Here is a 108402-nt window from a genome sequence, read left to right as displayed (position 1 = left end):
GGACCAGTGTGCAGTGAATATATGAATATTAATGAGCGGCTCCCGGCTCGGCCCCCTGCTGGTGAATGTGTAAAAAAAAAAAAAAATGTTTAAACAAAAAATAAAAAATGTTAAATATATTCATGTGCTGTATGCACATGAATAAAAATAGCATGCCCCTTCACAGAAAAAAAAATCTGATTTTTGACACCAAAATATAAAACGATTTATTTTCAAAGATCACATTCCAGTTCACCTAAAAAAGATGACGAATGTAAAATGGAGAATCCGGGGGAAAATCACTGGAGAAAGCAGTTCTCCACTTCAGCATTGAATACACTCTCAGCGAATTCCACTAAAAACCCCATTGAAAACCACCGGCGAGTTGTGGTGAATCGCCAGCCATTCGCTCTTCATTTGCAGCAAATTGTGTCCATTGAATAGGGCAAATTGTTTTTTCTGTGAGAAAATTCGCCAGAAAACAGGCGAATTGCCAAATTCGCTGAAAAAAATGGCGAATCAGAGGCATTGAATACTGGCCTTAGTAAATTTCCCCCATAATCTTTTTTATCAACATTTTTATATTTTTTGTGATAAGTAAAAGGTTATTTTAATACTTTTTTTTTTTTTTTTGCTTGATCTTGACTACAGATTGTCCTATGCAGCATGTTCTACTGAAATTATAGAGATCTTTAATACAGAGTACCCATTGGCATATATGATAATACTGGCAGATGCTCCTCTAAACACGCTGCTGGGAGGGTCGTTCATTATGAAAAGTGCATTTTGCTGCAAGAAAAAAAAATATTCCAAAATCCGGAAAATCCCTTATCCAAAATGCTTGGTCCCGAGCGTTTCAGATAAGGGATACTCCACCTGCATTTGGTCTCGTGTTCCTATCCGCCTGTGTTTTCCACTCCTGTCTGACCTAATACGGTGTACACATGGTTCGATGTCTATTTTTCAATTCGGTTTTGCTTGTACAAGCAAAGTCAAATTTAAAAGACTTTTGATTTGATCCCAATGTGTGGCATCAGAATCGAATAGAAAAACAGACCGGGCATGCAATACTATGTAGTACAGATCTGTATTATAAAGTCCAAAATGAATGTGTACACAGCAACATGCTATTCAATCACAATCGAATCAGGATTGAATAGAAAAAGGAATCGCACAATGTGTGGTACACCCTTTAACACTCAGGTGTTTGGTAAATATCCTAGATTCATCTGTGTTTGCCATCTTGGGCAAACATGGGGGAAAGATACATAAGGAGAGAGAGACACACACACACAGATCATCTGTGCAGAAATCTGAGAGGGTTCTGGTCCAAGAGAGGAGTCATGTGGGGAGAGCGAGACAAAAACACACACACACACACACTAATATTTCTGCAGCCAGCACAGATCAGAGGATTCTGACTCTTAGGGTTATATAGGGGTACAGATTCCCACTCGGTCACAGCTGGAATATTCCTGCATATTGTATGGCATATGTATATTTTTACAATGAACAAATATATATAAACAAACGTGTTTGCTTCACATTATAAATATCTACAATGAAACCATATGAACAGGTTTGAGCAATGTAAAACAATTTCATATACTATAAATGAACGTTGTTTCAGCTGTGACAGCGCAGGAATCTATATAACCCAGCACAAGGGAAATGGTGCATTCTGTGGAGGCGTAAATGGGAAGAGGAGCATAATAAGATCAGTTACTCAGTAAAGGGCTTGTGGATTGTAGGTACGAGTGTGAGAAGCTTTGTGGATGAATCAACTACGTGAGAAGAGGCTATAGACGGACAAACTGTATCTGGCCCAGGGTCTTGTGGCATTTTCAGTGCAGGCTTGGTGCACTCCATCCACAATGCAATCGCTCTGAGCCAGAAGAAGCTTTCATTATTACTATTATTATTATAACAAGCCCACCCCGAGTATCAGCAGCGTGTTCATATAAGCACTGAACTGGTGCTACAGTAGATGAACAAAGGTTGAGATGGTAGGAGGGGCGTTATGGGAGACCAAATCTGCTCCATATCGGTGGTTGGTCCTTGGGGATGAATCCGGTAGGGCAGAGCCTATGGACCAAACGTAATAGGATGTGAGAATCAGAAAGTGAGAGATTTTGGGAGAGTTTTCAAAAAATTTTAAAGCGGCAATCATCGCCACTGAAAAACCAGGTTGATTTATCCATGTAGTTGATTGCCGCTCTAAAAACATGAAAAACCCTCATATTTAGTATGTATGGAATGAATGAATGGAGGCAGCAGTGTATTTAGTATGTATGGAATGAATGAATGGAGGCAGCAGTGTATTTAGTATGTATGGAATGAATGAATCGGACAGCAGTGTATTTAGTATGTATGGAATGAATGAATCGGACAGCAGTGTATTTAGTATGTATGGAATGAATGAATCGGACAGCAGTGTATTTAGTATGTATGGAATGAATGAATCGGACAGCAGTGTATTTAGTATGTATGGAATGAATGAATCGGACAGCAGTGTATTTAGTATGTATGGAATGAATGAATGGAGGCAGCAGTGTATTTAGTATGTATGGAATGAATGAATCGGACAGCAGTGTATTTAGTATGTATGGAATGAATGAATCGGACAGCAGTGTATTTAGTATGTATGGAATGAATGAATCGGACAGCAGTGTATTTAGTATGTATGGAATGAATGAATGGAGGCAGCAGTGTATTTAGTATGTATGGAATGAATGAATGGTGGCAGCAGTGTATTTAGTATGTATGGAATGAATGAATCGGACAGCAGTGTATTTAGTATGTATGGAATGAATGAATGGAGGCAGCAGTGTATTTAGTATGAATAAATGGTAGCGGCAGTACATGTATGGACAGTGGCTTCCCAAAGGGGTTTGTGACAAAGAATCTAGGTGCTCATCAATATCACAGCGTAATATGGAAGGTTTAATAGTGACACACAATAAAATACATAAGATAAAGTAAACATACACAATTGGGATGAAGCAAGGGTCTTACCCCAGGGTGGCACTTGGAGCCTGTGGGGATGGATGGGAGGCAGAGATGCAGTCTGGACGTGCACCCTGCCAGGCTCCAAGTAGCGAGCACTGAATAAGATCCTGCATTTGCCAGGAATTTACTGGTCCCATTGACAATATGATTGAGCCTGCTTGGGCTCTTCCTCAAGGCAAAGTGACTGATGCTAGCCATGCTGCTATTTATACCTATTGTGGGCGTGTAATCTGGACTGGAACCGGGAGTCGCAACCCGCAACTTTTGGTTTTCCTGAGATGTAAGGAAAACAAGACATTTTATCCCCCAGCTCACTGAGTGGTATTGGTGACCAATCTTGAACACTACATGATAATAGAATTCAGAGATATTGGTTACATATACCTGCGCAGGTGTATGATATGCCCCCAAGCCGCGTCAAGGCTTCTCTGTATATTGGGGGTCCCTAGCGCTATATCTAGGTGCAGGGTGCGGCATCCCAAAAAACTATCATAAGCTAGGAAGCCCAGTGCGGCACGCCAGAGAGATACTAAGTGTTAATAAATATTGGTGATAAGAATCCAAAGCTATATATAGAGAGAGACAGAGAGAGAGAGAAAAAACACTAACTATTTCTTTAATATTTTAATTACATCTCAATGTTTCTCTCTCTCTATATATAGCTTCGGCTTCCTTTCACTAATATTTATTAACACTATAGTACCTCACTGGCGTGCCGCACTGGGCTTTCTAGCTTATGCTAGTTTTTTGGGGTGCCGCACCCTGCACCTAGATATAGCGCTAGGGACCCCCAATATACAGAGAAGCCTTGACGCGGCTAATGAAAAATGTATAAATACATTTGAAACGTTGGTACACCTGATTGGTTTCCGAGTTCTTTTTTACTGGAGTGCCACCCTCATGCACCTGTGTATATATAATATATATATCCATATATAATAAAAGTTGTTGGTTTCACCGCTTAAGAAATCTGTCGAGTGCCGCTTGCTTTTTGCATAAATTATATATATATATATATATATATATATATATATATATATATATATATATATATATATATATATATATAATGTCAATGGCACCCACCGTTTGTCCCCACAGGGCGATGAGATAAACAGGCGGCACTCCATGGTATGCATTGTATTAATGCATAAAATAGGAGGATTGCACATGGATTAAAAATAGTCCAACTCTTCTTCAAAGTACAGAGCCTCTGACTGACACTTTATTTAGAGTATTTTATTGCTTATACTCTAAAGTCCTGAGTGACGGGTCTTCTCCCACAATATACATATTATATATATAATTTTTTAATGTAACTGTGCTGACAGCCTCACATTTAGCTGATGCTGCTAGGGGGGGGCGCATCACCAGGGGCGCAGCTAGCGCTGACGGGGGAGTCCAGGGGTGCAGCGGCGCTGACATCAAATGAGCTGGAACTGGGCTCACAGTGAATATTAATGAGCAGGTCCCCAATCATTACTTATGCAGCTGTCAGCACCGCTATCCCCAGCGCTGGAGCAGGGACCTGCTCATAATAATTACTGCGAGCAGGCGGGCAAGGTGCGGTCTTCCCGCCAGGAAAGCATTCGGATGTAAATCAGCAAACTGGCGGAATATATTCAGCCTGCGCCTGACAGTGAATATACCCCTAATGTTATTGCATCAATCATTGCATTTTATGCAAGTGCTTATACAATGTTGCTGTATCATTATTCTTAGCATGTTGGCATGGCAATCTCCGCTTACACACAGGGCCATGACGCCGGAGCGGCCGCCGAATAGTTTGCTGGATCCCTGCCCGGCCGACAGCTAATGCACACGATGTATGTTTGCTATATAAATGTAATTGGGGGAAATTTACTAATACCCCTTTTCCACTAGCAGAAATAACCCGGTAATCTCCGTCGTGACGTACATCTACCCGGGTTTTTCTGCTAGTGGAAATGCTTCCTTTCAAATAACCCGGTTTGGATTCCCCGGCAATCCTACCCAGGTAATGATCAGGGTAGGACCCGGTTTGCACCTGGGTTCAGGGTTAGTGGAAACGCCCCCAACCCGGTATATTTGAAAAACAGAGGATTGGAGCTTCTGGGGTATGTTTATGTGCATTTTGTACATGTCTAGGTGCACCAATGGTAAAGCCCTTTAAAAAGGCCTTTTCTTATGTAATCTATAGGAAAAAAACAGGCTTTACCCGGGTTAAGTGTAAACGGGGCTGATCCGGCAATTTACCGGGTAGCACTGTAGTGGAAATGTGTCTTAAACCCAGGTCCAACCCGGTATCGATCCAGGTACAAATTACCGGGTCTGACCCAGGTTGCTAGTGCAAAAGGGGTATCCGATGGGAGTTGTATTTCACATGGGATGTTGCTAGGGGCAACCAATCAGATACTTTCTATTATCTTCTAGAAGGTACAAAATAAATAAGCAGCAGCGTCCCACGTGAACTCCCGTCTTAGTAAATTTCCCCCATTGGATGTAATGCGTGTAACTTGAAACCAGTTCACACACACACTAGAGTTAAACCAGTTTCATTAGGTCAACCGTGAAGATCAAGAATAGAAAATATCTGAAATGTCTGTAGAAATTTCTGCAAATTTTATGCAAGTAAGCAAAATATGAAATTGCACAGTACAATAGGGTTTTGTATACAAAGTAAACAGTTCAGTTGCTGGATATGTATTGTAACTAGAATAAATAAATCAGAAAAATGAATGCATTACGGGAACGCCGAACACTCCTGCACAGAACTGCTTGTGTGTGTTTCGGTTTCTAATGTAAATAATAGAATATCACAGGTGACGCCAAGTCATTTAAGGTAATGTAAAATTTGGCAACATGACAGTTGTCAGGAAGGAATATATCACACATACAGACTAATCAGACTATATACAGGATGACTAATATTCATTCTCACGCACACTTCATTCTCAAAGTCCTTCATTGTAAAAACACCAACATTTACACAGTCGTTAAAAGTACAGTTTATGTTCATATTAGTGATCAAAGGGATGCTATCATGTTATACAAATCGGGGGTTATTCAATTGTTTTGCGGGTGCCCAAATGTAATGGGTGTCCACCGGAGCTATTCAATTGCCTCCCCCACCCATTAGGCAAGCATGCGTCGTGTGTGTGCTCATTAGTAACGGTTTTAATTGCGCAAAGTGGAAAAAATTCATCTAGTGCTGATTAGGAAGCACAAACCTCCGGCTGAGCACCAAAACAATGGTAATTTCACACATTTCATCTCGCACCTCAGGAGTCTGAGAACTGAAGTGTTTCCTCCCGGTTACAGGCAGCCCGAACAGACTAATGATTGAATTGATCTATTGGGCACCATCTAGTGGCAGCCAGGAGAACAACAACTTATTTTTACACTTGAAAATACAAAATAATTTTGTATTTAGAAGGGGATACTGGTGTGAGGCACTCAAGAGCCTCACACCACGACAATCCACATGATATTAGCAGTAAGAATCATTGCTTTTACCCACTGTATTTACGTGCAAAAATAAGCATTATTTTACTTACTGTAATTTCTGAAAGTGTAATATCAGCTAAATCGCCAACAAGATCTGGCACTGAATTGAATTAACCATAAATCTAGGTTTTACGCAACTCTGTGCACAGGCCCACATAGTCTCCAAGACATAAGCAGTCTCACCTGCTTATGTCGAATGCTCAATTAGGCTGCTCAATAGTCTCAATAACAGATCCAACCACCACTTAATAGTACATCTGTCCAGTCATCGAAGGAAAAGCAAGACATTAGGAGTAGGTAGAAATGCTTTAAGGAGTACTTATACAGTAACCCTTATAGTATAGCCACAGCTTGTTTCCTGTCTATAAAACAAAACATTTCAACAAAACTTGAAACGTTTTTAACTAAACAAAACTTTTTTTGAACTTAGCGAAATAAAAATGAGAACGCTCGGTTATGCTTACAAATAAAATAGACACAACGTTTATAAATGTAACCCTTTAAAAGTCAACACTTACAACTATGCAACATATATCGGTCTGTAACTGGTTGCCAAATTATTACAGAAAAGAATAAAGTGCTTAGATTATTTCAGGTGAAGAAAACATTGCTGTCTGCCAGGAGATCCCTACAAATGTGTCTCTTCAACGTCCTACGTTTGGAAGTAATCTTTCATTGAGCTTATAATCAATATTAGAAAAATATCAAATATTTGAAAACTGAACCGTGGGTATTTAAATGAAGTGTCCCAAATTCAGGCAGCTTGCAGACCTGTACATGCCCTCTTGCAACGCTTAGTAAATATATTGCATTATCGTTCTGCTAGCCATATCTTTAGATCAGCAAAGTTGTTTCAGTTACAACACCCAGCGCCTACACCCTGGATACAATAGTTCGCAATGCAAAAAGTCTGTGTGATGTGCAAGAGGAAATTAGACATTTGCTCGGTGATGGAATTCACTTAGAAGACAAAACAAAGATAGCTGCAAGAACAAGTCACCAGCATATACTGTAGCTGACCTACCACCTAAGGAGAGGGTAGATTATTATATAAACTCAGCCCTCCAAAAGGGTCCATAGCTAAGGCCCCCATACATTAGGACGACTTCTCCACTTGGAGAAGTCGCCGGCAAGTCCCCTTGAGCCGCCTGGGATTCATCAACGCAATCGCAGGAAAAGAGCCCAAATTGCCCCAGTGTATGGGGGCCTTTAGTCTCACAAGTAGCGGCGCTACTTGGAAGGGGATGGGAAGACCAATAAAAAGCTACAATAGCACACATTGCAGGCTCCCATTGGTGTTCCTGCTGACACACCCACATCATTCTTCGTTACCAATTTTGGTGACAGTGTGGCTTTAAATTACCCGCAGTAGAAAACACATTAAATATGGGTGCCATATAAAAAGGATAATTACATAAAATGCAATTAGCAAGACAGGAAGTGCTGTGCAGGAGTGATCATTGTCACAAGCCAGCATGCTCCGTTGCATGGAGCTGGTATGAGTTTCTGCTCCAGCACACTGTACAGGTGGAGTCTGATAACTCACAAAGCATGGCAGTCTTTCTGGCATTTCTGATAAGGTAACAGCTGTTACTGTTTTTCCAGCACCAACGGAGCAGATCTAATGATTTTGTATGAATAAGGTGAACCGAAATGAAGGAGACATTTTCTTTAGCGGCGTTGCATCTAATCTCAGTGGGTTAATGTGTTTGCCGATATATGGCGTGGCGTGTTTCCTAGTTGCGCATGTGTAGTGAACGGCTTCCCCTCAGTTTCTTCATCTCTGGAAAGTTGTTTTGCGCGTTCGGATACCTGATGGATTCCTCCAGATCAGCGCAAAGAACGGTCATCCACTTTCTTTGCGCAGTAGGCGAGCGTGCTTCAGTAATTTATCGGGGGATGAAGGCTGTGTACGGAGAGCACAACGCCGCTACAGCAAGAGTCTCCGTTTCATTAGGGCACACCTTATATTAGTCTTCAGTAACAGACATGACAAGGACCTGGGTGGCACAAGAGGAGCAGGGGGGGGGGGGGTATAAGGAATGAGCATACGTCATGCCAGGCATTTTCATCAAATGTACAATATGTAAATCACAGATTTCACAAAATAATCTCTGGGTGTATTCTATACTAATATTATAGTATTTATCATGTACGGGGCAATTTATTATAAAATGTAAACAACTCTTTATAACCATTTTGCTGTCAGTATCGGCTCACATTGTACGGTGATAAAGAACAATGCAATGCAGGCCTTACTAGCAGCAAGCAGATTTTTTTTTTCTTTTGTTACGTTTCATTCATAAGAAACACAAATAGAAACTTCTGTCTTAAAATCTTAAGAGATCAGTATAGTTTGATAAATAGGAAGCTGGTTGCCGGTGGAAGAGTACGTTGCAGCTGGTACAGTCGCTCGCGAAAAGCATGTCCGTCTGTTTTGGTCTATTGTCCAGCACACGCATTTAAAGGAAAAATAGACTTGACGTATATGGAAACAGTTACGGCCTAAGCACTCAAGTCTCTGATACATGGTCACTGCTAGTACTCCTCTTCTTCATCTTCTGTGAAATGGTTTTGTTTCTTGCGGACGTTCCAATGTAAACACTCAGCCAGGCTGTCAAACCAGTCATTAATTGGGTCCCGGAAACAGATGGAAGGGACGGGGTAACAAGAGGTAGTGATGCTAATACTGCAAAGACAAGATTGGTCACATCATCATCATAAAAAAGGGCTGGGAAGGGATACATTCTGGGTGATACTGGTTCACTTGCAAAAGCAAATCTCTCTTTAATGGACAAAACCACGTGCAATGCAGGGGGGCAGATGTAACAGGTGCAAGTGAACCAGAATCAGAATTAGTAATCATGAGTGGACAAGGTCCCTGCCTCCCTCACATTCAATAAATGCATCACTGTGATCTATTGTCAGCAGGTTAAACTACAGTATCTGTGCGCACTAAATGCTAGGGGCATTATGCAGGAGGTGAGGACTCGCTGCAGTGGTATACTCTGGTCCAGAACTGACCGATGGAAATAGCGCAGGTCTGTTTTACTCCAGTGATCATTGCTGATCTGAAACATAGTTTGGTACAGACATTAATGATTGGTGAGCCCCTATCTACTTCATATGTGCAATAAGAAAGAAGCTGTACGGTATCACAATTATTTGTGCAACTTTGACGTAATCAAGCCCCACGTGGAATATGTTGTAAATCAATTGATTAATTAATACCATAACCAATACTAAATGTATGCGGAGCAAAGCAGGTGTGTATTACAGGGGCTATACGCATGCCTGGCAGTTAATGGGAAGATAAATCTGTAAAGGTCCATACACACAGGCCCTTATTCAGATCTGATCGCAGTACAAATTTGTTCTCAAAATGGGCAAAACCATGTGCTCTGCAGGTGGGGCAGATGTAACATGTGCAGAGAGAGTTAAATTTGGGTGGGGTGTGTTGAAACTGAAATCTAAATTGCAGTGTAAAAATAATGCAGCCAGTATTTAGCCTGCACAGAAACAAAATAACTCACCCATATCTAACTCTCTATATGTGTTACATCTGCCCCACCTGCAATGCACATGTTTTTTCCCATTTTGAGAACAAGTTTGTACTGCGATCAGATCTGAATAAGGGCCAATGGGCGATTTTCCTGGGGGTGGACGACTTACCAGAGCAGGACGCTATGGAAAGCCACCCACCCTATCACTCATCTGCTCCGGCGATGATGTGGGAGTGTGCGTCACCACTCGTCGCTGGGCCGTACACACTGAGTGGCTTTTGGGCTGAAAGCAGCTCAAACTACAAAACTGAGCGGCTTTCAGCTCAAAATCACCCAGTGTGTATGGGCCTTAACTATTAGTATATGAGATGCTCAAACTATTTATTGTAGTTGTAATGCCTGTAAAGTCCACTGCGATCTCTGCCAGACCCTCACCTGTCTCCATGGCAAATTTCCTGCCTTTTTCTCCCATCAAACGAAACCCACGCAGTGTTACGTGCATCAGGAGACAGCATGATCTGAAAGAACAGCATATGCATAGGAGCTTGTTAGACAAATATATATATATATATATGTATTATTATTATTAATAACAGTTTCTTATATAGCGCACACATATTCCGCAGCGCTTTACAGAGTATAGTTGAACATTCACATCAGTCCCTGCCCCAGTGGAGCTTACAATCTATATTCCCTACCACATGCACACACACAGACATTCTAGGGTTAATTTTGTTGGGAGCCAATTAACCTACCAGTATATTTTTGGATTGCGGGAGAAAACCCGAGTACCCAGAGGAAACCCACGCAAGTATGGGGAGAATATACAAACTCTGCACAGTTAGAGCCATGGTAGGAATCGAACCCATGACCTTAACACTGTGAGGCAGTAATTAATGCTAACCATTATACCACCTGTACTGCCCATATATATATATACATACATATTATTAATGTACAGTGCGGGATTGACTTTACATTGGTGTTAGGTATGAAAGTATATATGTACACATCAGAATAGGAATACATTTTTGGGTACTTGTTTCCTAGCACGGAGCCCATCGCATCGTATACCATAACACTAAAAAGGTATACAATGGTATGTGACGCGATGTTGTACAATAAAATATCGCATCGCATCATATGCCATACAATGGCATACGATGTCATCGTATACGATTTTTGATTGTACAACTACCCTGATGGGTACTTACAATGTGAAATGGCCCCCCATATTCAACACCACCCCCAGGATCAACGCCAACCCAAAGCGTGGCGAGCACAGCGAGCCCGCGTGGGGCGGCGGTACGTGTCCTCCGGCCTTTTCATACCCCCACTATCCACGTCGGCCTGGAGTTGATTTTAGATAGTGTGGCGAGCGCAGCGTGCCCCGCGAGGGGACGTGGAATACAAGCCCGAAGCGTGGCGAGGGGACGCGCAATACATGTAAAGTAATCCGTGTGTGCTCGACACGCTTCGGGCTCGATGAGATATCGGTTCTGATGGAACCTATAATAATGCCAGTTAATGGCCTATACCATTAAATTACATATAATGTAATTTATTTTGGCCCCCACTATCCACGTGATCCCGAAGCAAGGTGAGCGCAGCGAGGGGCATTAGTACGTGTCCGACCGACCTTTTTCATACCCCCACTATCCACGTCGGCGTGGAGTTGATCTTATATAGTGTGGTGAGCGCACCGAGCCCCGCGAGGGGATGCCTAATACATGTAAAGTAATACGTGTGTGCTCGCCACGCTTCGGGATCACACCGATACAGGCTTTAAAAAATGACATTATATGTCATTTAATGGTATAGTACATTAAATGCCATTATAAGCGTCAAAATTGCATCGCAGGCCATACCATAACGGCATGCGATGCAATATTACTATGTTTGCGTAAGTAGTAAAATCGGGTGCCGAGCTAATACACAAGTACTTGTTTTATATATATATATATATATATATATATATATATATTAGTGGACAATGGAATTAATGTTGCAGTGGGGCCATAAGCCACTGTACACCACAGTATTAGTATTATGTTATATTTCACAGCAGAGTTCTTATATAAGCAAATATTCTTATAATTTAAGAATTCCAACAAAAAAAGGGCTGGCTTTAGTTCACATATGTACATCGGGTGAAGAAAAAAAAACATGTGTATTTTCACAATAATTCTATATATTCAAGGAAATAACAGGAACGATTAAGCTGCCATAGGACTGAAACAGGCTTAAACCACAGTCCACAATTATAAACCGAATCGCTTATATCTGCGTCACTCAGTGAGGTTCTCCTGTTAGAAGGTCCACAAGCAGCTATTTATTACTATATTGAAAACACGCCAAGAGGGTCACAGTCACCTTTAGCTCCACCCCAGCAGGAACCACGATTGGTCGGAAGGACAGAGAGTGGGGGCAGATGGGGGTGATCATAATGGCTGGTACATTGGGATGAATCATGGAAGCTCCAGCTGCAGCTGCATACGCGGTGCTGCCCGTTGGCGTGGATACAATGACTCCTGTGGGAGAAGAAATCATTTCATATAAATTAGGCAGAGTTCATCCTCATCCAACAGTGCATACTCTCCTCATAGGGTCAGAGAGACATTAAATACCACATTTAGGGGTCAACTGAGCTGGGAGCAAAGCAAAAGAGAGCAAGTGACCATGCACCTTGGCAAAACCAAATGGCACTACAAGTAGGGTGGGGGGGCAGATGTAAGATGTGCAGAGAGGGGCGTGGCCAGACTAAAATATAAATAGTGTTAAACTAAAGCTGTCCATCCTTTGAAGACTACATGCACAAGTAGCCAGTATTTACCCTGCATGTAAAAACCAAATACTTTTAATTTCACACCTTGCATTGCAACATGGTTGGTTTCACACACAAAGTGATTTGCACCAGTCTCTTATAGTTTAGGACAACTCTGTTACTATAAACCAGGGGTGGACGTAACGGTCCTCTAGATCTACCAACGGTCCATGTTTTCCAAATTACCTAGCTGGTGCACAGCTGTAGTCAGTACTAACAGTGGCAGTGGCATAACTATAGTGCCACAGACCTCGCGGTGGCTGGGGGAGCCAGCACGTCAGGGTCTGCAGGGAGCACATATCACTCACCCTGCTCTTCCTGTAATGTGCATGCTGGAAGCTACATAGGGCTAGGCTGGAGGAGCGTGTGCTGCTGATCTGACACCAAGCTCCTCCAGTTCCCGGAGCCATCCACCAAGCATGTCCAGCATCACAGTAGGCTCTGTATACAGAGTGTCTTCTTTAGTTCAATGTCTTCTTTTCTCTTTCGCCTCTCCTTATCTGCTGCACCCATCTTCTATACATGTTCCCCTCTGCTGCGCATTGTCTTTTTCACACCTCCATACACCACACTACTCTCCTGATTACTCTCTCCTTACATCCTCAGCTTTTACCCTCTCTTTCTCTCTATCCCGACACCTTCTCTCTCACCCCCTTCTCTCTCTTCCCTCTATTCCCTCTCACCTGATGATTGCTGATGTCCGTGTTATTCCCAGAGGTGGTCTAAATAAACAGTAAATAGATTGACCCCAAAAAGGCCGACATGCACAAGGGCTAACACGTGAAGAGATCAGCAGGAGTTTTTTGTTTTTTTGTGTCAATGAGCACACTGGACACCCAATTAGTGCTCGGCACACTTTACCGTCCACACGGATGGTGAAGTGTGAAAAGAGTACAAAACAATTGTGAAAAATGCATGTCGACCTTTTCAGAAGTGGACAATTGCTGGTGTCGCCCTTTTCATATGTGGACCATTGCCGTTTTCGACCTTTTGACCAAGCCAATCAGATTTATGGTAACCTATTGACCTAGAAAATTTCTGTCCACCATCCAGATACAATTCCCAATGTAATGTATTGCAGTGTGGTGAGGAACACCCATTACATAAAACTGTGCCGTGCATCCGATGATACATTTTGGTTATCCTATTAGAAATTTAGTTTTTGTTTCTCGTTAAAGCTAAAAAATACAATCTAGTTTTGTAGGGAGGGCAAAAAGAAATTCAAATCAAATCTAGACAATCTCTGCATGGTATTTACCATCTCCTTGAACTGTAGTGATAAGGTGCCCATCTAGGAAGACGTCCAAGTTGGATAGATAAGAAGAAGGTCCTCTGTCCACTACTACTTCATTTAGAACCTAGGATGCATACATTACATATAAGAAACTTAATAATAAATTACATATTGTACATTGGTATTGTACATTGGTATATAACAGAGTAATAATATTCCCTTATATAAATTGTCTTACTTGCAAAAAACTATCCCAGTTTCTAGACCACCCAGCAGGATCATTGTCATTGTCACCAACGGTCACATTTTCGTAAATTGCAGTGAATGTTTTGCGGCATAACTCCAAATTGAAGCAACCAATTACAAAGCAAATAGGTTTCTACAAATCTAAAGATCAAGGGGGATATTCAATCGCCGTCGAGCATCTCCCGCGGGGGAGATGCTCGACGGGCCCTATTCAATGCTGTCTTCCCCGACAGCATTGAACAGGGTTTCCTGGCAGAACGAGCCCGACATCTCTAGCTGTCGGGGTCGTTCTGCCGAGAACAGCCGGGAAGTGACGAGCTGCCGGCTGCATCTCGTCACTTCCCGGCCGCAACTCGCGGCCACGCCCCCTTCTCGTCCCGCTGCAGGCGGGACATTGAATCCCGCCTGAATGTTCTCGGTCGAGCTGACCGAGAACGGGACTGGGTCGCGGCAGGTGAGCAAGCTCGTCTGCCGTGACCCGAAGATTGAATAACCCCCCAAGTCCCTTAGTTTGGTACCCTGCTAACATATATACACTGAAGTTGAAGTACCTGACGTACAGATGGAGCACCTCTCAGCCAGCGCCGGGGCTCGCCAGTATGCCCCCGCTTGCGATCGCCGGCAAAGAGGAGCACCACCTGACTGGGACACGTGTCCCAGTTTTCGGACGGTGGGGGGACGTGAACCCTGCCCGTCTCCACTTCAGGGAGACGGGCAGGGTTAGGGGGGGTGTAGGGAGGTGGTGGGGACCAGCGGATAGCGACGGGGAGGTGGTAGGAACCGACGGTGAGCTCCGTCGGAATGGGGCATGCGAGGGGACTGGCGATCTGACCGCCAGACCCCCGCTGAATGAGCCCGGCTCCATCTATTAGTCCAGGTATAAATTTTCCAGTTATTAAGTTATCCTAATTGGATGTAACGGTCAACATATTAAAAACGATTACTAGCTCTTCCATCACACCCATGAGGTGGCTGTCCACAGTTTGGTTTTTGGGGTATCACCAGTAGGCCGGAGTCACAGCTTTTCTCGCTCTGCTCAGTTTTATTACCAATATTCCATTGCAAGATGGTTTTCCTTCTGTTATCAATGTTGCTAATCCAAGGTTTTTGGGCGAACACCACCTCCATTTCTAACAGTTATTTCAGTTAATTGATTTATGGTTATTTCAGGTGTTTGAATTATAGTCATATCTGCCCATTATTACAGTTCATTAATGTTTTCATCCAAATCCATTCAGCTGAAGGCCCAGAACAGGTTCCCTGTGTCAAAGTTCTGTCCAGCATACACCAATTTATATATTTACAGTTTCTTATATAGCGCAGCGTATTCTGGTATTCCGTTGCGCTTTACAATAGAAAAACAGCGATAAAACAAACTGGGTAGTAACAACCCGACATAGAGGTAGGAGGGCCCTGCTCACAAGCCAACAACCTATAGGGATAATAGGAGGGATACATAAGGATAGGATTCCATAGCATGGCAGTCCCACCAGATTACAGGACAGTCCTGATGGGATGCAGAAACCATCTCATATAGAGGTAGGAGGGCCCTGCTCACAGGGTTACAGTCTATAGGGATAATAGGAGGGATACATAAGGATAGGATTCCATAGCATGGCAGTCCCACCAGATTACAGCACAGTCCTGATGGGATACAGAAACCATCTCATATAGAGGTAGGAGGGCCCTGCTCACAGGCTTACACTCTATAGGGATAATAGGAGGGATACATAAGGATAGGATTCCATAGCATGACAGTCCCACCAGATTACAGGACAGTCCTGATGGGATGCAGAAACCATCTCATATAGAGGTAGGAGGGCCCTGCTTACAGTCTATAGGGATAATAGGAGGGATACATAAAGATAGGATTCCATAGCATGGCAGTCCCACCAGATTACAGCACAGTCCTGATGGGATGCAGAAACCATCTCATATAGAGGTAGGAGGGCCCTGCTCACAGGCTTACAGTCTATAGGGATAATAGGAGGGATACATAAGGATAGGATTCCATAGCATGGCAGTCCCACCAGATTACAGGACAGTCCTGATGGGATGCAAATAGATATAAATGCTGCTGGAGGTTATGTTGGGGTTCTGGAATATGACAAGCTGCCTGAAGAGGCGAGTTTATAGGCTTCAAAGTGTGGAAGATAGAGGAGTGAAGCAAGTCCTGCAATTGTGAATGGGATCTAGTAATGACGAGAGACGCAGATCTCGTGCAGAGCGGAGAGGTTTGGTGGGGATATAAGTCGGTGTAGTCATGTTAATGGCCTTGTATGTGAGTAGAAGTATTTTAAATTGAAAATGAAAAAATACAGGCAACCAATGTAGGGACTGACAGAGCGGATCAGCAGATGATGAACGTCTAGCCAGGGAAATCAGCCTAGAAGCTGCATTGAAAATGGATTGTAGTGGTGAGAGTCTTTCCTTAGGAAGACCGGTAAGGAGAACATTGCAATAATCAATGCGTAAGATAATTGGTACATAGATTAGAGTTTTTGCAGTGGCTTGTGTAAGGTACGGACAAATTTTGGATAGGTGTTTTAGATGCTTGTAACATGATTTAGAAACAGATTGAATGTGAGGAATAAAGGACAGTTCAGAGTCAAGGATGACCCCTAGGCAGCGAGCTGGTGGAGTAGGATTAATCATTGTGTGCTCAACAGTGATAGAGATATCAGGTTGGTAACTACTCTCTGCTGGTGGGAATAGGATTAATTCGGATTTGGAAATGTTTAGTTTGAGGTGGCGAGATGACATCCAAGATAATATGGCGAAAAGGTGTTCAGAGACACGGGGCAATACAGTCAATTCAGGGGAGGGTAGATAGATTTACGTATCATCATACAGAAGACCGAAAGAGCTGATTCGTTTGCCAAGAGAGGAGGTATAGATTGAGAAAAGCAGAGAACCTAAGACTGAGCCTTGCGGAACTCCAACTGAAAGAGGTAGTGAAGAGAAGCGAACACTGAAAGATTAGATAGGTAGGAAGAGAACCACGAAAGGGCTGTGTTCTGAAGACCTAGGGACTGTAGTGTTTATATGAGAAGAGAGTGGTCAACCGTGTTGAAGGCAGCTGAGAGATCTAGAAGAATAAGAAGTGAGAAATGGCCTTTAGAGTTAGCAGAGGCCAGATCAGTGCTGTCTCTGGAGTGTTCAGAGCAAAAGCCTGACTGAATGGGTCCAATAAGTTGGAGTCGATAAGAAAGTGTCCAATAGCAAGTCTGGCCAGTACCCCAACACACCAGTTTATCTTCAGGGATGCAATGGTTTATACTCTGAAGTCTTCCTCCAATCCATCCAGTGGAAGATCCAAAACAGATAGATATACAGTATGGGGGTAAGTTAATAGAATGAGAGATTCAGAAAGTGAGAGATTTGGTAAGTAATTTCAAGTTTTTTTAAAGCGGCAATCATATACACTTACACACAGTCAAGCAAACCGGTCGGAGAAGAAAACCGGTGGTTTTTGTTGACATCAGGACTGAACAGCAGCTTTCACCTCATCGTCAGAGTTTAGGTGTGACCCTTAAGGTGGTCTTTCAACTTTGGGAAGAGGTGAAAGTGGCAGGGTGCAAGGTCGGGGCTGTACGACGGGTGTTGCAGAACTGACAATGAGGTGAAAGCTTCCATTTGGTCCTGGTGTCGACAGCAACCACCAGCTTTATTCTCCGATGGGTTTGCCCGACTTATCAAGTGTTGCAACACATGCTTGGAAAGGGATGGGGACTACATTGAAAAGTGAACAGTGCATTACATAGACCTGGGGTAGCCAACCCTAGTCCTCGAGAGCTACCAACAGTGCATGTTTTGCAGGTCTCCTCACAGAATCACAAGTGAGCTAATTAGCTCCATCTGTGGATCTTTTAAAATGTGTCAGTGATTAATGTGTGCAGCAACTAGGTTGTCTGGAAAATGTGTACTGTTGGTAGCTCTTGAGGGCTAGGGTTGGCTACCACTGACATAGACGATAAACTGAGTTATCATGTACAAAAAAGTGTTCAAATGTGTTCACAAATTAAAAACTTCTAGCCATGGAGGCAACATGCGCCTATTATAGTAACAATGAACATTCGGTACTCTTTACCTAGAACGGCGCCCGTCGCGGGCATCGCGGGTACATTTATGCCTGCCCGCGACGCGACCGACGCGATGCCCGCGATTTTCCCATTGAAAACCATGTTAAACCTGAAAAATCGCGTCGGTCGCGTCGCGGCCGGCCATAAATGTACCCGCGATGCCCGCGACGCGATGCTCCCGATTTCCCATAGGAAGCAATGTTAAAAGCCGCGATGGACCCGATTTTAGTGTTAAATGCCTCAATCCACCCGATTTGGCCATAGAAATCAATGTTAAATGGGCCACAGAGCCCATTAACCCTTAAATGTCCCCCCAATTTTTGTACGCCACCCCACGATCCACGCCAACCCGAAGCGTGGCGAGCGCAGCGAGCCCGCGAGGGGCGGCGGTACGCGTCCTACGACCTTTTCATGCCCTACTATCCACGTCGGCGTGGAGTTGAGAATAGAATAGTGTGGCGAGCGCAGCGAGCCACCGAGCCCGAAGCGTGGCGAGCGCAGCGAGCCCCGCGAGGGGACGCGGATACCTTCACAGGTAAGCGCGTCCCCTCGCGGGCTTCACAGGTGTCCGTGGCCACGCGGACACCTGTGAAGCCCGCGAGGGGACGCGTATAACTGTGAAGGTATCCGCGTGCGCTCGCCACGCTTCGGGCTCGGTGGCTCGCTGCGCTCGCCACACTATTCTATTCTCAACTCCACGCCGACGTGGATAGTAGGGCATGAAAAGGTCGTAGGACGCGTACCGCCGCCGCTCGCCACGCTTCGGGTTGGCGTGGATCGTGGGGTGGCGTACAAAAATTGGGTGGACATTTAAGGGTTAATTGGGGCTATTTGGGCTCTGTAGCCCATTTAACATTGATTCCTATGGGAAAATCGCGGGCATTGAGGCATTTAACGCTAAAATCGCGGTCAATCAGGCTTTTTAACATTGTTCTCTATGGGAAAATCGCGGTAATCGCGGGTACCCGATTTTGATGTACCCGCGATTTACCCGCGATGCCCGCGATTACCGCGATTTTACCCGCGATGCCCGCGATTTCAATCGTGGGCGCCGTTCTAGGTAAAGAGTACCGAACATTCCTCTGAAAATGAAGGGTAGAAGTGTCAGCAATGGAGGATGCAGCTATAGAATAGGACTTGTAGCACCTAATTTACATTGTAACGGCAACAAGATAAACCTAAAACTTTTATGTCGGCACGATGACCTATAGCCGAAAAACAGCTAAACGGAAGAACAATGGTTAGGCTCTGAGATATTGCCGGCTTTATATAAACTTTTCTAAGCAAAACAAGAATCTATGTGTTCTATAATGCTGAGGGATATATTTATGCTCTACATAATAATGCACACCTGATACTTGGTTTGTTTGACAAGCTCTTTCTCAGGCGGATTAGACATCATCCCGTTTTCTTCCAAACCGTTCTGTAAAATAGTCTTCTTCTCCTTGTGCTCCTTCAATACCTTGACTTTTAGTCTGCTGCGCAGTACAAGAGCCGCATTACCTGGGTAAGGACAGAGAGCTTACAGGACGGACTGCATTTATAGTATAACGTGTAATAACAGTGGCAGAGGGGGGGCAACAAAATAGGTGTTATGGTCATGGAAAATAGTAACATTGCTCTATACTATAAAATTGGATTTTTTTATTTACTCACAGTAAAATGCTTTCCCTGGTCATCCAGGAAGGCTGATGTTGGGTTAAGTGGGCTGGTCCAAAAGCAGGCACTAGTAGACTTATCCACCACCTCACATAACCACCTTAGATATTTTTAACAAAGCCGCTAGGAGGAGGCAAAGGCATTCCACAGTAACAACCAAACAAAAATAGCAAAATAACTAGAAAGGGAGGGATAACGGTTTCCTTTAAATGGATGACAAGGAAAGGATTTAATATTGAGTACATAAAAAATCCAATTATCTAATCATCCACTCTAGAGACCGTGCTAACTGACTCTGGGATTCCCCCAAAGCAAAATTATCAGGCCCAAAACCAGCATCGGCAAAACCAAAAGTATAAAAAAGATAAAACTTAGCGAACACATGTACAGAAGACCAGGTGCCAACCAAGCACAATGGTGAACCGCCCAGCAAATATCGACAACCTGTGTTGAATGGGCCTCGAGTGAAGTGGGAACCGGCATATTCGACAAAAGATATGCCTGACAAATAGCTGCGGTCACCCATCTAGAAATAGAAAGCTTAGAGGCTGGCCAACCATAATGCCCTCACTACATCTAAGTGATGAAGGACGGAATCAGATGACCAGAGTCTTGATTTATGTGAAATTTGGACACTACCTTAAATCTAGAATGATGCCTTAGTTAATAATACCGTATCTACATAAAAAATAAATCAAAGCAGGCACACAGGACATTGCCACCAGTTCCAACAATATTGTAGCAGAGACTAGGCGGAAATAAACCTTCAAGGTACAGTTTACAGTGGTTCAAAAGGTGATTTTAAAGAGTGTCCACTACCAAATTGAAATCCCCAGCAGGAATAGGAGGAATGAAAAGTGGTTCAGTATGACGCACACCATGCAGAAATATTTGCACCTCTGGACCTCTGGTAAAAAAAGACAAAGAGGCAGAGAGGACTGAATTTACAATAGAGAATATAAATTTGTGGTAAATATTGGACTTAACAGGCTTGGTTGCAAGAGCCACGCCATCAAAGTTGATGGGGTGAAGACATGGTCCATAACGAAATAGATGGGAGAAAGTGTTGTAGAGCTTTGGCCAGAAGACCCAGCAAAGAAGGACAGCAAGCTCAATGCAGCCTATCCACGACACTTAGAAAGACTAGAAGACCAGCCCTCTTCTGAAGCACTCTGTCCATCATGGGCCAAGGAGGGGAAAAAAAACCTCAGTTTGAAGGACAACAGAACAGACAGAGGTTCCAAAGTTCCCTGAGGATCCCTGGAGCTTGTCTTTTATTGACACAATTAGGATTCTAAACAGGAATAACACAATGGTCTGCTATGGCCTGAAAACTTCCTGACAGAGTTTCCACCCCCCATCCCCCATCCCCCATCCCCCGGTGCGCTAATGAAAAGAGCTGAGACACCTCCAACATACCGTTAGGACTCAGAATGACTTCCTGGCGACTGATTTATGCAACCATAATGGCATTATTTAATTGCATACAAACTGGCTTCTTGTGCAGGAGCTCCTTAGCCTGCAGAATAATCAATCTAACGGCCCTTAGTTCCAGAATCTTGATTGGGTACAGAGCCTTGGACCTGGACCAATGACTCTGGAACTGAAGGTCCAACCAATCAAACGGGTGTCGGTGGGGACCAGAGTCCAATCGCAAATCCAGAAGGGATAGCCCCTGGACAAGTTCTGAGGCTGTAGCCACCACTGGAGAGACTACCGCAGCTAACAGGAGAAATAACATCTTCTCCAAAGGAGGATCCTTGTGGACCCAATAAGCCAGAATTTGGGTCTGCCTAGGACGAGAATGGTGCCTGGCAAAGGAACCGCCATGAATGACAGCTGAATTCATACACCTGAATATGGTAACCTGTGGTAGTTGAATTACAGTCCTTACCAAAGTCTTGAGCCCTGAACCTTTTCTGAAGGAAGATAAACCTGTTTGCATGTTTCGAAGAGAAGATCTAAAATAATCATCCACTAAAATTCTATGAGATAGGACACAGCGTGATTCCAACATCTGTGAGCCAAAACGTGAAATTTGTCTCACAGCTTGCATTTACCAGGAAATTGTCCAAATATGGAATGATGGTAACCAGTAGTGGGTCTAGAGGAGCTGCAGCACACTCCAAAATTGAAATAAGGGAGCCACACCAGCTGCTAGTGAATCCCAGCCAGTGATGTTTGGCCAGTGTTTGGGGTGGCAGTTGGCGGGACTCCCCTATCTGAATTTTGGACTGATGTTGCAGCCCCACCTCTGGAGACGCCACTGAGGGTAAAAATCGTTTTTCTTAATAAGGCTACCATGTGGTACATTACCTTAGTAAACATCCTGAGAACTGTGGAAAAAAGGAAGAGCTTGTAATTTCGTAAAACTAAAAAGTGCTAGAGTCCCAGCTGTGAACCATAGTATCCTGTGATGACACTGCCAAACTGGAACACGAAAATAGGCATCTTTCACTACAGGAGATGCCGAAAATTCCTCTTCTAATAATAAACTGATGGCAGACGCCATCTTTCACTTTGACTAAAGCCTTAGTCCTTTTAAATTCAGAATAAACCATTTGGTTTCACTAGAAACAGAAGTAGTAGCCTTGACCTCTTAGCAATACAGAAATGGTAATAACCCCCAACGACCTCCAACAGCAAAAGCACCGCCGTCCTTGACAAGCTTGGCCTTGAGGTAGGGGAGAAGCAAAGAAACTTTGTCAATGCAATGAATGTACCACTTCCCACCATGTAAAAAGGATGTGTCCAAGGAGACTTAGATTTTTGAAGTAAAATCATCAAATACGAGATTTTCCCCCATGGCCTAAGAGATAATTTTAGTGAGTTCTGGACCAAACAGCATAACCCCCTCAAACTAGGGGGGAGTCTGGATTCACCTGACAAGAGCCAAAGTGAACTTCTGTCTGATACTGCCAGAGATGAATTCTTTGACAATAATGAGGCTACAGCCAGTGTCGTACAGCCTTCTGTATATATACTGATGCATCACTGATTTGATCTACCAAGGGTAAAAAATAGTTGGATCAGAAACAGATTGCATGCCCAAAGCCAACTGCCAAGTCCAAGATTCCAGAGTCTTGTTTACCAAGGGAATTGCCAATGCTGGACGTGAAGAAACAATAGCTTTCTATCAAGCAGACGTTTAAGGACATAGCCTGAATAGTAGGAAAAATGCAGATACGCGAGAGGCAGAACAACTCAGGGTGGCACATCCCACAGTGTGGTGACTGCATCTAAGATCAAAGACTTAAACAGCCGTGTAACCCGAAAGAATGCACGGAATTATCCTGGCTTCTGGCAGTGTATCCATAATATAACAAAAAAAACAAAAAAGTAACCAGATGTTTGTTTCTTATCCCGCTTAAACAGAGAAGACAAAGTACCTGGGTCCCAATCCTCTACCTACTAAGTACTTAAATCTGAACGTATCAATAACATTTTGAATCCTCAGATAAGCTGGGGAATTCTCCTGCCAAAAAGTCGAAACTTCCCAATTGAGATCTAGAAACCAATACTTCAGGATACAATATGCTTCCTTGATGTTCTAGATGAAGCTGGAATCTTATCCATGGAGGCAGACATCCTAGAATGGCATCTTTTAATATTTCAAGCCCATAAAGATTGTAATTCAGAGAATGCTAATGGAACCCCTTATAGCCAAGTCTGCATTTGCCTCTGCCACAGTATTAGCCCACTCCATGATATCACTATTTTGAGACATTCCGACGGACGGTTGGCCTTGCATACTGTATTCACACAGTGCGCAAAGAACCCCATGGGTGAAATTTAATAGGATGAGAGATTCAGAAAGTTAGAGATTTGGCAAGAAATCTCCAGGTTTTTGTTTTTTAAAGTGGCAATCATTTACACTTCAAAACCAGTTTGAAGTGTAAATGATTGCCGCTTCAAAAAACCCTGGAGATTTCTTCCCAAATCTCTCACTTTCTGAATCTTGCATCCTATTAAATTTCACCCCTGGTTCTGCATGACCCACTAGAAACTTTGCATCACACATACAATGATACAGAGGTAGATGTCTGTGTAGACTAGTATTTCTAGTGCCTACTCACCTGGACCAACCCACTTGTCCCGGCATCAGCTATCATTTTCCCATGAATCAGAAGAATGTCCCCTATATGCGTTATGTATCTTCTGTATGAAATAAGCAGTCTTCGTTACCTTACTTAAACCATCTTTGATATAAGGGGGTTATTCTAGTTCACTCTTTCAGACAAAATCCTTCTTAGATGGACAAAACCATGTGCACTGCAGGGGGCAGATGTAACTTGTGCAGAGAGAATTAGATTTGGGTGGGGTTTCACTTCAAAGTGAGATCTATATTGCAGTGTAAATAAGTCAGTATTTACCCTGCACAGAAACAAAATAACTCACCCAAATCGAATTCTCTCTGCGCATGTTACATCTGCCCCCCTGCAGTGCACATGGTTTTGTCCATCTAAGAAGGATTTTGTCAGAAAGAGTGAACTAGAATAAGGCCCTAAATCCTGCAGTTTTCTGCCACGATACTTATTCCAGTGTCCTCTGCTGATGCAGTAATGGTTGTGTACCCTGTACTTATCCTACATCGTATTCAAATGGTGGCCAACACTGGTTGGAATAAAAACATGGTTATGGATGAGAGCAAATGACAGTTGACCATTTGCTTGGAAATGCTGGAAAACTGACAAACTGTCACTCATCCATAACCATGTTTGATCTGAAGATAAATCTTACTAGTGTATGGGCGACTTAAGTCATTGTTTTGTTTTCTTGTTTAAGTACGCTGTAATTGGGCACTGCATATCCCTTGTGGCGCCATATAAGGATAATAATATTAATAATGACAATATAAAACTATAACACGTATGTTTGGTGACTGACAAGTTGTCTTGCCTGCAAAGATCAGGAAAGCTTAGCCTGGCTAGCTGTGAAAATGTGCTAAGGGACAGCAGCAGGCTGGATGCAAACACCCAGGGATCAGTAACCCAGCTCATGCAGGAGACTTCACTCACTGGATACTGGCTGCTCTTACAGTACATTGACCTAAGGTTGTTTTCTTACCTTCTATAACCTGAGTGACTTGAGTCTGGAAGTTGTCAAAACTAAAAGGGGTGAGGAACCCCAGTGATCCCAAGTGAAAGGCCATTACCGGAGGAACACTGTCCTGCAGAGAGAAAAATGCAGAGAGAAAAGTGCGTCAGTCACTACACTGCGAATTTGGGGTGCAAAACGAAATTGTACAAATAATGAAACAGAATAGAATATGAGTCCGCCAATCTGTCTATTCATCCCCCCAAAATTAGCATAGTATATTCCTATTTTCAAATGAATGTATTGTGCGCCCTACCTCCAGGTACCTTTTCCTCTACACCTCTCTGTTGCTAACACCCTCTCTTAAGCTGGGTACACACATGTAGATATATCTACAGACGGATAGGGCAGTGTGTTCGCCACATACACTGCCTGATACATCATGACTGGGAGGGCGGCTCCCGTAACAGCCATTTGGGCGGGCAGGGGATCACCGGTACACACAGAACGATGCGCCAATATATCTTCAAATACCTTGGGCATCAGCTGTGTTGCATAGCCAATGCAATATATCTGTGAATGACATCGCTGGTACACACTGGCAGATGGTGCATTCAATTGAACGGCCGGTATATCGCCCAGTGCGTACTCACCTTTATGCATCTGTCCCAAAAGTCCACCGCCTTGGTGTCATTAAAGACTCCTCACACATGCAATCTATGTCGCCCAATCCTGCTGCTTTGACCTCTTCAATATGCCACTTGTCTTATCTTTCTTGTGCTCTGATTCGACAATGCTCTCATGCACGGCTTTCACTGGTCCAACTGGCCCTTATAGTATTGAGCTTAATCTCTTCATTTTTCCCATTCAACACACCTAATCTCTCAAACATCTGCAACCTCACCTCAGGCCTCCGATTTCGAGCCTGCTTACATGCAGATTACATCTTTCCGAATCCAGTACTTCCCCTGTGCTCACTCCTCTGCCCTATCAGCAGCCATAGTTTCTAACAGTTCTGCAAATACAACTGCTTATTAAAGCCCTGCAGAGCCTCTTCCCACTAGAATGTAACAGTCATGAGCAGGGCCCTCCGCTGTTTTGGCTTTCCCGATTGCAACCATGGCCAATGCAGTAGACGAGTTCTGCAATGCACGGAGGTGCCCTGTCTTCTCCATTTGCCATGCGCCCGCTGGGAACAAGATCTCAGACGGCGCCTGGCAAATGCAGAAGGTGGCAGGGACTCTTGCCATGCAGCCAGTGACTGGAGCTCATTAACAAGCTCTGGCTCTCCCGGTGTACGTAGGAACAGACATCATGGCGTCCAGAGCTCCGCAGCCTTTCACATTGTGATGGGCACAGGAACAAGGCTGTAGGTAAGTGCAGTGCTGTGCCTCTGTGGCTTCATGTGGATAAGGGGAATAAGGGGTAACACTACTTGTATAAGGGGCACCACTACCTTAATCATTATTTGTATAATGCCCAAGGTAATTGTGCCCACATTACTGTGGAATTGTGTATAGGTGACACTACAGTATGGCATAACATGTATAAGGGGTACCACTGTGTAGCGTAACGTGAATAGTGGGCACTACTATGTGGTGTAATAGCAATCAGGGGCACTATACGTGGTGAAATGTGTATAAGATTGTGCTACTGTGTAGTGTATTTTTGCACACCCACAGTTGGCAGCATGCACATTTGTTTGTGCAAATGGCCTACAGGTGTAAGTGTCACTCGTATACCTGCACTTAGGGAATGTCACACCGTGTACACAAACAGCCCAGACTTGTTTTGGAAGTATGAATTTTACATTCCTTGTGAGGCAACACAAAAATATAGTCTAGTCTAGGAAGCATTTGGTTTGCAATAAAGAATAACTATATCTCAAAACACCGACTTGCAAAGCTCCTGAGGCCACATAGTTCTGAGAATGTCCCACCATGATAAATGTATGAAGATCCACTATAATAATCCATTACTGGTCTCTGTGCGCCCTCTTGGAACTTTTACAATGCAGATATAATCCAGGCTGTATGCACTGGGTAGACTGCGATACAGAGCACTTCTTTATCGTATCTACAGTACCTGTATGAACAAAGCCTGGACGACAAAAGTGCCCACTTATAACCAAAGACAAAGTAAACGCACTAATATTTGGGACTGAGGGGTAGATGTATGAAGCAGTGATAACGGAGGAGAAGTGATAACGTGCCTGGTACTTTATCACCGGCCAATCAGCTGCTGACTGTTAAGTTTATTATTTATTTATTAACAGTTTCTTATATAGCGCACACAGATTCCGCAGCGCTTTACAAAGCATAATAAGGAGCAAAAACATATCAAATTACAGTACAAGACAGTTTAGAACAAGTACATGGTAAATATGGATAGTTGCATCAGGGGACAGGACACTGAAGCAATCATGAGGGTGGCAGAGGTATTCTAAGAAAGGCACATGAGGAGAGAGGGCCCTGCCCGTGAGAGCTTACATTCTAAAAGGGGAGGGTTAGACAGACAGGGGTAACACAGAAGGGAAAGAGGTGAGCATAAACAGTAGGTTAGGATGAGAGATGTAAGCTGGGTTTAAAAGAGACAGGTAGGAGCTGATTGGCCGGTGATAAAGTACCAGCTACTTTATCACTCCTTCACCCCTATCACGGCTTCATACATCTTCTCCTGTATTACCTACAGATTTGCTGTCGGAGATGCAAAATTAAGCGTTTTGATGAGTCTGTTGTCTTTCAATGTCATCTTGCCAATATGTCCTCTATTATTAGATAATAAAGAACTACATACATGCTTTCAAACCCCTCTGTCCCAAAGTCCATCAGCAGCTGCTACGGACCCCCTGATCAGGGGCTAGGAGTCCCTGGTCAGGGATAAATGACCCCCATAGACCAATACTGTCCACAGGGTCAAACCAGTACCCCAGCTTGCTCTGTAAGCGGATAGCTGCCTGGATTTGCTGGGAATTGTACTTTCACAACATGGAGATCCACAGGCTGCCTGGGCCTCCTCTAGTGCTCAGCATTTACTATGACAGAAATCGGTTGGAAACAGTGTGTGCGTCTGTCTAATCCACTGTGCAAACAATTTCGGTACTCTTTACCTAGAAGGGCGCCCATCGCGGCCATCGCGGGCATTGAATGCACTAAAAAAATCGGGTGCGATGCGACCGACGCGATGCCCGCGATTTCCCATAGGGAACAATGTTAAATGTCTCAATTGACCCAATTTTTCCATAGGAAACAATGTTAAATGGGCCACAGAGGCCAAATAGGCACCCTGAAGTGTGAAATGGCCACCCCAATTGTTAACGCCACCCCACGATCAACGTCAACCCGAAGCGTGGCGAGCGCAGCAAGCCCGCGAGGGGCGGCGGTACGCGTCCTACGACCTTTTCATACCCCGCGGGGTATGAAAAGGTTGCGCTGCGCTCGCCACGCTTCGGGCTCGGTGGCTCGCCACACTTTCTATTCTCAACTCCACGCCGACGTGGATAGTGGGGGTATGAAAAGGTCGTAGGACGCGTACCGCCGCCCCTCGCTTCGGGTTCACGTTGATCGTGGGGTGGTGTTAACAATTGTGGGGGCCATTTCACACTTCAGGGTGCCTTTTTGGCCTCTGTGGGCCATTTAACATTGTTTCCTATGGAAAAATCGGGTCAATTGAGGCATTGAACAGGAAAATCGGGTCAATTGAGACATTTAACATTGTTCCCTATGGGAAATCGCGGGCATCGCGTCGGTCGCATCGCACCCGATTTTTTAGTGCATTCAATGCCCGCGATTTTTTTTACTAACGATGCCCACGATCAAAATCGTGGGCGCCGTTCTAAGTAAAGAGTACCACAATTTCCATGTGCAAGAGTGTAAACGAACCTCGAGCCTCATGGGACTGTAGGAGTTTCATGTGGGGAGTGTTTCTCCAGACGCGACGGTCTGTGACTTTACCAGCACAAAAACAAAGTTCTCCTTTAGTTCAACAGACCAAATCCGCAAGGAGGTGGGATACACTGTACTCACCACTCCCCCACACATCTGTCTGCCAATCACATTAATATTACCACATATGGGAGGCGACAAGCGCATGAACAGAACAGACCTGAAAAAGCGATGAAGCATACAGCAAGGTCCCATCTCCTCCAAGGCAAATAATGAAGTCAATCTGGTTCGAGATGTCATCAAAATCTGGTAAAGCGTTACAAAAAGATAAAGTTAGAACGTTCTCTTCAGTCTTATGGTGGGTACACAGGGTTCGATTCCATTTTCGATTCCATTTCTATTAGATATGGACCATTTGACCTGCTCTGAAGGCCAACACTGGCTTCAGGCAGGAGATGGACATAGAACCGAATGCTGCAGTGAACACATCAGATTTCCACTATCTACTATCAGATTTACACTATATAGTCTTGGCTGCCAGGACTGTATTTCTATTAGATTTACACTACCCAGGAGCGCGCATTGGGATCGAATCTGCATCAAATGTAGAAAAACCATTTGATTTTTTCTCTTTTATAAGCAAAATCGAACAGAAAAATAGTGCAAATCTCACCGTGTGTATCCTCTATTAGAATTATTCCAGTTTGCTGACCTGTAGACAATAAGGGTAGGCAGACCTACTAGTGATCAGGAGCTGGTTGCATTACAGAAACAATAAATATGGGAGGGGGGTGTGGGGGTGTCTGTGATTGAATACGAGCATGGTGCAATAAACCATGACTGGTCCAGCTAGACTGGATATGTGTTACTGTCCCTGTGCACTGTATTACTCAGCATCACAGGGAGCCAGTGATTACCATTGCTGCCTCAATTACTGGGGCTAACATTTTGATACCAAAAAGAGACACAATGAGCGTTATTCATAGTTAGAAGCAAAAAAAAAAAAAAAAACAAGGAGCAATTGACTCCTGGAACAAACCATGCAACAATGTAAGGGCTGCAAATGCAGGGAAAATCCTGGCTGCTATTATATGTATGTAACAAACAAATATCAGTCAGCTTTACTCTTATGGTGTGTACACACGGTTGGATTAGGCTTGCTATTCGATCCCCATGCGATCAGATCGTCGAGCCACCCGACATGCATGCAATTTGGACGATATAGAGCAGATCTGCACTATATAGTCATTGCTGCCTGGGTATCGATTTGTGCTGTCCCGGGAGCACGCATCGGGATCGCAAGGTAAAAAACCTGTGCGATCTGCATGCGATTTTGACTATATAGTCAGATTGTACCCGTGTGTACACACCATTACACTGACATGTATAAATGTATGTGACAGTGCACTCCTCTTCCCAAATATAAGGTGTATCATATATAATATAGATGTATCAAGCTTCAAAAGTGATGACATGGAGTGATAAACAGCCAGCCAATCAGCTAATACTCATCATGTTACAGGCTGGGTTTGAAAAATGACAGGTAGGAGCTGATTGGCTGGTTGTTTATCACCTCTCCACTTTATCACTTTTTTGAAACTTGATGCATCTGGCCCTTAATCTCTGAATATTTGCAATTCTGCTCCACTCACCTGCGGTGCCGCGCGGTGCAAAATGCAATTGTTTTTTTTTAATACATTTAGAATTTATTCTTAAAGTGAACATTTTGTATGTTCTCCCCGAGGAGAAACGGGGTTCCCACCATGTCCTCTCTCAGTCAGCTTCTGATAAAACTGGCCCCCATGTAAGAGGATAAGGTCTTTATACTGATGTCCACAATTAACCCTTCGAGTGCCAATGTTGCGGGTCAGCGATCCTCAAATGATCCGATAGCAATGCCAGCATCGCTCACAGCGACTGCGCTTTTGGTATAAATAAATACTTTTAATACAATTAAATACAATTAGTTGAAGTTCAGTCCAATATTGTACCCCAATAATAAAGATCAGCCGCTGTGAGCGGGACTGGCGTTGTTAATGGATATTTTGAGGACCTCTCATGGCGACATTGGCACTCAAACGGTTAAACATTCTCTGCAAATGGGGTGAACAATCACAAGCTGCCAGTTTAGATTGGTGCCACCCACTAGAATACCGCACTGCCACAGCTTCCATCCAAGGCTGTGAGTAGAACAACCAACGCGTTGGTACAGAGATGGACAGATGGGGAAGCCTGCTGTGATACTGCCATTAGGTCTACTGATTCTTGTAGACTAACTTCTGGTAGAAATCCATTGTCAACACAAAAGGAGAGAAAGATCAGTCGGTATTTTTGTTGAAATAAATCAGCGGTTCTCAAACTGTGGGTCCCGGCTCCATTTTGCTGACCATCAGGCTGATGACTTCTCTAATCTAAGTCAGTGATTTAAGGAGTCTGTTGAATTGTCTGTTATGTTAGACTCCTCCCATCACTCTGTGCCCCCACAATGCTGCCATGTATGTGCTGTCTGCTGACTACACGTGTGATGTGATGGGTTATGGTATATTAGACTCCTCCCATCACTCTGTGTCCCCACAATGCTGTCATGTTTGTGCTGTCTGCTGACTACACATGTGATGTGATGGGTTATGGTATATTAGACTCCTCCCATCACTCTGTGCCTCCACAATGCTGCCATGTATGTGCTGTCTGCTGACTACACGTGTGATGTGATGGGTTATGGTATATCAGACTCCTCCCATCACTCTGTGCCCCCACAATGCTGCCATGTATGTGCTGTCTGCTGACTACACGTGTGATGGGTTATGGTATATCAGACTCCTCCCATCACTCTGTGCCTCCACAATGCTGCCATGTATGTGCTGTCTGCTGACTACACGTGTGATATGATGGGTTATGGTATATTAGACTCCTCCCATCACTCTGTGTCCCCACAATGCTGTCATGTTTGTGCTGTCTGCTGACTACACATGTGATGTGATGGGTTATGGTATATCAGACTCCTCCCATCACTCTGTGCCCCCACAATGCTGCCATGTATGTGCTGTCTGCTGACTACACGTGTGATGTGATGGGTTATGGTATATCAGACTCCTCCCATCACTCTGTGCCCCCACAATGCTGCCATGTATGTGCTGTCTGCTGACTACACATGTGATGTGATGGGTTATGGTATATCAGACTCCTCCCATCACTCTGTGCCCCCACAATGCTGCCATGTATGTGCTGTCTGCTGACTACACATGTGATGTGATGGGTTATGGTATATCAGACTCCTCCCATCACTCTGTGCCTCCACAATGCTGCCATGTATGTGCTGTCTGCTGACTACACGTGTGATATGATGGGTTATGGTATATTAGACTCCTCCCATCACTCTGTGTCCCCACAATGCTGTCATGTTTGTGCTGTCTGCTGACTACACATGTGATGTGATGGGTTATGGTATATCAGACTCCTCCCATCACTCTGTGCCCCCACAATGCTGCCATGTATGTGCTGTCTGCTGACTACACGTGTGATGTGATGGGTTATGGTATATCAGACTCCTCCCATCACTCTGTGCCCCCACAATGCTGCCATGTATGTGCTGTCTGCTGACTACACATGTGATGTGATGGGTTATGGTATATCAGACTCCTCCCATCACTCTGTGCCTCCACAATGCTGCCATGTATGTGCTGTCTGCTGACTACACATGTGATGGGTTATGGTATATTAGACTCCTCCCATCACTCCCAGAGCAAAATAGTTTCAGGACGTCTGAAATAAATGGTAGCTATTATACACTATTAGGGCTCTTTTCCTGATTTTTATGTATACTAGAGGGAACCCCGTGATTACCACTGGTGGAATGAATTGCGGATTGGAACGAGTTGAATGTGAATTGCCAGTGCCCTTTCCCTGTTATGTGCTTCGGTCTGCCCATTGTCCTATTTGTATTTAAATGTCTTGGCACCGACCTCTGGATGCTATGTTCTTAAGTTTAGTGTATATTTATTCCATGTAAAAGTTCACCTCCATTCTAGCAACAGTTTTGTTTTCAAGCTTATAAAACATTATTTTCATCTGCTACGAAGCACCCAGAACTGCACACATGCAATCTTACTCTGCTATACAGGAATGCTGAGAGAGCATTGGCTGCAGCGGAGAAATGACACACTGTTACAGATCAGCACAATGACACCATTACCAATGTAGGACAAATAGATCCAGCTACATAACTGCACAAAGTGTTTTTGTTTAAAAGGCCGTGCAAACACCAGAACGCAGTCCGGACATGTACACGCAGTATCACCCAGAGCAGATAAGAGTGCAGGCTCACCTTCTCTAAACGGTACAAACCGCAGAACGCAGTCCGGACATGTACATGCAGTATCACCCAGAGCAGATAAGAGTGCAGGCTCACCTGCTCTAAACGGTACAAACCACAGAACGCAGTCCGGACATGTACATGCAGTATCACCCAGAGCAGATAAGAGTGCAGGCTCACCTGCTCTAAACGGTACAAACCGCAGAACGCAGTCCGGACATGTACATGCAGTATCACCCAGAGCAGATAAGAGTGCAGGCTCACCTGCTCTAAACGGTACAAACCACAGAACGCAGTCCGGACATGTACATGCAGTATCACCCAGAGCAGATAAGAGTGCAGGCTCACCTGCTCTAAACGGTACAAACCACAGAACGCAGTCCGGACATGTACATGCAGTATCACCCAGAGCAGATAAGAGTGCAGGCTCACCTGCTCTAAACGGTACAAACCACAGAACGCAGTCCGGACATGTACATGCAGTATCACCCAGAGCAGATAAGAGTGCAGGCTCACCTGCTCTAAACGGTACAAACCACAGAACGCAGTCCGGACATGTACACGCAGTATCACCCAGAGCAGATAAGAGTGCAGGCTCACCTTCTCTAAAAGTGAAAAACACAGAACGCAGTCCGGACATGTACATGCAGTATCACCCAGAGCAGATAAGAGTGCAGGCTCACCTTCTCTAAACGGTACAAACCACAGAACGCAGTCCGGACATGTACATGCAGTATCACCCAGAGCAGATAAGAGTGCAGGCTCACCTGCTCTAAACGGTACAAACCACAGAACGCAGTCCGGACATGTACATGCAGTATCACCCAGAGCAGATAAGAGTGCAGGCTCACCTGCTCTAAACGGTACAAACCACAGAACGCAGTCCGGACATGTACCTGCAGTATCACCCAGAGCAGATAAGAGTGCAGGCTCACCTTCTCTAAACGGTACAAACCACAGAACGTAGTCCGGACATGTACATGCAGTATCACCCAGAGCAGATAAGAGTGCAGGCTCACCTGCTCTAAACGGTACAAACCACAGAACGCAGTCCGGACATGTACATGCAGTATCACCCAGAGCAGATAAGAGTGCAGGCTCACCTTCTCTAAACGGTACAAACCACAGAACGTAGTCCGGACATGTACATGCAGTATCACCCAGAGCAGATAAGAGTGCAGGCTCACCTGCTCTAAACGGTACAAACCACAGAACGCAGTCCGGACATGTACATGCAGTATCACCCAGAGCAGATAAGAGTGCAGGCTCACCTGCTCTAAACGGTACAAACCACAGAACGCAGTCCGGACATGTACATGCAGTATCACCCAGAGCAGATAAGAGTGCAGATCACCTTCTCTAAACGGTACAAACCACAGAACGCAGTCCGGACATGTACATGCAGTATCACCCAGAGCAGATAAGAGTGCAGGCTCACCTGCTCTAAAAGTGAAAAACACAGAACGCAGTCCGGACATGTACATGCAGTATCACCCAGAGCAGATAAGAGTGCAGGCTCACCTGCTCTAAACGGTACAAACCACAGAACGCAGTCCGGACATGTACATGCAGTATCACCCAGAGCAGATAAGAGTGCAGGCTCACCTGCTCTAAACGGTACAAACCACAGAACGCAGTCCGGACATGTACACGCAGTAACACCAAGAGCAGATAAGAGTGCAGGCTCACCTTCTCTAAACGGTACAAACCACAGAACGTAGTCCGCACATGTACATGCAGTATCACTCAGAGCAGATAAGAGTGCAGGCTCACCTTCTCTAAAAAGGTACAAACCACAGAACGCAGTCCGGACATGTACATGCAGTATCACCCAGAGCAGATAAGAGTGCAGGCTCACCTGCTCTAAACGGTACAAACCACAGAACGTAGTCCGGACATGTACACGCAGTAACACCCAGAGCAGATAAGAGTGCAGGCTCACCTGCTCTAAACGGTACAAACCACAGAACGCAGTCCGGACATGTACATGCAGTATCACCCAGAGCAGAAAAGAGTGCAGGCTCACCTGCTCTAAATGGTACAAACCACAGAACGTAGTCCGCACATGTACATGCAGTATCACCCAGAGCAGATAAGAGTGCAGGCTCACCTGCTCTAAACGGTACAAACCACAGAACGTAGTCCGGACATGTACATGCAGTATCACCCAGAGCAGATAAGAGTGCAGGCTCACCTGCTCTAAACGGTACAAACCACAGAACGCAGTCCGGACATGTACATGCAGTATCACCCAGAGCAGAAAAGAGTGCAGGCTCACCTGCTCTAAACGGTACAAACCACAGAACGTAGTCCGGACATGTACACGCAGTAACACCCAGAGCAGATAAGAGTGCAGGCTCACCTGCTCTAAATGGTACAAACCACAGAACGCAGTCCGGACATGTACATGCAGTATCACCCAGAGCAGATAAGAGTGCAGGCTCACCTGCTCTAAACGGTACAAACCACAGAACGCAGTCCGGACATGTACATGCAGTATCACCCAGAGCAGATAAGAGTGCAGGCTCACCTGCTCTAAACGGTACAAACCGCAGAACGCAGTCCGGACATGTACATGCAGTAACAGGGCGCAGCTAGAATCCCGGTGGTCGGAATCTCGGCGGTCAAAATCTTGACGCCGGAATCCCATCCGCTGAAATCCCGATACTTTCTCCCTCTATGGGTGTCCACGACACCCATAGAGGGCAAATAAATTAGTGTGCCGAGCGTAGCGAGTCACCGGGCCCACTGCGTGGGGAGCGCAGCAAGCCCGCAAGGGGGGGCCATCCACGTCCCCCCTTGTCGGGATTTCGCCGGGATTTTGTACCAATCCCGCAGTAACACCCAGAGCAGATAAGAGTGCAGGCTCACCTTCTCTAAAAGTGCAAAACTTCTTCTTTACCGGTCCAAAATTCTCATCGTTCGCTATGGCAGGTTCTTCCAATACTTTCTTCTCCACATACACAATCATGTTCTTCTGCTAAATGAAAATAGAACAACATAGCTGTGGTCAACGCAATGGGCAACGTACAATAGTACTTAGATTATCCTAGGCATGTTTTATTTAGTAAGATACCGGGGGATAACACCACCCAGAAATCTTCTAAAAGGTTTGTGCTTTACGATCCCCAGACATGTGCCACCCTGCCCAGCTGCTGCCCAAAAGTGACAAACGCACCAGGCCATTGCCAAGTGGTAACTGCCGCTGGTTAGATGCCTGCTAGTATGGGGCAGTTATGAAACTGCTACTAGCAGAAGGGAAATTCCCCAGCGGGCGGATAAACTGTTAGATTTATTCTGTATAGAGAGATCATGACTATTGACGGAGACGCATAAGCACTGAGAAAATTGGTAAAACAATGAACCTTTGAGCGCCGACATCTCTGTGAGAGATGTGCAAAATATCGGCTAAAAATGCCCCCATTCACATTTGTTATACAAATTCAAATAAAAAAAATTGTTGTGGAATAAAAGATTATATTTCCTATACAAGGTAACATTACAGGTCCTGATGACGAATAAAAATGTTTGCTTGGCAATTTTCACACCCATTTTGATAAATTCACTCGGCACTCAAAGGGTTAAACACTATAGAGACATGAAACATTTAGCGTTACAGTGAAGTGAGTGCACTTGTATCAGTGGGTTATACCCATTACTTTGCCTGTATAATGAACATATTAAATAACATTGGTATAATACTTATGTGCTATTTGCTCCTGCTCCTTGGACTACTTATCTCTAGAAAGGCCTTTGTTTTCCCATGTCAGAGTTATTCCCAACTCTCGCACATTATTTCCTTTAGGTTACATAGATTACTAGAGGTTTGTATCTGGGCATCACAGATGGTGTAATGGTTAGCATTACTGCCTCACAGCACTGAGGTCATGGGTTCTATCCCCACCATGTGTTATATATACGGGGCAGTACGGATGGTGTAATGGTTAGCATTACTGCCTCACAGCACTGAGGTCATGGGTTCTATCCCCGCCATGTGTTATATATACGGGGCAGTACGGACGGTGTAATGGTTAGAATTACTGCCTCACAGCACTGAGGTCATGGGTTCTATCCCCACCATGTGTTATATATACGGGGCAGTACGGACAGTGTAATGGTTAGCATTACTGCCTCACAGCACTGAGGTCATGGGTTCTATCCCCGCCATGTGTTTAATATGTACGGGGCAGTACGGACGGTGTAATGGTTAGAATTACTGCCTCACAGCACTGAGGTCATGGGCTCTATTCCCACCATGTGTTATATATACGGGGCAGTACGGATGGTGTAATGATTAGCATTACTGCCTCACAGAGCTGAGGTCATGGGTTCTATCCCCACCATGTGTTATATATACGGGGCAGTACGGAAGGTGTAATGGTTACATTACTGCCTCACAGCACTGAGGTCATGGGTTCTATCCCCACCATGTGTTATATATACGGGGCAGTACGGACGGTGTAATGGTTAGAATTACTGCCTCACAGCACTGAGGTCATGGGTTCTATCCCCACCATGTGTTATATATACGGGGCAGTACGGACGGTGTAATGGTTAGAATTACTGCCTCACAGCGCTGAGGTCATGGGTTCTATCCCCACCATGTGTTATATATACGGGGCAGTACGGATGGTGTAGTGGTTACATTACTGCCTCACAGCGCTGAGGTCATGGGTTCTATTCCCACCATATGTTATATATACGGGGCAGTACGGATGGTGTAATGGTTACATTACTGCCTCACAGCACTGAGGTCACGGGTTCTATCCCCACCATGTGTTATATATACGGGGCAGTACGGACGGTGTAATGGTTAGCATTACTGCCTCACAGCACTGAGGTCATGGGTTCTATTCCCACCATGTGTTATATATACGGGGCAGTACGGATAGTGTAATGGTTATATTACTGCCTCACAGCGCTGAGGTCATGGGTTCTATCCCCACCATGTGTTATATATACGGGGCAGTACGGATGGTGTAATGGTTAGCATTACTGCCTCACAGCGCTGAGGTCATAGGTTCTATCCCCACCATGTGTTATATATACAGGGCAGTACGGACGGTGTAATGGTTAGCATTACTGCCTCACAGCACTGAGGTCATGGGTTCTATCCCCACCATGTGTTATATATACGGGGCAGTACGGATGGTGTAATGGTTAGCATTACTGCCTCACAGCGCTGAGGTCATGGGTTCTATCCCCACCATGTGTTATATATACGGGGCAGTACGGACGGTGTAATGGTTACATTACTGCCTCACAGCACTGAGGTCATGGGTTCTATCCCCACCATGTGTTATATATACGGGGCAGTACGGATGGTGTAATGGTTACATTACTGCCTCACAGCGCTGAGGTCATGGGTTCTATCCCCACCATGGCCCTAACTGTGCAGAGTTTGTATATTATCCCCGTGCTTGCGTGGGTTTCCTCCGGGTACTCCGGTTTCCTCCCACAATCCCAAATATACTGGCAGGTCAATTGGCTTCCAACAAAATTAACCCTAGAATGTCTGTGCGCATGTACATGTGGTAGGGAATATAGACTGTAAGCTCTACTGGGGCAGGGACTGATGTGAATGTTCAAATATTCTCTGTACAGTGCTGCGGAATATGTGTGCGCTATATAAGAAACTGTTAATAAATAAAATAAATCTGCTTTATCCCTGACTGTGAAGGATCATTCCCAGTGTATAAAACATCTGTAAGATCTGACTTACCTCCGTTAGAAACACGCACAGCTCTTTGAACGGCTGCAGTACACTCGTGTCTCTGACCTTTTTGATCACCAACACACTTTTCGGTGGCTTGTTCCACGTTAGCAGCTGGCTTGCTGGGTCCTGGATATGCCTAGAAATAATAAAAAGATCATTAATCCTTCAATAATGGAAACCATAATAGTGGAAAAGTCCCATTCCTGCGCCTATTCCATAATTGCCTTATAAACTACTGCAGTGCCCCCATGACATAGTACGCAATAGGTAAGAGTGCACCGCGGGCACACAGCATGCCTGAACACAGGAACGGCCCAGCGCAACATTTATGTGAATATTATCCTGTACATTGTGACTGGCTGCATTTCTATGTCCTTGTAGACCCTTGAGTGATGGGTGCATAGTGAGGTCACGTGTTTGAGGAGAACGTCTGCACACTTGGAAGACAGATAGATGGCAAACATCTTCATGCAGTAACAGCAGCCTGTGCGCAGTATGCAGGACACTTCAGGAGAGAGGACAATGGCAGTCAGGGCAGAGACAGGAGAGAAATAGAGGTGCACATACTTTGTCTGCTCCTCGCCCTCCCATTACAACCATAAGGGGGGTTGTCCAAAAGGAAATAACAAACAAACAACTTGACGAACCAATCAGCAGCAGTTACTGTTGGCATTTTTGCATTTGCTCACTTAAAGTGATGCTTGGGACGTTTTAGAACAGTAACGTTACACCTGAGATTACTAGAACCATTTTTCAAAGAATATTGTGCGTGTCTAATGTGCCCATTTACTGTATATACTGCATACAATGGTAGAAATATACATCACTACTAAATATTTAATTGATAAGTGAAGAATTAGGTTTTTGCTTTTTTTAGGTTTTGTTTGAAATGTTCCAGATCTGGATAAGCATGAATCAGAGAGAATATCTAAGACTGTAATCGCACCTGGATTGAGCAGGACACAAGAGACCGTAAAACACACCTGAATCCAGGAGAATACCATGCGTCAGAAAGTTCTGCTGCTGTACAGCAATTGTGCTAATGGAACTCAATAGGGTAAATGACAAAATGAGGAGCCCTGCCTTGTAAACACCGCCATCTGTTGGTAGCGAGTGAAACTACATCTCTTTCTCTCACACATGCACAAACACAGAGGCAATCACAAGGTAGCAGACTAGCTTTCGAATCATTTGCTAACAAAATAAGGCATAACTGTACTACTCAAAGGATTATAGTGGGTGCAATAGCTTTTAACAAGGGGCTGTTGCACCATCACTTTGCTTCCCACAACAGATGCTTTTGTGTCTTATTCATATTTGGTGTCAGTTAACAGAAGCTTATGACCATTTAAGAATCAACAAACTAAGATTGTCTTCATTAGATACACACTTTATGTAAGCAGCTAACAGACTGTCAGAAGGTGCAGGGAATAGATTTACAAGCAGTGATTTAATTAACCCTTTTCAGCGCCAACGTCGCTGTTCGAGATCCTCAAAATATCCGCTAAAAAAGCCAGCGCCGCCCACAGCGACTCGTTTTTGGGGTACGATATTTCATTGAACTTCAAATCTGCTGCGACGCTGTATCCCCCCCCCCCTAACCAGACATCAGTCGTAGAAACCTCTAGAAAGAGATACTTCACTGTACTTGTGTGTCATTACAAATAATCATTGGGTGGAGGCCTAGAAACGTTGAGGCATAGGGATAAAAATTGGGGTGATAGATTGATCATTTGTTCTATAATTTGCCAGTGAAAAAAACGGAACCAAGAAAATGCGTACAAGCGTTGGCAATCCCGAATAGCTTCTAATCTCTATTCAGGATACAAAGACGTATATAAAAAAGAAATCTCTATGTATGTATACACAGACAAACTGTGTCACATAAATGTGTCTTCTAGATAAGGACTAACAATTGGCACTTTACAGACCTTGCAATTAATGTCATAAACAGGCAGAGCGCCTTTTAATAAGCAGATGGAGAGGACTTGGCATATCATTATTTGTGTGACAATAGAATCAGCTGACGCTGGGTTTCCATTTAAATCTCCCAAACCCTACTGTATAACAGATTGTGCCCAGAGCTTCAGCAAGCTAAATACATTCACCCAATCTATTGTTCCTTTACAGAGGCTAGTTTGCATTCAAACATTGTTTTTACTGGAGCTTGCAGTGCTAGGTCATCACGGTTATTTAATGGGGTTCGTACTCAGAAGGTATAGGCCTGGCTGGCTAAAGTATCTTTGTATTTATTGTAGATTTCTCTGTATGTTTATAGAATATTTTTTTTCTTCCAGATAACAAAGTGCTATTGTAATATGATAAAGAGAAAATCTGTAACGGTGACAAGACCACGAGCCACCTACTTCCCCCAGATGTGGTCGTACTAGGATTCCCTGCACTTCTCACAGCTGCTGAAGAGGCTACTGTAGGAAATGCGGCACTGCTAGAATAAAAGGTTTCTTATTGATGAATTGGGGGGGGGGGGGGTGCAATTAATTATATGGTGCCTACCTGTCATCCTTTGGGTCAGTTATGTGGTGGTATACAGCTGTCAGCCACCACCACTGGTTTAGCCTATCACTCACCATAAACAATTTGATTTGGTCCTGGATACCCAATCCGAGGCACCCCTGCAACAGCCTCCCCCCAGGGTGCCTAGGCGCACGGTTCGGAAACCACTAACCGTGCCTATTGTTTTTAAGAGTTTAGTAATTCTATTGTGGTTCATACAAAAACAATGGCATATGCTTTACATACTAGATACCAGTAAGCAAACCGCATTGCTCCACTCAGATTGCAATCTAATGGCCCCCCCCCCATGCAATTCATGGGGGGGGGCATTAGATTGCAATCTGAGTGGAGCAATGTGGGGGGGGGGGGCTCTACTGTAATGCAATAGTGACCATTTAGAAAGGAGATGTTATATTTTAGATCACCTTTTCGATACACGCCTGGCATACTTACAAACGGACAACTTCGGAAATAAAATATTTGACGTCCCAAGACAAGAGATTGACAGCCATCAAAACTCCTGGCAATGCCCCCAAAAGAAAACGGATTTGCGTGTTTAATATTTTCTGTAAACCGTCCTATTCCTGACAGGGGAATGAAGTACAGATCTCTGGTAAGCCTCAAATAATTCTATTGTTCCACATAAAAACCACAATCAGAAGTCAGATAAATCGCTCCAGTGCTACAGTAAACATTGTGTTGACACGTGCAAATAGAACACCGTAAACAAACAACCGCAGATCACAATAAATATGGACACGAAGCGCACAGTATACAAACATTACTGCCCATCCCTTTCAGCAGTTCAACTTCTGGTTAAATCAGATATGAACAACTGCAGCATAAGCAGAGGGGTCGGGCAGCGGCGTGCTTGGAAAGCTGCCCTGCTTTCTCTGTATACTACGTTTCAGTGTAACAAGTTTCTTCCCATCGTTGTACTTTATTAATGCTGACAAAGCAAAAACCCTATCGATGGCAGTGGGTGGGCTTGCCGAATACTAACCATTGCCAGGTATTCTTGGGAATGCTTCTAGGCTTCAGGCGGTCATAAATCTTCATGGTCTTTTGCATAAAACCGCCTAGGTGTTTCAGAAAGTAGAAAAAAGTGTGATTCCTGCTAGGTATTAAGGTTGCTACTGGTTACAGGACATTGTAAAGGAATGAGAGGTAAAAACCAAGCGGATGCTGCTGCGAGAAGGGACAGAGGGCAGGGAGAGAGTTTGGAGATTACAGAACTATCCAGTCATCACTTAAAGCAAACTCTGTGTAGAATCTCGTCCTGGAGACCTAGGTGAAAGGTGCTGCACATGTCCGGAACCCGTTGCAGTGCAGCTACAGTTAGCTGTGTGTGTGTGCAGTGATCTTCCATCCCACTTGCAGCACAATGATAATAATACTTCTGTTGAAAGCTTGAACAAAAAGAAAACTGCCAGTGAACAGCTTGAGCAGATCCGACGCACAGGAGAGTGTCCCCCCAGAGAAGCAGGCAGCAGGTATGAACTGCAGCTCATCCAGGTATACAGGCGGAGAAGGTAAGGCAGTCACAGCACTGCTTCTTCTTAAGACTTCCTAATGACATTACATAATGCTGGTCCTGCCCAGTAGGAGGAGTACAGCACAGGATGTACTGACTGTACACACAGCCCTGCAAATCACCAGTGCTGAGAGGAGGGGGGGGGGGGGGGGGGGGTCACACAGAAGGGAGTAGTTTCTCTGACACCAACACCTGTGTAATTGCTGCTTCTGACCAATACCGACGTGTGTCAGGGTAGAGAACGTGGTCTGGTGCTGTGGCTGTGCAACAGGGCGGGAGAGAGAAGTTTCCGTCCGTTGTCAGAACACTTTCTAGATTGTGGTTCACAGAACACTGGTTGTAGATCTGTGCGTCCCAATTAGCAAACGCCCAAAAGCAGACATTTACTACCGGTGCAGAGGGATGTTATTATTGAATCGTGGGTTTTGTTTAGATTCCATAAATACAGAAATGAATATAAACATTAAACAGGCTGTAACAAATATGGATATAGTGCTGTATAGGGGCGTACACACGGGGAGATGCTGCTGGGCGATCGGAGTAATGTAGATGGCTCAGGAAAATCGTGCTGCACGGCGCTGTGCACTGAGTGATCGGTCAGGGACAGTGTTCCCCGGTGAGAGCACTGTCCCTGTCCCGGTGATTAACTAGATTTACCCAGCATGCTCATGGGGCCGGGTTGGGATCATTTGGTCTACAGCATGATGGTCAACATTCATTAGGTCGACACCATAAGGTCGACTTTGGGGAAAGGACGACATGGGTCTAGGTTGAAAGGTCGTTAGTTCGACAATGTCTAGGTCAACAGTCAAAAGGTCGACATTGGGTTTTTCACAGTTTTTTTCCTGAATGTCAACACAGCCGACATGGACACAGCTTAAAGTGCACCGCATCCCCTTGCATCGCTCACTGTGCTCACAATGCTTCGGGCACAGTGCCTCGCTGCGCTTGGCACACTATTTTATTCTCCCACCGTGCCCTCGTGGATAGCTGGGCATGAAATACCGCCTGTCGGCAAATGTCGGCTCAAAAAACAGTGAAAACCCCCATGTCGACCTTTTGCCTGTCGACCTACAGACTGTCCAACTAACGACCTGTCGAACTAATGACTTTTCGACCTAGAACCATGTCGACCTTATCCCATGTCGACCATCATGCTGTAGACCAAATGACCGCATCCCAAGGGGCCATGCGTCACTATCGCTATTGCACCTCCACATGGAGCGATGTAGGGGCATTTTCTAAGCGATCTAGTAAGATGGCTTGCAAAAGGCAATGAAACTGCCCAGTGTGTAGAAATTAAGCACAATCAGCCCAAGGCACACACCTCCCAACATCACCCTCTCCAGGAGGGACACAATCCTCTGTTTCTGCACTTCCCTCTTAATGTAGGATTACCAGCACCTGTTCTAAACAGGTTGATTGATAAGAAAGGTGCTTCTACACCGGTGATTGCAATCATAAATTAAGAGTTAAGTTGTGTCCCTCCTGGAGAGGGTCATGTTGGGAGGTATGAAGGCGTCACCATCACCCGCCCAGATCTTTAGTACATGTAGGCAAAATCTAGTTAGATCACCTACCAAGTGCATAGAAAACACAGATCGCTTCGCACACATCTCATATATTAGACCAGTGTTTTTCAACCACTGTGCCGTGGTACACTAGTGCGCCTTGAGCTGTTCTCAAGTGTGCCCCCAGATCTAGAGATGCCCAAACCAAGTTTACAGCCACCACCAGTTCATCTGTTATACCCCTTTTAGACCAAAACGCCGGGTCGCACCCGGCTTTTTGGACCCTGGTTGAAGTCGGGTGCGACCCGGCGTTTAGGAACATTTACACCGGACGGGCTTAAACGCCCTCACCCCCCTCCCGCCCCTTTCCGGCGCTTGAAGATGACAGCGCGATGTCATCTTCAAGCGCCGATCGACGCCGCCGTACCCGGAACGCTGCTGGGGGCAGCCCAGCACTAAGGTAAGCTGCTAGGCTGCCCCCAGTCCCCGCGCGCACCCCCCGCCATTGGACAGGAGGTGAATGGATGCTGCACGCAGGCATCCGTTCACCTCCCTCCCCCGCCGCTGCTGTCTGCAGAGTATAGCAGACAGCAGTGCCGGCTGTCAGTGCCAGACTGACAATCCGTCCAACCTGCGGACGCTGCGGTCCACGGGTTGGACGTTCCCCATTCATGTAAATGGGAGCCGGGTCATCCGACCCGGCGTTCCCATTTACACCGCCCTCTACCCAGGTCCTAGCCGTGTTCTACCCAGGTCAGGACCTTAGTAGAAGTCCCGTGTAAAGGGACACGGCGTTAGGGATTTACATCGCCGAAGATCCGGGTCTGACCCGCCGCTGACCCGGATTTTTCGGCGGTGTAAAAGGGGTATTACTTACTGGTCTCTTCTTTTCATGTAAAGGGCCAATGTATTTTATTTTTGATACCTGTGGGGATCAGTGTGATTGTTTTTTTTATATGGGGGCCATAAGATTTGGGTTTTTGTTCTTTGGGGGCCAATGTGCCGCGAGGTAAAAAGGTTGAAAATCACTGTATTTGGCACTAGGAAATCGCTAAGCACACATCTCAACATGTGTATGGGGCTTAATGGGTTTTTTTGGGTGTGGATGGACGGTCTACATCTACAATCTCTAGGTTCACACCAATAAAGTTGCCATGTAAAGGTGCCCACACACTAGAAAGATTTTTTGGCCGATTGTCCGATTTTCGATAAATCGGCCGATATATCATACGATATTTACAGATAATCAAAAGATCAGAAGATTTAACAAAAGATCCATAGGAACGCACACAGGATCTTAAGAAAAATCTTTGGTAAAGACGTGCGCTTGCCTGAAATCTTTTGTCCAGGGCTGACCAAAGATTTGAAGGCTAATTTATGCGCACATCTTAAGATCGCAGATCTTTCTAGTGTGTGGGCACCTTTAGGCTGACATAAAAAAAGGTAGACAAGCAAAAATTCTAAATGAAAATTGACATGTGAAAGGGTCGACATGAGTATTTTTTGTGTGTAACTGTTGACTGTTGTTAGTGTTTCGCATATCCTTGCACTTGCCCGCCATGATTAAGACACACATTACTGTTCCTAATCGGAGTCTATGTGGATGTTAGGAAGGATGAAAAAATCCCAATTGTTTTTTTCAAGTGTGAAAAGCTCATGTCGACATTTTGTCAATGTCAACTTTTTTGCATGTTGACATTTTGTCAATGCTAACCTTTTGCATAACAACCTTGTTGTAATTATATTGTGAATCATTATATTTTGTTGACAATCACAATGTTGACTGTTCCAATATGTCAACAACCACAATATCAACTTTCAAAATGTTGCCAGATACATAATGTCGACACCCAATTCAATCCTAACCATTACATTTGTATCACTGACATTTCCCAGGTGTTAACATTAAGACATTTGAAAATATGGTGACGACTATTTGATTGTCGACATGGGGACTACATCCTGTGAAAACAATATCTAAAATTCTGGTATTACTGCCCCCTACTGGGAGTCTAACAGGATATCCGGTACTTATGTAGTAACTGGGCTGCCGATTTTGAAATCGGGTCCATCGCATCGCATCGCACCCGACCAAATCGCATGCGATGCGATGCGATGCGATGGACCCGATTTTTCCATAGGATTCAATGTTAAAATGGACTGAGTCCATTTCAACATGGAATTCAATGGGAAAAGGGGTCCTTTTCATACCCCTACTATCCAAGTGGGCATGGAGTTGGATATAAACCTGTGGCGAGCGTAGCGAGCCACCGAGCCCGAAGCGTGGCGAGCGTAGCGAGCCCCGCGAGGGGACACAGAATACCGTCCCCTCGCGGGGCTCGCTTCGCTCGCCACGCTTCGGGCTCGGTGGCTCGCTACGCTCGCCACAGGTTTATATCCAACTTAATGCCCACTTGGATAGTAGGGGTATGAAAAGGACCCCTTTTTCCCATTGAATTCCATGTTAAAATGGACTCAGTCCATTTTAACATTGAATCCTATGGAAAAATCGGGTCATCGCATCGCATCGTATGCGATGCGATATCGCATCGCATCTGATTGTATGCCTTAACTTAAGGCATACAATCAAAAAATCGGCAGCCCAGATACTACATAAGTACCGGATATCCTATTACTCCAGATGCCTCTTCAGCCAATAAGTGCGGCCAGATATTGCTAGAATTTCCAATGAGGCAGCATGGATGGTGTAATGGTTATAGCATTACTGCCTCACAGCACTGAGGTCATGGGTTCTATCCCCACCATGTGTTATATATACGGGGCAGTACGGATGGTGTAATGGTTATAGCATTACTGCCTCACAGCACTGAGGTCATGGGTTCTATCCCCACCATGTGTTATATATACGGGGCAGTACGGATGGTGTAATGGTTATAGCATTACTGCCTCACAGCACTGAGGTCAGGGGTTCGATCCCCACCATGTGTTATATATACGGGGCAGTACGGATGGTGTAATGGTTATAGCATTACTGCCTCACAGCACTGAGGTCATGGGTTCTATCCCCACCATGTGTTATATATACGGGGCAGTACGGACGGTGTAATGGTTATAGCATTACTGCCTCACAGCACTGAGGTCAGGGGTTCGATCCCCACCATGGCTCTAACTGCAGAGTTTGTATATTCTCCCTGTTCTTGAGTGGGTTTACTCCGGGTACTCCGGTTTCCTCCCACAATCAAAAAATATACAGATAGGTTAATTGGCTTCCAACAAAAAATAACCCTAGAATGTCTGTGTGCGTGTGTACATGTGGTAGGGAATATAGATTGTAAGCTCCGCTGGGGCAGGGACTGATGTCCCTGCTCTGTAAAGCGCTGCGGAATATGTGTGAGCTATAGAAGAAACTGTTAATAAATAAATAAATAAATAATGGTATACAATTATCAGCAAATTTCACTGGCCTAAAATGGACCAGGGATTGGAGGAAAACACATGGGATGGGGGGATAAATCCATAAACCTTGTGTTATTGCAGGTCCCGGAAACTGCATATTGGGGATTCTGCTGTTATCGGGGGTTAAAAGGATAGCCTCAGCCAAACCTATTAGCGGTGGTCAATTAATGCCGCTAAAAGGATATCCCCCGAAATATCTACAAACAAACAAACACACAAGGGACCTTTTTTTTTATTTAATCACTTGTCAATTCCAGACATCTCTCTTGTGAAAGGAGCTACTTCCCTCATTTTTAAAATGGGAACTGTGGTAATGCATAATTTACCAAGCCCTGAAAGATTAGCTTTCCTCAACATGGCCTTGTTAGATTACATTATCCACGTTAGTCATTGTAGTCTATTGGTGACACTCAGTATCGCTAGGAAGAATCTTCTGATCCGTCTTCTAGTAAATATTGCACAATGGGACAAGCCTTTGGCTGCGGAGTAAGCAAGCACTGTCAACTAATGGGGCCTACAGAGGTAGCGATTAAGGGTTTGTTTCTCAGTGATCTCACTAGATCGTTTAGAAAATGCCCCTACATCACTCCATGCAATAGCGAGGAGCGATTGATATCGCCCCAGCGATGAATATCCAGCATGCTGGCTAAATCTAGTTAGTCCCCGGGGCATGGCCAGTGTTCTCAGCAGAAAACACTGGCCCCGACAGATCGTTCAGCGACACATTGCTACATAACGCTGTGTGTGGAGCGTTCTGAGTAATCTAGTATCGCTTTCACAGACATCTCCCTGTGTGTAGGCCCCATTACTCTCTCTGTACATGCTACATTTGGCCCACCTGCAGTGCAGCAAGTTTTTGCCCATTTACTACAAATGAAGCTTTGTTATACTGTACACGTCTCATGCATGTGAGCCGAAAATACATCAAAGACAGAAAAGACTATATAAAAGTCCCCTACGATGACCCAAACAAATACTTATACCTATTTACACCCCCCCCCCCATCATTTACTCCAACTCTGTTTCTATCCTGCAACTACTTTAAGACCTTATCCTTTTAACCTTCATATTACCCAATCAAAAGTGATCACATTTTTTAACAGTCTGCGATGTGCAACAGTGCCAAAAGCCTTACTAAAGTCTACATCTACACCACCCCCCCCCCCCCATCCCTATAATCTATTACTCTATTACTCAGTCAAGAAAGTTAGCAAGATTTGCTTGACATGATAATAAATCCCCCCTAATAAATCTATGCAGTTTTTGATCCTGTAAATTGCTGGTTATGAGATATTCCACAAATCACAAATATTTATTTCAAGAGTGTTTCTATCAATTTACCTACTACTGGTGTTGAATCATTCGTCGGTAGTTGCTTACCACTTCCTTGCTTCCACTTTTATGCAGTGGGGCTATGGGACTGATCCAGTTTTAGCACAGTAAAAAAAAAAAAAATGTTCGAAACAGTGTTGTACTGCAGGTGGAGCAGAGATATTTAGATTTGGGTGGGTTATAGGTTTTCTGTGCAGGGAAATACTGGCTGCTTTTTTTTACACTGCAATTTAGATTTCAGTTTGAACACACCTACCCAAATCTAGATCTCTCTGCGTGTTCTATTTGCCCCACCTGCAGTTTTTTGCTTGGATAACAAAACTGATCAGGCCTTACTTTCCCTTTTTCCGGTTCTCTTGAATTACTCCTGTACCTAGTGACTGGTTTAATAATGCTGTGAATGGTGCTACAAGCAGTCCTTTAACTCTTTATTATCCTTGGATGAATGCTATCTGGACTCATTTATCCACTTTCAATTTTGAGAGTTCTATTTAGACCTCTGTAAATGTACTTGTTTCTTTTTTGGGAGTATACTTGCAACTTAACTGTGGCCTCTTCCCTTCTCTTTCAGTAGTGAAAACCAAAACGAATAAGTATTAAGTTGAACCAGTATTGCATTGTTTCCCTCAACAAGACTCCCACTGTCTGTCTTTAATCTTATTGTTCCGCCTTGTATTTTTCTAATTTCGCTTGTACAACTAAAACAATTTTTGCCTCCCCCTTACACAATAACCGGGCCATTTTCACGTCAGATTCCCAGGATGCAGCACGGTTCCAGATACACTAAAAACCTTATTCTAGTCCGTTCGCAGGGGCAAAAATGCCTCGAATGATATGGGAGGTTCCCACTGTTAATGTAAAACATCCATTCGCTTGCGTGTGAGAGATATTTACAGTATCAATGCTGGGAGAGACAAAGTGGAGAAAGTTCAAGGGGGGATTTAATAGGATGAGAGGCTCCGAAGACGAGAGATTTTGTAAGAAATCCCCAGGTGTTTTTTTTAAAGCGGCAATCATTTACCCTGCAAAATCAAACTGATTTTGCAGGGTAAATGATTGCTGCTTTAAAAAAACAAATTGAGATTACTTCCCAAATCTATTACTTTCTAAAACTCTCATCCTATTACATTTCACCCCAATTGTCATAAATTCAGCTGCTGTCCCTTTTGAAATACAGGCTGTAAAATGACAGACGCTGAACATATAACAGCTACAGTAGTGCTCTACATATTTAGCATTATTGTACATAGCTGGGAATATAACATACTATTTATGTGTACTAAACTGTGGAGGTACTGTAATACTTTGCTGCCAATATGCACGGATACTATTTGATGAGGCTAAGCGATTATTACTGGGCATACTTAATGAACTTTTTATCTTCTACGTCATCTAGCCTTTATTGCTACTTATTACATGAGGAGACTGCATTACTAACCAATTGATTCTTTGTTTCAAAGTCTGTGGATAAAACCTCTAGAGCTGGCATGGAAACACTGTTATATCCATTACTGTACGGACTGCTTATTATTGCATGCACCTCTAACTAATACACAGAGGGCGGTATTCAATGAGGCTGATTCGCCAGGTTTTTATGGCGATTTTGTGCTGTAAGGCGAATTTCTGACTAAAACGGTGAATCACCCTATTCAATGACCAGATGGCGAATACATTTCAAGGTTTTTTTCGCCATGATTCACCGAGTAGCAATCGCTATCTTTATATGGTGAAGTGGAAGGTGAACTTTTAAAATAAAGTGTTTTGTTTTTTACAATTGGTGTCAAAAAATCTGGAATTTTATTCTGAGGAGGGGCATGCTATTTTTATTCATGTGCTGTAAAGCACATGAATATATATTTAATTTAAAAAAATATATATATATTTTTTTTTTACACAGACAGGCCAGCAGGGGGCCGGAGCCGAGCCGCTCCGCTCATTAGATATTCATATATTCACTTCGCCCGATCATTACATATTCATGATCGGGTGTAGTGAATATACCCGGTCCCCTGCTGGCACCCCCGGGGGGCAGCCTGTGCTGCCTGGCACCCGGGGAGCCCACCTCCCCCCCACAAACGTTATGGGGCAGGCAGGGAGACTTCCATCTCCCTGCCTGCCACCGTCCTCAGGCTCCCTGCGGCGTTCGCCGCAGGAGCTCAAATTCGCCGGTCAGGGGCAGCGAGCCCCTGACTCGTTGAATACCGGAGCCGGCGAGGCTCCGGAACGCGGCAACCAGTGGCGAATGTGCAGCCACGTCGCCGGTATTCACATTGAATACCGCCCAGAGACTGTACCAAGTCCAAGCAAGGGATTCTGTTATTTGACTTTATTTGACCTTATATTTGAGACCAGCTGATTATGGTAAGAATACTCTACAGCTAATTCGATGTTTGTTAATATCGGACTGATTTCACATCGGCCGCTGATATTCGATATTGTGTGCATTTTTAAAGAATCTGTTTATAAATAAATGCTAATTGTTTCAAATCCAATTGGCGCTGTTCTTAGATATATTTTTTCCCTGTAAGCGTTTAGCCAAACTGCTAACAATGTATGGGTATCATTGTCGCAAAGGAGTTTTATGCCAAAATCTAGCACATGTCAATATACAAGTCTCCAGCAGGGGGCTCTATTTTCATAGGTGAGAACACGAATAATTGTCTATCTGTGGAAACATCTGCCATGCAGTACTTCACACAGTTTTATGCAGTCATATGGACTTCGGTTCTCCTTGGGTTTATGACGCTTCTGTGGAATTATGTCTGCGCCGTCCAGACCAAAGTCGTCAAATTACTGGAACTGCACAAGACAATGTTTTTTCTAACACACTGTATTCTTGGCGCCATAAGATGAACATTGCTATCTAGTAAGTGAACATAAAACAGGCAGGACATAACTTTAATATGTATCTGTACACAGCCACCAACTCTGGACAGAAAACGACTCTTAAACGAGAGTCATACAGGTAATAAGAGACAAAGCAGTATGTCATTTTTTTTAAAGAGTTTCAAAAATTTCCCAAAAAACTAAAAGGGTATTTAAAATTTTCAAATTGTCAAAAAAAAAAAAATTCAAATATCTAAACAAAACGTCTCACTACTCCGCTGTAAAATGTTTGGTCACCTGAGCCAGGTTTCCATACACGGATGCAGATTACTGCGAGAGGTGAGAGGTCAGAAGAGAAGCCAGATCCGCAGGCCTGCCTGGCCGAACTTTACTTCAGATGCGCAAATGTGTAACAGATTGTAAAACAACAGTCAGGATTACTCATCAAAAATCTCCATATTTTTAACTGCGTTTTTCTGTGGTATTGTTTATGCAGAGTTATCACCGTACCAAAGTTCAATTATACATGGACAATTACATTGACTTTTAGGTGAGACAACCATTCTGTGCAATAAAGATAATTGGTGTTACCACAGAATCTTGCCTTACTTTAAACGCCTACCTGCCACCGAATCACAAGTAGAGAACACCAATTTGTGCACGAACCTTATATGTACTAAAATCCACACTACTTCCAGTGTGTAAGGAATATCATCTCAGCGATGTCAGGCTTAATACCCGACAATTCTTTAATATGGCCGCCATCACTTCAATTGTAACGCATTTTATACTTGTTTATTCCTGGGAGCCATAGTTTTGGGAATTTAGAACATAAGATACAACAGGGACCAGGACCCATGTGACATAAGATAATGTCGCTACATAAATGGTAAACAGCGGCTCTTTTGTTGTAGCGCTGTAATGATGACACCTCGATAATTAAATGCTGATGTATAAATTCTGTTTCAACTAACTTCATGAAACATACCGTGAAGAGGCGCAGATATGGGGATTACATTCTTAGTTTTCCAACATTTTCACCAAATAACTTCTTTAGGACAATAAGTTACTACCAAAATCGACTCCTAGTTTAACTGAGGAGTCTAAATATGTCCCATATCAGGGGCGATGAAATTATTTTTAAAGTCACAATAATTAATGGGCTCCCTTTGCTGCAATTCAATTGTTTTAAATGATCTCACCTAAATAGTCAGCGTTCTGCTTTGTAAAGAGGCAAAACCTGACTCAACTAATGGGAGCAAGGGGAAAAAGTGCTGTTTGAGCAATTAGACAGGCAACGTTTCACGCATTTCAACAAAAACAGATCTGCCGCAGCTAACTGGCACCTAATCGCACCAACAATTGAATAGCTATGATTGATGCCCATTAGTTTAGATGCCCATACAATAAATGTAACTGCCCCCCTTGGCCTGGTCATATGGATCCAAAGATATTCTAGTCACCAAAATGTTTTCCTCCATTTCTGAGCAGGAAGGAAGGGTGGGGGGGGGGGATACTATGATGTTTCTATGAATTGACATTTACATTTTTTGTTTAAAGAAAGCGTATAGGGATATAAGACAAAGGAGGTGCATCTGCTGTAGAAACCATTGCTGAGTAGTGTGCCACCATCGGGCAGGCGATATAGGGCTATACCTGTTTTTCCTCACGCGCTCCCCTTGTTGAACAAAGTCTACAATGTCTGAGCTAATTCGCTGTAATGTAATATTGCACTGTGTTCCTTGTGGTATATATAGGTTGTGTGTGTTTCCGTCCTTTTGCACGTTACATCTGCCTCCCTGCAGTGCACATGGTTTTGTCCATTAGAGAGTGTACTTGCTTTTGCATGTGAACCAGAATTGGGCCCACAGTCCATCCACCCAGCCAATTATACAACACACAGTAATACACACCCAACAAAACCAAACACAAACTATTGACACACTCTTACCATGCAAATATGGGACAAGTTCAATCTGTTACAGAGACATGTACATCTAGATATAAGGATAATACGAAAGGTCCCTACTACAGAGTGCAATGCGTATTCCAACATGCATGTCATGGTGACCGGGTTAATAATATATTAATTCATGACTAGTAAACCATCTAGATAATGCAATAATCATGTTTTTGTGTATAAAAGTCACATTCAAAATGGGTGGTATAATGTACAGCACTACATGTGGAACTTCACAGTCCATCCAATCATGCATGTGTCGTGCCATCTTTTCTAGAAGCAAAATGCTTACAAACCTCATTTCAATAACCCCACTTTTAATCACCAACCAATTTTTTAGATTTCTGTCTCCCGAAAAAGTTGGTCATCCCTCTCCTATACCAGTGAGGGTTTTTTTTTTTATTACATTACTTTACAAATTGGAGCAGCCAAGTAAAATGTGTAGACTAAAAGTCTGGCTAACCCGTGGGACTCTAGTTGTTGTAAAACTACACATCCCAGCATGCTTTGCCACAGTTCTAGCATTACATAATAGCAAAACTGTGGCTATGCATGCTGGGACGCGTAGTTTCAAAACAGCTGGAGAGCCATAAGTTGGTTGTGAAAGCCCTGACAAATAACAGATTACCACCAGCTGACAAGGTAAAAACTAAACTGTATTTTATAAAATGTCTAGAGATCTACTAACATGGGAAAGTAAGTGGCATTCCGCCATCTCGCTCCTCATTCCACCAGCGGCACCTTTTTACCCAGTGTTCCTTCATAAACGAAAATTTAGACTAAAAACTATCCACCGAAAATGTAGTAAAATGTAACAAAAATGAAAATACGAATTTCCTCATAACGAAATTGTTGACTTAATATTATGTCATCACGACGGACATGGACTAGATGAAAATGCTGAATCTTTTTTCTCTGGACACCTCAACGTTGTATTTTTCAGGTGATTGATTTATTGATTTTTTTTTTTTTTACTGTATTTTAAACTATTTTATACTTAAAAAAAACTGGATATCAATACGAGCGGAATTGCAAGTGCGACTCCCATTCCCAGGGTTCCCGAGCGGGTGCATTACTCACATGATCGTTTTCGGATTCTGCAGCATACAGGCCTTTGGTCCAAACGTGGTTACTGGGCATGGTCCATGCATGGATCTTGTTCTCCTGTGTGAAAGAAAAAGAGTCTCAAAAATCAAAGAATACTTTGCGACAGGAATCCATCCAAAGGAAAAACAACTGGATATTACCATAACAATCATCTAATATTTGCAGTCTGCAGAAGGCTACCTACAATTATTCTGTAATAACTTAGCTGTGCATCTATATAAACTAGGATCATAGGGGGCAGTGCCATCGTTTCTCCGGTTGGGTAGGGTATAGCGCACCGACAGCCAGGATTCCGACAGTCATTAGTCCGATGTCTCGGACTCAGGCAGCGGGGAAAGCGCAACAAAGCCCCTTGAGGACTTGCCACCTATGGTATTCACCCTCACGAGGGAGAATAGCCCCGGTGTCGGGATCCCGACTGTTGGGGTTTTAAACAGTCGAGATTCCGGCGTCAGTATAATGACTGTTGGAATCCCGACTGTCAGGAGATCATTCCGCTAGACTCCAGTTCACAGGTGATTGGAGATCAGGGCAGTATTCAATTGATGCTGCAGATTGCACTCATTAAGATCGGGTATAGCGACATAAAGCAGCTAAACCTGATTAAACTAACCGGTGTAACGCCAAAAGTCCCATTTGAGCCCTGAACCGGTGCATTTTTCCCTCACCTTTGAAGACAGTGTTGCAGGGCATGGCCTTAGGACACCTCTCCCTTTCCTCCATAAGAGTGATGGGATCTAATAACTGAAACCAGCCCCATGTGTATTACTTATGTACACAGAAACATGACTTGTGTGACATTATTGTGACCAATGGATCTCTGATGGGTACCTTCTATAGCTCACATAATGGCTTTTGGCGTTGGGTGCAGCTGACTATCTGAGAACATGAAGATGGTGCTAAATATAGGGCAGATAGGATCACATTACATTAGAACCATAAATTAGGGTGTTTTTCATATTAATAGGACAAAACCCTCTTTGTCTCTGACCGTAGAAAAAGGAAACTATTTCTAAAACAAAAAATGTTAAACTGTGGAAATAGTCTTCTATGTCCTGTGGTCTACAGAGACCAGCAGCTTTTATAGAACCGGAATAAAATAATTCTGTACAGTATACACCAGGCATACAGCCGAGCTACAGTAGTTGCTGGAATAGATTACAGTAGGCATAAGACAACAAAGGCAGGGAGCGTAGGAGTGACACAGGGACTTGCAGAGTCATGCTTACTGTACTATCCTATAGAACCTCAGTATTAACCATTCACAGCTGGAAGCAACAAGCACACCAATACAATTAACAAATTCTACAGGAAGCATGCGAGGAACATAAGACCACAAACATTGAGTAAACTTGTACCGAGCTCATCTGTATTTCACAAAACCCAAACAACAAAAGCAGTCTGTTAAAGGGAAAAATGATACAATCCGAAAAGGATCTTGTGACATTCATGCTGCTTTCACATCGCAAAATGCAGAGTCGCACCGGGACTTTGAAACGGTTCAGTCCCGATGCGACGCTGCATTTAGGCCGGTTCGCTGATGTCATGCGGGGGCTAGGCAGAGCGTCATCGAGGGTGGGGGAGGAGGCAGCGCTTAGAGCCTCCATTAGTGTGAATGGGAAAAGGGTCGCTCGACCCGATAAACCCGTTCACACTGCAAAGCAACACGGCAATGAATCGGTAAGAACCCTTCTTTTTTTACTGGTTCGTAATGTTGTTTTGCTACTGTTTTACTGGACCCGGCACCAACTGCCGGCTCGATAAGAAACCGGCATAAACACGGTAATTAGGTGCGATGGGTATCAGAAAGGTGTAGTTACAATGGCCGCACAGACTATCCAAGGAGAAGTACCCCTTCAACTGCTATATGGGGGTCACTACTTGTGGTGACAGTGTATCAAACTATTCCACTAGAAATGTGCTATCCAAGGAGTGGGACCAGATAAGTCCACACCTCAAATATAGCATAGAAATAGATTTGACACATTCTTATGCATTTGAGAATTCTCTTATTATATATTATATTTTCACATGTTTGGGAATTTCACCAATCTATCTTATGTCTGGCACCTTCGTTCAGGGATTGAACCCCAATTACTTTATAAAGTTTATTTAAACTTTTTTTTTTTTTTTTTTTTTTTGAGATTGCTACAAAAACAGTCCGGGTCACAAAATATAAGGCACAGAAAATTGTAGAGAGGATCACACAAGACAGACCCATGAAAAACAGGTTGATGATAACTTGTAAAATTTTTAGCTGATATTTTACCAAACAATTATCTTATAGCTATTAATAAATATTAATTATATACAAAGCAAAAAAATAACCAAAAACAAAAAGTAAGTTCTAAGAGCCAGTAAAGATAAAGAACAGAATAGTAAGAAGCAGAGGAGTAAGATAAGGGTCGGATATTTCTGAAACACAACAAAAGTATCTCGAAGGCGCTCCCTGTATAGAGGAGGTGTGAAAAACAAACCAGGGACTCCAGACATGCCGGTATTTGGACACAGTATTATACCCCTTTCACACTGCACTTGTTAAACGGTATATTGCTGTTTTTTTCCCCCTTTCAAATGTCTAAGGCTGCAGTGGGAAAGCGCCAGAGTTGATTTATCTGTTAAAGATAACCGGTATTTTAAAACATTTAAAAAGCAGAGTCCTACACGTTTCAGAGCCGTTGTTTATGCAGTGAGAATGGCTCTGAAACGGTATTTAGTAAAAACAACAGATTACAGACCTGTGATAGGCTGTCCCCTGCATTCTGCCTTGAAACGTGTTCAGGGGATTAAACGGGTTGACTGATGTGAATGGTACTTAAACGGTATTTAAAACGGTAATCTACTGCAATGTGAAGGCTCAGACCCGTTTTAAAATACCGGTTTTTAAAACGTTTTGGCAGTGTGAAAGCGATATTATTGAAAAGGGGTGTAATATATATTCCATAGAGGAAATGTACCATAACCTATGAATTAGAGCATTTTTGGATGGAGATTTCCAGTGCTTGGCTACTAGAAGAATAGAAGCAATACACATATGCGAAAATAGCTTGATCTCAGACGTTGACGCTACATGCAAAGGAATTCATAGAGAATTAATGAATCCACGGGTACACTGAAGGCTGAGATAACTTTTACTGCCAGAGACCAGATCCGGCGGATCACAGGGCATTCCTACCAAATGTGGAAAGAAGTGTCCACCATAACACAACTCCGCCAACGTTTGGTCAGAAGAATGTGGGTATAAGCTATGTAGCCTTTCAGGGGTCAGTACCACCAGGCTTATACTTTATGACATTTCCCCGATACTGAGGTTAATGGAAGTTTTAGCAATCTGTGGTCAGGTGTGAGAACATCCGTCGTCATCTAGTTACAAGACAAGATCACGCTTCTATGCGACTTAAACATTTTCCTTAGGGGGATAATCAGGGGCTAAAATGGAGTTATATTACACAGCGGAGGTACCCCTACATCCCAGGGAGTACAAACGGGGAAGGCTGGTGAAAGGTCCCAGTGAAGTAATGTTGGTTTGTATACCAGTTAGGATGTCTGTAGCACTACAGTGTGATCAGCTACCTGTGTGCAGTATGTCACTCACATCAATACATTATTTATTACGTGGTGGTGTTGATGAAGTTACTAAGGCATTCAGTATTTGTGTGACACAACAAAAAGTATGTACAAGAGATGCGCTGGAAAAGACAGACCAAGGCGAGAAGAGAAATGAAGGAGATATAGGAAATTAATTTCTTTCAATTCCAAAAAGATTTTTTTTTTTATATAGACACACAGTAATGGGTGGCAAAATATTAGTCATTTATCACCAAAAATAAAGAAAATCCAAGAATATCTAACATTTGGGGAAAAAATACTTTATATAGTACTTTGGGTTTAGAGCAGTGGTTCACAAACTCGGTCCTCAGGACTCCACACCGTTCACATTTTGCAGGTCACCCGACAGGTGCACTCATTACTGACTGATACAGTTGGAGCTAATTATGTCACTTGATTCTGTGAGGAGACCTGCAAAACATGCACTGTGTGGGGTCCTGAGGACCGACTTTGAGAACCTGTGGTTTAGAGGTTACCTCATAATGCTGTGTTATATGCCTCCATCCTTTCAATGATACAATGACACATTTCTCCATAAGATGGAGAGTGATAAACAACCAGCTCCTAACTGACATGTCACAGGCTGGGTTTGCAAAAATGACAGGTAGCAGCTGATTAGCTGCTTATCACTCTCCATTTTATCACTTTTTGAAGCTTGATACATCTGGCCCCCTTGTGCTGGTCCTTACTGGTTTTTCCACCTAGATACCATTTCTCCTGATGTGTGACTGTAATGACTATTTTTCCCCTTATTGATAATTACCCTTTAGAAGGAGTTTTACAGACTTTTATTTTGCTCGCAATGCAGGACCCTGGCACTGGCATACAGATGGGCCCCTCCCCACCGGCACTATTTTCTTCAGAGGCTATTTGCCCTTCTGTATAAGGGCAGAGTTATTATGTATTTTTGTATGTACTGAGCATTTTTATGTACACATTTATATATTACATATTTTTTATTGCTTATGACAAGTTGTTTTTCTTTCTTCCTTTTTCAGATCTTTTTGGTTCCCGGCTACCATTATTCTTTATTCTCTTTACCTTGCGATTTGGCTGTCAAAATCGAGATGTGCCGTTAATCCGTCGGGGACAGACGTGTGCCATCCCCAGCCGCAGACCTGTGTGTGCAGCCAAATACACTGTGTGAGGCGGTTAGTCAAAATTGACTTGCCTGCACAGTCCATTTAGCCGGGCTATAGTGTCGCCGTGGATCGCTATCACCTGCAATGTACACACGGGGGGATTCTGGTTAATCTTCTAGGCGATTTTGATTATCCAGCTTTTCTACCACAACCTGCTTTAACTTTCCCTTTCACACCCAGTGGATGCTTCTGTGTATTTTTATATAGTTGATCCCACAGTGGTGTCTAACAGTGCCCATACACGGTGCGATGATCGCACCCGTTATGGGCTGGATTGTAATGCATGAGTTTTGCATGTGATGCAATGCGATCCAAGGGCAGTACAACAAGTATGTGCAGCACATACTTGTTGTACTGTGCGATTAGATGCCCGCGGGAGCGCGCACCGCACGGTGCAAACGCACCATGTATGGGCATCTTTAGGCTCTATCATATATTTGGACATCGGTGTCCTGATCTCAGTGCACATTCTGTTCCATCTCTTTGGTCGGCTCTACGTACCCAGTTCCTACTGCTCCCTTTTCTCCCCCACCTTATTTCCCCCTTTTTCTCTTTCTCTTCTCTCGTCTCCCTCTCTTTCATCCTACCCTGGTGAGCCAGAGACCCTGCCCCGCTTTCCCTGCTGCCTATCACCTTTTATCTGTCCTTTTTTCTCTTTCTCTCTTCCCTCACTCCTCTTTGGAGTGAGGGAAGAGAGAAACCATTCACAATTTAAAGGCGGACATAGTCCTTCTACAAGAGACCCCATTTTTCAGGCTCCTGTTCATCTTGCCTTGCGATCCTCCAGCACAACCAAGCAAAGAACAAACTGCCCTTTTACTCAGAGCTCTGTCTGCACTGACTCCAGTGGTCGCTATATTATTTTAAATGGCATGTGTGATAATATAGAGGCCAGGATAACCAATGTTCACGCCCCAATTTAGGTCACCAATGCTTTTTTTTTTTTTAGTACACTTCATAAATGCTGTATAGGCTACCTGTTTCTAGGTGGCGACTTTACCTGTGTCCTTGACCCGAATTTAGACAAATCTGCCCACTTTTAAGATCTTTTATTAATCATGTTTTGGAAGATGGTGTCTTCAACACGGTACTTATGTATTATCTGGGCTCCCATGTTAAATGCACCCCAATTTTTCATACCCCTACTATCCAACTACGCATGGAGTTGATTTTATATAGTGTGGCGAGCGTAGCGAGCCACCGAGCCCGAAGCGTGGCGAGCACAGCGAGCCCCGCGAGGGGACGCAGTCTCATAAGAAAAACAGAAGCGTGGCGAGCACACACGTATTACTTTACATGTATTCCGTGTCCGCTCGCCACGCTTCGGGCTCGGTGGCTCGCTGCACTCGCCACACTATCTAATATCAACTCCACGCCGATGTGGATAGTGGGGGTATAAAAGGTCGGAGGCCGTGTACTGCTGCGCTCGCCATGCTTTGGGTTGGCGTTGATAATGGGGGGGCATTTAACATTGTAAGGACCCATCAGGGTGGCTGTACAATATAAAATCGTATACCATCGCATTGCCATACAATGCGATACAATATTTTATTGTACAATATCGCGTTGCATCGCATTGTATACCATATTTAGTCTTATGGTATACGATGCGATGGGCGCCATGCTAGTAAACAAGTACCCTCCTTATCACCCTTGCATTTATCTCTTGTTAAAGCTTAATACATCTGCCCCAATGTCTCTTCCGAATCCCTTTTAATCCCTGTCTCTATATGGATGATTGTCTGCCTACATGGGTAACCATTAAAAATAAAAAGCTTTTCACCTCCACATTCCAAGACCTTCCTTGAATCGCCTTTGACTTCATTTTTTCGGTACTTGTTTCCTAGCACGGCCACCCCGATTTACATCGGGGTGGTCGTGTCGGAAAAATTGCGTCGATCGCATCGCATGCGATGCGATCGACCCGATTTTTTGATTGAATGAAATGTAAATCGGGTCCCTGGGACCCGATTTTACATTGGATTCAATGTAAAATATTCCCTACACCCCCAAATTTAACTACGTAAACCCCACCCCACGATAGACGCCAACCCGAAGCGTGGCGAGCGCAGCGAGCCCGCGAGGGTCGGCGGTGCACGTCCTCCAACCTTTTCATTCCCCTACTATCCACGTCGGCGTGGAGTTGAGAATAGAATAGTGTGGCGAGCGCAGCGAGCCACCGAGCCCGAAGCGTGGCGAGCGCAGCGTATACCTGTGAAGTTATACGCGTCCCCTCGCTGCGCTCGCCACACTAATCTATTCTCAACTCCACGCCGACGTGGATAGTAGGGGAATGAAAAGGTCGGAGGACGCGCACCGCCGCCCCTCGCGGGCTCGCTGCGCTCGCCACGCTTCGGGTTGGCGTCTATCGTGGGGTGACGACGGGGACATCTATAATGTGAAATGGGTCATATTGGCCCATTTCATTTCTCACGATTTCAATGTTAAAAAATATTTTAACATTGAAGCCTATGGCAAAATCGGGGGCATCGCGTCGGTCGCGGCGGGACCAATATTAATGGTCCCGACCGACGCGATGCCCCTGATATTGTACCTTTGCCGACACGATCCTCACGATTTCAATGTTAAAAAATATTTTAACATTGAAGCCTATGGAAAAATCGGGGGCATCGCGACGGTCGCGTCGTGACCAATGTTAATGGTCCCGACCGACGCGATGCCCCCGATATTGTACCTTTGCCGGCAAAATGGACCTGATTTCAAAGGAAATCGGGTCCATCGTGTGGATCGTGTACCTTAACTTAAAAGGTACACGATCCACAAGATTGTGGCCGTGCTAGGAAACAAGTACCCATTTTTCCTTTACCTGGCGAACAGACTCCATTAAACATCTTGTAATCCATCTAACCAAATCCTATGAGAGTCTATATAAGGATATTTTTTTACATTTCTTGGACAAGCCGCATAAATGCATTAAAAATAACGTGCTCTCCAGAATAATGTGCCTTTTACAGAACCTCCTTGTGACTATCTCCTCTTGTCTTATCTCTCCAATTATGTAACTGTAAATTTATATGGAACGACAAGAGACCCTGCCTTCGCAGGGACGTCCTCTTTAAAGGCTCAGCAGCTGGAGATTTTGGTCTCCTCTCACGATCAACCCACTAGACTTTAGCAAGTTGATGGTCTGGCACCGTGAACCGATATGGGTAAGGTTGCCTCTGTCTCAGATCTCCTTTGGCTTCTTCGCCAACATAGGCCTCGCTCAGTCGTCTTAGTTCCTTCAATTGCTCTCATTTGTCTTGCTGGAGTCATCTCTCTTCCAAGTTCACCCTGACTACTTCACCCTAAACTCCTCTTTAACATCATCCCTCTTTTCTCCCCAGGAATTAATCTCAAATAATTTCTACCTGGTCAACGGCTGGCCTCACCCTCACTTTCTAGTTGAGGGTACCCCTCTAGCTTCTTTTGTGTGAGAGATCCTCCCTCCTCTCCCTCCATCCTGTTTTTACCAATATCTTCAAGTTTGGATTTTTGTGTCTTCCGCTCTTCCATTCCCGATTAAAAAAAAATCATACAAATGAATAGGTGGTCCCTGATTGGCTCTAGAGAGCTCTCTCGGCCAATCCGTGGCTGCCCACTGATTTGTATGGGTTTTTTGTATTCTCCTGCAGCCCAGTTCCTGGCTCCCTCCGCCCGCAGCTCCCTGGGACTTACACACGATAAATCGCATGTGATTTATCACATGTAAAAAAAAAAAAATCAAATGCCAAATCGTATGTGAGCTCGCCCAGTGAGCTGTCAGGGGAGTCCGGTCCGACTTTCCCAGTGTAGGGGGCCTTTCATTTAAAAAAGATATGTTTGGCAAAAATTAGCATAGCTCATCACCCAGGTAATACCCACGGTGAGCCAAGGTGGCAAAATCATGCTTTAGGGCTGCTTCTCTTCAGCTGGCAGGGTTTCTAGTCAATCCAAGTCAACCAAGGAATGGCTTAATACTTGCTGCTATAATAAAAAGCAGAATGAGCATTCTGTAGGTTACAGTACCTACAGTAAATAATGTAGTGTTCATTCTAGCACCCGCTATCTTTGAAAACCCATGCAGTTCCTCTTCCCTGCCTGGGGTGTCGCTGTCTGCTGTAGTGCTGCTAGCACAGTGTGGTCTGTACATCAGCAATGATATGCAACACCAGACCTGTGCTAGAAACACCACAGCAGACAGCAACACCCCAGGCAGGGAACAGGAACTGCATGGGTTTTCAAAGATGGCGGGTGCTAGAATGAACACCATATTAATTACTGTAGGTACTGTAACCTCTGGCATCAGAAAATATCCTGGAAACCATTAAACACGTCAATCTGAAAGTGTAAATCGTCATTCATCGCACAGCCTTTATTGTACCCCTGTCCAGTGTTTGCACTGTTTACACCATAGGAAGCGCTGGACTGCATTCTTCTTTGTAATTATTGGTTTATGAGAAGCTGCTCGCCCATAATATCGAAGTGCAAGGGCCTCCTCCTTCCATTTGGCTTGGGAGGAGGAGGTTGATCACATTTGTTAACAAAACCATTTACAGCCCTCCCTTTCCTCCACACACATAAATAGTATATTTTTATTATGGATATGTTTTGTTACTTGAGGCGGTGCACAGGTGCTGCCGCCGTGGATTACATCACTAGAGCAAGTTCATGGGGATTTGAGTTTTGCTGTACAGTTAATCTCTCAGTGAAATGGAGATAAAATGAACTAAGATCACATAAGACCTTTCTGCTAAGATACCAACGACGACGATTTGTTAAAGAGGGTTGGGCAGGAATTAGATTGGCCTCTACAGAGGTTAAATTCTCAGCTTTCGCTGACGACATCTTGCTTTATTTTTCAAATCCGAAGAGGGGTATTCCTCTCTTGACATCTCTGCTGGAGGAATTTGCACAAGTGGCGGGTTTTAAAATTAGTTATACAAAAACTGAGGCTCTGGCCTTTTTTCCTCAAGCTAGGATGGGTTGGGGTACCTCGTTCCCTTTTAACTGGGCCAAACATAACTGTTTCACCTATTTAGGCATTAGGATCCGCTCCCTTCAGTCTCAATTATATGACTTGAACTATGGTCCTTTAATAACCAGCACACTAGCAGACTAACCTAGATGGTATGCTTCCCACGATTCCTTTATGTGCTACAAATGCTCCCTATAATCCCCTCAAAACAGACGGTAAGTAGACTTAACAAGGCTTTAAAAAAGATTATTTGGGCAGGTAAACGACCACGCATGTCCCTATTTAAACTGCAACAGACTAGAGATATGGGTGTGGTTAACCTCCCATGTCTACTTACTTACTCTCAATCTGCTTACTACAGAATCGCATTAGATTGGATTTCAGGTTCTAATGCCAATTCACTGAAAAATTTGGAACAATCTTTTGTCCCAGGTCCGAACTTGGTGGCATTATTACATACCCCCCCCAACCGTTACTGACAACGTATTATTACATCACACTTGTATGGCATGGAGAACAACTCGCCGTAGCCTGAGGGTGTTGTGGAATATATTGTATTACTCCCATTATGGGGCAACAACAACTTTGCTCCTCAGAAAACATCCCCAATATTCAAAACTTGGCATACCAAGGGTCTCAGATCATCTACCATTTCCTACATACAGAATCTAGAACCATATTGACAAGGGCAGGAGAAATTCCCAAACATAGTTATACCCTTATTCCCCTATTTACAAGCATGTAGTTATATACAAACTATACTGTCTCGTATAATGGAGAAGTATAAGAACTGTGGGATGGACTGGGCCCGATGTCGTTCTCCTGGCAGATCAGTATCCACCTCTGATGTATATTCTTGCTCCCGGCCTCTACTTAAAATCAATAATAGATCAGTGGGCCTACTAAAGTGGTTGGCGGAATTCCCTCCATTATCCATCCAATACTAAAGGCATGTCAAGCTTTAAATAAACAATTAGTCTCCATGTCTTACTTCGAGATGCGCCACAAAATATTACACAGATCCTATTTAACCCCAAAACTCAAATTCCTTACTGGAGAAGCCCCCACTTCAAACTGCTATGAATGTGGTGGAGGTGAAGCGGATATCAGGCACTGTCTATGGTCCTGCCTACATGTATAAAAACTGTGGCTCGATCTTCAGGCTTACATTTCAAATAATTTAAAGCAGCCTTGTCCAACATTGGCCCTACAGATGTTGTGAAACTACACATCCCAGCATGCTTTGCCACAGTTTTCCTATTAGAGAATGCTAAAACTATGCTTGCAAAGCATGCTGGGATGTGTGGTTTCACAACATCTGGAGGGCCAACGTTGGACATGCCTGATTTAAAGGTTAGTTTTACAATAGATAAAAAAACTGGCATTTTGGGGTCTATACTCCAAAGAAGACATGGTTAAGATACCTAAGGGCACACGTACTTTGCTTACGAAACTTGCAGCAGCTACAAAAAAGACAATACTGTCACAATGGGTAACCCCAGACCCAATCCCGTTGAACTTACATCCTAGAGCAGGCTTTCCTAACCACGGTCCTCAAGGCACACCAACCGTGTAGGTTATAAGCAGCCCATACACGTCCCGATGCGGGCGTGTGTTGTGGGCTGCAATAGCAGGGATCACATTGCATTGCATGCGTTGTGCATGCAATGCGATGCAATTTGATGAAACCTAAGTACAAAAAGTATGTGCAAGCACATACTTTTTGTACTGTGCGATGATGTGCGCGGGAGCGTGCACCTCAAAGCACACATCGGCTCAGCACTCTTAGCAGCGTGTATGGGCAGCCTTAGTGATATCCAGCCTTCAGCACAGATGGTTTAATCAGATTCACTCAGATACTAAGTAAGTCACCTGTGCTCAAGCCTGGATATCACTAAAACCTGCACTGTTGGTGTGCGTGGTTGGTAAAGCCTGCCCTAGAGTAACCTTCTTATTTTCCATGGACTGGGCAGAAGCTTCTATAAACAAAGAAAAGTATACAGGGAAGTTTTTTGAGATTTGGCTACCATATGTACAAACTGTCTACGGTCCTGAAAAGAGGAGCTGCGGAAGAGTTTTCACAATACTTCATGGTATGAACTGGAGACGATTAGTAATGATCCTCCTTTCTGAAAAGAGGGAATATTCCTCTAGGTTGATAATGTTGTATTCATTTAAGGCAGGAAACAACCACCATATAAGGATGACCAGGGGATCAACTATTGGACTCTAGAGATGTACGTATATTTTAAACACATGTCCTTTATTTGTATTTGTCAAATTTGGTTTTACCTGATTACTGTGACGAAACATTTGTTTACTTTTGTAAATTTTCCTGTCAATAAATATATATATATATATATATATATATATATATATATATATATAAAAAAAAAAGATACCAATGATGATAAAATGTGTTTAGCCACAATGCCACAGGTCTGCTCAAGGTGCACAGGAGTAGGACATGGTTCACAAGTAGTGATAGTCATGCTTACTCAAGGAGAGAGGATTTAGTACAGAAAAAAAAACAGGGGAGATAGAAAAGAAATTCTAATTACATAAAGAGTGTTCATGTAACGTTCACATCCGATACAATAAAAGACTGAATGTGTGTACACACAGTGAGATTGACAATGCCATTTCCCTTGATCCCCTGGAGCACAGAATTGCCTATACACACTGGACCTTATTCTGTTTAAATTTCACAGCTTTGCGTGTGGATTAAACACTGCCCGCACAACCCCCCCCCCCCCCCCCCCCGGCGAGTTCTCTGCATAGCTGCAAATTGATGTCTTCAATAAACATCCATTTGCAGCCTTGATTAAGGAGGCCAAATCATTCGATGGTTGCCAAACATCGGATGTTTTGGAAGGTGCACTTAAAACTATTTTCCATAGGAACACCCATGAAACGCTGGGAGTTCACATGGGCGCAGCCCGTCCCCACGAACCATGCCCCCTACCCGCACTGGTAGGTGCTAACAGGACGGAAAACGAGCAGTTTGTCGTGCCCGCATGTGCAAATGCGCAGTAGTAAAACATCGCTCCCCAGGCGAACCCGCAATAAGGGGCTACACCCGCACTCCCCCGCACTGGAGCAGCAGGTCTGCCTGCAACTCCCCGGAGCAGCGGTTATGCACACACACCCCCCCCCCCCCCTGCTGGATAGGCAGGGGGGGGGGGGGGTGCTGGCAGACCCGCTGATGCACCGAGTGGAGTGGGGGTGCAGGCAGACACGCCGCTCACCTACACCAGTTGGCTGTGGTGTATAATGGTGGATGGTGGGCGTGTGTTGTAGCCCTGGCGGGGGTCGGTGTTTTGAAAGGGGGTGGGGGGTGTACAATGCTGGTCCATCCCTAGGGGGGGTGAGTTTGTGTATAACGCTGGGCAGGGGGGGGGGGGAGATGTCCTAAGGCAGAAACTATGTGTGTATAACGCTGTCAGTCACTCTTGTAACCCCGCCCAGTGTTATACACACACAGGGGATGAGTGACAGATCTGGCTAAATATATATATATATATATATATATATATATATATATTAATTTGGGGTTATTACTTTTATTATAAGTCTCTGACTGTATTTAGAACAATAAATGAAGATCTCTAAAAGTTTCCCTTATTAGTAGTTACACAATTTCTTAATATTTTAAAATACACAAGATGAATTTACGCGATGAGTACAGGGGGCTAATGTAACTAACACTCACCTGAACTCCTTAGTGCTTCCAGGTCCTGGAGACGCAGACAAGCTGCGGGATTTTGTCCTTCCTCGGATGGGTTTCCCCCGAGGAAGATCCTCTTCACAGTCACAGGCTGCAAAAAAGGGTATAGCGTCGGCGCTCAGGCTCTCCTCTTTGCCACACGCCTTGCCCTGGCAGTTCTCCATAGTGCAATCAGGAATGCCTCACTTATAGACAATAAATTTGCCTAAAAAAGACAATAAAAATACCGATGACACATTAGACTTTCTCTACTGGATAAACAATGTTCATTTCATCAGCCAATTCAGTAACAGGTATGATGTCCAAAGTCTGACACATCAAATGAATCTGCTGTTCAACAGCATTCCCACCTTGCAAGTCCAACAGCTGCCAGCAAGCCACAACACGGCGCAAGACCGAGAGACACAGAAATACCTGTCTGAATAATTGCCTATTAATCCTTACAGTACTGCACTGGAAGAATTGAGGAAACTCCACCCGACTTCCTCAAAACTGACTGAGGTTAGTGCTCAGGGAGCACACAGCCTGGGAACATAAACAGTCTGCATTACACAAACAGGATACAATGTTGACAAAGGGAAAGAAACAATTTAGTACAGGTTATTGCATTGTACAGTTGTTGCAAAATTTACAGCATCTTTAGCAGACTTTGTTCTCCAATACATAGGGGAACCCAATTACCTGCAATCACCGATCGTGGGTAATTGCTTCTCCAGGGCTATCCTATTAGCCCTGATAAGCCGGCACGAAGCTGTGGCTTATCTGGGCTTTTGTTTCAAATGCCTCTGGCAGGCAAAGAAAAATCCTTGATAAGTGCTGGCTCTTTCATGCTGCGGCAGCAAAAACACACAGGTTCCACTGATCCTATGTGTTTTTGCACGATAAAGTGTTTTTTTTTTTTTTTTTTAAAGGAGATCTAATTGGATGCCCAGTAAAAAAAAAAAGTGAAAGATTGCGATAAACTTTTTCCACCCCCCATAGACGCAAACTCCATAAATTCCAGGGGCAGACATGAAGACGGTTGGGTAAAAGCGTAACGGTCAGGACCGGCTCCCTGCAGCAGCCTCTGCCATTCTGGTGCTTGTAGTGCATATCCTGTTCCACTGGGTGTTTCGTCTGGGGGAGGGGGCCTGTGACAGCTGTCTCCGGAGAGATTGGGGGGGGGGGTAGAGGTTACTAGAGCATACCCCATTGCCTGCCCATATGAAGAGACTTGTCTCTTCCACCCTGCCTTGCTGGTGACAGCTGTCACAGACACCCCTCCCCTCTGCAACCACCATGCACAGCCCTGCACCCACCATGCACAGCTCTGCACCCACCATGCACAGCTCTGCACCCATTGGGCTTTATCATTTAAATATACAACTAAAGGAGTAAAACGGACACGTTTTATAATTAGACCCCGTAGAGGTGCAGCCGGAGATTGTACGTACAGGAATTACAGTGACATGCTGCGCACTATGCCGGGGGTGAGTATGACACTACAGTGCTGCACTCTGCGGCGTGTTACTGACCGCACTCCCCAAGGACACGTTACCGCTGAGCTACCAGCCCATACGGAGAGACACGGCAAGCCCGCAGCCCGCCCCGGTCACACCCGGGAGCCACGTACCGATAACTGCCGCTCGCAGCTGACAAGGACATGCTCTCCCCACGCTGATTTTTGCCGGGCGAACCGCCCGGCAAAACTCCCCTGCCGCCGCCCGGGAGTCGGGACTTGGACACGGCGGAGAGTCGCGCTCCACTGACGTCGTCCCATAGAGCAGAGACGTCAGCGCGGCGCGACCACTACTGTACTGGCCGCGTCAGAGCAAGAGCAGCAGCTGCAGCAGCAGCCCGGGCACAGTGCCAGATTGAAGGGTGCGCCGGCCGTGCGTAGGGAAAAGTAGGGATGGCTATCGTTGCCATTACCATCGATGGTTGCCATCGATGTCAATTCTGCAACTGTTTCATCGATGGAGGGAACCCGTCTGGTTCTCCCCCATCGATGGCAAAAGTATTCAACATCGGCCATGAACCATCAATGACTTCGAATCATCGATGGTCGATGGCCATCCCTAGAGAAAAGGCGCCGGTGCGCAGGAAGGGACATGGGAGCTATGGCTGCCGGCCAGTACATAGCGCATGCGTGCTCCCACTGCCCTCACTGTGCGATGGTCGCCAGATCTGCACAAACATTTCTCTATTGTTAATGCGGCTGCTTTGAAGAACACTGTCTAGAGCATACTTGCCTACTTTTGAAAAGCAAAATGAGGGAGATTTTAGATGCTAGCAAAATGCACCGAGTGCAGTGTCGCGCATCATTGAATGGGTGTGTCATATTTCAGGGCGTGTCTAGTGACACATATGGGCGTATCTATTTCCACCCAGGGGTGTGTCCTGCAGTGGCTGGTGGAAAAAAATATGAAGAGCCGCATACCACCAGAGCAAGTATGTATATGGCAACCTACGAGCAGAAGCTGTACAATTGAAACCAGCGATCATGTGTGGTTGCAATGTGTTCAATGGTCATGAAATATTTTCATATAAATAAGTTCATGTTTTCAGTCAGGCTGAAAAATTATAATAGAAAATCATATGGGCACAGAAAGACATAGCAGCATACCTCCCTAGTTTGGCATTATAGAAGTTGCAATCTGCTGCGCCGAAGGCAAGGCCAACTTGAAAATGGGTGTGGCTCAGATGAAAGGGGCGTGGTCTAAGGACTGGTCCAGGGCCTAGCACCACAACCCTGTTTTTGTCACTTTAGGAGCTTGCCCAGCGCTCCCTAAGCAGCCCCTGGCTTTCTCCCTGCACTGGAGATGCCGTGAACATGTGAATGGCATCTCTTCAGCGATCACCGGCTGCTCGGTAGGGTAGCTGAGATCTCCAGCTCCCCCAACTGCCCCCAGCCCGCAGGACACTGCCACCCACAGGAGGAACAGCAGGACAGTCTCCAATTAGTGGGACTGCCCCGCAGTAATTACGACAGTTGGGAGGTATGTAGCATTATTACTACCTATTTATTAGCCCAGGACACAGAGGGGGTGAAGCTCTTGACATGACCTGACCCACCATACACTGAGAAGTTGTGTAAATATGGCCACCAGGGCTTAGAAGGGAGGGACTGTCAGCGCAGCTAGGGAGACTGCAGGCAGGGCTGCCATCAGAAATTGTGGGGCCCGGGACAGACACAATAGGCAGGGCCCCCGGCTCCCCACCATAATACTCATTACATATTATACCACGTGCTTTAATGCCTATGACACAGTATGCTACATGCCATAAATGCCAATTACACATTATGCCGCACAATGTAATGCCCACAACACATTATGCCACACACCGTAATGCACATTACATATTATACCTCGCACTGTAATGCCTATTACACATTGTCACATGCTGTAAAGCCCATTACACATTAAGCCCCACACTGTACACCTCGGCAACCTACGGAATATCATCCTGCGTGTTGGACATACACATTTACTGTTTTCTATTTATTTATATACAGTAGAGAATAGGTGTCACTCCCCAGACTTCAAAAATGACACCTGGAGACAGGGTACAGGGGATGAGATGAAGGGGCGAGAGATGTTTAGGTTATGGGATGAAGTGATGGGTGGCGTGACAAGCTGAGGTAATGGGGCGAGGGGTTAAGGTGGCATGGGGGAGGAGGTATGGAGACAAATCAGCAGAAAGTGAGACCCCAGATTTTTCTTTTTAAGTGTGCATTTAAAAAAATAAAATAAAAAAACAGCAGGATCACGGCACATATCCATAATTAACTGGAATTCAGTTGTACACAGTGTTCTGTTGCAAAACACCATATTAATGCCAGGATTGTAGAATTGTTTAAAATATCGCCCAGCATGTACACTACAAACTATACACGCTCCCGCTGGTTTTACCGACCACCCGTTGTCATCTGTACACGCAGCTCAATTGACAAGTCATCAATGACTACATGAACATAGCGGAGACCCGATGACATTTGTCAATTATATAGTTCAGTGCATATGCACTACATGGTTGGCCCAGCAGATTAGAGGGAAAAGATGATATCACACAGGAGCGAATCGTAAAGTGTATGCACCTTTATAGGTCATCTGCACTACTATAACCAACCAGTCTGTGCACAGAAAGATGTGTACACTACACAGAACACTGACATATATATTACATATACTATATATTATTGCTAACAAACATGTGAATGGTGCAGGGGGTAGCTTGCTGGGCCTGCGGGCCCCCCCAGCAGCCGGGCACCTGGGCAGCGGGGTCCGGGCAGGGCGAGTGGGCAGTGGGGTCCAGGCAGCGCATGGGCAATCAGTGGCGGATGGGAACTAGTTCCCATTCACCGCAGGGACCCTGCCGCTGACTGCCCATACGCCGCAGGGACCTATGCACACCCGCACTGCCCAGGTACCACGTTCCTCCCAGGGCCCCCACAGACCTTAATTTGTCAGAGTCTGCTATTTACTGTATTACATCTGTATTAAATATTTTGCTGGGGTGACATTCCGGGTATAGGGAGCTTGCTAGAAGATCACTACTTGTATAGTGTCAATAAGTGGAGTCACTCACCAGTCTTCAAGTGATATGAAGGGGTTTTAATCAGGCAGCATGGCAATACAAGGCGGGCATCGCAGATGCCCGCCTTGTATTGCCATGCTGCCTGATTTAAACCCCTTCATATCACTTGAAGGGATGCAGTGTAAATCCCGGCGGTCGGGATCCTAGCTTTCAGAATCCTGACCGCTGAAATCCCGGCACTTTGTCCCTCTGTGGGTGTCCACGACACCCCCGGAGGGAGAATAAATTAGTGTGCCGAGCGTAGCGAGGCACCGGGCCCGCAAGGGGGGGAGATCCACGTCCCCCCCTTGTCGGGATTTCTGCGGTCAGGATTCCAGCGTCGGGATTTAATACTGAATCCCACTTGAAGACTGGTGAGTGACTCCACTTATTGACACACTAATATATATATATATATACACATACATACAAACATACATACATACATACATACATACATATATATATATATATATATATATATATATATTCACGCCAGGACTTAAATAATAAAGAAGTCACTCTTTATTCTAATATTTCTATGTTGCGGTTTGAGTGCAAATACAGGAATACAAAATTGTGAAACAGTGCTTGCAGACCTAGTTTATACACGGCCGTAATGCACTAAAACCAAAATTGCCGATTAACCCTTGTTATGCTGCACAGAAAAGCAGGAATTTTATTATACAGACCTGGTCTATCCATGACCATTCTATACTTAATTGGTGTACTAATTAAAGATGGCCGATTAACCCTTGTGCTGTAAAGAATTTTACTGTGTAACGGCAGATATTAAACGAAACATTAGAAGGAAGGTGTTCAAGCTTAATAAATGGCAATATTTATATAATTAATTAGGTACAGCTCCTTGTGGCTGGAGTAGTCATTTTCATCTAGATTATACAGGACAATCGGGGTTTTATTTATTTAAGAAGAGAAACCATAACGACCTGACTATGCTGTGACCTTACTACACATAACAAAAAGTGTAGTGCTTAGGATGGACATATCAATTTTACTTTTGTGGCTAGAACAATTATTTATTTTAAATAGAAACTAGAGAAAGATAAATATATATATATATGCTTTTCTCTATTTATAGAGGTGCAGTGTACGTGTGCTGGCTATCAGCACAATGACATAGGAAGCAGCTCAGTGAGTGTACGTATGTGTGAGTGTCAGTAGAGTGAGACACAGCAGGGAGGAGAAGGAGGAGGGACGGAGAGAACAGCCCAGCAACTTGCGGAGCTTGGCAGCAATGAGGATCAGGAGCCAGAGAGGAGATGCTGACACCGGTCTGATCACTCTCACACGTTGTGAGAACCACAGGTTTCCCCAGGTGAGTCAGGCTGCTGTATAACAGAGTTATACTTACTGCAGCTGCCCGCTCCTGACACTCGTGCTCCCGGCTCACATTTCATCCACAGTCCTCTGCCGCTTCCAAGCCCCCGCCCAAGCTCTTGCTGCCGTACCATGCCACCCTCGGCCAGCGCTACCCAGTCCCACACAGGCCGCGGTGGCCGTCATAATAACGTCACAAGTTGTGCATTCAGGCCCCGCCCCCGCAACATCGCGTTCGCGCATGCGCACTCAGGTTTATTTTTTGCAAAGGGGACAAAAAGCGGGAGGAACCAAGGGATTTGCGGGGGGCGGGAGAAGGATTGAAAAACCGGGAGACTCCCGCTAAATGCGGGAGGGTAGGCAAGTATGGTCTAGAGCCTATAAGTGTAGCACACGGATATGAACTACTTAAACCATTGACGATTTTGAGCTGACAAGTGTGTCTGGGGCAGTGATGAGCGCTGATGCGCGCATCGCTATTCTATAGGATGCCGATAGAATAGCGATGCCAACAACCTGACGTGTGGCCAGAAGACCGGCAATGTGTCAATGAGGATGCCGACACTGGAATCCCAACTGGCATTCTGAATGTAAACATGTGGGGCAAATTAGCGCTAGACCAGGGGAGGGAAGGGGGGTAGTTTTAGGCAGAAGGGTAAGGTTTATGCTGCGCAAGCTGTAGGAACACCCCCAATATTAAGAGTTTGATGAAACTCAGGGAGCCAGAGGTGTGCGCCCACCACCAGTGCTGTGCCTAAACATGTGCATAGGGGTCGTGCGATCGAATGGACCCTCTCCCAAAGGAGAAAGGCCCCGTTTTTCCCCTAACCCCTCTCAACCATAAGGCCAAAGGGGGGGAAAAAGGGATCACTGGGTCCTCTTCGCCAAAGCTTAGAGAGACCTGCTTTCCTCAACCCCCGGAAGGGTCAGGACGATGGGTCCTCCGCACCCGAAGGTTTGGAGAGACCCGTATTAGAGGGGACCGAAGCTCTCCCCAAAAGGATGAGAGCTTCTGTACATTGGGAAATGGTAGGCCCATAAGGGTCAACCACACAACCCAAAAAAACAGTGACACACTACAGAAAACGTGAAAAGTGCACAAACGTGAGAAGAAGAGAAATAAATAATAAAGAGGACCCCAGCCAGAAGGCCGGGGTGGGAGTGTGAAAAATTGTCCTACCCCATCCAAAAGGACGAGGTAAGGACGTGCAGCCTAACCTAGAGGGGAAGTGTGCAATGCTAGTGCTTACTAGTGCATGGTGATTTTGGGATCACCCGTGCATGTTCGGCACCCCCGAGTTTCCCCGGGGGCACAGTGCAGCCTCGGACTCCAGGCAGCCGACGATCAGCGTCCGACCAAGTGTTTCTATGCTCCCATCATAGGACACTTTCCAGCCCGGGCATGGGAATGGGTACTCCACTGGGCTTTTCGAATTACTCCCTTAGGGGTTGAGGCCCCCTCAGAAGAGCAATCTACTCAGTCTCAGTGTTTCTCCGATCCCAAGGTTAAGGTACTAAGCTGGGCTTTTCGCGGTCTCCCCATTAGAGGCTACGAACCTCTGGAACAGGAGCCATCTACTCAGTCCCAGCCTTTCTCTGCTCCTTGGGAATGGATACTACAGATACTACGCTTGATCTTAGCCAAAAGGTGACCTCATGGCACATAGCCTCACAGTAAATGCCAAATGCCCCCACTTTTCTACTTTGCTGTGTACACGGAAACTGTTTTCCGCTGCTCTATTAAGCAGAGCAGTGAGTGAGAGGGGTTCTACCAGCTTCCGCCCCACCGCAGAACACTATATTTGGGAAGTATGTGATTATTAATTTACAGGTGCAAGCTTGCACAGTAGATAACTGATAACATCCAATCAGGAATAAGATTTTACTAAACTACGAAAGACTAAAGAATGTGAGTTGCCAAAAAGAAGCCAAGACACACAGAAGTCTAAAAATACTGCAATATCTGTGGAGCATTTGTGGCCTAGGGCCTTGTTCTAGTTCACTCTTTCTGACAAAATCCTTCTTAGATGGACAAAACCAAGTGCACTGCAGGGGGGCAGATGTAAAATGTGCAGAGAGAATTAGATTTGGGTGAGTTATTTTGTTCTGTGCAGGGAAAATACTGGCTGCTTTATTTTTACACTGCAATATAGATCTCACTTTGAAGAAAACCCCACCCAAATCTAATTTTCTCTGCACAAGTAACATCTGCCCCACCTGCAGTGCACATGGTTTTGTCCATCTAATAAGGAATTTGTCAGAAAGAGTGAACTAGAATAAGGCCCATAGTAACATAGTAGTTGAGGATGGAAAAAGACTTGCGTCCATCAAGTTAAACCTTATTCAGTGCCCGTTAGGTGGTGTAGACTAGATGTGATTTCCCCATTACAGCTTCTTCTTTTTTTAAATTGAGTAAGTTTTATTGTTTTTAATGTATAATTTGATGTACAAATGATGCACCTTTAATACAGTTGTACACGTTTGAAGGTATGCCATGTAAAGCATAATAAATAATAATATTAAAAACGGTGTATATAATATAAAGAAAACTTCACGTTGTATCAGTCTTATGCATATACATAGAGAAAGAAACACAGCATACAGTACAAGTGAACACATGAGCGGTACCCAGATCACTAATCAGGTTAATTATACCCTTTTTACACCAAAATCCCCGTTCCGACCCAGTATTTGGAACTCGGTGCCAAGCCAGGTCGGATCCGGGATTTGAACCGTTTCCCCTACGGTGCCGAATCACAGTGTAAACGGGGGCGGCACTTGGAGATGACATAATCTCCAAGCGCCGGGATCGCCACGCCGGGGCCCCGGATCACCGTACTGGGGCCAAGCCCAGAATCAAGGTAAGCTGCTGGACTGCCCCCAGCTTCTGTGCACCCCCCACCCCCTGTCCGCGAGGTGAATGGATGACGCACACAGGCATCCATTCACCTCCTCCCTGCCTCCACTGCTGTCTGCACAGTACAGCAGACAACAGCGGAGGCAGTGTGCATCCCCCTCCCAAATTCCATGTTGACCGCAGGACGCTGCGGTCCGGAAGTCGGGCTTCTCCCATTGCTGTAAACGGGAGCCGGGTCGGATGACATGGCTTACCCGTTTACACTGCCTTTACCTTCTACCTAGGTCCTGCCGGTGTTCTTCCCTGGTCAGGACCTGGGAAGAAGTCTTGTGTAAAGGGACATGGGTTAACCCTTTTTACACCGCCACTGACCCGGGTCCAGGAGGGAAAAATCCAGGTTTTTGTGGCGGTGTAAAAGGGGTATAAATGGACACGGGCTGACCCCTTTTATACCGCCGCTCACCCGGGTCCATGAGGGAACTTCTTATAAAGAATTTCTTATTTGAATGGAGTTTACGTTTTATTCTGGAAAACAACAGAAGACAACTATATGAAGTGTGATTGGTGCATCAAGTGGTTATATATATTGTTGGCTAGGTGGTACCAAGTCTAGCGCACTCCGATAATCCCCCTTTTTTCCCCACATTCTTGTATCCAGACTCTCACTAACAGGAGAGCCTTATCGGAGTAGCAGCTAGTCAGTGTTAAACTTAGCGCATAACGGAGGCCATACAGTTTGATTTATATATATATATATATATATATATAGTAGCTGGTTTTGTTCGGCACTCCAGACAAATAAATCATCCACCGTGGTGCCCTCAATCCAAACACATAGTCCAAAGATCCAGAGTACTATAAACTAGCACAAACGGAGCAAAGAGCGGCACTCAACGGATTTAAGCAAAGGGAAGAAATTTATTTACAGGGAGACATCATGCAGGCATCATCGACGTTTCAAGGCTTGTCGCCTTTTCATCAGGATGCAGCCAAAGTGCATATAGTGCGGGTGTGTAAAGTGTCTCACTTTACACACCCGCACTATATGCACTTTGGCTGCATCCTGATGAAAAGGCGACAAGCCTTGAAACGTCGATGATGCCTGCATGATGTCTCCCTGTAAATAAATTTCTTCCCTTTGCTTAAATCCGTTGAGTGCCGCTCTTTGCTCCGTTTGTGCTAGTTTATAGTACTCTGGATCTTTGGACTATATATATATATATATATATACTTAAATCTAATGAAGACACCAAATGGATTGACAACGCTGGACACGCCGCAGTATTGCCCGCAAACACACACCTCCACCCCCATTACCCCCGCGCTGGTGGGTAGAGGGGGAGCGAAGGGGCGATCGGCGGGGGGGGGGGGATTGCCTGGGGCGCAGCCAGGCTTTGCACAGGCCCTGGTGGTAACTGTCCATTTTCAAGGAGTGTAAGAAAAAACTCAGGTGTTTCCAGGGAGGGTGTGTGCCGTCAGCTCCGACCTTGATCAGCCTCTATCTGTCGCAGACGTGTGGAAGGGTCATTGTTACGCACACTTGCACAGACCGGGGAAAGCATACTATGGTGAGCAAGCTGCAAACTGAGTTGCAAGCCATTCACAGATTTGCATGGGGCACGATTTGACTCTGTCGCAGCGGCGACTATCTGATCGCAGTCCTCTGCGAAATTCGCACAGGGCCTACAATGCGCTTTCCATCTCGGCATAATAATGATACAAGATAAAGTTTTTTAAATGTGTTTATTTTTGGTTTTACGTTTAAAAAATACAATGACCAGTGCCCAATTACCCAACAGGCTGATTAGGCTGCAGCCCAGGGCGCCAGGACTGGGGGAGGCGCCGGGCAGGTGACAACCGAGGGATAAATTGAAGGTCTAATTTATCCCATGCTTCTTAGCTATCACGTGTACTGATGTACTGTGGGGGGTAAAGTTCTTAAGGTGACTGCCAGATGGCTGTGCCAATGTAACTTATTGATGGAACCATTACTTTATGTACATTGTGCTACAGTGCCAGCCGGGCAGCCTAAAGCCAAAGCCTTCTTCACACACCACAAGCATTAGATCATACATGCCAGCATTGGTGAAGGGGTGCTCCGGTGGTGCACTGGACCACCCATTAGACAAACCGCCGATCTGCACGTGAAAACGGTGACAGCCTGGCAGAGAGAGAGCTGTGAGCTGCCCGGCTGTATTCAGGTAACCTATGGGGGAAGCGGCCGGTGGTGGTGCAGGGGAGGTCGCAGCAGGGATCAGAGATTCCTTCCCTCATGATACATTCCCATGCCCTCCAACATCTGAAGGGCAGAAATCGGTACACATTCAGAAAGGGGGCATGGCCTCGTGGCATGGCATCAAAAAAAGGGGCATGGTATTACACATTATACCACACATTATAATGCCCATTACACATTTTAGTAAACACTGTAATGCCAATTACACATAAGGCCACACACCGTAATGCCCATTAAACATTGTGCCACACATCATGATGCCCATTACATACTATATAACAAACCATAATGCCCATTACATATTTGACAACTAAATGCTGCTTACCTACATGCTCATTGCTAGGGGGTTCTTTCTTGATGCCAGGGGCTTCATCATGTTCGATGCCAGGGGCATCATGTTTGTTGCCAAGGGGGCTTCATGCTCCTTGCCAAGGGGGGAAGAGAAATTGCTTGTTTTCAATGGGGAGGGAATTTCTCATTACAAAGGGGGTGGTGGTTGCTGGTTGCTAAGAGGGGAGAAATTGCTCGTTGTCAAGGGGGAGGGAATTGCTCATTGCCAAGGGGGAGGGAATTGCTTGTTGCCAAGGGGGAGCCGCCGGACTCACACAATTGAAGGAAATGACAGCCGGGCAGAGAGAGCTGTCTGTCCGCTGCCCGGCTGTATAGTCAAAGCAGCAGCAGCCTGGTCCGTCTCTGTTTTCAATTCTCCCGCCGCTGGACGGCCACAAGCCAATAGGAGCTTGTGATCCTCCTGATTGGCTGCCGGACTGCAAGCTCCTATTGGCTTGCGGCCATCCAGACTAGGGAGAATTGATAATAGCGACGGAGCAGGGCACGGTCACCAGGCTGCTGCTGCTGATTTGACTATACGGTAGAGACTAGATCCAGCCGTCAGCGCACAGACAGCGCTCTCTGCCCGGCTGTCAATTCTTTTAAAAAAACGGTACATTCGGTACAGGTTAAATTTGCCGGTACAGACCATTAAAAAACGGTAATGTACCGGCAAATTCGGTACTGTTGGAGGGTATGCATTCCAGTAATACTTTGCGGCTAACCCCTGAGGACTAGTGATTTCAGAGATTTAGCCGCAAATATTGTATGATAAATGTCCCCCTTAGAGTTTAATGTTCACTATCGAACTAGGGAGTGAAGGGCCCATAGAGGAAATGCAACGGCCCCTTGATTGAATGATAGAGTTAATGCTGCTACTGCATGCATGGTAATGTACCAGATTAATAATGTAGAAAAAGCACCATAGTACTGTGCAGTATGGAACCAGATCCTTAGGAGGTGGGGTTGGGCCCCCAGGCAGTGGGACTCACCAGGGGTTTCCCCTATGTGTCTGTGGGTCAGTCGTATAAGAAAAGTGACTTTTGGAAAATGGCTGCCCCCATACGAAAGACAGTTTTTTTAAATAGGTTTTCTATGGGGCAGCCATTTTCAGAAAGTCCCTTTTTTTTCATAAGCGCAGCCAGCCGTCCATACAGTACTGCGGCTGCCGGGATCATCTGTAAACTCAGGAGGTACCGGCTTCACGGGTGGGGGGTTCTTAAACACAATGCGGGGCGGGGGGTGGGTCGGGAAAGTTAGCTCGCGCGGGGGGAGCAGCGGCGTCGGGCTCCAGTGCAATGAATATTTAACGAGCTCATTAAATATTCACTGCGCTGAATTTAGGACCCAGCTTATTGGCTGGGTCCTAAATCCCGTTTCAGACCCGATTTTGATACCAAAATACCGGGTCTGAAACAGGTAGGACCCTCCATTTTAACCGTTTTACAAAAACAACTTTTGTAAAACGGTTAAGTGGTCCTGCACCTTTCAGACCGCACAGATTACCGTTTTAAAACTGTAAAAAATCGGCAAAATACCGTTTTTTAAGTGCGGTCTGAAAGGGGCATTCGTTTTACAGAACATTCAACAAGGAAAAGAAGACATGTGGTGAAATGTAATAGAATGAGAGATTCAGAAAGTGAGAGATTTGGTAAAAGTTTTTTTAAAGCGGCAATCATTTACACTGCAAAATCAAACTGGGTTTGCAGTGTAAGTGATTGCCGCTTTAAAAAAACAACAACTCACTTTCTGATTCTCTCGTCCTATTAAATTTCACCCATGCTGTTTTATTGTGAGACAGCCAGCTGTAGTCTCACAATAAAAGTTTAATTGACTGACTACACCTTTCAGTTCGTCACAACTCAGCCTCTTATTAAAAAAGCACCTTTGTTTGTATACACGCATGGATGAGGAAATCATTAGTGGAAACACAAGTGAATCATCTGTATCTCTTAGAATCAGGAAATATCTTGGCCAAAAGAATAAAAAAAAAATCCCTAGTCTAGGTGAGGTAAAGAATGAGGAAGGGATTTAAATCAATATATCGATGTGATGAGGAAGCTTCCTGATAACACGTACAGTAGTGCTCGTTACAACTGCAAAAGTTAATGCACAGTATAAATACTCTTTTTACTACAGGTTGAGTATCCCGTATCCGGGCATCCCGTATCCGAATTATTCCAAAATCCGTGGGTTTTTTTTGACAATTCAAATTATTTTTTTTGCCCCCTAAACTAGGGGTGTCCAAACTTTTTGTGACGAGGGCCAGATTTGGTGAAGTGTAAATGTGTGGGGGGCCGACCATTCAGCCTGACATTCTTTGAATCATTAATCATATCAGAATGGTCCCCCACTCTGCCCCCATTCACTGTATGTCCCCCAGCCTTCCCCTTCACTGTATTTCCCCCAGCCTGCCCCCATTCACTGTATGTTCCCCACTCTGCACCCATTCACTCTGTCCCCCAGCCTGCCCCCTTCTCTTAATGTCCATCAGTGCCTCCATTCATTGTATGTCCCCAAGCCTGACCCTCCTTCACTGTATGACTCCCATTCACTATGTACCCCACTTTGCCCCATTGACTGTATGTCCCCCAGCCAGACCCTCCCTTCTCTGTATGTTTCCCAGCCCCTTGTGTGAGCCAGAGGAAGAAGAGGCAAAGCAGGCACTGCAAGGACAGGAGATGCTTGGTCTCCCGCTGCTGCCCTCCTCCACTCTGCATGTTGCTGCTCCCCTCTCCAAACACTGCTGTCACTGTGATTGTAGGGTGATATACGATTGCAGCAGCAGGGGTAGGACGCCAAACACATCTGACTGTGGCGGCCGGCACCTCCCCACTGCAGCAGACAGCAAGGTAAAGGCGCACTTGCCGGGGCCCCACCTTTAGGGGGAAATTTACCAAAATGGATTCGTAGAAAAAAGGTGTATTCGTAAGGAGAAATACACCTTTTTTTTACGAATTTGTATTTTCGGGATTTACAATCCCAAAAATACAACAATTCGTAGTCCTAAAGATGGAACATTCGTATTTGTAGTTACAAATACGAATGTCTACACCATCGATAGGATACGACAGAAATCACCATTCAAAAGAATGGTGGTTTCTGATTTACTAAGCAGCCGTACTGACAATACGGCTGCTTAGTGGTGTGAAACACCCACGCAAATACGACAGGAAAATAGAACACCATTTTCCTGTTCTATTTGCGTTTTAGCCTGCACGGATCAGTCAGATCCGTGCAGGCTACAGTGTAAAAAAATAGAAAAATAAATAAATAAAAAAAAAAACGGCGTGGGGTCCCCCCCACAGCCATAACCAGCACCAGGCTGAAGGAGCCGGGGCCGGTAATTAAAAATCAGGGAGCCCGACAAATAGGGGCTCCCCGATTTTTAACAACCAGCCCCAGGCTCCAGGTCCGGGGCTGGTTCCCAAAATACGGGGGACAAAATGACAAGGGGTCCCCCGTATTTCAAGAACCAGCCCCAGGCACAACCAGCCGGCAGGCTAATGCCACAGCCGGGGGGAGACTTTTTATGCAAGTCCCCCCGGCCAAAGCATTAACCCTACCGACCAGTCAGCCTGGCCAGGGGCCCTGGGGGAGTGGGGACCCCCCCAATAAAGGGGTCCCCCCCCTCCAGGACTTACCTGACCAGGCTGAAGCCTGGTGCTGTCCTCGATGCCCCTGGGCGGTGGGCATCGAGCTGATAAATGGTGTAAAAAAAAGATGAACCTATTGTTTTTTACTGGGGCACTACAAGTGCCAGCAAGCCTCCCCAGCAAGCTGGGACTTGGAGAACCACAAGTCCCAGCCTGCTGGGCATTAAAGGGCCCGCTGGCACTTGTAGTTCTACAGTTAAAAAAATAGTGCACAAAACACACTGATACACTTTTAAAATAAAACTTTATTACACACAAAGCCCACACATACTAATACTTACCTATATTCTCTCCGTAGGTAGCCCTGATGTCCTGTGTCGGCGTCTTCTGGTCCTGTGTCGTCTTCTTCCTCCATGTCGAACGTCGCTGTCGCCGTCCGGATCCGACGAAATCCATTTGGGAAGCTGTGGAAGGAAACCATAATCACCTGTCCCAGCGCGACGTAGTCCAGGTAAGGGTCTTTGCAAAAAAAACAAACCGACACCCCGAAACCAGACCGGACTGACGGAGACGCACGTGTGTTTGTTTACATCGTGCGGCTCCGCCTCCCGAATGCCGCTATTGGCCGCCTTGCGGCCTAGCGGCTCCTGATTGGCCGCTAGGCCGCAAGGCGGCCAATAGCGGCATTCGGGAGGCGGAGCCGCACAATGTAAACACCGTGCGTCTCAATCAGTCCGGTCTGGTTTCGGGGTGTCGGTTTGTTTTTTTGCAAAGACCCTTACCTGGACTACGTCGCGCTGGGACAGGTGAGTATGGTTTCCTTCCACAGCTTCCCAAATGGATTTCGTCGGATCCGGACGGCGACAGCGACGGTTGACATGGAGGAAGAAGACGACACAGGACCAGAAGACGCCGACACAGGACATCAGGGCTACCTACGGAGAGAAGATAGGTAAGTATTAGTATGTGTGGGCTTTGTGTGTAATAAAGTTTTATTTTAAATGTGTGTCAGTGTGTTTTGTGCACTATTTTTTTAACTGTAGAACTACAAGTGCCAGCGGGCCCTTTAATGCCCAGCAGGCTGGGACTTGTGGTTCTCCAAGTCCCAGCTTGCTGGGGAGGCTTGCTGGCACTTGTAGTGCCACAGTAAAAAACAATAGGTTCATCTTTTTTTTACACCATTTATCAGCTCGATGCCCACCGCCCAGGGGCATCGAGGACAGCACCAGGCTTCAGCCTGGTCAGGTAAGTCCTGGAGGGGGGGGACCCCTTCATTGGGGGGGTCCCCACTCCCCCAGGGCCCCTGGCCAGGCTGACTGGTCGGTAGGGAGAATGTTTTGGCCGCGGGACCTTATATTATAAGTGTCCCCCGGCTGTGACATTACCCTGCTGGCTGGTTGTGCCTGGGGCTGGTTCTTAAAATACGGGGGACCCCTAGTCATTTTGTCCCCCGTATTTTGGGAACCAGCCCCGGACCTGGAGCCTGGGGCTGGTTGTTAAAAATCGGGGAACCCCTATTTGTCGGGTTCCCTGATTTTTAATTACCGGCCCCGGCTCCTTCAGCCTGGTGCTGGTTTCGGCTGTGGGGGGGACCCCACGCCGTTTTTTTTTTTATTATTTATTTTTTCTATTTTTTTTTACACCTTGCAGCCTGCACGGATCTGACTGATCCGTGCAGACTGCCAGAAACATTCGTATTAGCAGCCGTATATACGGCCGCTAATACGAATCATTACACCATCGGAGGGTTACAAAGCAGTCGTATATGACTGCTTTGTAACTGATCCTCCGGAACACGACTTTGCATACGACTTAAACAGTCGTATGCAGTCGTAGGGAAAATACCAATACGAAAAACTAGGTTTTTCATATTGGTAAATTTCCCCCTCAGTGTCCTGTGCTGTGCTTCACACATCTGATGCTCTTCCAGCTGGAGGCTGTGGGCCGCTTGAAATGACAGCTCGGGCAGCATTTGGCCCCCGGGCCTGACTTTGGACATGCCTGCCCTAAACCCTTTTTTTATACTTACCAAGTCCCCCGGCGTCCATGGCAGGCCTTCAGCATCCTCTCCGGCATCTCAAGCGGTCCCAGGAGTGCATTGTGCGAGTGTGTGCGCGTGCCGGTGACGTCACCGGCGCGCCTAGGAACTTGTGCGATGCACTCCTGGGACCGCTGGAGATGCCGGAGACTGTGCTGGAGGCCTGCCATGGACGCCGGGGGACAATGTGGATGCAGAGGGACCATCGGGGCACCACCAGGGGGCAGGTAAGTATGTTTAAAAAAAAATATTCTGTATATCAATATTACATTGATTTTATTATTTTTTTTGGTGTAAAAAAAACCTGAATTTTTTTCTGTGAAGGGGCATGCTATTTTTATTCACGTGCTTGCAGCACATTAATATATATTTAATTAAAAACATTTTTTTACACATTCGCCAGCAGGGGGCCAGGAGCCGCTCATTAATATTCATATATTCACTGCACACTGGTCCCGATCATTACATATGCAGGAGCGGGACCAGTGGGTGCAGCAGCTCCTATCCCAGTCCCCTGCCAGCTCTCCCGGGGCTCTCCCTGTGTCCCTGACAGCCCTCCTTCAAGCCCACAGTGTCTGGTGCAGGCAGGTAGGCTTACATCTCGATGCCTGCCGCCGTCCCCCAGCTCCCTGCGGCATTCGCCAGGGGGGATCAAATTCGCCGCCAGGTCAGCGAGCCCCTGAGGCGTTGAATAGGGGGTGAGTTTTTAATAATAATGATTTTTTAAATGCTGATTGTGTTTTTACTATTTTATCATTGTATCATACATTGTAATATTGTAAAAGTAAGTTGCGTACATGTCACACTGTTAAGCTGATATTCAAAGGAGGTGGTGTCAAAATAAACCATTATACTGTATGCATGCCAGAATAGAACCTGAATGTAAGTTTGTTTCTGAGGTGATTTCAAGCACGGAGGAATCCTCATATGTGATCTGGGAGACTCCACACTTGAAAGGAATTGAACCCCCCCCCCCCCCCCTACAGATAGTGTCTACCCTATCTTAAAGTCAGCGCTGGTTACCTTGTCTTTTTTGCTAGTTTCCAGGGGGTGAGGGAGGGCTGGCAGCAAATGCACCAGCCCTCCGGAACCCGGCGATTGTGCAGCGAATCCAAAACAGGATTCGCTGCACAGGGTGAATTATGGCATTGAATACCTGCTTTAAACTGGCCCTGGTGATGGCAATCATAATCCTTGCAGCAGGTGCATGAACAGATCTTTGGTCAGGGGCGTGACAAAGGTCAGGGGCGTGTCTAGAACTTTGCTAGCTAAATGCTGAAAGGAGGCAGCCCGTGACCAGCGTTGCCAGATCATCCCTTTAATAAGCAACACATATGAATTACACATGTTCTTGACTGCTCATCGAATGTAATGACAGTTGGTATGAACTCTGACACCTCCCAACCATACCAACTGTCCTTATATCCAGGGGCTGGCTGGCAACTTTTAGCCTAGGGGGCAAGTCCAGAGCACTGGCCCATAATCAGCCAAGTCACCGTCGGAAGGAATGCTTTTGCGCGCCGTAGGCGCGCCGAAAAATTAGGGGCGTGGCCTATCATAAGGGGCGTTGCCTGTACCATGATTGTATTGTGTACCTGCAGATTGCACATTTTAGCGAACCTTGTAATACCCATTACACATAAAGCCACATGCCGTAATGCCAATTACACATTATGCTGAACACCATGATGCCAGTTACACATTACGCCCAACACTGCGATGCTAATTACTCAATACACCGCACACTGTGATGCTAATTACTCAATACACCGCACACTGTGATGCTAATTACACATTATGCTGCACACCTTGATGCCCATTACACCCCATACTGTGATGGCAATTACCCAATGCTCCCCACACCGTAATGTCCATTACGCCCCATACCATGATGCCCATTACACCGCACAATGTGATGTCCACAGTGCCAGATATGCCCCCACAGTGCAAGATATTCCGCCACAGTACCAAATACACATATGCCCCCACAGTGCCAGACACAAATGCCGCCACAGTGCCAGATATTCTGCCACAGTGCCAAATACGCATATTCCTCCACAGTGCCAGATATGCCCCCAGAGTGCCAGAGACACATATGCCCCCACAGTGCCAGAGACACATATTCCCCCACAGTGCCAAAGACACATATGCCCCCACAGTGCCAGATATGCCCCCACAGTGCCAGAGACACATATGCCCCCACAGTGCCAGAGACACATATGCCCCCTCAGTGCCAGAGACACATATTCCCCCACAGTGCCAAAGACACATATGCCCCCACAGTGCCAGATATGCCCCCACAGTGCCAGAGACACATATGCCCCCACAGTGCCAGAGACACATATGCCCCCACAGTGCCAAATACACATATGCCCCCACAGTGCCAGACACATATGCCCCCACAGTGCCAGATACACATATGTCCCCACAGTGCCAGATACACATATGCCCCCACAGTGCCAGATACACATATGCCCCCACAGTGCCAGATATGCCCCCACAGTGCCAAATACACATATGCCCCACAGTGCCAGATACACATATGCCCCCACAGTGCCAAATACACATATGCCCCCACAGTGCCAGATACACATATGCCCCCACAGTGCCAAATACACATATGCCCCACTGTGCCAGATACACATATGCCCCCACAGTGCCAAATACATATATGCCCCCACAGTGCCAGATATGCCCCCCACAGTGCCAGATACACATATGCCCCCACACAGTGCCAGATATGCCCCCACACAGTGCCAGATATGCCCCCACACAGTGCCAGATATGCCCCCACACAGTGCCAGATATGCCCCCACAGTGACAGAAACACATATGCTGGGGTGAGGGAGGGGGGGGGGGGGGGAGCGCTTACCCACTCGCTAGCTGCGGGCCGTGCTGCAGCTGGATCAGCTTCTCCAGCCCTCCTGCGCTGGCCGCGGCTTCCAGAACACGGCCGCGGCTACAGGAAAATGGCCGCCGGCCTCCTGCACTGAGAACATGTCCTCAGTGCAGGGGGCCGGCGGCCATTTTCCTGTAGCCGCTGCCGTGTTCTGTAAGCCGCGGCCAGTGCAGGAGGGCTGGAGATGCTGATCCAGCCGCAGCACGGCCCGCAGCCAATGGGTGGGTAAGCGGCCCGGGGGGCATATGGCACTCTGCCCCCCGGCCCAGCCCGCCCCTGCTTATATCCGATGAGCAGTCAAGAACATGTGTAATTAATATGTGTTGCTTATAGAAGGGATGATCTGGCATCCCTGCCCATGACTGGGTGCAGAGGGAGCTGAGAGCTCTGGAAGCAGTCTGAGCCCTGTAGCAACTGCAGCCACTGTAGACAGTACAATGGCGACTGTATTAGGGTTAGAGATAGAAGCCTGGGGAAAGGCTAGGGTTCGGGTACAGAAGTCCTGGGTTCCACAATGACAGCGATGGTAGAATCAGAATAAGCAAGCCAAATTCTTATTCTTGACAGACTCTTACCGTACTGTAGCGCTTAGACTTGCTAGTTACTTTCTGGAAGCCATCTTGTCCTTGTCACAGTATAAATAAGTAGAGTGCAAACAGTTTGGGTCTAGAGAAGCATATCACCAGATGACAGGGAGAAACCATCTAACAGGCTATTGTGGTTGTAGGATGGCCCAATCATATTTGTAGTTGGCCTTTAGTGTACTATTTAGCTGCAGTCTTCCCGCTTTCTTTTCTAGTCTCATGTAGCTATTACAGGGTTGCCTACCCTCCCGGAATGGCCGGGAGTCTCCCGAAAATCGGGTCCCCCTTCCGGCCCCCCGATCGCGGCATTTAAATGCGGGTCTCAGAGGAGGGGGCGGAGCTAAAATGTCACAATTGTGTCATTTTAGCCCCGCCCCCTCCACGTAGATCCGTGAATGAGGTTATTTTACATCCTGTAGGTGGGGCTTAATGACGTCACTGTCAAGCCCCCCCCCCCCACCGGCTGCTGAAAGTCGGCAACCCTGAGCTATCATTCTCCAGACTAACATTCTCACTTTGATGTTGTGCTACACCGTACAGAAAGTAAAGTTCATTGGGTTCTGATAAGCTCTAAGGCTTCACTATGCAATACTGCGCCACAGGCCATTGACCACAAAATATAGCAACCCTAAAGAACGAGAAAACATAACTAGCAAAAAAGGTAAATGATCAGCACGGTCTAATCTGCTGACTAGGACCTTAACCCATGCCATAAATAAGCCTTGGAGATGATGAGGAAGGACAGGCAGCAGTTTCTCAATGTACACAAATATAGGGTATGGCTGATTCTATTATAGCTATTACAGGAATACAATGCACTGTGGCGTAAGTGCATGCGCATGCAGGGCCGCCGACAGGGGGGTGCCAGGGGTACAGCTGCCCACAGTGGCACGGCAACACCCCCCCCCCCCTCGCACAATGCATCCCCCACCCGGCGGCCGACATGAAGGAGGGAGAAGATGCTGCACCGCCGCCACTGCTGGGAAGTAATAGTAATTGGGGGGGGGGGTTGGGGGAGGCGGGGTGCCAGTGCACGCGAGGGGGGGCGCGGCGCGTGTGAGGGGGGGGGTGGATGTCGGCGCATGAGGGGGGGTGCTGCTGGGGGTCTGGCTGGAGGTCAGTCCCGGGCCCTAACATTACTAGTGGCGGCCCTGTGCGTATGCATACTTTCACCTGTCCTCTTTGCCCCACAAATGCTGCCACCTCTCCTCTCAACGGATTATTTTAATTTCTGCCTCCAAGATTGTGCACATGTTGTTTCCTTTGGTACTTGTTTCCTAGAACGGCGCCCATCGCGGGCATCGCATGTACATCGCATGCCATTATAATGGCATGCGATGCAACCGTTGCGATGTCCGCGATTTTACATAGAAATGCATGGTAAAATGTAAATCGCGTCGGTCGCATCGCATGCGGCCAAAAAATCGCATGCGATGCAACCGACGCGATTACCGATTTTACATAGTGAACCATGTTAAATGGCCCAATTGACCCGATTTTACATAGGGGACAATGTTAAATGGCCCACAGACCCCAAATAGCCACCCTGAAGTGTGAAATGGCCCCCCCAATTGTTAAAGCCACCCCACGATCAACGTCAACCCGAAGCGTGGCGAGCGCAGCGAGCCTGCGAGGGGCGGCGGTACGCGTCCTCCGACTTTTTCATACCCCCACTATCCACGTCGGCGTGGAGTTGAGAATAGAAAGTGTGGTGAGCGCAGCGAGCCACCCAGCCCGAAGCGTGGCGAGCGGACGCGGAATACGAGCCCGAAGCGTGGCGAGCGCAGCGAGCCCCGCGAGGGGACGCGGAATACATGTTAAGTAATCCGTGTCCCCTCGCGGGGCTCGCTTCGGGAGCGTGTTCCGCGTCCCCTCGCCACGCTTCGGGCTCGGTGGCTCGCTGCGCTCGCCACACTATTCTATTCTCAACTCCACGCCAACGTGGATTGTGGGGGTATGAAAAGGTCGGAGGACGCATACCGCCGCCCCTCGTGGGCTCGCTGCGCTCGCCACGCTTCGGGTTGACGTTGATTGTGGGGTGGCGTTAACAATTGGGGGGGCCATTTCACACTTCAGGGTGGGTATTTGGGGTCTGTGGGCCATTTAACATTGTTCCCTATGTGAAATCGGGTCAATTGGGCCATTTAACATTGTTTCCTATGTAAAATCGCGGTAATCGCATCGCATGCGATTTTTTGGCCGCATGCGATGCGACCGACGCGATTTTTTTCCTTGCGATGCCTAAGATCAAAATCGTGGGCGCCGTTCTAGGAAACAAGTACCTTTCCTTTCTCTGGAATTCTCTACTATCAGACTTTCCAGCTCTCATCAAACCCAGCCAACTCTCATGCTAACATTCTTTTCCATGCACACTGACCCACTAGCTCCCAACATTTAGGTAATGGGAGTCAGGACCCTCACACACACTTTGCATGAATGCGATTGTGAGCCAAAACCCTGTTTCATCAATGCGGGAACATTACCATCTATTTATCATTTATTAACAGTCTCTTATATAGCGCACACATATTCCGCAGCGCTTTACAGAGTACAGTTGAACATTCACATCAGTCCCTGCCCCAGTGGATCTTACAATCTATATTCCCTACCACATGTACACGCACATACAGACATTCTAGAGTTAATTTTGTTGGAAGCTAATTGACCTGCCAGTATATTTTTGGATTGTAGGAGGAAACCAGAGTACCCGGAGGAAACCCACACAAGCACGGGGAGAATATACAAACTCCACACAGTTAGGGCCATGGTGGGAATCAAACCCATGACCTCAGTGCTGTGAGGCGGTAATGCTAACCATTACACCATCCGTGCTGCCCCGTATATATAACACATGGTGGGGATAGAACCCATGACCTCAGCGCTGTGAGGCAGTAATGCTAACCATTACACCGTCCGTACTGCCCCGTATATATAACACATGGTGGGGATAGAACCCATGACCTTAGTGCTGTGAGGCGGTAATGCTAACCATTACACCATCCGTACTGCCCCGTATATATAACACATGGTGGGGATAGAACCCATGACCTCAGTTCTGTGAGGCAGTAATGTAACCATTACACCATCCGTACTGCCCCGTATATATAACACATGGTGGGGATAGAACCCATGACCTCAGTGCTGTGAGGCGGTAATGCTAACCATTACACCATCCGTACTGCCCCACTGTTTAGTCATGCTCAAAATACATCCATTTTGTGACAAAAGGACATATTTGAAATCTACACTAAAATTGGAATAGATGAATAAAAGGTCTTTTGGTAGCAAGAACGTTAGCAAACTAGCATAGAAAAAAATTGAAAATGAAAAAACAAGACTTGTGAAGATGGTGCACTCAAGACTAGATATTATGCTTTTGTAGTTGTTCACATCAATTTGTATTGGCATGCATTTAAATATTAGACTAGAAATGTAATCCATTGGCAAAATATGCCAAGTAAAAGATAAGCTAAAGTATAGAAAATATGTGAAATAAAATGTTTCTCAAAATAAAATGCTTATTCTAGGCTCAGTACCTAGAAAGCTGTGACCTGTTGGTTCATTCACACCTGATGCAGGAACGCTGAAGTCTTTAGTAATTACTACTTTAGATGCCTGTAAATGCCACTAGCGCTCAAAGCTAAGCTTGGGGGTTTGTCACAATGTACGCAATATTACTGTATAAAAATAAACTATTTTATGTAAATGTTGCTGTGTCTGGTAGTACTGTTGTTCAGTCGCCACATTTAAAAAATTTGTAATCGCACATTCCGCTTTGGGAACACTGAATTCACTGATTCGCTGGCGGAACTGTACCAGACCAGTATCGCGATTGTGGAGTCTGCACTTTGCTCCTCGATACTGGTCTGGTACGGCTCCGCCAGCGAGAGAGACAAATGCAGACTTCAAAAGGTAACCAGAACTGCGGAGAAGATCATCGGGATGGACCTTCCCTCTGTCCAGAGCCTGTACCTGTCCAGAGCAAAAAAGCAGGCAACGAAGATAGTCAAGGACCAACTACATCCTGGCCATGGCTTGTTTAACCTGCTGCCATTAGGCAGACGCTACAGGGCTATTCCCACCAGGTCCAACAGAAGCCTAAAAAGTTTTTCAACCAAGCGGTTCTCCTGCTGACACGTGAACTCATGAACACCTCACTGTCTAGTCGCGCCATAACCCTTTGATGCTACAGCCCCCGGGACACTACAAACCAAGCTTTAGGTTCATCCCCCGCACCATCACGCTTCCGTCTGCTAGCCGGTGACATCATCCAACAGCAACCAGCGGCCGCATCCTTGTCACAAAGTGCAGCATTGCCCAACAAATATGGCGGCCGCATATGTGCATATAATATATGCATATATGTGGTGGCCATATTTGTTTTGGGCTATGCTGCCGTTGGTGACCAGGCTGTGGCCGCTTGCATATATAGGATGACACCAGCCCTGGAAGCACGGTCGGCGGCCCAGACCAGAGGCAATTCTGGACCGGCCCACCGGGAAATGGCCCGGTTTCCCTGTGGGCCAATCCGCCTCTGGTGATATGTATATAGGAAGTGGGAGACCGATATATCACTGCTGCTGGCTGGCACTCGGAAGCTTTCATCCTGTCTGTACACAAAGTTATTCTGTCCATATCTTTATTTGGATGAAAGCCTCTGAGTGCCAGCCAGTAGCATTGATATACCGCTGTTTAGAGCCGGGCAGCGCTGCTGATCTGACAGATGAACTCAGCTTCGGCGCTGCTCAGAGGCGCATCCCCTTCTCCTCCCGTCTCCCCACCTCCAGCTGTGTGACAGTCTATGACAGTGCACAGATGTCACGCCGGTTGCCGGGAGCAGGGCCAGGTTGCCTGGGGGCAGGGCCGGGCAGCGGCTGATACACAGTTTGGCGGCGCTGCCCGGACCCGGGGACACAGTGGTGGGGTTTTTTTAGGGAGCGTTCCCCAGAAAAAACTCGCCCAGTGGGGAGCGCTCCCTAAAACAAAAACACCACTGAAGGGGTTAAGGTAAATGCCGGGCTGACCAAGTAAGCTATATACAGTATGTATATGTATATATATATAGAGAGAGAGAGAGAGAGAGAGAGAGTGAGATAAACCTATATCTTGTTAAAGACATAATCGTATGGATACTCTTCCTACAAAATCCTATGTTTGCCACTGAATTAGTTAATGCAGTTATTCTACAATATGCCTCAAACAATAAAGTGTCATTAAATCCAGGCATAGCCCTTACAGAACACACATTTAAATGCATTTTTAAAGGAACTCTGTCCTTACCTTCTCGCAGAAACACTGACCATACATTTTAACAGAATCCATCCCATAATCTCCAATGTATAGAAGTCAGTCTTATTCCTCGCCAAACAAGTAACTAACAATAAATAACAGCAGCAGCTAGATGGCTCTAAGCACAGCCACAAGTGGCACTTTGGTCACAAACATACGAGCTGTTGATGATTAACCACGTAAGAAACCACTTAAATAAAATAAAAATCACTCCACAAAACGTCATAGCACTTCCTAAACAGCTTCCATCCTTATCCAGATGTAAAGCAATGTGGGGGGGGGGAAACGCTAGCATTATATCAATTAAATTAACACATAAGAACATATACTGTATACTGCTGCTGCAATCATTTATTTAAAAATAGTTTATTTAAGGCAGTGGTTCTCCAACTCGTTCCTCTGGACACCACACAGGTCAGGTTTGCCACATTTGAAATCCACAGGCGACCTGGAAAATATGAACTATGTGGGATCTTGAGAACTGAATTTGAGAACCTCTGATTTAATTTAATATTTATTTAGTAGTAGTAGTACGTTTATTTATAAGGCGCCACAAAGTGTCCGCAGCGCCGTACATAGCAAACAAAAAAAACAAAAAAATTACAAGGTAACGTACAGGGTGTGTAGAAATATACAGTACAGTATCACTACAGTGATTCACTCTGTGTGTTTTTTATAACACCTTACAGTACACTTAAGGGACTGATGTTTAAACAAATCTTTGCCGGCAGTAATCAGACAGTAATAATTGCAATGATCACAGGACAATTTACATAGAAACACCGCTCTATGGGCCCGATGCACTAAGCTTCAAAAGTGATAAAAAGGAGAGTTACCAGTCAGGCCCTACGCCTGTAGTTTTCCTCCAGTCAGGGGCGGATTGGCCCGCCGGGAAACCGGGTCATTTCCCTGTTGGCCGGTACTGATTAGGCCACTTTTTCCCTGTCTGGGCCGCCACTTTTTCCCTGGCTGGGCCTCGGACTGCGCTACCACAACGCTTGGTGCCCGCGGCCGCAGCCACCAACTACTGGCTGCCCACAGTCAATATGGCCGCCGGTGAAGTCACCCGGTATTACAGTGTTACCATGGCTGCTTTCGGGTGACGTCACCCGGGACTGAGCGGCCGAATGCATCGTGGCACCGCGTCAGCTTGGTAAGTGGTGGTCCCCCAAGGCATGACTAATGACAGGGACCCCTGCTGTCATTAGTGTTAGCACCCTCCCCATAGCCCCCCCCTAGCCGGTCATTAGCGTTAGCACCCTCCCCCCAGGCCGGATTTAGCGTTAGCAAACACCCCCCCCCCCCCCCCCCCCCGGACTGCTTAGGGATTTTTCCCGGGCCAGATTTTGTTGCCAACCCGCCCCTGCCTCCAGCCAGGATCTGACCACAGGCGTGACAGTATGTAATATATGCTATGTATTCCCCCTTGTGTTGTTACTTGCCAGTGCAATGTTACTGCAAAAAATTCCTAGTACACAGATAGAGCCGATATGCGCCGTCCCCCACCAGCCTCTGGAGTCCGACAGAATAGGGCGCACACGATTCTGCCGGAAGCCCTGCAGCCGGCTGCCCGCTCTCCCTGAAGCGGAGATGAGTAGGGAAGCACCCGGGTTTCCGCTCACCGCTGTCTTTCAGAGTGGGACGCGGGAGCGAGTCAGCCACTCATGCGTCCCCATCTGCTGGCCATGCCCCCCGCCAGCCTCCGCCAGCACTAGGGATATGGCGGGCTGGCAGAGTATACCTGGCCGTTAAAAATCACAATTAACCTGCCATGACAAATCCCAATAATGCATAATGTATGTATTATTTCCGTTCACCGTTTTTGTGGACACGCCCATAAAATACTGGAATCATTTTTATTGTCTATGGGGTCCCAGAGAACCCATGATATATATTATTGGTAGAGAGGCAGAACTCTGGGAGACAATGAAGTCATCTGCCGCCGGGCTCATGCTCCCAAGGGGGCACCTCTCTTCAACTGCAGGTTTAAATAAGGTAATTGAAAGCCGACGATATCCCTTCTGTGGCTGAGTTCTTAAATATATATGTGCTCTCTCTCTCTCTCATATATATATATATATATATATATATATATATATATATATATATATATATATATATATATATATATATATATATATATAGGAGACTTGCGGTGGGGCACTCGTGGCTATTCTTCAAATGAATAAAGCTTGCCAACTGATTAAAGCAGCAACGTTTCAATTTATTTTTCAAATTGTCGCCAGGTAACCTGACGACAATTTGAAAAATAAATTGAAACGTTGCTGCTTTAATCAGTTGGCAAGCTTTATTCATTTGAAGAATAGCCACGAGTGCCCCACCGCAAGTCTCCTACATTTCTTTTTCTGCTGGCATCGGCGCAATTGCTTCACTATTACAAGGAGTGCCAAACCCCTGTCTGTTATATATATATATATATATATATATATATATATATATATATAGACGTAGTGTAGATAACCGGCACTCTCAGGACTTGTTAATAATGGAAGCAGACACGGAGGTCTTCAGCTCCGTGTCTGCTTCCATTATTAACAAGTCCCGAGAGTGCCGGTTATCTACACTACGTCTACCATTCTGTGCTTCCCTGCACTAAGACAAGGCACCTGGGCTCTATTCATCTTACGCTAGATCGGGAGTGCCGATCATCTCTCTACCCATATATATATATATATATATATATATATATATATATATATATATATATATATAGCAGAACAGAAGATGCGGCACTCCATTCACCAACAACAAGTACGTATTTATTAGCTTATAAAGCAACGTTTCCATGCCTACATGGGCATATTCATCAGGGTAAAAGGCCTGATCATTTTAGCCTGATGAAAATGCCCATGTAGGCATGGAAACTTTAAATATAATATAATATATAATAACAAAAATATTTAACATACTGTATACTTTTGAGAAAATGTTTCAACTCTTGCAAGTAATTGTTTACATGTTCCAGTGCTTAATATATCACATTCACTATTAACATACCAAGCTTCAAGTGTCACAGCTCCCTGAGTACGTACCTAATCCAACTCATTCACCACGTCTTTTAAATGTCTGACCCTTCTTTGTTCCACCCAAAAGGTGTTCCAGGCAACATACTGTAGAATGCTGGATGGCTGGTTTTCCCAGTTTGGAACATTTTACAATAAACAAGTTGAAGAAATTGCACTTCTATAAATATGTGGTATAGCAAAATATCAGACGTAATGGATGTTTCCAGTTTTTGGAATAATCTGTAGACCACTAAAATAAAAATAAATAATAATAATAATAATGAAAAGAATAATAATATTAAGGTCCACTGCTGAATACTACTTTACCTTATTATACCTGATGGGAGAAACTCCAGTAATGCCACACCCAGGATGCACAGGCCTGCCCTTCCCAGCTTCCTTGTTGGTAGAAGGGGATAGAAGGAAGCAGACAAAATTCAGTTCTGCAAAGGAGCTGTAAGTGATAAATGAATATTACCAAAGGACCACACTGCACTAAGGGCCATAAGCTTTAAAAGTGATAAAATGGGGAGTGATAAACCACCAGCCAATCAGCTCCTACCTGTCATGCTACAGGCTGTGTTTGAAAAATGACAGGTAGGAGCTGATAGGTTGTGGTTTATCGCTCTCCATTTTATCACTTCTCTTGACCTTAATGTTTCTGAACCCTGCAAAAAGAACACTTGCCAAAATCTGTCTGCTTGCATGTTCATAGTGCTTACTTACTTGTGCGCACAATGGCCCTTATTCAGATCTGATCGCAGTACAATTTTTGTCTCAAAATGGGTCAAACCATGTGCACTGCAGGTGGGGCAGATGAAACACATATAGAGAGTTAGATTTGTGTGAGTTATTTTGTTTCCGTGCAGGGTAAATACTGGCTGCATTATTTTTACACTGCAATTTAGATTTCAGTTTCAACACACCCCACCCAAATGTAACTCTCTCTGCACATGTTACATCTGCCCCACCTGCAGTGCACATGGTTTTGCCCATTTTGAGAACAATTTTGTACTGAGCTCAGATCTGAATAAGGGCCTATTATGGTTTCAAATGCTTTACAAATACATGTTCAATGGTTTAAAATAAATCATACCCCAGTGTACCATACCTCCCAACTTCTGATGACATGAAATAGGGACACTCGCGCGGGGCGTATGCAAATGAGGGCGCGGCTTATGCTAATTAGCCACAACTTAATTTTCATACGAGAATAGACGCTGTGCGCATGCGCACAGCGTCTATTCTATTAGATTGGGGGGTCTCCCAACTGCCACCCCCCGCAGCGGGACAATGCCTGCCGCGGGTGGGACAGCGGGACAGGACCCGAAATCGGGACTGTCCCGCTGTAATCGTGACAGTTGGGAGGTATGGTGTAGGTGGCCACATGTTACAAAATGTTATACTTTTTAATAGCTACCAGTGGCGGCTCCTGCCTTTAGACTTAAGGGGGGCTGCAATTTTCTGGGTACTGCTCATTGCAAACTGTCATTATATATTTGCAGGTTATTAGTTTGATTTGCGCTTTACCAGTGTTTGTGTGCGTGTACTGTAAATACATGAGGTACCCATATGCACACAAACACAGGTACAGAGCAAAATACACACTTTTTATAACTTTAACATTATTTAAAATACACAAAAGTATACTGTTAATAAAGATCTTCACACAAATTACAGTTTAAAAAAATATTATTCACAGTGGCTCAAATATTATTAAAATAAAAAAAGTCCAAGCACCTCTCTGGTGCAATGCATACCTTCCTTCACCTGCATCAGTCTGAGTGACTCACTGGAGTCTGGGCATGCTCACTGCAGAGGAATTGCTTCTGGGCTGCACAGACAGCAGCCCATAGAAGCACTGTAGCTCTGGTGATGTGCACAGAATGGCTTCCTGTTGGAATCTATTGCTGTCATTACATCATGTACTGGCAGCCCAAGAGGGGGAGGGATTCCCAGTCCTGTGCATGATGAGCAGTAGCAGCTTCCAATAGGAAGTTACTATACGCTGAATAGTTTTGACATCGATGGGGGAGAACCAGATGGTTTCCCACCATCGATGTTTAGCTTCAATGAATAGTTGTTTTTTTTTTCCTCCAAGGGGCCGGGAAACGGAGCATAGCTCCAACCCTGATACCAGCGAAGCCCTATCCCTTTATTTCGACTGGCCCACAGCCCAATCAATCAAAGAAAATGGATGACTATCGATATTTAAAAAAATTGATGGTCATCCATTGCATAGTTATACACTATCGATGGCCAGTTGCACTTTTGTCATCGATGGCAAAGGCAACGATGGCCATCCCTAGAGTGAGCGAGAATCAGCCTGGCCTGGAGACGATCTACACATGCTGCAGAAAACGCTCTCTGTCGGGAGTATCTTCCCTTTATCTGACACCACATAGTAATGGTCCCATTTCTATAGAGTAGGATCATCCTCTCCTCCTCTGCACCCTCCACATCATTAGCCTCCCTAGGACCGTCCTTGCCTGGTTCACCTCTTACCTCACCAACTGCTTCTTCTCTGTGTTTGCCTCTGGCTCCACCTCACCCCTTCAATCCTTCCAAGTGGCATCATCCAGGGTCCTTGGCCCTCTTCTGTGTTCCCTGTATACCTCTTCCCCCGGGTGAACTCCTTTAGCCTGGCATACAACCTCTATGCTGACTATATCATACCTCACCTGACCTCTCCCCCCTCCTTCCTCTCCCAGGTATGCAGCTGTCTCTCTGAGCACTTCCTGAAGCCGCCCCCCCCCCCCCCAAATCAAGAGTCTCCACTCTTCAATAGTTCTATCACGATTGACCACACCATCATCTCCCCTGTCATTCCTGGCTCCTCCCTCTCCTTTACCCTCAACTTTCAATCTCTAGTTCCATCTTGTCTGTTACATTTATGCATCAGACTCTATCGGTTCCAGAATGCGACCAAACGTAGAGTTATTATGGTAAAAGTAATTAATATTAACAAACTAACTGGTTATTTCTCAGCCCGATTATCCTTACTCCCTACCTCGGGGTGCCGGATGACTGCCCGAGAGTCGGGATTCCGACGGTCAGTAAAAAAGTGATCTTTCAAAATAAAGGGTTTTTTTAGTGTAAAAAAAAAACTGATGTTTTTTCTGTGAAGGGGCATGCTATTTTTATTCATGTGCTTGAAGTACATTAATATACATTTAATTTAAAACATTTTTTTTTTACACATTCGCCAGCCGGGGGCCGGGAGCCGCTCATTAGATTAGATATTCATCTATTCACTGCTCCCGCTCATTACGTATGCCGAGTGGGAGCAGTGCAGCGGCTCCCTACCCCAGTCCCCTGCCAGCTCTCCCCAGGGGCAGCTTCTGCTGTCTGTGTACCCGGTAGCCCTGCTTCTGCCCCACAGTGTCCGGCACAGGCAGGGAGGCTTGCATCTCCCTGCCTGCCGCCATCCTCCGGCTCCCTGCAGATGCCGCAGTGGTTCAAATTCGCCGCCAGGGGCAGCGAGCCCCTGCGTCATTGAATACAATGACAGGGAGGGCTGGCAGCGAATGCTCCAGCCCTCCGGAACATGGCGACCGTGCAACGAATCCTAAACAGGATTTGCTGTTTTAAACATAAATGATTGTTTTTGCTAATTTACTTACGGTAATCCGTAGCATTTGACATTTTTCCGAACGGTAATTCCAACAGTATTTCGTTTTACGAATTAATACACCATCGAATGAACACGGATGTATTTCTCCATACACTCCAAATTTACTAATAATTAGTATTTTGAAATATGTATGCATTTAGGGTGTAAACAATTGAAATTTGTAGAAAAATATGAATGTCAAATACGCCATGATTTTGATGCGAGTTTCACATGTTGAAGATTTTCTATTCACAAATCAAACTGGTTTTGCAGTGTAAATAATGGCGGCTTTGGCTCTGGCCTGATGGAGGGGTCCAGTGGAGACACCATTATCTGGCCGCAGCTCTTCTCAACTCAAAACATGCTCTGTGTGCAGGGAAGCACAATTTTTCTGTATTGTATTCTAAGGGTGCATGGCCACACCTTATGTAATTACAGGGTTGCCGACTTTAAAAAAATCCTCTCCGGGAGAAGCCCGGAGAGGAATCTTGCATTACGCGTTTTGGGGGCAGGGCTTAACGGTGACATCATTAAGCCCCGCCCCCATTACGGCAAATAGCCGAAATAACTGTTATCCATGGAGGGGGCGGGGCTAAAACTACACAATTGTGCCGTTTTAGCTCCGCCCCCTCCCCTGAGACCCGCGGATTGCGGCATATAAATGCCGCGATCGGGGGGCTCAGTGGGGGTCCCCCTGATTCCGGGAGGGTTGCCCACCCTTCTGGGGGCCGGGAGGAAGGACCCGATTTTCGGGAGACTCCCGCAAATTCCGGGAGGGTCGGCAACCCTGTGTAATTAGGGCATGCCACATGTATATGGGCTGAGACAGGCTCTCTAATGCCCTCTCCCTGACACTCTCTTCCCCCTCTCTCTTTGCTGGACACCCTCTCGCTCTCTCACCCTTTCTATCCCTCACACACACACTGTCTCACCTCTACTATCTCTCTTGTTCCTCTTTCTTCCTGACATCCTCCCTCTCTCTCTCTCCCATGTCCTTTCTCTATCCCTGACACTTTCTCACTCCCCCCTCCCATTTCCTCACTTTCCCTGACCCCCCCCCCACTCCTCCCTTACATTTGTTCTCTCTGACACACTTTTTCTCTATCGCTTCTCTTTTTCTCCCTGATACCCTATCTCTCTCTCTCTCTCTCTCTCTCTTTCTCCTCTCATTCTTTCTCACTAGCTATCTATAGGGCGATATGAACAAACTTACGCTTCATGCATATGGGGTTAATAAACATGGATATACATACGATTAGGGTGGCCAATCCCGGGATCGGGATCGGCAGGATCCCGGGATTTGGCCCCCAAAACGCCGGGATTTCAATCCCGGGATTGGAGTTTCCAATCCTGGGATTTCGGGATTAGACTGCGCATGCGCGCAGTCTAATGCCGGGCAGCGTCTGAGCATTGCTCAGACGCTGCCCGACTTCTCCCGGCAGCACTGCGCAGCGTGACCTCTCAGCGTGAGATCAGAGGTCACGCTGCGCAGGAAGAGGTCGCGCCCGGCATTGTAATGCCGCACCGCCCGCCCGCCCAGCCAGCGCACCCACCCAGACAGCCAACGCGTCCACCCGCTCGCCCGCCCAGCCAGCCAGCCAGCGCGCCTACCCAACCAGCCAGCGCATCCACCCGCCCACCCAGCCAACACGCCAGCCCGCACCCAGCGGCATTGACGACCCGTCCCCCACCCAGCAACCCCTCAAAATGTGAGTAATTTTGGGGCAGTCTTTTTATTGGGAAAGCCAATCCCGGGATCCCGGGAATCCCGGGATTGAGCATTTTTCAATCCCGAATCCCGGGATTGAAAAAATGCCCCGGGATTGGCTTCCCTACATACGATGCATCACCTTTTAAATACAATGCCTGAAGCTTGTCAGGGAAATGCTAATATTTTGTTACGATTATATTCTGGTGTATGACAACCAGAGTACTATATATTCTATATAGGACAAAACAAACACCGGGTTAGCGTACAAGTCTGAAAATGTTGTTATACATGGTATAAATAAACAGAATTTATAATCTGTGAAATCTCAAATGACAAAACGGTACTTGTTTCCTATCTGGGCGCCCGTCGCGGGCATCGCGGGTACATTTATGCCTGCCCGCGACGCGACCGACGCGATGGCCGCGATTTTCCCATTGAAAACCATGTTAAACCTGAAAAATCGCGTCGGTCGCGTCGCGGCCGGCCATAAATGTACCCGCGATGCCCGCGACGCGATGCTCACGATTTCCCATAGGAATCAATGTTAAAAGCCGCGATGGACCCGATTTTACTGTTAAATGCCTCAATCCACCCGATTTGGCCATAGGAATCAATGTTAAATGGGCCACAGAGCCCATTAACCCTTAAATGTCCCCCCAAATTTTTGACGCCACCCCACGATCGACGCCAACCCGAAGCGTGGCGAGCGCAGCGAGCCCGCGAGGGGCGGCGGTACGCGTCCTCCGACCTTTTCATGCCCTACTATCCACTAGGGCGTGGTGTGAGAATATAATAGTGTGGCGAGCGCAGCGAGCCACCGAGCCCGAAGCGTGGCGAGCGCAGCGAGCCCCGCGAGGGGACGCGGATACCTTCACAATTATGCGCGTCCTCTCGCGGCCTTCACAGTGAAGGTATCCGCGTCCCCTCGCGGGGCTCGCTGCGCTCGCCACGCTTCGGGCTCGGTGGCTCGCTGCGCTCGCCACACTATTATATTCTCACACCACGCCCTAGTGGATAGTAGGGCATGAAAAGGTCGGAGGACGCGTACCGCCGCCCCTCGCGGGCTCGCTGCGCTCGCCACGCTTCGGGTTGGCGTGGATCGTGGGGTGGCGTCAAAAATTGGGGGGGACATTTAAGGGTTAATTGGGCCTAATTCAGGGTTAATATGGCCAAATCGGGTCAATTGAGCCATTTAACAGTGAAATCGCGGTCAATCAGCCTTTTTAACATTGTTCCCTATGGGAAAATCGCGGTGATCGCGGTCATCGCGGGCATCGCGACCATCCAATTTTACCCGCGATGCCCGCGATGACCGCGATCACCGCGATTTTTACCCCCGATGACCGCGATTTTGATCGTGGGCGCCCAGATAGGAAACAAGTACCGACAAAACAAGGGTTGGTTCAGTTTTGTCCAAACTCAAACATCGCCAGCTCCCATTACCAGTGCCGTTGCTGCCATCTAGTGGCTTAGAAACACAAATGCACACACTGCATAGGAAACCTGCACAAAAGTTGTGCAGTTGTGAGTCCACCAAATGCCTGCTGCCTGTCCCCCCCACCCCCTCTCGCATGCCGCATTTGTGCGGGGACATAATCATTGGATGGTAGCCGACCATCGAATGATTTTGCAAGCGCTCGTATATCTCTGGTGTCTTAGATCTGCGCGCGCCCTGTAAGTGAATCAGACAGGCAGCTGACATCCAATGACGTCAGTGGCCCTCCCCCCGCATGGGTGTCACGGGCACATTAGCATGGGAACGCCCATGAAACACTTCCCACCCTTCGCCACCGCCCCCCGCCCGCACTGCTAGGTGCGAATGGAATGATGAACAAGCAGTTGCCGCGCCCACTCATACAAAGCGCCTGCACATTAATTTGTATGCGCAGAAGCTAAACATCACTTCCCCATGGAAACGCACGGGGGAAGCGAACAAACTAGAATAACCCCCTATGTGTGCTACATTTTTATTGTAATGAGGAAGGGATTTATAATATTGTTGAAGGTGATAAATTTTTTTAAATATTTTAATAAAGAAAGGAATAGTGTTGTCATGAGAATCCTGCTATACCGCCAACTAGGGCCGAGCAAGGCTTCTTGGCACCCACATCGCCACCAATAACCACTTTCTAGCCCTTCAAGGGCAGAGGTGGTGTCTCAAGTTCTACATTCAACATCTACACCACATATTGCGTATAGAAGCCTTTAGGGTGTATTTCTGTCCCTCTATGCCCCCTCCAGTCTGTCTATAGGTCCATGTCCCCATATGGTGCTCTATCTGTCCACCCATGCCCCTCTCTCTCCATCCAATATAGCCCCTTATCTGTCCATTTGTCTGTCTATGTCTCCTTTCATCCATCTGTCTGTCCATATATGCCTTCTCCATCCATCTATACCCCCACATGGTGCTCTGTCTGTACGTCTATATCTCCTCCCATCCATCCCTTTATGTCCCCTCCTATCCGTTGATCTGACCACTTATGTCCCCTCCCATCCATCTGTGCTCCCTCCTGTCTGTCCGTATATTCCCCCTCCCATCCCTCTGTGTTTATATGTCTCTATCTCATGCCTGGGGGGGGGGATTTTAAAATGATATATAGTTGCAGTTATGGTTACACCCCTGCTGGAGGACCCCTGTCCACGGCCACCTCAAAGCTCCTCCGCGTGATCCAGACTGCACTGATCATTGATGGTGTCACCGCTGCTTGTGTGACTAGGTGCTGGGGGATCGCCTATGGGGCCCGAATTCCATTCCCATTTATTTGGGGGTCTGCACATGCGCAAGTGCGTATTTTCACATGTGCCGGCCCTGGCAACGAACGGCTTTGGCAAGTTACACACTCACCGGGCCGTTTGTTGCGAGGAGGGAGGGCTGGGGGTGGACGGGAGGGGGGGAAATGGGGCGCGCCCATGGGAACGCCCATTGTTTTATGGGCATCCACATGAAGATGCTGGGCATTTCCGTGAGAACGCAGGTGGGCCGATGCTTGCTGGGGGCGGGCGGACTCCGAAGGACATAAGGGGCAGTATGTATTAATATATATCGCCGCCGTGATGCCAGTGCATATGTACTAACATATGTACTAACATATGCCGCTGGCATCGCGGTGCGTGACGGTGGCCCCCCGCAATACCTGTAATGGGGTGTGCGGGGTTCTCCGTCACCTTTCTGGCGCCTCCTCCTACCCTCATGCCGGGACAGCTCAGCGTGGCTGTCCCCGGCGCCTCCTCCTCCCCCCTGCAGCCGGAAGGACGTCCAGCTATGTTGCTAGGGGGAGGAGGGGTTTACCTTCCGGGTCCAGGAGGACCTGCAGCAAGGTAAGCCGGAGGGAGGGGTCGGAGGAGGAGGCGGGTTTGCGGCGGAGGCAGTGAACTGAAGCCCATAGGGGTGGGGAGAGAGGATCTGTAACCAGACTTAACACAGACTCTACCAGTGGTGGCTACAGCTTAGCAACGACCAATCAGCAATCAGTGGACGAGGGGATCCCTAGACATATATCAAGTTACTAGTAAGCCCGCTTGAAGCAAATGCTTGAAAGGTAGTGTGCTACGTTGTGAAGGCCTCTGTGTTTGTGCATGTGTGAGAAAGAGATGTAGTTTCGCTGGCAACAGTGCATTATGGTTTTATGCTGATTACCAGGTAACAACACTGCCCAATGCATTCAACGCTGGTGAACCAGGGGGGATCGACCCAGCACATATATTACATACATGATAACATGTATGTATATACTAGGTGATTCATCGCGCCCTACGGGCGCTCTTCACACCGTCGTAAGGGGCTGCGCCCCCTTAATTTGTGAACGTTTGTATTGTGAGAAATATGGTTAGAATTGTATGAAAGATGCCTGTATTGCAACTTGAGTTATAGGTGAAATGTGTTAAATAGAGAGCATATGATGTGGAAGGGGGTGTGTATTGTTTTGTTTAATTAAAAAGCAGTTACAGAGTAAGATGTACATTGATAGTGTGGATGGTACAGTGACATTTGTGGGTGTGTGCAATAGTATAGTAGGGTGTTTTTGAGTCAACGGCTCCCCACTGGCGGAGGTCACAACACAGGAAAACAGGAGGCTGGGTAGTGATAGGGGTGTGTGGGCATAAGGGGGACTAAAGAGGAGGGTGGGAGACACAGTGCTGCTTCTGCCAGTGGGTGAGGGTCCAGCGTGTCAGTACAGGAATACAGGACGGTGGCCCTGAGTCAGTGTCTCCTCCTACTGGGTGGGAGTTAGGGTGCATGAGAGCAGGAGGCTGGGCTATGAGGCATGATAGGGGTATGTGGGCAACACAGCGTCAGCGACTCCCCAGTGGTGGAAGTTATGGTTCAGAAGAGCAGGAAGCTGGGTAGTGATAGGGGTGTGTGGGCATACGGGGGACTAAAGAGGGGAGCAGGGGTGCCGTGAATTGTGGGAGGGACGCGGGGGGTGCCGTGAATCGTTTGAGGAAGCAGAATTGCGGAAGGGGGGGCGCAGGTGTCGGTAATCTCGGGAGGGGGCGGGGGTCCGCAAAGCGCAGGAGTGGGGCGTGAATCGCGCAGGGGGGGTTGCGAATTGCGGGGGGGGGGGGTCGCGGGGGGGTGCCATGAATTGCAGGAGGGGGGGGTCGCAGGGGTTGGGGGGTGGGTGCCGCGAATGGCGGTAGGGGGGGCGCGGGGGGTTGCAGCGAATTGCAGTAGGGGGGGTCGCGGGGGCAGGGGGGTTGTCGCAAATCGCAGGAGGGAGGGCGCGGGGGGGTTGCCGTGAATCACGGGAGGGGTGAGAAGAATGGGGGAGAAGGGTCCTAGCCTGGCTGGTACCCAAGAACATGATGGTCACTCTGTCAGAGCTACAGCATTCCTCTGTGGAGAGGGGAGAACCATTCAGAAGAACAACCATCTCTGCAGCAATCCACCAATCAGACCTGTATGGTAGAATGGCCACAGACTGTGGCAACGGTTCATCCTTCAGCGGGACAATGACCCTAAGCACACAGCCAAGATATAAGAGTGGCTTCAGGACAACTCTATGAATGTCCTTGAGTGGCCCAGCCAGAGCCCAGACATGGATCTGATTGAACATCTCTGGAGAGATCTGAAAATTGCTTCCATCCAAGTTAATGGAACTTGAGAGGTGCTGCAAAGAGGAATGGGCAAAACTGCCAACAGATTGATGTGCCATGTGTGCGGCATCATATTAAAAAAGAATTGAGGCTGTAATTACTGGCAAAGATGCATCAACCAAGTATTGCGCAAAGGCTGGGAATACTTATGTGCGTGTGATTTCTTCGTTTTGAGTTTTTTTAGTAAATTGGCAAAAATCTCCCCAAAAATGTTTTCATATTGATGGAAAAAAAATAAATGTATTCCATTTTGGAATAAGGCTGTAACATATCAAAATGTGGATAAAGTGAAGCGCTGTGACTACTTTCCAGATGCACTGTATGACATTGTGGCCCTGTTCCACTTGCTATTTCTTTTATGCCCATGGGATGTGTTTATCCCAACTATTGCCAGGAGACTGAGGACGGAATCACAACATCAATGAGGATGCCGGTGCTGGAACCCTGAATACAAGTATGCAAGGAGGCGGGTAGGCTGGGGAAGAGGATTTTTAGGCACTGTGGGGACTCGGATTTAGTCTGTGGGATGCAGGATTAGGCAGTGGGGTTAGGACTAAGAACTAATGGTGAGGGTTAGGTTGTGGGGGCTGGTGTTAGAGCAAAGCTGGGTTGGAGGGAAGA

General features: G+C 45.9%; 1 protein-coding gene across 5 annotated transcripts; it reads right to left on the bottom strand.

The window, feature by feature from the left end:
- Nucleotides 1–5566: 5566 nt before the first annotated feature.
- On the bottom strand, nt 5567–94459 carry NADK (NAD kinase). Of its 5 annotated transcripts, none has more exons than XM_083163351.1 (12): nt 94326–94459; nt 68593–68812; nt 55146–55229; nt 38978–39107; nt 36127–36235; nt 29164–29249; nt 25090–25192; nt 19715–19866; nt 14060–14159; nt 12351–12508; nt 10413–10495; nt 5567–9163 (listed from the first exon to the last, which is right to left on the bottom strand). In XM_083163351.1, exons 2-12 carry the CDS (start codon nt 68769–68771, stop codon nt 9013–9015), a joined length of 1335 nt encoding a protein of 444 aa, XP_083019477.1. In that variant the 5' UTR covers nt 68772–68812; nt 94326–94459; the 3' UTR covers nt 5567–9012. The 5 variants fall into 5 exon arrangements, with proteins under 5 accessions (XP_083019477.1, XP_083019476.1, XP_083019479.1 ...); XM_083163350.1 differs by lacking the exon at nt 94326–94459 and adding an exon at nt 70220–70369; XM_083163353.1 differs by lacking the exon at nt 94326–94459 and adding an exon at nt 70220–70369 and having other exon boundaries at nt 36127–36232.
- Between the last annotated feature and the right edge of the window lie 13943 nt (nt 94460–108402).

The sequence above is a fragment of the Crinia signifera genome, chromosome 19 (genome assembly GCF_055691185.1).
Source record: "Crinia signifera chromosome 19, ASM5569118v1, whole genome shotgun sequence".
NCBI classification, from domain to species: Eukaryota; Metazoa; Chordata; class Amphibia; order Anura; family Myobatrachidae; genus Crinia; species Crinia signifera.
Note: the sequence above shows the minus strand (reverse complement) of the source record. Positions and strands in the feature narration are given on the sequence as shown.

Excerpts from the sequence above, each read along its gene's own strand:
- NADK (XM_083163351.1), bottom strand. The coding sequence starts at position 68,771 with ATGGAGAACTGCCAGGGCAAGGCGTGTGGCAAAGAGGAGAGCCTGAGC. Across the intron at positions 36,236-38,977 it reads TGTGCGTGTTTCTAACGGAG|CAGAAGAACATGATTGTGTA; the intron begins GTAAGTCAGATC and ends ATTTTCATTTAG. Across the intron at positions 12,509-14,059 it reads CACTACAGTTCAAGGAGATG|GAGTCATTGTATCCACGCCA; the intron begins GTAAATACCATG and ends CTTCTCCCACAG.